Source organism: Plectropomus leopardus, chromosome 17 (assembly GCF_008729295.1).
Source record: "Plectropomus leopardus isolate mb chromosome 17, YSFRI_Pleo_2.0, whole genome shotgun sequence".
NCBI classification, from domain to species: domain Eukaryota; kingdom Metazoa; phylum Chordata; class Actinopteri; order Perciformes; family Serranidae; genus Plectropomus; species Plectropomus leopardus.
The window spans coordinates 12,469,167-12,612,315 of record NC_056479.1 but is presented as its reverse complement, the minus strand read 5'-3'; the positions used below and the strand labels follow the sequence as shown (position 1 = coordinate 12,612,315).

At 40.0% G+C, this 143,149-nt stretch overlaps 8 protein-coding genes, 1 long non-coding RNA gene and 3 other non-coding genes across 17 annotated transcripts in view; 8 read left to right on the top strand and 4 right to left on the bottom strand.

Annotated features, from left to right (window-relative positions):
* The window catches only part of lfng (LFNG O-fucosylpeptide 3-beta-N-acetylglucosaminyltransferase), an 8,260-nt gene extending 7,749 nt beyond the window's left edge, over nt 1-511 (bottom strand). The window contains exon 1 of the mRNA XM_042504977.1: nt 1-511. This exon is cut by the window's left edge and continues 18 nt beyond it. Within this exon, the coding sequence (XP_042360911.1) occupies nt 1-396 (396 nt within the window). The 5' untranslated portion in view covers nt 397-511.
* A 35,866-nt stretch (nt 512-36,377) lies between these two features.
* On the top strand, nt 36,378-38,768 carry rps11 (ribosomal protein S11). Its single transcript, XM_042505028.1, has 5 exons — nt 36,378-36,451; nt 36,947-37,087; nt 37,313-37,388; nt 38,033-38,162; nt 38,574-38,768. Exons 1-5 carry the CDS (start codon nt 36,437-36,439, stop codon nt 38,695-38,697), a joined length of 486 nt encoding a protein of 161 aa, XP_042360962.1. The 5' UTR covers nt 36,378-36,436; the 3' UTR covers nt 38,698-38,768.
* LOC121957346 lies at nt 37,160-37,244 on the top strand. The gene has a single exon (XR_006106763.1). It is a non-coding gene; the product is annotated as a small nucleolar RNA SNORD35 (small nucleolar RNA).
* LOC121957329 lies at nt 37,841-37,924 on the top strand. The gene has a single exon (XR_006106747.1). It is a non-coding gene; the product is annotated as a small nucleolar RNA SNORD35 (small nucleolar RNA).
* LOC121957347 lies at nt 38,385-38,469 on the top strand. The gene has a single exon (XR_006106764.1). It is a non-coding gene; the product is annotated as a small nucleolar RNA SNORD35 (small nucleolar RNA).
* Nucleotides 38,769-42,163: 3,395 nt separating the features above from the next.
* On the top strand, nt 42,164-45,819 carry LOC121956673 (apoptosis regulator BAX-like). Its single transcript, XM_042505027.1, has 6 exons — nt 42,164-42,236; nt 43,131-43,179; nt 43,274-43,432; nt 43,558-43,693; nt 44,214-44,318; nt 44,429-45,819. The coding sequence occupies exons 1-6, from the start codon at nt 42,164-42,166 to the stop codon at nt 44,525-44,527; spliced, it is 621 nt and encodes a 206-aa protein (XP_042360961.1). The 3' UTR covers nt 44,528-45,819.
* Nucleotides 45,820-47,102: 1,283 nt separating this feature from the next.
* On the bottom strand, nt 47,103-63,393 carry map3k14a (mitogen-activated protein kinase kinase kinase 14a). Of its 3 annotated transcripts, none has more exons than XM_042505189.1 (16): nt 63,370-63,393; nt 55,564-55,833; nt 55,396-55,477; nt 55,056-55,275; nt 54,338-54,727; nt 54,121-54,255; nt 53,908-54,037; nt 53,407-53,535; nt 50,291-50,395; nt 50,041-50,198; nt 49,799-49,949; nt 49,040-49,333; nt 48,850-48,959; nt 47,861-47,999; nt 47,671-47,771; nt 47,103-47,572 (listed from the first exon to the last, which is right to left on the bottom strand). In XM_042505189.1, the coding sequence occupies exons 2-16, from the start codon at nt 55,817-55,819 to the stop codon at nt 47,411-47,413; spliced, it is 2,562 nt and encodes an 853-aa protein (XP_042361123.1). In that variant the 5' UTR covers nt 55,820-55,833; nt 63,370-63,393; the 3' UTR covers nt 47,103-47,410. The 3 variants fall into 3 exon arrangements, with proteins under 3 accessions (XP_042361123.1, XP_042361121.1, XP_042361122.1); XM_042505187.1 differs by lacking the exon at nt 63,370-63,393 and adding an exon at nt 58,138-58,264; XM_042505188.1 differs by lacking the exon at nt 63,370-63,393 and adding an exon at nt 57,921-57,992.
* Nucleotides 63,394-66,319: 2,926 nt separating this feature from the next.
* Nucleotides 66,320-101,189, top strand: gpatch8 (G patch domain containing 8). Of its 4 annotated transcripts, none has more exons than XM_042505816.1 (8): nt 66,320-66,405; nt 71,172-71,249; nt 79,985-80,057; nt 89,792-89,859; nt 93,390-93,476; nt 93,677-93,820; nt 93,954-94,084; nt 96,107-101,189. In XM_042505816.1, the coding sequence occupies exons 1-8, from the start codon at nt 66,361-66,363 to the stop codon at nt 99,963-99,965; spliced, it is 4,485 nt and encodes a 1,494-aa protein (XP_042361750.1). In that variant the 5' UTR covers nt 66,320-66,360; the 3' UTR covers nt 99,966-101,189. The 4 variants fall into 4 exon arrangements, with proteins under 4 accessions (XP_042361750.1, XP_042361751.1, XP_042361752.1 ...); XM_042505817.1 differs by lacking the exon at nt 66,320-66,405 and adding an exon at nt 72,166-72,201 and having other exon boundaries at nt 71,188-71,249; nt 76,290-80,057; XM_042505818.1 differs by lacking the exons at nt 66,320-66,405; nt 71,172-71,249 and adding an exon at nt 73,569-76,308.
* A 274-nt stretch (nt 101,190-101,463) lies between these two features.
* Nucleotides 101,464-106,733, bottom strand: gosr2 (golgi SNAP receptor complex member 2). Its single transcript, XM_042505820.1, has 6 exons — nt 106,569-106,733; nt 106,278-106,342; nt 105,391-105,499; nt 104,756-104,888; nt 104,374-104,514; nt 101,464-102,925 (listed from the first exon to the last, which is right to left on the bottom strand). Exons 1-6 carry the CDS (start codon nt 106,595-106,597, stop codon nt 102,764-102,766), a joined length of 639 nt encoding a protein of 212 aa, XP_042361754.1. The 5' UTR covers nt 106,598-106,733; the 3' UTR covers nt 101,464-102,763.
* A 720-nt stretch (nt 106,734-107,453) lies between these two features.
* Nucleotides 107,454-113,798, top strand: LOC121956072. Its single transcript, XR_006106666.1, has 3 exons — nt 107,454-107,482; nt 107,917-108,047; nt 113,663-113,798. It is a non-coding gene; the product is annotated as an uncharacterized LOC121956072 (long non-coding RNA).
* A 3,663-nt stretch (nt 113,799-117,461) lies between these two features.
* Nucleotides 117,462-123,633, bottom strand: wnt9b (wingless-type MMTV integration site family, member 9B). Its single transcript, XM_042505420.1, has 4 exons — nt 123,467-123,633; nt 122,757-123,010; nt 120,791-121,056; nt 117,462-119,426 (listed from the first exon to the last, which is right to left on the bottom strand). Exons 1-4 carry the CDS (start codon nt 123,550-123,552, stop codon nt 118,965-118,967), a joined length of 1,068 nt encoding a protein of 355 aa, XP_042361354.1. The 5' UTR covers nt 123,553-123,633; the 3' UTR covers nt 117,462-118,964.
* Nucleotides 123,634-125,882: 2,249 nt separating this feature from the next.
* arf2a (ADP-ribosylation factor 2a) lies at nt 125,883-134,422 on the top strand. Its single transcript, XM_042504300.1, has 5 exons — nt 125,883-125,969; nt 129,338-129,492; nt 129,585-129,695; nt 129,834-129,958; nt 132,256-134,422. The coding sequence occupies exons 2-5, from the start codon at nt 129,348-129,350 to the stop codon at nt 132,415-132,417; spliced, it is 543 nt and encodes a 180-aa protein (XP_042360234.1). The 5' UTR covers nt 125,883-125,969; nt 129,338-129,347; the 3' UTR covers nt 132,418-134,422.
* Nucleotides 134,423-143,149: the final 8,727 nt, after the last annotated feature.

The window sequence follows — 143,149 nt, the reverse complement described above, 5'->3', positions numbered from 1 at the left end:
GATCCACGTCTCCAGCAGCAGGTTCAGTCTGGACTGATGAAACTTCTTGGTGGTCTTCACAGCGATGAAGATGTCATCAGGGCTGATGTCCTCAGCTGGAGGAGGCTCAGCTGCAGACGCGGATGCTCGTGCCGGCTTTTCCACTTCTCTCCGTCCCCGGGTCAGTTTGGTGAAGTACGCCGAGAATCCTTTCTTATTATTATTACCCTGCGCGTCCTGCTGCTCCGCTTGCGCAGCATCTTGGAGGAGAGAGCGCGTCCCCGTGTCCTCTCCATTCACCTCTTTCTCCTCCACCTGAACCCGGTGATGCTGCACAGCAACCAGGAGAAGCAGCAGGCAGAGAAATGCTGTGCTGGCTACAGAGATAGCTGTCTTCTTTCCATTATTTTTCAACATGATTAAACTGAAAAAAGACCAAAAAAAACTATGAAGCGGCGCAACGAATTCCCAATACAAAGTCCATGTGGTGTTTTATTCTCAGTAAAATACAAAAAAATAAACGGAGGGTCCGTTATGGTGCATAGCTTAATCGCAAATGCATATTTTATTGCAAAGGGGAATATATAAGCTTCCTCGCTGGCCACGCCTCATGGGAGGTCCTTGAATGCAGCATGCCACCCAGTGACGCAGCAGCGGGCGTGGTTACAGCTCAGTGTGTGCCTGTGGTGCCTGTGCGCGCGCGTGTGAGTGTGTGTGACTTGCAGTTTAGCTTTTATAGAGAATACAAGGAAAAGATTGACCCTAGGAAAACAAACTGCAGGTGCTCACGAGGAAAGGTGTGTTTCCAAATGCACATGGAGAAAAAATCACAGCCACATTCACACACCGAGGTTTTTTTTGTTGTTTTGTTTTAACAAGGTTTATGCTCCAGATTTCAATTTGCAATGCAACTTTCAAGGTAAAGCTCTATTTGAATCCAGCTGAGTGTGAGCCGGGTGTTCACCAGAGAAATGGGGCCCTATTGTTCTCCGCTGACCTTGTGAGGACTCTAAACAGTTGGCCATTCCTGAACACTTGTTATTCAAATTTTTGGCTCTCACAACTGAGAGTGCCGTCTGGTGCTGGGAGGCTGACCAAAAAGACATGAGAGCCCATTTACACCAACATGCAGCTGGTGGAGCCTCAATAACCTTCCCCAACTCCCAGCAAGCACCAGATTTAGACCGTTCAGTATCAAACAAATGTCGGGTTAAACAGAGATCTGAAAGGAAATCTTCAGGTTTGGTGCAAGACTGAAGCCAGAATCCTTTAAGCCAAAATGCTTATCCAAAGACATGAAAGAGTTTTTCTGTTAATGTCAGCTGAGAAGGCAAAGGGCTGAAATAAACTGTTGGGGAGCTTTGGGCTTATTGTTCACTTGCCTTTTTAAAAACACCTTCTTGCTCCCTCATCCTAAAACACTTTTAAATACCCAAAGTATAAAGACAGACCTTTAGGTTCTGGTGCAAAGGCAAATGAAAACAGATGATTTTAGTCTCAGTCCAGATATTGGGTGGCATAAACTCCCAAAAAGTAAATGTTGTACTTGAACATTTTTACATCTGAGCACATTGGCTTGATTTCTTTTAAAAACATGTGAGGAAGGCAATAAAGAAGAAGAAAACTACCCCCAAATTAGTAAGAAATTCTGTATAAGTTACAAAAAAAAATGACCAAAAAAATACGCAAAGAAAAAAAGAAAAGAAAATTACATTAGAAGTGCTTAAAATATATAATAATTCTGTAACAAAAATATAAAATTATGATAATTATTGATATAGTTTTTTGGACATTTTTCCACAGCTTTTCAAAAAAATAAATTTACAAATCTAGTAATTTCTTGCAATTTGCAGAACATTTATTGCCAAGTTGCTCATTGCATTTTCTCCCATATTTTCAAAAGAAATCAAACCAATTTGCTGAAGGTTTAAACACTTGTGAAAGGTGCTTGAACGCAGTTCACAGGTGATGTTGATCCAGGTTTCAAAGAGTTAAGGTGTATGAGGCTGAGTCACAACCTTCATATCTGTAATACATTTTAAACGCATCCTGCTTCGTAACTCCTCTGTTTTTACTTGCACTAGTGGGAGAACTTTTTTTTAAATCTTGTGCAGGATAAAAACTTGTTTTCCACTGCAGGTGTTTCACTATTTTAAATTCTGTGACACACAGGACATAAGTTACCTCTCTGCTTTGTTGCTCCTGACATGGTCTTTTGTTCACCTTTTAAAAAGTGTGCATAGAAAAGGCATCTAAAAGCAAGTATTAGAAACCAGGCAGAGGGGGTTGTCTCTGTGGCCTTCATTCTTCTATCAACCGCCTCTTTCTGTCGGACTTGCAGGGCATTCGTCCCACCTCGGAAACTCTATTTAGGCCTTTGGATTTGTGAAAACAATGTCAGTTGTTAAAATGGCAAGTGAAAGAGTAAAGTTCTCCCGTTGTATTAGCTCCAACCTCCCCCTTGGTTCAGTTTATTTCAGCTTTTTGCTTCCTCCACGGACAACAAGAGAAAAACGCTTTCTTGTCCCTTTTGAAATCACCTCATCTTTGAACCCCCCCTGTCTAACATTACAGCTGAATACCAGTGAGATTAAATCCAGCTCCTTCAGACAGGCCCACTTCCTCACCATAGTACCCACAAACCCACAAATAAACACCACAATGTGCTTGATTTTCCTTCTGATCGTATCAGCAAGTTTGGGGATCTGAGCGGCAGATAAATGGTAAATTAAAGGGCTGCTACTTATAGCTCCTGCTTTATATAATGATGATTACTTATGATGCACATACAGCAGGTAACCCAGAATACACTGTGACCACAGTGTCACACAACGTCCTTCAAACTCTCCAGAAAGCATCATTACAGCACTAAGTATCTCTTTTTTTTCATGCCAAAAAACCTAAAAACACATGTGCACACTCAGCTCTGTAACATGTCAGCTATAACTCAATACTCTACACAATGTATATATAAATTTAGATCCAACATGGAAGATATTATCTCAAAACCACATCTGTCTTTTCATGAAGTTTCCATTTATTTTATGGCTCAGTCTGTTTAACATTCCCCAGGATGGTTCCCTGAATGTTTTTGCTTTTTGTGGAAGCTCTAGCTTGTTAGTTACTTGAATATGATTAGAAAATGTATTTACTAATTACACCCCTTCACACTATCATCTAACTGAGTCTTAGGGCCCTGACACACCAAGCCAATGCTCGGCCATCTGTCAAGGCCAGGCCTTCAGGGAGCATCTTTCACCCATTTTTTTTGTGTGGTGTGTTCTCTACCGTTGGCACTAGTCAGTCCTCATCGGCTGTGTTTTAGCCGATTCAGAATGTTGAATTGGCAGCAGACCCGGCGGAGCTTGTCGGTTAGGAAAATCACTCTTATTGACAATTCAGCTCAGAGCATGCTAGCAAATAACTAAAGTCAAGAGGGCATGAAATCGAAATATAATTGCTATATAAGTTAAGATTATTTTTGTAGTCATGGAGCTCTTCGGCAAAAATAAAAAAAAACTGTTTGTGCAATTCCTTGCTGGTGCTGGTAAATATCCTTTGTTCTTTCAACATCATGTTGTGTTATTAATGTACTAACTGGCCAGCTTGTATCTTGGATCCGTCCTGTTGGTCCTCCAGTTTCCTTTTTTAAGACAAACACAGACGACTGCCACCTGGTGTTATGGAGAGCTCTTTCCTCTCACACAGGTGCAGCACATATGTGCTAGTTGGCCATTAGATGTAGTCTTCGCTGTGTGTTTAAGTGCAACTGTTTGATCCAGACACAGGCAACATGAGGCAACACAACAGTTTGACTTCGTCACCATTGGTTCTTGGATCAGTCAGTTTGGTGTGCCTGAGCCTTTCTTTCCTCTGTTTAATTTTAACTTCTATCAATAACTCCTTCCTTCATAGGGTCATAAATGCACGTAAATGTAAGAATAATTGTAGCTATACTGTAAAACACTATACAGGAATTTTCTTGTATCATTGATGGAAAATATAATATGTTTTTTTAAATTAATTTCAAGTTAATTTAGTTAAAACTCTCTAGAGAGTCCTCTTTCTTTTTAGTTTAAAGAAAATACACCTGATGGACTCTTGCTGTGTCTTTAGTTTGTTGTTGTGGTATAAATGCACTAACGTAAATGTAAGAATAATTGTAGCTATACTGTAAAACACTATACAGGAATTTTCTTGTATCATTGATGGAAAATATAATATGTTTTTTTTAAATTAATTTCAAGTTAATTCAGTTAAAACTCTCTAGAGAGTCCTCTTTCTTTTTAGTTCAAAGAAAATACACCTGATGGACTCTTGCTGTGTCTTTAGTTTGTTGTTGTGGTTGTTTCTTTTCATAATAATGAAAACAGCACAACGTAGTTTAGCATCAAATGCCTCTCTAAGTGTTAGCAAGAGCTATAATAAAGAACAAATTGAATGAGACTTCACTGACTGCCCTCTGTTAACCAGTGGATGAAAACCAGCGATGGGATCAGGCTTTGGTTCTGTTTATTTTCCCAGCATGGACACGCCAGCTCTGATTGGATTACAGGTCACACCAGAAGTGAGAGCCAGGGGACCGAGCGTCCCCCTCAGAACTCGGCTTCAGTTTCCCTCCTCATGCAACATTAGAGGAAACTCTCCAAGGACTGCAGGCTGTGAATATTTCAGCTGCTCCACAGACAAATAAATAGCACCCATTTTTATTGATCTGCAGGGAAACTTCCCAGAAGTCTAAGTGGATTTCCTTAAGTTAAAAACAATGAAGTGCTCCGGAGTCAAGATAAAGGAGGGAAAAATACTCCTAATGCATGAGTCAAATATTGATAACCAACCATAAACAGGGTTTATAAAGTGCTTTGCATAAGGATAATAATTTAAATTAATAATTCAAAATAATGCCCACTCTGACCATTTTACTTTTGTATATTATACAAGCACAATCAGTTTACTTGTGATTCTACGTGTATAGTTTGGAGAGTCAGTGAAGTTTAACTTTTTTACATACTGTTGTTTGTTTAATTTATAAAAGCACATCATATCAGCTCATCAGACTTAAAGTCAAATAAAGTACATCAAATTTCTACTTAAAGGGACAGTTCACCTTAATATCAAAAATAACTGTTTGTCCTCTACAATGTATCCTAAAATATGGTGATTTTGATTTTTTTCAGATATGCAGAAGGATTGTTTATGTATTGCGAAAACTTTCCCCAATTTGGAGGTTTAAAAAAGGGTAGATTTTCGTAGCTAATAAAAAAATAAACATTGTGGCAAATTCTTTTACTTTTGTATAGCAGCTTGATTTTGTGCTGCAGTAAATGACCAACCTCGAGCTGAGGTGTCAGGTTACAAGCTGGCAAGCCTGGACATGTTGAACATTATTTCTTTTCATCAATAACAACATAATGAGACCTACAGACCATCTCCTTTGTGAGCATCTGTGAGTAACGCTGTCATTAAAACTTTTTATTTATTTATTTTCTTACACATGCCATTCTTCTTTGTTTCGGAATTGTCCACATTGTACAAAACCACTTCTTTTTACTGGGAACAAGATATTCACTGGAGACTGTTCAGGTTTATATTTCCACTAAGAGCTCAATAACCTCGGGGGAACTTTAAAAGCTGCTGACAACTTTGAGTTATTTCCATATCATAATGTGAATTTTAAGAGGGTGGTGGTTGTATGTCCCTGAGAAAAGCCTGTGAAAAGGTTCCTTGTTTCAAGGTAAATGGCCATTTTCTCAACCAATACACAATCTCTTTTTGTTTGTGGCCTGTAGCTACCTAGCTGGGAGGGACAATGGGAGGTCCAGCGGACAAAGAAAGGAGTAACTGAGGTACTTTTAATTGTCTGTTGTGTCCTCTCAACAGGCCCTCTCTCATTTAAATATATCGAATGTGTGAGCCGTTGCAGAGGTGGTGTGCATAATCTGGTTTGTTTTTCTCTGCTGACAGAGATTACAGGACATTCTCTGTATAAAGAGAAAGTTGTACTATGTCAGAGTTACATGACTTTTGCAGGATGTATCAGTAGCAATAAAGTTTACTCTAAATTTCTTGGCTAAAATAAACAAGCTGTGTGCTCTGAGGCGAGGCGAGGAGAAAGACACGACTCTGCAGATCCAATGAAAACAGGAAATTCACGGCTGGTGGTGGATGTCCCATTTTAAAGTGCTCCCCCCGTCATAATTGTTGCCCTTTCACTCCCCTCTCCATAACCAGGCGAACACGAGCTATTTGCATAACTGTTCAGACCTGCTCATCACCCCCTGCTCCTGCCCTACTTCCACTCTGTCAGCCTAATGCTTCCCAGCACTCTCTCTTTGTGCCAGCTCCTGTTGTCCTGGGAACATCAAGTGATCGACACATTAAAATTGGGAAGACTCCAGTCTCTATGCATTTAGTGGGATGGCCCACATTATGAGATTGGCATGCTTTCCTCCTTGTTGTCTCCTTTCTCACCAGTGTTACAGGGCAGGCTTTATGTTGTGGAACATGAAAAAGTGCAGAGATATGATCTGTGTGTCTATTATGGTGGAAGAATAGGGCTGTGGGATCTGATACTGTGAAAATGACAGAGCAGTCTGATGTGTCAGACTCTCACGGGACGGCAGGAGTTGCAGCGAGAGAGAGAGAGGAGCTCCGGTGGGAAACTGCTGAGGTTACACTCTGGGAGTGTGATATGGGTGTTACACACATTGTGTAATTTCCCTTTTGTTTACAAAGGGAGATCCGCGGCCTTGTCCACATGGACACTGGTATTTTAAAATATAGCCTTTTCTATATGTTTTGGCCTTTTGTCCTCAAGCAAAATGCATTTAGGTCACCAAAAACAGACTTTGTGTGAAAGTCCTTCAGGATTTTCAGAAACTCTGTTGTCATTGTTGGCATGTAGAGTTTTTATTCTGAGACATGAGAGTATGCACCATTATCTCCTTTGTGAGGCACCATAAATGACGCAATATTTTGTGCAATGGCAGACGTTACCAAAATTTTCACCTGCCAAAATGGGATACAATAAAATTGCTAATATAGCTGATGTACACTTGCTAATGTTATTTTCTCACTGAGTGGGCCTAGCCACAACAGCTATAGTGTTAGCATCAAATCTGGGGTTTGATTAGTTTATATATTCTCTATCTGGATAGGTTTTGGTTATTTGAAGTGGATATGGGCTCTATTTTATGACAAAAATGGAACACAGCAAAGCATATAATTTGCACCAGGCCAAAGTGCAAAGCCGTCATGAGGAAAATAATTGAAATGCATATTCCTGCACCGCATTTTCACAAGGCACTAGTGAGAAATGGTTCTTAAGCAGTGATATAAGCAGCTATATGCCACAAATAATGCCATACAGGCAAATTGGCTGATAAGACTAAAAATAAAAGAAAATCAAATTCTTGTCAAATGCAACTTACTGATCATCTCTTAAGCAAGTGACACTGTTTTGGTCACTGAAAAAGGACAGAAAAATGGAACACTGGTGCACTGATAATTTTTCTGACTTCTGTAGGTAGCTATGTGACCACAGGTAAAAAAGACGAGGGAAATCCCTTGAGTGTCACACTTCAGAGCATCCCATTACTCGATCTGTTTAGAAACGGCCAACCCTCAGCAGCCTCCTCATTTCCCGGGCCTTGGTGCTTTGTGGTCTCTCCCAATGGACTGAAAGGAAACTACCGCAAACATTCCTCATCAGGAAAGGCCCAAATATTTCTGAGATGCTTGGTGCCCCCTGAGCTTTTATCACAATATTCCCCTCCGATACCGTGACACCTCCGTCAATCACCTCCACGATACACTCCATCTGTATCTGTTTAGGATTTGAAAACATGTTTTTTCTGCAGCCAGGAGTCTATTAGCAACCACTACGATAATTAATCTCCCTTCAATTTCACAGTCGACAAGAAATCAGCCTTTTAGTTGTTGTTTTTAAGACTCGTGTGGATTTTAGTTCATGTTTTTGTAATGCAGAGCGGCAAAGTTCAGTCATGGCTTATTGTTTACAGAGAGCGAGCTCCGCAGGGAGCAGGGTGATATACTGCAACATGGGAGGCGAGACAAATTAAGGAGCCATGACAATGAAAAGCAGATGTGACTGTAGGGCAGTTGAATTACTTTATGGCTATGTGAAACAGCTACAAACAATATAGTAAATGCTGGCTAATTGCTGGAGCCACTCTGGTAATTGGGTGAACATATAATGCTTAATGTTATGCACATACAATTTAGAACAGATGTTTCTCATTTTCTCAGCCCTCAAGAGTTGCATACCGATCTTGTCCCTAATTTTCATGTTATCACTCTTCATTTTTTTTTACAGCTTTGACAGCTGTTATTTATTTTCATGATGCGTTAATTGCTATTAATATCAGGGATCTGGTGTTAAATGACAACAGCAGGACTCAGTATTAAAGGATAATGGGTAAATGGGCCAAGCAGAGGTGGCCACATGGCATACATTGAACATACCACCTGTCAGGATATCCTGCACCATTACAGACTCCACAAACACACACACACACACACACACACACACACACACACACACACACCTTCCTCCCAGACCTTGTCCAACCTGGTTAGCTGAGGGAATCCCTTCTCTTTTTTGTGACTGGGATTAATTCCTGGCACCAGTCTTGGCCCAGCCCCAGCCAGGGAACAAGAGCAGCTTCCATCCCACAGAGCAGCGGTTTATCTCTTGTGGTGGGTCCAACTGGGCTGATCCTCTCATATTAAATGGATTAGCAGAGTCCTTGTTCTACTGTCAGGAGCTCATGAAAAGAATAGGGATTTAGCATGTTGGGTTTTTTTTCTGACAAAATTTCAAACTCTAAATGTAAATCATGTACTTATTGAAAAGAAATCCTCTATCCTGCTCACACTGGGGCTTCTAAAGTGAGTGAATCTTAAGTATTTCTGCACACTAGTGGCAGAAACATGATTTGTAGCTGACCTCTCTGAGTATCAGCCCTGTTTAGCTCCTGTAGCATCCGTGGGAAACTGTAGCATTAGTGCTGCTTACAAGCCTTTTTGAATTCCCATGGGAGACATCCATGACAGGAGCAGGTTAGGACTGGGACAGAGGAGATCATGTTACAGATATCAGGAAAAATCACATGAAGGGTGTGAGGTTCCCCCCTGAATATCAGCATCTACACATCAGACCACAAACTGTGTAAAAAAATTGGACGCAGTCATCGTGACGTCATACATTGGTTTGAGGATTTCATGGATAGATAAAGACAACTAGATGTAGTATTCAAGCTGGAGCGCTGTTCTTTTCTATGAAAGTTGCTCAGTAGTGCATGAAGCCAAAATGGTTCAGCTGCTGCATATGAAGTAACCCAGATGATCGCCTGCATCATCCAGGTTATTTTGCTTGCTCCGGATAGAGCAAGCGCACAAGAGACTTCCACAACCCAGTTTCTGGTTTAGCACTCCACTAAATTGAATGGGACTAAACTTATTCAATTGTATTTTGTGTTTAGATTTTTTTCAAAATGTTAAGAGACCCAATACATCAAATCCTGATAGAGAAATTAATCATTTCATAGGGCTTGTGATGCTCAAAAAACAAAAAAAAGCAAAAAAAAACAAAAAAAAAAAACAAATCCACTGATTTACAGATGTCTTTTGCAGGCCACAGGGCATCAGGTCATGTGTAATTACACTATTTGGCCACTATAAAAATTAGCTTCAAAGCCCAGTGCACTTTCTAGGGGCCTGATGGAGTCCAGTGTTGAAGCAGTGTTTGGTATTTTGGCTGTCGCCATCCTTTATTTTTGGGGCCAGAAGTGACAGAGTTAACCCTAACGCCAGCTGGTTAATATGGTTAATATCGTATCATCAAAGCAAAATGTACTTGCTGGAAAACTGAACATCCAACTCCTTAGAGAATCTTTTAGTGCAACAAGACTTTTTAGATGATCAAAATGTTAACTTCATGAATTAACTGTGATTAACTTAATCTAAATAATGACAGCTATGTCTGTACTCTGTGAATCTGGGGTTAAGCCAAAGTTATTGGTGCATGGGTGGAAACTCAGAACCGTAGAGATATTGTGCAGACTCCAAATAACGTGACCAACGCAAGATGGCAGCAGCTGTATCCGGGATATTTTGGCTACTTTTTTGTGTAGCGGGAGGAAATGGAAACACATTGTCCATCTTTATATCTAGTCTTTAAGGATTGTCATGCCCTTAGAGTCAGCCTCAAGTGGCCATTAGAGAAACTGCAGTTTTTGGCACCGGATTGGTTTAATGTTTTGGTTGGGGACTTTGCTGCTTGCATCAGTATGGATTCATTCTCAGACACATTGAACAAGAATGGCTGTGCTACTTTTTGTTGTACCTCTTAAGTTTGAATTTATTAAGTTATTTAATGTCATTTGTACTACTCCTCGAGGACCACAAACACAGATAGTGTTGGATCTCGTGCCCTGTCTGTCTTTGAGTAGACTAATGGCAGGTGCTCCTCCCTGCATGCCCTCTTATATTAATCTCTTTCAGAAGGCAGCCGACGCGTCACCCTCTCAGGCCTCCAAACAGGCGCCACACTAATCAAACTGTATAACAGGCTGTCTGTGGCCGAGCCCTCACACCACCACAGATGTGCTGAGATCAGTCTGGGCACAAACAGCCCTGACCCCAGATCAGCCCCCTGTCCGTGCTAGAGGACCAGACCCTGCACTGATAAGCTTGTGTCAGTCTGCTTCCGGCCAGCAGGCCTTATCATGGATCTTTACGATGATTTCGCTGCCATTAGGAATTTGTACTCTGTTGACTGCAGGCAGAAAGCCAAGCTGAGATTCATGTGATATTCTTGCTTTTGGCCTTATTAGTTTATTTTTGCTCCAAACTTAATTAAAACAGTTCTTTAGAGCCCAGCTTGGGCCCAAAAATGTGCTTTGCTTACTGTTACTTCACTCAGATGTTTGAACTACACTGCAAAGTTATGTGTGTGCAGAGTTTGACACTAAAAGACTGTACATGTCAAACATAATCAGTATATCCTTAGTGTTTTGAAAGAAAGAAAAAGAAAATAGTTTCTGTGAAATCTTGACTTCTTTTCCCAGTTTTTTTGCATTGCAAAAAAGCATGCAAATGTTTTGCAAAGGCTTGTGGTGGTTTAAATGTTCGAAATTTCCAAAAGTATCAACAATACCATGGACATGACCCAAGTTAAATAGGCACAAATGAAACTCTTTAACATGATATTAATATGTCCTGAGATGCCTTAAAGGGACAGTTCACACCAACATCAACAAATACATATTTTTCCTCTTACCTTTGGTCCTAATTATCAATCTAGATTGTTTTAGTATGAGTTGCTGAGGGTTGGAGATATCAGCTGTAGAGATGTCTGCCTTCTCTAAATAATAATGGAACCAGATAGCACCCTACTGCTCAGAAGAGAGTGTTCATCTACTGCTACCTTACCTAGAACAACTGAGCTAGCTAACATTACAGCTCAAGGAGGACGCCATTAATGTTTACAATTCACGTGGTCATAAGTGTCTTTTCCTTGAGCAGACGCACATTTTCTTCTATGTTTGGCCAGTGTAGTTTGGTAGAGAAAAAATAGTTCCTCTATGAAACCGCTCACAGCAAAGTCTATGGATTATCTTGAGTAACCTGTCATGATTTCTGAGACATCGCTGTTTAGTTTTTCAAGTGTATTTTATGAGCACCACAAGGTGAGTTCCATCATATTTGAGAAAAGGCAGATGTCTCTACGGCCGATATCTCCGAGACTCTGTAACTCACACCAAAACGAAAAGACTGATAAATAGCACTAAAGGTATGAGGAAAGATGTACATTTTTGATATTGGGGTGAACTATCCCTTCAAAGTTCTGATAAGTTAGAGCTCAACAAAGAACTTAACATACACCCAACTGTGTTATCTGTTTGAGTGTATGTGTGCTGATGCATATGTGAATGTGTTTGTTGGGTGGGCTTGGCAGTTAGATTACATGTCTATTCAAACACACACAAACACGTCCGTCCCGTCAGGTTCAGACAGTCCTGGTCCTGTGATCTGCAGTGAGCCCCCTGTGAGCAGTGAGCTGGACTCGGCCCAGTATCATTAAAGTCTGTGTAGTTCATTCAGTGAGGTAGGACCAGCCCCTCAACTGAGGCCACACTTACTCACTGGCCCTTTCCCACAACCTCCAGGCACCTTGGAGGAAGTCATCCATGCATAACTGTGATCCTTAATCAAAGGCTGAATGTCGAAGTTGTCTCGGAGGTTGGCTGCTGCAAGTGCGGCATTAGCAAAGCACATGCTCTCCTTTCATACAGAAACAATGCTGCCCATTGTGTCCGGCCACAAGTGTCTATTTTGATTTAGAAGGGGATCTCACAAGTAGACAGACAATGAGGGGAATATCTCTGATGACAGGAGCAACACACAGGATGCGTTCAGGACTGCACACCACCAGAAAATTAACAAGCCTCTTGTGTCAGCATCATCTTTGACATAAGAGACACGGCATGCTTTACTGCAGCATGAAAGAATAACGTCCACCGCAACTGCTATCAAAGAAGTAAAGATATCATCAGCTGCCTGGGCTGCAGAGTAATGTTCTCTGTTTTGACAGGTTGAATTTATCTCTGTTTTTAACAAATGTAACGAGCTCTATTGGGCCCCTTAGACCTGTCAAAATAGGGGCTTAGTATGATAAATGGATGAGGCTGCCGGATCCCTGGATTTACTCTGATAAGAGCATTAGAGGAGTCGTTAGTGAGAAAACGGCTGACACACAAGGCAGACATGCAGGCCTTATAAAGGTCATGAAATATCCTAGAAAATTTCATTTGTGATTTGTTTAATCCAATATATTTGAGCAGTCAAATGCAGCAAATGCACAAGAACAAACCAGAAACATGTTAACCAGAAAGCATGAAATGTTGTTCAACCTCCTCTGGCCTCTTTGCAGGTTTATAAATAGCACTGACCCATCTTTAAATAGGACATTGTTTTGTCTATTGTCTTTCCATCCCAGTGCTGTCCTGATCACTGATGCTGAAGCGTCGCGGTAAACATCCTCTCACCCTCCAAACCCAACACTCCCATAGACCCTGGCCTCATGTTCCTAATCCTCAGTTACACTGACCAGATCTCTATGTTTTGGGGAATGTGCTCCAAAAATGTGGCCAAAGTGGCCAAACAGAAGTTACTATCCAGAGTAAAGTGCATAAACTGTGTTTTTCTTATAGGATTAAAAAACGAAAAAGAAACATTCAAACATGTGTTTGAATAGACATGTAACAAAGAAACATAACATTTATACCAACCTGTGGCGATTTTGAGTCAGTGGAAACTAACTGAAACTAACTATATCTATAAGCATGTGTCCATATAGTTGTTTTTATGCAACTTTTTGTCTTTGCACATAAAAAACCAAAGCAGAAATACACACAAAAAAAAACAGCAGACCCGATGAGAAACTTAGATACTTTTCCTTGGGCTAATACATGAAATGACCATAAATTCCACATTTGGGGCTTCTTTTTTTTTTTTTTTTTTTCCATCTTTGTCATTTTCAGTCATTTGAAGTCTGGTGCTCTTTTATTGCATCACCTTATTGTGCTCTCCTAAAAATGCACTCAACTTGTTATATTTGCATAACAGTCGTGGATGGAAACATGCATTAATTTGTCTTTTCTGGAAATTCTTCTTAACATTTGCTCTAAATCTGGATGCAATGTTGATGTTGACAGGTTTTCTTTTTGCGCATTTCATAAAACCATTTGCTCTGAATGTGTTGACAGGTTAGAGCAAAAAAGTACCAGCTCCAGAAACGGAAAATACAACTTGCTGAACATGGTTTCTCCATTCGACATTATTAGGCTCAGCATCAGACTGTTTAAGAGGATTCTTTTAAAAGGATGTTTAGGGGCTTGGAGCAGGGGGCATGCTGGAGTGGTGGTTCCCCATTCTTCCCATTATCCGGCTTGCCATTTTCATTAGAATGAAGGCCATCTATCAGGAGCCCCTATAGGTCTTTTCAGAGCAGAATAAAAGGATCAGTGTGAACAGACCTGTCTGTGGGTTGCTCAGACATGGGAGACAACAGATGTGTTAAACATAGCCAGCTCCCTCACAAAAAAAGCGTAGAGCGCAGGGGCTGCAAGCTCTCTAATGGAGAGGCAGCTTTATGTTAATTGCTGAATGGAGTCAGTCAAAGCTCCTGCATGCTTTTAGGGAGCATGTTCGAGGAGAAATCCCCCATCATAAAGAAGACTTCACTTCCCTCCAAAATCAGGAAGAGAAGAGCTGCAAAGACAAGGCCATAAAATTGTTACCTTTAACCAAACCGCATCTTAAGATCCCACAAAAACCCACAGAGTAACTCGATTGAGTGTAAAATAGATTAGGGGTAGGCAAATCGATACCCTAAGAATCATTACAAATAAGTCTTGTTTTAAAAGACATTTCACAATTTTTTGTCTGAAAAATGTACATGGAAATTTATAAAAACTGATTTTGTGAGTTATTATATGCTTGCAAAAAATAGTATTACAGAATTCAGCCTATATTTGATCAATGAGATCATTTGTTCCAACTGATGTCATACCTTGAGGACATTGCAAGCTTGCTGCCAAAACGGGCGTATGTTGGTTTCTCAACATCCAATGCTGTAAAACTAACACTATGAGGACTAACTCATCAACCAAGTGAAGGACAATATATGGCATAACATCGCCATATATGCTGGTCACAGAATGTGAGTATTGTGCAATTAACTGTAGCACTTTAACATTCTCTGTCTGGATCATGGATTTATAAACAGCACTGGATACAATATTTGAGGTGAGACTGCGATCATTCCAATGAAAGTTGCTCAGTGGCACATGAAGACAAAAATGTTCAGTGGGAAAAATCTGTTTGGCACCACTTAAAAGAGTTTAGAAGTTGTAACTCTCGTTCTCATTTTTGTTTCTTTGTAGAAAAATGGAACACAGCAGATAATTACCACAGCGAATGTCCATAGCTGTCATGCAGAACATTTGCATGCAGATTTTCTGAAATTGCTGCACTGCATTTTTGCATCGCACCGACGGAAAGTGGTTTTAGTATCAATTTTATGGCGTCAAAAGTATTTTCAGAAAAGAAAGTGATCTTAATTCTGGCTGTGGGATCAGAGTATAACCAAAAATCGCCCACCTCAACTGTTATTTTATGTTTCTTGGTTGCAGAGAACAAATGTCTTCCAAAGCAAACTGTGAGAGCCTGCTGTTTGCCTGCTGGGGCCACGCTTACCTCCAGTATTCCTGTGGGAATTTGGATAATCCAGAGAGATCACGGCTTTTTGTTGGCACACAAATGCTTTATTTATGTGTGTATTTTCACATCAAGCTAAACATCCTTATATGTTTTGCATCAAACAGAGCAGCTTATTTTAAAACATGCATAAAATATCACATATTTTCTTGATTTCACCCAAACACAGAGAGATTCAACTTCTGCACCCCAGTGTCCTTCTGTGACACTGAAGGAGGGGGAGCAAAGGTCCCTGCATCAAACCCTGAAGCCTAAACAATGGGAGCTTGGCGTGGAGAGCCTGAGGCGAAGCCATCTGCCTCGGAGAGAGTGGAGTCCCTTTGTCAGCTATTGTGGAATGTGGAGGCAGATTGATGAGGGCCGGGTGATTCCTTTAGGGCCCTGTGAGGCAGCCGGCAGCGCAGCGAGCCCGAATAGACACCACAGGGAACTCCCTCTCCTTCTGTCTCCACACTCAGCAGTCACATGACAGAGCTGCCAGACACTACAACATGGGAAAATGAAAAGGGAAAGTGTTTTGAGAAGCTGATGTTATGTTTAGAAAATCCAATCATTTTCAGTAGATATACCAATAGAAGACTTTGCTACCCAAAAGAGTTTTGTTTTGGTATTTTTCTACATTTCTTTCTCGATAAGTATAAGAATGAACATTTTCTGCTTTGCTACGTTGTATAAGAATGTCATGCCACGTCATACTGTGTCCGCGCTCGGATCATGACCTCTAACCCTCTCAGCAGGTGTGTATGGATGGCCTTTTTTTGAGAAAAGCCAGTCCTGAAGCTCTCTGGCTTTTGTAGTGAATGGGTCAGGGGAGGAGGGGGAGACAGGGCAGATGTTGTATGTGAAATCCCCCGGGGAAAGTGTGCCGCCACTGAGGGAAGGGGTCAGGGCAAAAGGGAGGATCTCTGACACAACCAACACAACAGACAACTCTGGTTTCCATGGCAGCTTGCTGCATCACTGAGCCGTCTGTTCTCGAGGACGTAAAAAAGGACTTTAGGCTCCATAATCAATGACAAAACAAGTCTTTGTTCTGCCTCTGGTGGCACAATCAGAGTCGGGATAAAATTTAGTTTCAATATATTTTCATGTACAAGAAAGTTTGAGTTGATGAGATCAGTCCAACAGGCAAGCAAGCAGTAATTCTCACTTACATTTAAAATAATATATCATTTAAGTACAATATTATTTCCATTTTATGCTACTTTATGCCTTTACCTCGCAGAATCTAGTTAAATTTAAAAAACACATGATTGTATTTACAACACAAAATGCTAAAGATTAAACCAGTGGCTCCCAAACTTCTTGCCTTGGGAACCACTACAAAAAACTATATGTGGTTGAGGCTCTTTGTCATGTTTCGGATGTCTGTGAGTTGTTAGCATTTCTTCCAAAAAGACATTCCAGCTTGAGGCCCAAGGAGATCAAATTTACAAATATTCTATACACAAAAAAAAATCAAAGATTAAAGAAAAGTCCAAAAGATGGAAACAGTTTTGTATCTGAACTTTTTCTTTTTTGGGCAGCTGCCTGGGGTGCCGACCAGATGGGCAGTGCAACAATGTATTTATTTTTTAATATTTAAAAAAATCAAACATAAGGGAAATGGTGAATGTGTATGGAGAGCATTAGAGTAAGTGAAAATGAAAAGGCAAAAGCTATCTGAGGCGCAGTACAAAAACAAGATGAAATCTGCAAATTTGTATATACCTTATCCTCTTATTCTTTGACATTTATTATAATTGTTTGTTTACTAAGTTGTTTATTTATGTTGATTTCTCATTAGCTCTTGTTCCTGTTAATATAAATATAATAATAATCATTATTTTCACCAAGGGACACGAGCCAAGGGCATCAAATGCACTGAGTGAATTTGATGCATTTGAACATTAAAATGTTCAGTTTTTATTTGTTTTGGGGTTTTTTTATTTACATCAAAATTGAGCTTAATTACTTGAGAAAAATGTATTTTCATGTTTAAGAACAATATTTGTGAACCATTCCCATCATTCCTTGCCCACATTGAGGGGTTTTCTGGTCTGCCCCTTTGTAGACCTCACAAACACAATGCTAAATCTTGACCAGTAAACAGTGACTATATTAAGAAACTTTAATGTCTGGTGACGGTTTCAGCTGTGGAGCTTCAAAGCCGCAGGGTGCAGAAGAAGCAAAACGGAGATAAAAAAGCACAGCTTGTTGTCCTCACTGTTTACTGTAGCTGGACTGTGAGTCATTTCCTCTGAGGTGACGGCTGCAGAGGAATGTGACTCTCTGCTGATGTCTTTGATCAAACCCTGGTTGCTTCAGGTTATCTCTGTACTATATGCACTAAATGGGCAATAAACCAGTTGCTTCAGTTGACTGAAGGATGGCCTACTGATTGTGCTAAGCATCACATCCTTATTGCAACAGATAGCTAGGAGGCCATCATTTTTATTATTCAGATCCTTATTGGCCAGCATTTCATGTCATCTTAGTGGCAACATGTTACCCAAGCATGTTACTGCTTAGCTTGCCAAAGACGGTGTAACCCACTGAGCTTTCACAATTACAACTTTTCAACATCTGACCTTGAACATCAAAGCTTACAGAATGAATGGCCATAAAGGGCATGTGATGAATCTTGAAACTCTCAGTGTTATAATTAATAAACAACACGACACTGCTACACAAAGAACTTTGTCCCCCTTGAGCATTGCTCAAAGGAAGAGCTCACTCCAGTAATAAATATAGCATAAGAGAAGCAACAAAGATTACAATAGATCTAGCAGAAGAATTGTTAGATGAGTTTGTGGTAGCGAACTTCGCCCAACAGTCTTGGTGTTATTTTCTTCCTGACTTTGTCCGTAAAAAACACCATTGTTCATTCTGCCAAGGTTCTCTGTCTTTCTACAAAGGGCCCTCTCTGCGACCATGTTTGCAGGCCAAATGCTTGTTTGTCAGTCCTGTGACGCATGACATTTGTATAACATTACCGGGGTCACGGCCCACAGCCGAGATGATCGGGGTGAATGAAAGAAAGTGGGTCAGGCCTCTGGACAAAATCTTGAACTTCAGTCGGCATGAAGAAAGCACAGGTCAAGTCATGCTTAGATATGCATCTTCAGCCAATGGTTGGCCATAACGTTTGAAAAGAACTCCTCAAAATTGCCGGTCATCTCTCTATAGAGCAATTGTTGAAGAAGTTAAAGGAAAGAGGATAAAAAGGGTTTCATATCATATCAATAAATTCATCAAGGGTTTCAAAAGAATATGGGCATGTTTGCAGTTTTTGATTTTTGTGCCTTGAAAATACTGACTGGATCTAAACTCCCCTCTTTATTTTAATTCTTTAAACAACCATTGCAACAACAGTGCAACATTATTAATGGCTTTAAAAAGAGACTACTACTTCCTTAAGCCCCAAATGACTGTGATTCGCCTGTTTTTTTACTTTTTTTACTTACCTTTCATGTATGACTGTAAACCAATACACATCATTAAAAACAAAAAATTTCAAACTCATGGTGGTACTAGAGGATATCCAATGATCACCAAGTAGGTAGGCTTTATCCCCTGGGGACCATGAATGTCTGTGCAAAATTTATTGGCAATCAAACTACAGAGTTATTGAGATGTTTCTGTGTAGACCAAGGTGGTGGTGAGACACACCACCATGCCGTAGGTATTCTGTTAGCATAACTAAAAAGCAAAACACAGAGGTGTAAAAATGAGTGTATGAAAGTGGGTGCAGAGGATGCTGCAACTCCCTCTATTGATATTATTGTTCGTAAATAGTTGGCTAATTTACTATTGGGCTATCTTAACATTTGTTTTAAATTTGAAGCAGTAGCTGCTTGTTAGAAAATACAATGTAAAATCTGACAGGTTGATTTTAGTTGACTTTACTTTGTTTTAAATCTAGGAAACTGATTGCCTTGAAAAATTAAAAAATAAAATTCAGTCTTAATTTATGTTTGTTTTATATCTAATTGTTAAGTTTACATTACATTTTGTTATTTTTTTTACTTATTTTTGTGACTTTGTTGACCTTAAAGATGACACCTTTGATTTCATCACTCTTGACACGTTTTAGCAACTTCAGTAAACCAAGTTTATTGTGCTTTTCTGCTGGTTGCAAACTAGTCAATCATATTTGTATTTTAACATGTTAATAAAACAGAACTCAAAGATCTCCTAACATGGTTTACTGAAGATGCTAATACAATGTAATTCCACTTGTCATTTTTAAATTGCAACAACGTCACAAAAGTAAGGATTTTTTTGCCATCAAGGAGTTTTGTGGCAGTTAATGATAGACTGGAAGAGAAGCAGACATATGATTTGAAGAACACTTGAGTGGCTTCAGCAAAGTGACAACTAAATGAAAAAATGAAATATTAGAAATTTTGGCACATACAGGCCAGAGAATTGCACATTCTCTGAACTAACGGCTGACAGAACCACAGATGTTGAGCAGTTTTTCCTGAGCTCCTGTGTCATCAGATGCACTTTTTGTTGGGATCTGTAGCAACTGTTTTTTTCCTTCCTTTCTTCAATATTTTCCCCTGCCTTCTTGTAATTATTTGTCCCCAGTTTGTATCCATTGTCTGTACGTGTGTGTCTACGGGTGGGCGTGGCTGACCGACATCCTGCTCTCCAGATGAACTCCTCACACACCTGCAGCTCCTTTTCACACCTGCTGGTCATATATTTTGATTGCAAGCTGCCTGATTTAAGCCCGGCTTTCCTCTCCACTTTTTGTCAGTATGTTGAGAATGCTTCTGTGGTAATACCTTGGCCTTCATTTTTATCAGTTTTTTGTGAAGACTCTTGGAGATTTTTGCCTTGTTTCTGGATACTTGCCTGAACCTGTCTTCTTCTCTATGCTTGAGATCTACCAGACTCACCAGCCCTGTCCATCCACATCCAGCCTCGCCTCTCTCTCTCTGTGGGACACCTGCCCAGCCATCCCCTGGATTCTGCTGACCCTCATACTTTGAAGAGAAGAAGAGATCCTCTTGTCGCCCTGTTTTACTTTCACAAATGGATCATTAAACCATTTAAACTACCACATGTTTCTCGTGTCTACACTGTGAGTCCTAACAACTGCTAGATTATGACACATGTAGCTTATATATAGTCATATGCACACATTTATCCTGTGCAGCATCCCTCATCAGAAATATATTTCCCTACGCATGTTAAGCATGGAAACAGGTATGGAACTGGATTGCTTGTGCAAGTGTAATAATAATAATAATAACTTTATGTATATAGCACCATTAAAAAACACAGTTTACAAAGTGCTCTGTGAAACAAATCAAAGCCAAGGTAATAAAGACTAAATAAAACAATGCCAGACAAAGGCCAGACAGGAGTTAAGGCAGAATAAAAAAGGAGTTTGAGGTGGATGTTAGAAAAATAAAGAAACAAAATAAAGGCCGTAGACAAAGATTATTAATATAAGAATCAAGACAGAAGAGAAAGATATGTTAAAAAATAGATTAGACGAAAAAAGACAAACTAAAAGACAAATTAAAAGATGACACTACAAATACAAAAATAGGTTTTAAGGAGTGATTTTAAAAGAAGTCACTGATTCTGCGAGCCACTTTTGGTTTACAAGAACTTTTGAACTGTTTATGTGTTATATTATACAGGGATGTGTGCAAAACAATGTAAGAGGAAACTGAATTATTTCAACTATTTGAGCATCATGCCTAAACAAATCAAACATCACCAACAGAAAGGAAATTCAATCAAAATTTAGGGGATGATAAACAATCTTGACTGATGAAGCTCAAGTTCCTCTTTTACACGAAGCCAAAAGATAAGTCTCTGTGTCCCTGTCTTCTGCCAAAAAGGATACAGGTATTGTCATACCTCCATGAGCCAACACAAACAACCTCATCACTGTCTGAGCAGAGGTGGAGGGAGGAGTCCTTTCCTCCCTCTGATTGGGGTCATCGTCTCCTGACATGTCTTTGTCTCCGCAGTATTGACGGAAAAGATCCTGATTTCCCAGGTCATCACCGCTGCTTCATTGGTGTTGGCCTGACCTGACTCACCTTGACCTCGGCAATCTGAGACAACAAGAACAGATTCACATCTTCAGGAAGAGTCCTCATTGTGATCTTTGTAGCCTGCATGCTGCAAAATAGCATCCAGGGTATTTTTTCCGGAGATATTAAAATATTTTAGCAATACAGTGACGTATCTTGGTGTATATTTAACATCTGGTCTTTGCCGGTTGAAGCCATGAAAAACATCAGCCAGCTTTAGCTTCTGCAAGCCAAATTCAGCAGCAGCCTTGAAATAACATAACACAAGTCCTGCAAAGAAATCACAGAGAATGGATAGAATAAACATTAGTTGGAGGGTGTTCAAAGCCTTTGAGGACGTTACACTTGCCAATTCATGGTATAATGTTGGATCTGGAGTCTTTTGTTGGGGACGGTTAGAATAAAGAATCTTTCTGCTTTATGTGACTTTTATAAGACTTTAGTTTACCCTAATAACTTCATTTTACAGCTTGTGTTAAAATCCTGTGGCTGTGTCTTTTCATGCTTTTATCTTCATGAGTCTGTTGTGTTGATTGTAAAGAAATCTCCCGCAGAGCAGATTTAGTAAAAAAAAAAAAAAAAAAAGGATTCCCTGGACGTTGTCCTCAATCCTGTCTGTGTGTTGGCGGAGAGTGGAATAACAGGACAAATAGTGAGTAGGATGTGAGTGGCCCAACTCTGACCTCCATCTGCACAGCTTCCTCTCCAGTCTCCCTGGGTGGGACTCCCCCCAGGCCGCTAAAACTCACACATATCTACTGTTCCCCCAATCATGTCTCCAATTATGCGGTGCTATGCCTTCTCACACTGGATATAGTGTTTCTCAGGGTGCTGAGGTTAGGGACCCTCGTAGTCGAGGGTTTGTTGCAGTTGGGCTGCTGCCACCGGTGATATTAATCTGCAGTGATGGAGCAGGAAATCAAAAATAAGCTGTAGAACACACTGAATTAGTAGAAACAGCTCAATAATCCACTTTCTCCATAACAGTAAAATAACAGGCATGTTTCTCAGCAAACATCTTAGCGCTGAGATCACATATAAGAGAGGGAAATCATCCTAACACAAGACAGTGTGGGAAAACCGAGTCATGGCTGTGTTTCATTGGCTGCTTTAGTTTAAGCAAACAGCACCACAGATTCAAAGATGCCGATAGAAACTGGCAGTGTCATTCATTTTGCAGGTCATTGAACAAAATGAAGTGCTGACCCAATAACAGTGCTTGATGCAAGGTCAGATGATCAAAATCATTAAAAACAAGTCTCAACAAACAAAAGACTGTATAAAATAATTTGCCACAGTAATGTTACCCACTGGTTTGTGGACTGGTGTTTGGAAGCGTTTGGCCGTCACCATCTTGGTTTTGAATCCGGAATTGACCATATTGGATGAGAGGGTGTGGCTGTGGAGGAGCCAGTGCTGGATCTGTCAGTCAAAGCAGCCACGCCCTTAAATATGAATAACTGTAAGCCCAAATAAAATGTAAATGGGGGAGTTATATAAAAATTCACATACACACCCCTACAGTTGTCATGGATTTTAAAATAAGTTACAGAGACCCAAACTGTTTTTGTATCAGGCTGTAAAACATGTTTATTCTTGCTGAAATGCCTGGCACTTTAACATGTGTGTCTATGGAGTGGACTCACTTCTGGAGCCAACCTCAAGTGGCCATTTGAGAAACTGCAGTTTTTGGCACTTCCACACTGGCTCCATTTCTCAGCCTCAGAGGTTGTCACTTGCTTGGAACCATAAGTGTGTGGAAAAAAAATTCATGACAATCCCACTAGCAATCGAAATGCCAGCCTCATTGTTGTGCTTGCAGCCCCTTCTTCAGAATAAAATGTTGGCATTATACATTCCTGCATTTGTACATTTCACACATATCTTATACACATTTCTAAAGAGAGGTAGTCCACATTACATGTAGATGAACTGAGTTCCTCGTCAGGAGGTGGTGGGTGGTGGGTGGTGGGTGGCTGATGGCGTGACATCTGCCAAGTAGCAGACAGATGCAGACCACTGTAGCCAAAACCTGATTTTCTCCTTACCCAGACTGAGTGTTTTTTGTGCCTTTAAGCTTACCACACATTAACCACAGCATTATCACAACATTATCAAAACATAAAACTGAAATTGATGTACCCGCTACATATAAAATGTACAATGCCAGCATTTATTTTGGCAATTGGGTTGGCGGTTGAGGAAAAGTCAGAGGATCACCAGTGTCAACTGAATATGTCATCTGGGAACCATAAGCATCTGCACAAAATTGTGTTGGGTGGATATTGAGATATTTCACTGAATAAGAGAACATTCTGCCGGTGGAGCTATGGGACGAGTCAGACCATCAATAGTTGGAAGTATTCTCTAGATATATTTGATATCTGTAGCAAATTTCATGTTAATCCATGTGATAATTCTTCAGATATTTTAGTATAAACCAAAGTGGTGGACCAACTTACCAATAATGCCATAGCGCTTCAAATAAAACATCAATTTTGTATTTTACATACAGTAACATGAGGACGTGGATCAGCATGTGGCTTGAATTTGCCTGGATGGGTCATTTGCCAGCAGAGTCAAATGCTTCCAGCCTTCATGGAGAACGGGGTTCAGTCTGATGCATCGCTCAATCCCCTCAGGAAGTGTGTGCACCAGTGCAAGCAAAGGAAGTTTATTCCCGCTCCACAGATCTCTGTTTATGTTGGGGCCACCTCGCTAGGATGCAGAGCAGCTTTGATTTTTTTTTCCATCTGTGTGTCATTAAATGAGTCACTTTTTTCCACTTGATAAGTGAAAAGCAAACAAATTGATTCTGTTGTTACTGATAGGGTGCAGGATGTGAGTCTTGGATAAAGCACAGAGATGAGTTTAGTGTCAGGGAATCCTCCTTTGTTACTGTAGTGTTGTCACATACAAGCATTGAGGCAATTTATTGTCATTACTGCGACGATACACTGACAGTTGGTTGGTCAGCTTATGTAATAAGAGCACTGCAACTGAAATCAGCTCTGTGGTAACTGTATATTCAGTTCAGTGTATTACTCTAAAAAAAAGAGAGAACAGCTTGAACCAGAACAACTAAAACAGCTGGAATTGTTTTGGAAATTATTCAAAGTAATATAAAGTCTGTCCAAACAAATACCAATGGCAGATCAGACAGATAGCCTTGTAGAGAGTAACTCTTCTTAATAGAGCTTGTCTCTTAATCATTTTGTGAAGCTGAAGCAATGTGAGCATGAGGCCCTATTTCTGTAAATCGTTTTATCCCTATTCAAGTTAGCAGAGCACTAAACCAGAAGGCTTTAATGTGCTTGCTGGGCTCAATGATTAGGAAGCAGCACCAATCATTCAATTTCATACTACGAAAAAAGACATCATCATCGTCATGAGCAACTTCCAATTGGAATAAAAGGGGCCCCACTGTGAATGCTGGAAACAGATTGCTTCATACATCCATGACACTAAACAGAAGTCCATAAATCAATGGGTGATGTCACGGTAACTGCATCCATTATTTTCATACAGTCTATGGTGCAATATAATTCTTAACATTTTACAATGTCATTTTTAGGTACTAATGGTGCACCAGTACAGTACGTACAATACAAAGGAGCAAGATGTTAAGTTGGTAATAAAGGTGCAACAATCTGGGAGCTTTAAAATAATGTTTAATGTAAGGATTTTTTTTAAATATCAGTATTCTACATTCACAATAAATCTTTTCATTTTAAAACACATTTTGGAAGCCTTAAAACTTCTGATGACAAGGCTGACCCCATTTTAGTTTGACAACTCTGGAGTTGCTTTTTAGCCTGGATGGGCAGAAACAAAGACGCTTGAAAACAATGAAACAGACACCCACTACTGGTTCCTGATTGGTTCTTATCAGTCACAACTTTTCAAACCAAAACATTATCATTACACATCTGATTCTATCCTTCTTGTGCTGTTACTCCTTTCCCATTGCCATGGCTTTCTTTAAATGATGGAAAAAATGTTTAGGTACCACTCTAGGATGATGTAGTCCTACACTCATCTTTTTCTTTCAGTTTCACCTCGTCATTGGTTCAAGTAAAAAAATCTGTCTTACTTTTCACCATTCCTATATTTCTGTAGCTAAGCAATCGAGGGCAGAACAGACAGAATCGGATTCCTGTTTACATCGACATGCATATGTCCAGTGCCCATGAATTGTCATGTCCATGCATTTTAAGGAAATTATTACTGAAATGATGCTAAAACACTTTTTATGTTTTAAAACACCATTTTTAAATGATAAAGTATAATTGTAGATGTGACCTAATATTACGGGGAACAGTATGGAACAACAATCAGGCATTTGGAAGGAATTTTAAGAGGACTTATATTGTAAGTATTTTTAATTACCGGGGATAAACTAATGGAGCTAACATTAGTTTAATTAAAGGGCTAGCTGATCTAGCTAAAATCCTCCAGTTGCCAGCGTCTGATGCAGCTAATAGGCCTTAAGGATTTTCCTTTAATGGCCTGCATTAAGGCTGTATTATGTCTGTAAACACAGACTCATATCAGCCATTTCTCTCTTTAAAGAAGTTTATTTTCATAAAGGTTACAAAATGCCATTTTGTCCCCAGTGGCCTATCATTACAAAACATCTCTTTGAATTGTGGTGGTCTTTACAGATGCGATCTATCTTAAGATAAAGAGGTTTGCTGTTTGCTTTAGTTGGGGGAAAATGAAGGATTTGTTTTTTCTTTTGGCAAATGTTTGGGATTTGCTGTTATCTCCATCATGTTTTACACACAGCAGTGAAACAGAGATGTTCTGGCAGCCAGGCACACAATGGCACAGGGTTATCAGCAGTGTCACTTCTGAGCCCCCCCCCCACTCTGTTTCTTAGGGAGGGGGTTCTGCCCACAAATTTATTTGCCGAAGAGGCACGTCAGCCAGGGTCATAACTTCCACTGAGGACATGGAGGTCGTGATCTCCATTTCTCTCCATTTCCATTTTTCACACAAAGACACCCTTTAGATCATATTCTCAAGTTCTTATATTCAGACTGCTCATGGAGATCTGTGACCTCAAATCTCCCTTAACTGCATTATTTCTCCATCGATAAGAAGATACCTCCAAAATTAAAACCACAAATGTTTTTTTAAACATGTGCAACAAGAACAACTTACTCCCATGTTAACAATTTAGAGAACTGGTTTTAAAAAAGAGATGTCATAAAAAGGAAATTTTGATTTGACAATAAATACTGAGTTTGCTACAGTGTTTTTATCTAGATAAACCAAAAAAAAATCAAACTTTGTATCTGTGATGTTGGTCACAAAAAGTTCCCCTTTTTCTGTCAGTGGAAAGGTATTCAAGTCTCTGTTTTGTGAATTTGGCTGAGCTTTGTCCAAACTGAAAATTATTCATAATCTCCTGATTATAGAGGGATTTTTAACACATGACATGCATACATTTGATTTAGAGTGTGTTGTTCTGCCAAGCTGGAAAGGCAGAAAATATCTTCCAGATTTCCTGAATCACAAGAACATGTTAAAGAAACATGATGTTTCTCTTTGGACCGCTGAGATGACCTAAAGAGCTCCTTTTTCTTTCTATTGGTTACAGAGACTGATTGTATAACTTCAAAGGGAACACAGTTTATGTTGCACAGACAGTGATTGGGCGTACTTCTTCCTTTCAGTCTCTTTTGTTCTCACTTCAGCTGCATTTTACAGAGGTAAGAAGACACTTCTTTTCCTCCTAATGTAGAATCAGATCATTGTTGAACTCCCTTTTCTTCCTTCCCTTTTTTTGCTGCACAACAGAGTTAAAATGCATCCTTAATAAGTTAAGACTGTCATGGCTGTGAAGATAGCGTGAGTGTTACATGTAAACGATATATGTTTTAATCACATATATAGAGGGATAGCAACAGACTCCAACAACACCTAAAAGTTTTACGTCATTTTTTACACGTGAAGTTCATTTTACTCGTCACAAAGTACGTTTCAGCTTGTGGATAAAAAATAACAAGTGGGCATTTAGTAGGCATAGAGAATCTAATGAAAAACTATTCAATTTTGATCATCCTTTTAAAAAAAAAAAAGTTCCTCAACTTTAAGGAGACGCAATATCAAATTGCTGGGGTACCCCTTTAAAGAGACAGCTCACCCTCAAACCAAAAATGCTTATTTTTCCACTTCGCTGTAATGTTACTTATCAGTCTAGATAGTTTTGGTGAGAGTTGCCGAGTGTTAATATCTGCCATAGCGAAGTCTGCCTTCTGTCGAATGTAATGGAACTAGATGGCACTTGAGGTATTCAAGGTAATCCGGTTACCAGATCATGATTTCTCCCTTTTTTTTTTTTTTTGTTTAGTTTTTGGTGCTTTGAGCACCACAAACTGAGTGCCATCTAGTTCCATTATAATAATATACATGAACATAGACCCAACTAACTAATTGTTATTTAAACAGTAATAAGTTATTTGTCTCATAACGCAATAAAAGTTGAATTAATGATCTGACACAGCTCGGTGAGAACTGGGCCACTGTGACAATATCTGACTGAGATGGTGGGAACCGAGGTCACACAGGAACTGGATGGTGTTTTCTCAGGGAAAATGACTAAGTGGAAATCGAAACAGTGGAGAGCCAGAAGAAAGAGGGCGACAACAACAACAAGGAGACTCTCCGCAACATTGTGGTTTGGTTAAGTAGCTTTGCGAAGACTGGGATTTCAAATTGTAACCAACTGTGGTTAACTGAGGCGGCAAATTTATGGTCTGACAGTTTATGAACTCATGTGGGGAGACAGGGTGAAAGAAATGCTCTCCCATTGAGAAATAACAGCAGAGAATATAAAAAAAATTCACATTAAATGTCATTTTTTTAATATGTCAGATTTGCCATTACACTGCTGTGTTCTGCTGCAGAGAATATAGAGTACACAAATTTCCTCTGCTCTAAAACATTATTCCACTTTACATTCACTACAATTAGGGCAAAGAAGAAGAGTGACCAACCAAACCTAATTTATTAAAAAAAAAAAAAAGAGCCACACATGCAACTCTAAGAATAGCTGCCCTAAAATCAAAGTAATCTGTGCTGTAAACACAAACAATCCAGTAGCTGTCCGCAGGTCACGATAAGAAATGAGATCCACCAGAGTAGGGAAAATGGAGAGATCGATTACTCTGAGGTTTCCCATGATCCTGCCTCTCTCCAGGGAGGGCGAGTCTCTGCTGCGGCGCTGCGTGGGTCTCTCAACTGTCATTATCACGGATGGGAGCCACAATAGGTCAGGGAGATGAGATAACATTGTGAGCGGCGGAGCAGCAGGTGAGAGGCTCAACAGGGCGCGATTAGGTATCCGGGTCCCAGGGTGTAGCATTGCCTGGGGCCTCGGGGGCCTCGGCCCCGCCATCTGCCAGGGTGAATTCCTCCTGCTGGAGAGGAACCGCTCAATAGAAGCGCAAACTGTTGCTGTAGGGCGTTGCTTTGAGTTTCTCCTGTTACCTTTTTACAGAGAGAAGTGTTACACTTTGCAGTTTCTTTGTTACGGTCTCAACAACAAGCTCAAAGAATGCCCAAAAAACAAAGACTGCAACTTCTGGTATTTGTGCAGAAATTCTGTCCTTTAAAATTTCAACTTCAGCTTTTTATAGCTGTAACAGAGCATGTATAAATGTATTCCATCTGTAGATCCAAGTCACCTGGCATCATCCATGAAATACCAAAAATAGCACTTGTTAGATATGCAGTCCAGAGCCTGCTTGTTTCCTGAACTGTAAGCTCCGGGGCTCCAGTGTGAGGCCATCAGTCAGCGAGAGCACACCCCAGGGATGCTCTGATGACAGCCATGCTGGATGCTTCACACATGACCCAAGAGCGCTGCTGCACGCAACACCCTGTCCTGTGACCTGCCAGCGCCAGACCCCACTTTGATCTGACAACATGGTGTAAAATTGGAGATGCCCACCACACTCACACATGCCAGACACATAGTGCTGTCTGACAGACATGCATGAACGTGGCTGAGCATGAGAATATTGAATTAGGAGCTGTCGTGCAAATCTCAGATATGTTGCACGGCTCTCGGCTTACCAGACAAGCCAGGTGAGCGACAATCAATCAAGGTTTTGTACTTGATAGTCTTGGCTATCTGCAGGAATCAACCAGCAGCACTGAAACTTTACCCTTTGGATTGTTTTCACTCACATGTGAATAAAGTCCAGCACACTAAATCCACATTTTTTTTCATAATGGACTGACAGACACATTTTCAGGGACAAAAATCAAAGGGTTTGGGCGAGTGAAGAGCAGGAGCTACATCTGTTAAATCACTTAAAATCAGTTAAGAAGCTCAGGGTGCTGTTGCAGTCATCAGACACTGATAAGTGTGACCACAACCTCTAACCTGAAAGAAATAGATCTTGACATGCTTATTATCCATCATATCTGCTTTCACTGACTTTGACAAAGTCATGACACCACACCCCAACAGCAGGCCATACCAAATCACATGCAACATGTTTCAGTACAGTTTGCAGCCCATACACATTTGTTTTTGACTGAATGTAATGGAACATATTTTTAATAGGATGTTGTATGTCTTCAGTCCCGGAACATTGACAGTCTTTGTGCAGATCTGGAGGGCTGATGACATGGCCAGATGTGCAGAGTGACCCTGCACCGACCCCAGATGGAGCCCACAGTGTTCCTGTTGTGCATCCAGCAGTGAGGATGCTGAATAGTGATGGTTTGATGGTTTTATATTATATTAAAATCAAACAAACCAGCTAGAAGAATGTCTGTTGTAACAGCAGCACATAATACCTTCATCCACCTATGATGACAAGCCTGACCATGCTTTATTTTATTTTATTTTGTGAAATGCTGTTTTGTATTATTTATCCATTTTTAAATTACTTTCGTTTTATTTAATTCCCGTCTTTGGTCTCTTTTAGTTTGTTTTTTTTTACTTTTGGAATAAACCTGATTTGACTTGATTTATATCTGTTATTATGGATTTAATTACCTATAAGTATTATAAATAAGGTAGAATTAGCTCCACCTTTATCAGCTGCAATATTAAAGTGTTGCTTACATATTTTCATCAATAATATAATCTGACAATATATTATATTATTCTGAAATGTGCCACTCTGGATTATGAGTACTAATTTTGGTATTTTAAGTATATTTTGTTAATGTGTTTGTTAAGTATGTTTGTGATGTTAATACTTGTACCTTTACTTAAAATTCTGAATGCATGACCCATGATTGTATAAGTATTTCTGCAATGTGGTATTGCTACTTTTTCTTAAGTAAAAGATCTGAGCTCTTTCACCTCAGTCATTAATTTATGTATTCACCATATTTCAGTCCATTTGTTAATATACAGCAATAGAAAGATAAATAGATACAATTTTAAAAAATGCATGCACATACATTTAAAAATGTTATCCATTTTTTGTGCTAGAACCTACATCTGTGTGCAGCACAGCCTTAGATGAGGCTTGTTGTTCAGTGCTAACAGAACCGACCAGAGGATGAAGATCCTTATCTGTTACAGCTCAGGCTCTTAAACACTACATGGCCTCCATCTGTTCAACCCATCAGGTCTGCTGCTGCTGCTGTTTCTGCTGGAAAACAGTTTGTAAGCTGCTGACAGCCTCCAAACAACCCAGAACAAGGGTCCATCCTGGGACTTTACGACCCCCTCCTGCCCTAACCTCCCGCTGGGCCACCAGAAGGCCTCTGTTTTGATAGTGGCCATTACCCACATTGGGCTGACCCTCTGAGCTAACATCCCTGCCATTAGATACACAAGTAAGCACGACTGCAAGTACGCTCCATGACACTGGGTAAACATGCTGGCAAACTGGAGGAATGTGAAGTGGGACAGGTCAATAGACTGCACAGACAGAGGAGAGACGTCCATCCAGACCTTTGATACGTGACACATGAATGCTTAAAAAATCTGGTTCAGGCATTTTTTACTTGACAGAATTTTGTTTACACAGAGCGCTACCTCTGACCCCACAGCACTGTGTGGGTCGTCGGCCTGTGACAGAGAAAGCACTAAATCTCAATCCCTGTTCACCTTCACCTTTTGGCAATGCCTCCAAATGGAAAATTGAGAGTTATTAAGCATGAGAGCGTGAGAGACTGGCTTCTCCATCACTGAATCTCACTTCACCAGCTGAAGTATTACATAGACTTATGGACTACAAGTGTGGGTGGGCTGCTGTACAACGAACTCATCAAACTTCCAAAAAAGGGCATTAAACAATTGGTTTTAGAGGTTTTTAATAAAAGAAATCGAACTGTCAAACAGTTGGCCTAAAACTGTGATTCAGACAGAAAATTCTAAGAGTCCATAACAAGAGTTGGCCCAAATTGTAAAAATGAAAAAATGAAGACTAAAGGTGTGTTCAGACCAAACAAAATGCAACTTTTCACCTCACATCTGTTCCCATGTGGAAAACAGCATAGTGATTGTTCTAGAAAACATGCACAGAATCCACAAAAGTAAAAGTAAAGACAGCCTATTTTATTACAGGTAGCCCATCTGTTGCTTTAAATGTTGCATTAGCAACATTTTTGCCTCAGACATAGCATAATGGATAACCTGGTTAGGAGTAAAGTAGTCACGAAAAAAAAATTAAAGTCACAAAACAGCACAAATAAAAGCAGTCTTAGAAATAATGTTTCAGCAAGAGTATTTGCAGTAGATTAAAATCTTCTCTTGGTATTTGCTTGGTCACAGATCTGACAATATGGTGGGTGTAGTAATGCCGGTTAGCTTCAAGCAACAGAAAGTTCAACTGAGTGGTATCAAGAAATCCTGTGGCTGCAAGATAGTGTATAACAACGCCACTGTGTCACAACAGTTTAGATTTACTAGATCCCAGTATTTGCTTTATTGCCTGGTAACACCAATGTTTCCCTCTGAAAACACTGAAGATCAGACTCTCATATCACTTCTGTAGGCAATGACAACTATTTGCCTGCAATCACCTATGCATATGAATTTTGTTCATTCTATCACATGTTCAGTTTTTTAAAGAGCACAAACTGATTTCTTCAGCTTAATGGTTCAAATGGTCTTATCTTTATCTTTTTTTTAACACACAGAGACTACAAGCAGTCTCTCTAACTGGCTTCTCTATCAGCACACATTCATCACAGTTGAACACTGTCAGCTTGGGTTTATTATGGTTCCTTGGACTTTTTGAGGGATCAGACCTCTGCCCTCAAACAAACACTCTGTGGGAGCATGCATGTACTCATGTGGGTTGGGTGGCCTGCTAGGCTGTCTTGCTCCCTGGGGTGTCTGCTCATGAGAGGGCCTGTTATTCAGAGAACATCCTGAGGCCCTCCCACCCTCCCGCAGTGTCTGCGCCTATGGAGAGAAGGAGCTGGGAAAGCCCCAGTACAAAAGAGGACAATTTGTGGTTAGAAGCTGAGACACTGCTGTTTAGGTAAATATTGTAGCATGGGCGGAGAGCTGGGATCTTTGTTAGTGCAACAAAAACAAAAGTGAAAACTGTAATTGAGGAAAATGTTTGGTTTATTTCAAAGCAAACTTTCAGATGAAGGATGCTTACCCTGTTAATCATTAAATGATGGGACTGCTTACACGGCTGAGCTCACATCAACCACTTTCTCCTCTTTACGTCATCGCCATATGGTGCACATTCACTGGAGCATTGGGAAAAAACATGTACAGCATCATTATGTTAATGGAGACGCCTCTGTCATGGCACTCAGCAGACAGAATGAGGAGGATGGATGGATGGATGGGGGGCTGGGGGGGGGTAGTGATTCCCATACAGAGAAGCTGTCATCTTCTCAGGCTAAAATAAGGACACATGCAAATGGCTCAGCTGATGCAGACAAGCCGTTTGTATTTGCATGTGTTTATTTGGATATGAGACACTGTTGAGCATCATCACAGCTTTCACCGTACAAAAGAAGGAGGTCATATCTTTCTGTGGCCACAGCGTCACATAGCTTCATATCAGTGATCAATCGTGTTGTTTTCTGATAATCTCTTATCCCAAGAGTATAGGTTTTGTTTCAACATTTAGGGGGAGGAGGTGACATAGAAGAATTTAGGGCTTTGGGCTCCCTCTGCCAGAATATTTTGAGCATCAGTATCTTCCAGTAGCTCACCTGGCAGAGCGACCATCCCATGCACAAAGTCCTGCAGGTTCACTTAAAACCCTCTGCCCTTTGCTGCGTGTCATCCCTTCTCTCTCTCCCCCTTTCATGCTATAGCTGTCCTATCAAATAAAGTTGAAAAAGCCAAAAAAAGTATGTAAAGAAGATATTATATATAATATTTGCACCCCAGGAAAAATAGCGACAGCTAATGGGTATCCCAATAAATGACATGAACGTCAGACACTTAATTTCCTGCATTCTGGTGATTTTTTTATGCAACAGCTTTTTTTTCCTGCGTCAGTTTATGTTTAAAAAAAATCAAAGTAAAAGTCCACGGCTACTTTCATGTTTTTATTGAGGGGAACAATTGCACATATTCTTACTGAGGGGGCTGTGTCACCTGTGGCTAACCTGTTTCAAAGGTTGGCCATCATGTTAGAAGACTATAATAAAGAATGGAGGACTTTTTTTTTTTTTTTTTTACTTTGAAGTCTTATTAAACACTGCTATTTGTTTAGGTTTCTAGTATATTCATAATTGTAAAAAATACTTTAAATTCTGCATTGTGAGTTTTAGAGCATATGGTTGGTTTGCCAAAATCATAGGTACTTGTGTATCTTCATTTCACTGACAGCGTAACAAATATAGTTTCACATTACTAAGACCAGATAAAGAGTGTGGGGCTACAATTTCTCTACAATTATCCTGTGAGCAGTTAGTGTCACACTTGCTGGAAATCCAGTCATTCAATCACATTCCTGATTGGAGCATTATCATCAGGTTTTGATTCATTACTGTTGTAAATAAGCCTCTTTTTTGCAAAGCTTCCATTGTCAATACATACATTAGGTCACAGAATAACATATTTGACACATGTATGTGTCCACAGGACAATGTGTAATAATGTTAACATGATGTATTGTATCACTACAGAAGTTTACCAGAGGAGGCTTTAACCTCTAGTTCAAAAGGTCTAACATTTTCACAGATTTCCTCTGTTGAGCCTCTGTTTCACCGGTTGATCTCAAGTCTTGATTGCTTACTAACATCAAATAGTTATTTGTCGCCATCTGCTGGACATATTTCATACATGGGGCAAAAATGATGTGAACCTATGAAACATTAGGGGGCGCTGTGGACCCACTGTAAAGTTTCTGTTAATGTATGTATGTCCAGTTTTCCAAGATAAAACAGATATTTCATCTTATACTGTATAAACTATATACTATTTTTTTAATCAAACACTCTCTCATGTGTTATTTCTACAGCTATAATCATGGCTAGGTTTAAAATGTATAGTTCTGTGTAAATGTGTCTGATGTGAATAAGCATGGTGCCTAATATCTTGTGATTTTAAATTTGATGTATCTTCAATCCTAATTAAATCCTGATTAAAATCTTTTTTTTTTATTTGTTGTTGTTGTTTTTGTTGTTTGTTTTACATCTCTGTCAATTCAGCATATTCCAATACTGTTGGGACATATAGTGTGAGGGAACTATTTAGTTTCATGTGATCACTGTTAGCTAATTAATAGTCTTTCCATGCAATGGTCTAATATGGAGGGGGCATAGCCTACTTTTTCCAGATTTCCATCAATTGATTGTTTTAAACTGACCATACCACACGTCAGGACTCAATGCATCAGGATGGAGGGGTGAAAGGGGGACTTGTATGTCATTGTATGTCTTGGTACTACTTATGCTTGGACTGATTTTGTATAATTGTTTTTGTAATTGGGTATGGCAATTTAGTGAGAAAGACAGCAGTTTAAGGAATAACTTTACTAATTCATCATTGTTGCCACAACAGTATTGTTGGGTTGCTTCTTACTCAGTATCAGATCCATTAGTAAAATATTGTTTCTTACAAAGGTTATTTCATTAGGTTGCCAGAAACAATCCATCATGACCTTGAAGGGAAAATGTAGATGCAGTTTCGTATATCCATTTTACCATCAATTTACATGAAAAACCTACTTTTTTAGTGCCCCATATGATCGCATCACCTTGATAAACATTAAGTTAAACCCATTTTCTTCTAAATTTACCAATACAATTAAGTTCTTATTCCTCAGGTGCTCAGAGCAGATATTAAATTGCAGCCATTTTTTAGCAAGCCTCTTGAGTGATTAAATCCATATTTATTCCAGCAGCCTGTTGACTAATATTTAGTTTACATTTACATAGTGGTCAGATGTTTATGTTTACCTGCCCAAACTTCTTTTTTTCATTTTCTTTTTTAGATTATTTTTCTCTCGCAAACCCTATTGTCACATTAAGCACATGTACATTTGATATTTTAATTTCCATATTTTATAATGAAAAAATAAATTTAATTCGCATAATGAATAAAATGTGGCAGAAATAAAGACAAATAACAAAAAAGGGTCTCCTATAAAGAAGTCATTAAACTGAAGTGTCTAAATAATCTAATGGAATTTGCCAATTCAAAATTGATGAGTTTTAAATTTTCAGTTGTTGTCATGTTTTTTTTTTTTTATTTAAACCATATTTTGCTAAAATAAAAAATCTAATTAATTACATACTTTTCATCAGCTAAGAAGCTGTGATTTGTAGTAATAGATCTTGTTTTGTAAGAGTGACATCTTTTGAAACCGTTTTTAAAACTACATTTGTAAATCAAACCAAAAAGAGGTGACATGAAAACACTCTACAAAAACCATGGATGTATTATAGTGAAAAACATGTTCAATCGTTTGTTATTTACAATTACAAAAAATGCATCTATTACTCATATTTGGGGAAAATGACATGTTATTTTTCAGCGGGGAGTATCTATATACAATTTTAAATTAATGTTTTTAGATTATGATAATTGTTAAGTTTTTTTTATTTTACTTTAGCCTCGCCTTTCTCGTCAGCGTCACTTCCCGTGTCTCGTGGTCTTCCGTCCGTCGCGCGCATCCTCAGGCCTCTTTACGACTCGGCAGGCAAAGATGGCGGATGCACAAGTACGTTCAGGAAAACGGCGTGGTGACTTTAAATCGATATTTTTACACTCAAATAAAGATATTTATCGGTATATGTTATGTATGTGTCTTTATATGGTGTTCTTACGCGTCCCTGAGCCAGTTTAACCCACAGTGAGGCGGTTACATCTGGCATTTGTTGTTGCGGTTCTGCATACCCTCGTGTAACTAGCCGGAGTGCTAACTTGATTAGCTTAGCCTGCTAGCAGTTAACTCCCTTCATTAACAGTGACTTGTTTTGTGTTGTTTGCAACTGGTAGCGATTTCTATCAAGACAATAACCCTATAACTTGCCTAACGACATGTCGTTTTGGTTAAGGACGATCATAGGAGGTAGACAATACAGAACTAGCGAATGAAACGAGACCGGGTGGTGTTATGTGAACGGGTCCTCCCAGTAGAGGAAAGTGTGGATGGTGAAGTTGTCACGTTTTCTGTTTTACTTGGTCTTAACTTGTTAATCTCCTTGTTTCACAGACCGAGAGGGCTTATCAGAAACAGCCCACCATCTTCCAGAACAAGAAGCGTGTTCTGGTCGCAGATGGTGGCAAGGAGGTCAAGGAAAAGCTCCCCCGCTACCACAAGAGTGTGGGTCTGGGCTTCAAAACCCCAAGAGAGGTAAATCAGAATTTATAAAGAAAAGTATCCAAACATATGCAGAAAACCTGAGCTGTTTTTCTCTTTTTTAGCTGCAAATGATGTTTTTTCTCACGATGGTCTTCCAAGCCTTCAGGGTTCTGACGAAAGTGCCTTATGGCATTGCTGATGCAGACACAGGAATTAAGTTTTACAGCTATGGTTTATGTGCAGTGATGACACTAGCATTATCTTTGTTTTCACCAGGCTATTGATGGCACTTACATTGACAAGAAATGCCCCTTCACCGGAAATGTCTCCATTCGTGGCCGTATCCTCTCTGGTAAGTCTAACACTTAAAAGTATAATAAAACATTAGCCCAGTGGCACTGGCTTGTGATGCTGCAACGGAAAATGTGCTGTTGTTAAAACAGCACTGTTATAATATTCTGAAAGTGACCCATCAGTACCTCAAAGTATACATAACTGTACTATGATGGTGATTCTTTCTCAATCCTGAAATATAATATCAGATCACATGATTACAGATACTTTTGGTAAGAAATAGGACTACATAGTGTACAGGTTGGTGATTTTAAGTCCTAAATGTGAGTTGCAATGGATTACAATGTACACCCTCAGTACTGTGAGTGTTGATGCCTCAGTTTTCAACCATTATCCTGACTTCAAATTAACATCCTTTGACAGGTGACACTTCTCAAGCCATAAACAGTGTCTTTACAGCTTGATTTACCATTAACTTCTAATCAACTCTCCTTTTTATTGTCACTATCCTACAAATGATGTTTTTCTCACGATGGTCTTCCAAGCCCTCTGGGTTCTGACGACAGTGCCTAATGGCAACACTGATGTTGTGGAGTGACAATTCTTACACAAATAAATTAATTGGAGTGTTCACTGCAATGTCCATAGAGAGGTGCTGCACACGGCTGTAATATTCAAATTCCCTTTGTTTGCGGTCTGCAGGTGTGGTGACCAAAATGAAGATGCAGAGGACCATCGTTATCAGACGTGACTACCTGCATTACATCCGCAAGTACAACCGCTTTGAGAAGAGGCACAAGAACATCTCTGTCCATCTGTCACCTTGCTTCAGGTACGATGCTAATCATGTGCTTCTAATTTAGGTTTCCTAAAGTCACAGAAAACATGGAACAGTCATAAATTGTTGGGTTTGTGCTCCCAAATCTGGATATTTCACAAGAAATTTATATGCATCGAGTTTGTAAAATAGTGCAGTTAGTAGTTTGCCTCCGTAATAGATCTGTTGTCTAAATGTCAGTTCATGTGATGTTATTAAATGTAGATCACTGTTTGCTGCAAATGATGTTTTTTCTCACGATGGTCTTCCAAGCTCAAGAAGCTCTGACGACACTGCCTTTGGCAAACACTGATGCAGCTTAGCTTCACACCTCCTGCTCAAACAAAGCTAAATATTTCTCGACTTGGTCCTTTCCAGAGATACTCCAACCACCTGTTAATGTCTTGATCTTGTGTTTCTCTACAGAGACGTCACAGTTGGAGACATTGTCACCGTCGGAGAGTGCCGACCGCTCAGCAAGACCGTGAGGTTCAACGTCCTCAAAGTGACAAAGGCTGCTGGAGCCAAGAAGCAGTTCCAGAAGTTTTAGGTTTGAAAGTGAACAATGAAGTCTGTTGGCTAACTGGTGTCACAGTTAAATAAAGAAAATCTTGTTTAAAATGCCTTTTCTGTTTATTAACCCTTTTGGAGTTGCCACCATATAATACATGCAAGTAATCGGCACTGCTCCGTTATATTTTTTTCATTTCTGAAGCATATTCAGTCTATTGCTCATGCATAATAATGAGATGTACTAGTACACTGCATATTACTAGGTGGTGAGTGACAGGTTTAATGATGGCCTTGTCATCAATAATAATCTGCTTTTTTGGTTAAATCGATTAATGTCACAGGTTCCTTCAAATGCACGAGGTGGTTGGATTTGGAACAATATACAGCATACTAATGACTTTTACTAATTGACAGTGATATTTCTGTTTTTTAAACAGTATCAATTATAAAATATGTAATTTACAGATACAGTGAGTACAAGTGATGTTTGGTGTCACAAGGTTAGTTACACTATATGATGTGAACTATTAAGAGATGGGACTTGTGGAAAGACGCTGGCCCTCTCTCCAGTTGGGCGACAGTGGTGGATAAGGTACTTGAGAGCCATGCTTGAGTAAAAATACATATATATGATCCAGGAAAATGACATTGGTAGGTGTTAGTCAGCTATTAGAACATGATGAGTAAAAGCCTGAAATTATCCATGTACTGTATATAAATTGAAAGTAATTTTATATTTAATGTACTTAAGTATTTAAATTAAAAGTATAAGGATAATGAAGTGTACTTTTATGTAACATGTACATCACCTTAAAAATGGAAAATGGAATCTATATTACACTAGAAAAACAAGGTCTTTGTGCAACTGAAAGGATTTAAAGAACAAAATCTATTTCTCTTCTCTCACATTCTCTCGGTCCCTCCTTCCCTTGTTTGTAGTAATGAAAATGTGTATGTGAAATGTTGTAGAGTAAAAGTATAGTCTTTTTAGGAAATTTATAGGCGTAAAAGTGAAAGATGACCGAAATATAAAAACTCAGTAAAGTACAGATACTCTCAAAAATACTAATGTACTGCAACAAAGAATTATTACTTCATTACATTATACCACTGCTTGGCAAACATTGTTATGCAGTGCCTATAGGGGAGAACATACAAACAACATGTAAGCGAAAGTAGAAAATCTGGGTAAAACAGTCCTCATTGAGGCAAAATATTAAAGCACACACAGAAACACATTTAGGAAATCCTTAGGTGTTTTAATGATTTAAAAAAAATGTTATCTTGCCTATATTGTAAATCCCTGAAATACAGAGTCAAACAACTGCTAAGAGGTGTAAGACTACAAACTGATAAAGTATTACTGTAACAGGGTAAGAAGGCAATGAGCAACTTATCAAGAAATGATCCAAAAATCTGCATAAATAAACTAAAATAAAATAGCAAAAAGTTACAAGAAAATTACCTGAAAATTTGAACAAAAGAAAAGTTTAAATATAAAAGAAAATGTAAAAATTAAAAACATACATACATTTATTCAATACATCATTAAAAAACATATAAAGATTATAATCATAAATATACTGTAGGTTTCTGGACATATGTGTGTGTGTGTGTGTGTGTGTGTGTCTGCTTAAACTAATACTGCACAAAAAGTGATGTTTTCATGTTTTTATTGAACACAACATGTAAACATTCACAGTGCAGGGTGGAAAAAGTATGTAAACCTTTGGATTTAATAACTTGACCCTCATTTGGCAGCAATAACCTCAACCAAGCGTTTCCTGTAGTTGCAGATCAGACCTGCACAACGGTCAGGAGGAATTTTGGACCATTCCTGTTTACAAAACTTTCAGTTCAGCAATATTCTTGGGATGTCTGGTGTGAATCGCTCTCTCGAGGTCATGCCACAGCATTTCAATCGGGCTGAGGTCAGGACTCTGACTGGGCCACTCCAGAAGGCGTATTTTCTTCTGTTGAAGCCATGCTGTTGTTAATTTACTTCTGTGCTTTGAGTTGTTGTCCACTTGCATCACCCGTCCTCTGTTAAGCTTCAGTTGGCAGACAGATGGTCTTGATATAATTGGGAATTTATTTTTCCATCAATGACAGCAATCCGACCAGGCCCTGAGGCAGCAAAGCAGCCCCAACCCATGATGCCCTCTCCATGAGGTTGGATGAGGTTTTGATGTTGGTGTGCTGTGCCTTTTTTTCGCCACACAACGCGTTGTGTGTTCCTTTCAAACAACTCAATTTTGGTTTCGTCCGTCCACAGAATAGGTGCTCTTTTGCAAACTTCAAACGTGCAGCAATGTTTTTTTTGGAAAGCAGTGGCTTCCTCCATGGTGTCCTCCCATGAACTCCATTCTTGTTTAATGTTTTATTTATAGTAGATTTGTCAACAAAAATGTTAGCATGTGCCAGAGATTTCTGTAAGTCTTCAGCTGACACTCTAGGATTCTTCTTCACCTCACTGAGCATTCTGCGCTGTGCTCTTACGGTCATCTTTACAGGACGACCTCGCCGAGGGAGAGTAGCAACAGTGCTGAACTTTCTCCATTTGTAGACAATCTGTCTTACCGTGGAGGCATGAACATCGAGGCTTTTAGAGATACTTTTGTAACCCTTTCCAGCTTCATGCAAGTCAACAATTCTTGATCGTAGGTCTTCTGAGAGCTCTTTTGTGTGAGGCATGGTTCACATCAGGCAATGCCTCTTGAGAACAGCTAACTCAAAACTGGTGTGTTCTGTTTTTTATAGGACAGGGCAGCTTTAACCAACACCTCCAATCTCCTCCTGGCTCCAATTAATTCTTGGAGAAGTCATTAGCCTAGGGGTTCACATACTTTTTCCCAGCCGGCACTGTGAATGTTTACATGTGTTCAATAGAAACATGAAAACATATCATTTTTGTGCAGTATTAGCTTAAGCAGACTGTGTTTGTCTATTGTTTTGAGTTAGATGAAGATCAGAACGCATTTTAGGACCAATTTATGCAGAAATCCAAGTAAACCCAAAGGGTTCACATACTTTTTCTTGCAACTGTATATATGTATATATATACATACATACATACATACATACACACACACACAGTATATGTATATGCATATATATATACATTTCTTGCTTGTTGCCCTTTGTTTATGGTTTTGAAAAAATCAAACAAATCTCAGTTTTAAAGGTTTAAATGCTTCTGAAAAGCATCTGAATGCAGCACAAGAAATTAATGTCAGTCCACGTTTCGGAGGGCTAACGTACTAACCTTTAAACTACTCATGAATGTGTATATATTATTTTATTGTTTACAATTTAAATATCTATTATTATTATTATTATTATTATTATCATTATTATTATCATTATTATAAAAAATAATTAAAATAATAATATTATTATCGTTGATTTATTTCATGTACTGTACACTGAATTTCTTTTTACACATTGTAAATAATCAGCAGTGCCGCCGCCCTCGGTTGTCAGTTAACACAAACAATTGTCACATGATTGTACGGAAGCGCTCGCAAAATAAACCAGACAGCAAGATGGCATCGCACCCGGGAGGAGGCGATCAAGGTACCAGCTAGCATTATCAGTATTTTTTAAACTAAATGGGCTGTGACAGTGTCGCCAGCGGTGTGGTGGACACAGACAATCTCGCACGTTTACAATTATCACTTGTTTTGTGTCTGTCTCTCGTTTTCTTGCTAGCAGGAACATTAGCTGAACTGAGGTTAGCAAGACAGCTAACCTGAGCGTTAGCCGTGCGTTAGCTAGGCAGCACTTGCTCTGCGTTTTAATAGGAAGCTTGGTTAGCTGATAGCTTTACAAGAATGAGTTAGCAAATATGTTTGAACAAGACCGAAACAAAGATGTTAGAAGTCCTTTCACTCCGACAATGTCAAATTTCTCTCGGGCTCGTCAGACGTCTAGTATTATATAAGTTAGCAACACCGTTGACTAACTTCGTCAAATTATCTTAGCCTAGCGGCAATTAACTTAGCAAACAACTTAACAGGCTGTGGACCTCATGTGCTTTCTTTGTCAACTGCAGACATAACGGAGATAAAGTGTTAAGTACAGGAGCCAGTATAAATTTAAAAAGAAATTGTCAACAAAGTATACTTTCTTAGAGTCAGAATTAGCTTTATTGGCCTGTTCTGTGCACACATTTACTGCCTTCTAATGTACATACACTTAACATAGACTTACAGCTAAACATTTGATAACTATGTACTGTATCACGCTGCTTTATGTATACATGTATATGGTGGATACGGCGATAGTGTGAGCATAGACTCTACTCTTATCCGTTATATTAGGTGTGGCTAATCTAAGTGTTTTCACTGTAAAGAGACCTTAGATTCACACTTCAGGGACAGTAAAACAGTTGAGCTATAAAGCTTATGATAACTGGTTGTAAAACAGTATCAGTATTTGCATGATTTAATACTGACCTTTGTCTTTTAGGCAAATCTAAAGATGAGATACTGGAAGTAGGAGCTGTTTTGTTAAAAGAGTGAGTATACACTACACAGTTGGGCTTCTCATTGTTGAACTGGGTAAATGCGTCATGTTGCACTTACTAGTATCACTACTGTCTGTCTGTGTAGTTTCATCTGCCAGAGGGTTCAGCGGCACGGAGAAGGCAATACTGAAGTGGTCAGGGCGCAGCTGGGTGGAGGAGACCTGTGTGACCCAAACACCAAGAGGCTTGCCCAGTGCCTGCAGCAAATTGGAGATGAGCTGGATGGCAATGCTGAGCTCCAAAGGTGAGAGACCTGTCCGTGTGTTATTCCATCAAGTATCAGGCCTGAAGAATTATTAATGACAAGGTTTTACCTTTAATAGCTGTGTAATTAGCATGTCCCTAATTGCTAAATATTGTTTTCCTCAGGATGATCAACAACTCTTCACTCAGTCCCACTAAGGAAATGTTTATCAAAGTTGCCGTTGAGATCTTTTCTGATGGAAAATTCAACTGGGGCAGGGTGGTTGCACTGTTCTACTTTGCCTGTCGACTCGTCATCAAAGTGAGTTATGATGCTTTTCTTTTTCTTTTTTTACCTCACTTCACTAAAAACGACGAAAAGTGAGACAAATGCCATATAATCAGGGTTCCCATAGTCATGGAATTCCTTGAAAAGTTATAACATTAGAGAAAGAAGAGAGAATGGACAGAATGTTTGGAATATAGCTTGTTTTGGCTGTTGTATAAAACACCAAAACATGTCTAAATATTGTGTGAATATGCTCCTTGTAATACAAACTGACATTTTGTGAATTACTTATGTGTGCTGGTCTGGTCTATAGGCATATGCAGCTAGTTGCTGGTGGGAATGTCTGACAAGTGAATTAAGTTAGCAAGCACTAGCTGTTTACTTATCTGCAAATGCAAAATTAAGCCATGAGAATGGGATAAATGTTATAGATAAGATATGGAAAAGTTTTGAAAATGTATAGGTAAAAATGTGTGGAAACTCTATATTATGGAATTATGATTGAATAACAAAATCAGTATGTCTGAAGTACCTCCCATTTACACTTTCGTAGGCTCTTGTGACTCAAGTTCCTGATATCATCAGAACCATAATCAGCTGGACCATGGACTACCTCCGGGAAAATTTGATCAACTGGATCAGGGAGCAAGGTGGCTGGGTAAGAAACTAGCCCACAAATGGAAAAACACTCATCATTTATAAGTAATCACACTTCTGATTGTTTATTTTCTGATATTTGTATTTGTTTTATATATTGTGTATTTTTAGGATGGTATCTGGTCCCACTTTGGCACACCCACATGGCAGACTGTGGGTGTTTTCCTGGCAGGTGTTCTCACCACTGTTCTAGTGATTCGAAAGATGTGAGGGGTTTGTGAAGAGCAGACGTGTGAAAGATGGGAAGAAGAACGAGTGAGGGAAATGGGGACGGGAACAAGAACATGTAAGAACATCTGAAGGAGAACAGAAAGAAGTTATGGCAGATGGAACAAGTTGAACAGGCAGAGCTTGTATTTGGACACGAAGAGACAGTCTTTGTTTCTGCCTCCCTTTCATTTCCAAGGATTGGGAGATAGACTGTACGCACTGTTGCACCCATGATCCCTGTGCCACTGAGGAAGCGAGAAGAGCGTTTTTACATGCACAGAGCTGGGGGGTGGAGAGTTTGTCAGACTTGAACAGGGAATGCATTTTAAGTAATTTATTTTTTACTCGGTACAGACAAAGAAAAGCTACTGCATCCTGTTCTCTACCCTGAAAGATATATGGACTGAATCATTTTGTTGAAGTTGGAGTTTCCTTTATGCATTGTTATTTTCGTTTCACAGATTGTTTTTCTGATCTTCCCTCTATCTCCATCCACCTCATCATGGTGTCTGTATTCTAAGAGACTCAATCTTCAAATGTATTTGTGAGTGTTTTCTGGTGTAAAACTGTAATGATCTGCTTTAAAAAAAAAAGATATTTTTGGGAACAATTGTTGTCAGATTTACCAAGAAGATTATCTACACGAAGAGGAGTTACTCTTCCGAATGGTTTCTCCCTTTACATGCAAAGCTCATCCTTATTTCAGTGGATAACAGAAGTGCCACAACAGGAACTTGTGTACAAAGTTTTGTGTACATTCAACATGATTCGTCACATGGTAAAACAGTCACATTGTCTCTGAAAATTAGATAAGATTTAATCATATGCTCCTTTCAGCCGTTTTGACCAGCATTGTGACCTTTATGTGGCTGCCACTTAAAAAAATAATCCTGCCACTTACTGTTTGTTGGGAATTGAGCCACATCTGATGAACTAACGTCTCCTGTGGACAGTGGGAGATGTTGCACTGCAGACACAGAAAGTATCGGATTCCTCTCAAATGCTTACCTCACTTCACACATATTCAAAGTACTGTACGTTTACTGGAGATATTCAGACTGCAATCTTTTCAAAACAGCAAATGTCTTTTGATACATTTTTCTTGTTTGTCAGTGCCTTGTTTTTTTTTTTGTTTTTTTGTTTTTTTTACTATGAAATCACTTTGATAGTCTCAAATTTTCAACTTTTTCTATCACATTTGTAAAGCTGAAATTAGTTTCCAGTGCCCCTGAAAATCTTTTTTGCTGTGTTCTTGTCTGTTGGAATATGGGAAATAAATCTTTTAACTCTGACTGTGGCTATGGAGATGTATGATTAGTGAAATAACAAGGTTGCAGCAGTACCATAAGTGTTTGATTATTAATGCAAGTAAGATTGAAAAAATCCAAAATCAGTTATTTACTTTGGGATAAGTTACCCAAATATTTATTGTAATAAAAAATGTTTTGTTTTTTTTTTAACATAAAGGTGACTAGAGTACTTTTCAATCTGGAACCTATTTTCCAGTGTTTTTGTGTCTAAGTGAGCAGCAGTTTTTTAAAACTGGTCCAGTATTGAGCGAGACTGCAGCTGCCAGCAGCAGTGAAACAGGCTGCGATGTAATTCCTATGGGCAGTATGCACACCGTCAAGGAACATCTTCCAAAAGTGCTTTTGTGACAGACAGGCGCCGATTTCTAATACAAGTGTTTGACAACATTATGCAAAGGATGTCTACAGAGGTTAATTTCATTATCGTCAAACCCACTGGACTACATTTAAATAAACAGTCATTTTAACATCATAAAACACTTTGAAGTTGAGAGAAGCAAAACAAAACTCAAAAAAACTTAATTGATTTGTCTCTCCACTGTTCCAACAATCACCATTTCTGGTTTGGTTGAAATAAACCTTTAATTCACCCAGTGAGGTGTGACAATATGCTGGCTCCACACACACTAAAATTACAGTTTGTTTGTATGGAGTCTGGTGTGTTTGGCAATGGCGATTTCAGGGCTGTCGAGCTTTTAGTGTTGCCTACTATTTTGAGATTTTACTATGTAATGTCTGAAAAAAAAGATTTGTAAAATCCTACTTCCCTTGTTGTAACATTAACATTTGAAAGATGTTTTACTACGTTTTATTACGTTTTTACTACGTTTTACTACTAATTAAGGCCTTATTTTTAGATAAATAAATGCAATGCCTTTTTAGATGCAGGAACTCTGAGCAGTTAGGGGATCACCTTAACCACAAGGGGTCATGAATATCACCTGCAAATGTCCTGAAAATTCAGGCACTGCAGTATTTTAAGTAGCTCAAAGAGAATAAGTCCTAGCTTTTAATTTGTCATTCATCAAGGGATTCTTGATCCCAGGGTGGCAATAGAGGAAAAGTCAGAGGGCCTTCAAATCATTACAAATTGTTTTCTGGGAAGACTTTCTGTATCAAATATAATGACAATCTTAACAGTGTCCATCTTACTAGATCCATGATAGGGTAATTACAATATAGCAGAAATGTTCATAGCAAAAAGTAATCAATGTGATATTACAGACTGGATTGTGAATAAAGATGAATGATGTATCACACACTGATAAGTTTCATAAGCTTTTTATTGACTCAATGTAAACATGCAATAAGAAAGGGGGCAACATGTAAATGTCACAGTGGTTCAAAAAAGGCTCAGTGTTGATGAAGACAAAAAGATACACAACAGCCCCCCATTATGGCAATTTAAACATGAGACACAAGTGCTAAAAAGATTTATTTAAGCCCCTTATGAAAGCATGGTCCTCGCACACCGAGACAAATTAAGGCAAATATTCCAAATAATTCAACAGAAGGCCATAACTACGGCGGTTAAGATGACACCGCGGCCGATGGACGGAGAGAACCACAGGCTTTATCTCGTCTCCAGCACTCCATCTCTGATCCTCCACCTCCAGGCCGAGCTGAAGTCTGGAGCACGAACACAGCAGAGCTCCAGCCCAGACTCCTGCACCTCCTCATCATGAGCGACCTGCTGGCCCTGCTGGGTTTCCAGGGTGAAAACCCTCTCAGAGATCTAAAAAGACGAGACAAATATACGCATTTAAAAACTGAAACGGACTAACATAAACAGCTGTCCTAACAAATGAGCAGGTGAGGTTGCTTGCTGCTCACCTGATCACTGATTCCAGTGGCGATGTGGCCCACTTTCACCCGGCGCGTCTCTCTGATGCGGATGCTTTTCCTGTTGAAGTCTCTGATGCAGACGTCCACCCCTGAGCCAATCACAGAGCAGACATGTTATAGTTTGGTACGGCACTGCATAGTTTAAAGGAAAAAAAAGACAATTATGTCTTTATCTCACCTTCAAAACAGCAGGGGGGAGGTAGCTGTGTGTGGTTCAGCAAATCCATACTGGAAACTTGCACGTCTGGCTGACTGTTGTAGGAGAAGACTCCAGAGCTGAAGTCGTCTCCTGGGCTCAGGGACCAGCGTCCAGAGTCCTAGATTAACAGATGGAAAAAGAGGAACACAAGCCAAACAGCCAGTCTGTTAACACTTTAGCCAAAAAAGATTTACACCTATGAAGCTCTTTGTTTCAATAGACCCAATTTTGCAATATCTTGAGTATTTGGACAGCTCAAACTGATCCATTTTTATATGGAAATATATTAAATTGACTACAAAAACATCCCCAGACCTTGTTTCAAATGCCTCTTTCTACATATCAGAGATAAATGAAACAAGGCTTTAAATTATCAGTCAGAACTGTCTCATGATTACTTTATGGCTTTAAAATTAGAATGTTTAACAGAAATTCATTTAGTGTCTTAGAAATTCCAGTATTTTGGATGTGTTGCAGGACGGTGATGACTTGGGCCTTGATTGATAACTCAGGCCTTAATTTATTAGTCACTCCCTCCAGGATTTTGTGTGCTTTTTTGGGATTCTTGCGGCCTAAAAGTCTTTATTTCACAGCAGCTTGCAATGCATGTTGTGAATTTTTTTTGCCATGAAATTTAGGGAGCTAATAATTGTTTAAAAAATGTTGCAATTTTTTTGTATGATTAGGCAAAAGGAAAATTGTTCCAATGAGAATAAAACTCCTAGTGACTCCTTCAATAGGTGAAACTCACTGGAGACTACAACAATTGGTCAAATTTGTGGAAAAGTGGAGAAAATTGCAGCGTAACGCAAACTTCACAGAAACTGGTTGAATTTGCATTCACTGTTGCTATCTCAACATTACAACATCCTGAAGGTATGACTATTTATCAACCGCACAACAACTATTTGCCTTCTGCACAGTTTGAAGTGAATTTGAAATGTTCTCTATTATGAAGTCTGGATTACCTTCTTGTCCCACGGTTCCCAGGTGGAATAAGGATCGCTGCTGAGACAGGACAAGAGCTGCTCCTGCATCTCGGCTGAGTGGAGCTGAGACAGACTGCTCAGGTAGAAATCTGCAGGGTAGCAGGGTAACACTGAGAAGTGTCCAAACATTTAAACATTCAAGTGAGCAGAATGCTGAGAGAAATCTCACCTCGCTCCAGCTTACGCAGCTCCAGTTCAGGCACAGTGGTGATCTTGTTGCCCCTCTTGTAGTTTGGCTCAGAGATCAGTGTTTGCGGACAGAAAGGCTCCTCCTCTTCATCATCATCATCCGGTTCCTCCACTGTCCTCCCTGCTGTGATCACTTTCTCAACAGACTCTTGATGTTCCTCCTCATCCTCACAGTTAACGCTGCTGTTGATGAGTTGCGGGGAGTCAGGAGGTTTGTTGGCAATGTGCAGGGGGGGCGTGTAGGGTCCCTTCACTGGGCTGGTGAGACCTCCCACTGCAATCACACAAACACAATACAGATATTCAGGTTACTTTTATAGAGGAGTAAAAAAAACAAAACAAAATATTATCATTTAAAAAGCTAAATCAGACAAAAAGGACTCTTTTCCCTTACAGAATTACTCAAACTTATTGGTTATCAGATTAATTGGTGATTCATTTAATAGTTGACAACTAGTCAATTAATTGTTGCAGCTCTGGATGATGCATTCAAGGGGGACATTTTTTTGGGTTAAAAAGTCGCTATGTTCCCTTACAGTGAATATTGTCATAAAAAGACACTGGAATTGATATAAGTCAAAGACAAGACAGTAAGGCAAAGACCTTTTTCTAGTGAAGATCTAAATAAAACATTATGTATTAGAAAATTACCAGATCTCTATAAAGGAAAGTGGGGCGACAATACACAGTGTTTTTATTTATTGTTGTACTGCCATTACATCATTATTTATTTTATTACCTTCTTTCAGAGCTCTGGCAGTTTTTTCCTTTAGGCCAGATGCTGATGCTCTCTTGGCTGGATCCTTCTGAAGACCTGCCTTGATAACCTCCGCTGTAAGAGGGCTGCAGTCTGGTGGGATCTCTCTCAGAGGCGGCGGCTCGTTGGCAATCTGTAACCATAAACAAAAAGCGACTCAGGTCAAAGTCCGATGTGAGTACTGTGACAAGCAGGCTGAACAACGAAGTTTGGTGTCTCCTTACCTTCAGGTAAAGTCTACAGGTGTAGTATCTGGTCCAAGGTTGACACCCATTGAGCATGTGCAGTAACATGCAGCAGCTGCTCCACACATCTGCTTTGGCTCCACGGGGTTCCCCTTTAACAATCTCAGGGGCCATGTGGGTCTCCGTGCCCTTCAAATCTGCATTGAATTACATTGGAAAAACGATTCATTAAAACATGATGAGGATAAATGACCCACCCTTCTTAACTGAACCACTTAACGGTATTTACCTTTGGACCCACTGAGGCTCTGTCCTTGATTGTCGAGTCTCTCCGCGTGTCCGAAGTCACATAGAAAGGTGTCTCTCCCGTCCTCCGACAGCAACACATTGTCAGCTGTGGGAAACAAGCAGAGTCAGTGATCCACTGCATTAGCACCGATTTCCATGACTTGAGTGCAGTGTAGTTTATAGATGACATAATTAGAAACAGGGCAGCTGCTCAGACACGAACCGGTCTACAAACAAAAGAGCAAAAATAAGAGGGAAATATGACATCAGCGAGAGACAGCTGCTATAGAAAACACTTTAATAAGGAATGAATGTGGAGTCCGGTAACAAACAGGCAGTGGATAAAGAGATTTGGTGTCACTGTCTTGTTTTTCTCAGGCATTACAGACACCAGGTGGCGCCTGAGCTGCAACAGCACAATCATGTTCATCTTTATGCTTTAGTCTGCTTTTTGCTCTTCCTCCAAATTAGTTCCCTCTTTGTTTTTTCTCTTTCCTTCTTATTTTACTACTTCTTTCCACTTTATTTTCATATTCTGCCTCGTTCCTGTGTTTCGCATTTGTCCTCTCGCTAACTACTTCCTGCTCTTCATCCCATCCCCCTCTCTGTTTCGTTCTCCCTTTCTTTCTTCTCTCCTGATTCTGTGCACATGCGCCGCCTCTAAAGAGCAGCGGTGAGTCACACTGTGGGAAATTCCCAGCCCGTTGACTTCTCTGTGGCAGTCTGGTTTCACAACACAGGTGCCGAGGATCAAATCAGCTATATCTGTGACACTTGTGTTCCACACAACAGCTGCACAAAATCCTCTGATGAGAACTAATTAGAAATCTCACTTACAGTTTTCTGTATGTTTTTGTTTTCCACTACCGCAACAAGTAAAAGTTGAACTGACACATTTAGTTTTACTGTTATTACTATTGTACTACTTTGAACTGCTGTTCAAATTCAGCTTGAAAGTTTTTTATGGGTTGATGCCAATATCTGATGTCTGAGCTTTTATAGGTTTTAACATTTACATTAATATTTTAGATAATATATCTCTTGAGAGGCAGCGGACAGTGTAAAAACATTTACAAGACATATACATCAAGAAGTGGCAGTGCTTCATGAATGAACATGATTCCATCAATTAATTAATGATTGTAAGATGGATGGTTTTTCCGATATTGAGCTATGGTGCCTCATGTGCCTATGTGCTATATTCTAATCTTATTTTTTTAATATGAGGATATATTTAAATTACCTTTGACTGGCCTTTTTTATGTCCATTCTGTCTGTTTTCATATAAAGCAATCACATAATGTCATTATTGTAAACCACTTTGTGCTGGTTTAATGTGTATGAAGGGTACTAGGTAAATAAATCTATCATCTTATTATTCTGATTATTATAAATATATTTTAAAAATATAGTTTCACCCACATATTATAATATTATATTGGGGGGGGGGGTCATTTTTTGCATTTATTGCTTTTTGTTGTTGTTGCTTTTGTTGCATTTTAGAAAATATGTTTCTGTTGCACTAGACAAAAATATTTCATATGAAATACTGACAATAGCTCTGAAGTAGGGCTGGCTGATCAATCGATTTTATCGATTAAATCGAATTTGTGGTTTAATTTTTTAAAATGCAAATCTAGATTTTCTCCTCAGCTGATCTCTTTGGGCTTCCGTAGATCACAGTGGGGCGTGCCCTCCCCTCGCGCTTCCCTCCCGGAGATGCACGCACACTACAGCATGACAGCACACCTGAATGGCAAAGAAGAGCTTGTTCCCGACATTAGCGGAATCATTTTCCCATTGTGTAGCGTTTGACAGGAAAGCGACCCGGTGCAAAGCTGTTACTGAAGCAGTCGCGCTGCATATCACTGACATTAAAGTACATACAGTGGAAAAGCCTGTCGACCCCAGGTATGTGCTACCAAGCTGCAAGTATTTTGCTGAAGCTGCCCTGCCTCATATGTACACCGGTACACGTGAAAAGATCGCTAGAGAACTGGAGGGGATGTCGTTTTACTCCACAACAACAGACCTATAGTCCAGTAATTTCAAAACAATGAATGACATCATTTGTTAAAATGTTCCTAATGTTGAACAACCGTTGCATGATTTCAAAGTTGATCATTTTCGGTACTCTACAGTTTCAACTGCAAGACTGTACAATATGCAATACTGACTTGAAGCCCTCTACATTTTTCAGTTTGCATTTGTTCATTTTTATTGCTAAAATCAAAGTAAAACTTATTTAAAAAAAACTTATTTAGTCATTTCTGTCATGTATAGTAGGGGTCGACCGGAATTGTTTTTTTTCAAGGCTAATACTTATTATTAGTAGTTAATGAGACCAATAACCGATATGCATTTAAAATAAAAATGAAAATCTTTCTGTCAATATTTAGAATTTAAACACAAAACAAAATGTTTAATCAAAACTGAAACTTTTAACATCAAATACGGAAAGTTCCCAGCAGCTTGTGTGAACAGTGAACAGTGAACATTTAAATAAAAAATGAATAAATAAAAATAGCTCCCTGAGGTTTTAAAAAGTCCAAGTTCCTCCCACGCTGATACTTTCTTTGCCCTCTTAAATGAATGAATTTTATCTGCGATCATTAAAATAAAACACAGAGGCGGATAATTGGCAAAATGCCAAATATTGGCCCAAATAATTGGCCAGGTAATCTGTCGACCCCTAATTTATAGTTAGTTTTTAAGAAAAAAAAATCTATCAAAATTGTAAATCTAGTTTGGTTTTTAGAGTATATCGCCCAGCCCTACTTTTAAGATAGCTGTCTTGACTAAATTACTGAGGATGGTTTATTTGAGATTAAGCCTTTTTGGTTCAGGTCAAATTAAGATCAGTTATGACAGTATTTGTCTTTTTATGTCTTAATGTCTTTTGAAACTGTTGGAGGGATTTTTTTGTTATGACACTGATGACTTACATATGTCAAACAACAGTAACTATGTGGCTAAAGGATACACATTAAGTGGTAAATAACAATAACAATCATGGTATCACCATTCATGTTTTGGGAAAACTCAGATGAGACTTGTACATTAACTGTTGTAAATAAGTAAAAAACAATTTTCAAAATATCCCAGTGTGTATCATACCTTTAATGTCTAGATGTACCACTTTTTTCTTCCCTAGGTACTCCAGCGCTGTTAAGATCTGCGAGTGGTAGTGGAGACTGAGGTCCTCCGGCAGCCGGCCACGCTCCGCTATCAGCTGGCCCAGGGAGCCTGGATTAACAAATAAGGTCAAACCAGGATAAAGACTGGTGACATCTTGTTAATGTTAAAACTGATTCAGTCTGATTCAACCGTTTCCTCTATTACAGTCTGGAATTTGATGACAAAGGAAAAATGTGAGGTATGTCACTGTGTTTATCAATCAGGCATCACAGGTGTTTGGCGTAATTTAAACCGTAACGCTTCAAGGAAGCTCAACAGTCATTTCTGGCGTCCCAGAACCACCCACTTTCAAATCTCGACACTTATCACATCCGTTTTTTTCTGTAATCTTCACTATTCTCATGTGTTTGCGCTTAATTCCTCACATCGCACCAAACAATTTCCACAGTGTGTAAGAGGCAGTGAGTAAGGCTTGTTTACCAGATTTGTGGTCCATGAGGAGGACGACGTTTGGCCCCTGTCTGACCACTCCAAAGAGTTCAACCACGCGAGGAGATCTGAGGGCACTCCACGCACCCACCTCCTCGCTGCTGAACCTCTTCAGGGCGATCTGTGAGAAGACGGTGCAACATAAGAGTGAGCACTAAAACCAGGGCAAAAAAAAAACCCAAAGAGGAGGATATGCTCTGTTACCTTTTTAACAGCAAATTTGAAGCCTGTGTTGACATCATGAGCACTGTGTACTTCACCATAGGAGCCCTCCTTGATGAACTCTGAGAGGACATACTCCCTCCCTTCCTTGTATTCAGAGTCCACAGGCTGGATTTTCTAATTGAATAAAAGAGAATAAGTTAGTTTGATTGAACCATTATTAAAGACAGAAAGCAGACTGGAGTGAAGCAGAACGTACATCGTTGTAAAAGATGATCCCCTCATTGTTGACAGAATCATCTGCTGAGAAATCATCTTCCTCTTCTCTCACATCCCTCTCCACATCTTTGAAAAAGGGCCCTGCGTAGCACGGGTCCCCCTGACTGACGCTGCCCCGGAGGCCAGCGAGAGCAAGCGAGCAGTCTCCCAGACTGCTGAGGGAGTCTGAGTCGCTGTCCTGCCCATAAGAGCGCAGACTGGAGAGGGTGCCGCAGACCTGGTTGCCCCAGTTCAGAGGAGAGCAGCTGGAGCCTGTGTTGTAAATCTGGCAGCCGTAGAGTGAAGGCCCTCTGTCCTGCTCTTCTGAGCTTTCAACGCTGCTACAGCAGGAAGTACTGAGGTCGCTTCTCCCTCCAAGAGATGATTCCTCCTAGAGGACAAAAAGCATGGGTGATCAGACTCCATGATGTTTACATTTTTTTGGCGAGTTTGCTCTGGAGCTGAGCTTTCAAGGTCATGAGAAGCCGCTTTGTCTGAATCTGTTGATTCACTTAAGCGACATGAGAAAGCTAATGTTTGCATGGGAACGTCTAGAGGACAAGCCTGTGGATGCCAAAAAATGTGGCAATTTTTCCTTGAAGGTGACTCACAAGGAAGTTCTGTAGGCTCTTTTAGTTTGTTAGCAAGACCAACTTGCGTATTTAGGGTTTCAATGGCTTTTTCATAAATCTATTGTGAGGAAAAATCACAGTTCTTACCAGGACGCGGACTAGAGAACTTCCACTCTCCTGCTCAGGGACTCCAGAAGGCATTCGATGTCTGTGTCGCTGCCTCTCCTTCTTCTCTGTTCTTTTCTTCCCTTTGCGCTTTTGTCTCCTCCTGGTCTTCTTTCTTGGGGTAAGCGGCGCTGGTGAGCTGCTCGGCTCCTGGATGGAGGCTGTGGTTGGGCATGCCACATTGTTGGGCTCTGACGAAAGACTGATAAAGAAGTTTGGCAGCGGTGTAAATTCTAGTCATGGCATTAAACAATTCAGTACACCTTTGTAAACAAACATGAAGGTGAAATGCAGAAGCACTGTTGTGGAGGTTTTGTCATACCTGCTGGTGAAGCAGTTCGGGGAGGGAACGTAGGAATGTTTAAAGCAGGATGGACTAAACTGTTGGGAGTCCTGAGTTTCACCTGAGGGGAGCATAGTTTTGTTAAACTTTGTGTCCAAGCACAGTTATTTTACTTATTTTTTTAAAAAAAATCAAAAAGACAATTACATTCAGCCTGGGCAATGAAGGTTGAGGTCTTCAGTGGCATTTCTCCCACTTGCTCTGCGGTTCCATGTGTCAGGAGTTTGTTTATCAAAGGGTGTAAACGGGCTATGTCGCCCATCTTGTTGTCCTTCCCCTCCTCTTCCTCCTCCTCCGTCTCCTGGTCGGCAGCCGAGCAGGATGGGTATGACCCCTTCAGCTTAGCTTGGGGTGACCCGGAGAAGGGTGCTGTTGAGTTAAAAATCCTTTGCCTCACCGCCATTTCATCTGCTGGATCTGGAGAGAAAGAGAGAGATCATAAGCAGCTGATGAGTCGAGTGCCAAATTATTATTATTATTAATAATGACTGATCAGAAACAGTATTTCTGAACTGCTATGCAGCTCATTTAGGAAAGCTTGATGTCATTTTTGGGGGAATGCTCAATGTCATGTCTGAACTGATCAAACGCATTTGTAGATGAGTGGAGTTGACTTAAGACTCAGTCTGCAACTAATGATTATTTTCACTGTTGATTAATCTGTCAATTGTTTTACCAATGAATCGTTTAGAAAATGGTGAAAAACTCTGATCAGTATGTCCCAAATTTCTGAAATGTGTTGTTTTTTCCACAACCTGAGAGCTATTCCGTTTATTGTCATAGAGGAGTAAAGAAACCAGAAAATATTCACATTTAAGAAGTTTATTTAACCAGATAATACTCAGTTTTTTAACCAGATAATACTGATTTGGAGAATTTTGACTTTTTTTTCTTTAAAAAAATTCCTCAAAACTATTGAATCAATTATCAAATCAGTTGGGAATTAATTTCATGTTTGAAAACTAACTGATTAATCATTTCAGTTCTGCTGAAGACATGCTTGCTGTGTTTCATCTCTGGTTACTCATCTGCCAATTATTTACTCGATTAATCTGTTCATGTATCAAAATGACCTTTGTGATTTCCTACAGCCCAAGTGCACATGCTCAAATCTGTTGTCCGGCAAGCAGTCCAGAACCCACAAACATTGAGTTGACTATTATATGTGACAAAGAAATCCCGTCAAATACTTAAACTTGAGAAGCTGGAACCTGCAAATGTTTGGTATTTTTGCTTAAAAATGACTAAAAAGGATTATCTGGTTATAAAAAAAATAGTTGCAGATTAATATTATGTCAGTTAATCAATTAACCGACTAATAATTGCAGCTCTAGTCTATAAAGTCTTATATTTTATGGTGAAAATGAAATGGCAATATATTTGTCTCCTTTATAAAATGCATTTTCAATTATTACACTGAAGTCCACCACAATGTCACTGCATTGTTTCCATACAGTTAATCACATGGTAGTTGCCTATCATGAATAGTAGCGACTGACCTTTATGTTCGCTGTGAAGAGTTTTCTTCTGAAAGCTATTTCCTTATAACGCAATAAAGGTCTTTTCTGTCTGCTAATGTGACAGTAATGGAGGCTAAAAAGAGGAAAAACTGGATAGTGACAATTGAATGTGTCTTATTTTCAAGTTTAAAGTCCTACTACTTTAACTTGTTGGTTTTTTAATTTGATTCTTGATTTAGTTCTTATGGTTTTGTTTATTTCTAAGGGGCTAAAAAGTTAATTTCATTATTTCCAGGATCATCAAGCAAAGCGAAAAAAGCTCATAAGCGTGACTCAACTCAAGATGAAATGTTTACCCTTGTCGACAGAAATATGCACACAGTCCAACAAAACAACAACAGGCTTTACTGTTAAGTAATATTAATCTGCTTCTTTTATAGCTCGTTCAAATTTAACAAATTTGACTGCGTCAAGTGCATTCACCGCCTTGAACCGAAACTTTGAAAGTTTGTGGGCAGATGAGACAGGAAACTCAACCCTGGCCTTCTTTTGACAATTGCAACTGTGTCGTTACATGCACACGTATTCTGTTTCGCTCAGGAGGAAGTAAACTACAGCACGATTAGGCCAGGCTGAATTTAAAATAAAAATTTGCATGATTGACTGCAGATGGCTTGGAGGTTGTAATCATCACAACAATGCATGACATTAAATTCAGCATAATCAGACACGTTGCTGTCATGTCGGCGCTGGTTATATGCATTAAATGCAGTTTGAAAAGCACAAAGTGGGACTACAGTTGCAGCATGTTGCATCACTGTGTCCATGACACTTAAGCACAGCTTCTCCCTGTCGCTCAGCCTTTGAGCCTTCACATATACAGATACTCTGGATAAAGGTCATACAAGGATTAATCCTGACATCTTGATCAAAACAATCACATGGCTACCAAAGGAAAGTTGCATATTCTTGCCTTTAACAATACTAACACAGTACTAACAGAGGTAAGAAAGTCACATTTCAGAGCTGTTTAGTAATCATTACCTTGTGTGCCGACTTCATGCACTGCAAAGATTATCTAGAACAAAGCAATTCAACTGTCACTTCCTTCTTTAGACTCTGCCGGTGCTCTGAGAGCCCAGCGCAACACCACACCCCGATGACTTTACGTGGAAAGGAAATAGAGAAAAACCCACAGCAATCAACACGACCACAAAAACAACTCAGTGTATGTGTGAGGCCGAGGGGCGTGCAGACGTACCAACAGATGCCAGTCTGAGCTGCTGTCTCTCTCTCTCTGTCATCTACATTAGTGTAACTAGGTGCTGCTGTCTGCCTCGTCCTTCATGTTCTGATTCTCAGTAACGTCTCTGCTCAGTCCCTGCCGCTGTGCTCTGCTTGATGCTGGCTCACGGCCAACCCGGGGGGGGGAGGAGCTGGCTGACAATGACTTATGGGAAATGCATCTCCACTTCCCCATATTCCCCCCTCCCTCCGCTCCCTCCAACAGGGCTGGCTTCTTAGCTCTTCCCTCTGACTAGATTAAAGGATAACATGTTTGGTTATGCTTTTGATGATCAACTGTGAACTTTGGACAGATGAAAAGGAGAACATCAGCTCTCCGTCTGTCAGGATACGCTCAGGTTTTGTTCTAAAAACAAGGATGTGATCATTACAGAGTCACGTCAAATTAAAAACAGAATATGGACAAATACAATGTTTGCTAATTATGTCGAAAAACACAACAGATTTGTCAAATCCCCCTGAGCCCGTTGTGTAAGAGTTTCTGACCTTTTCTTCACATCCACAACATCAACTCTTTGAAACCTGGACAAATGGGTTTGATCTCTTTAAAAAACATGGGAAGAAAGCAATGAGCAACCCAAAAATTAGAAAGAAAATAGTCAAAAGTACAAAAACTGACCTGGAGATCAGTAAAACAAACAAAAAAAAGGTAAAGTTGAAAGACAGGGAACAAGGAAATGACCTAAAAAATAATAAAATTATAATAATTCCCAAAGATACTGTTAAATATAATAATTACGATAACTACAATTATAGCTTAGGTTTAGAAATGTTTCCCTACAAAAAAAAATTATAATTTTCTAAATGATTAATTTATAGCAAATTGTTGGACATTTCTAGCCAAGTTGCCTGTTGCCTTTTTCCCCTATGTTTTCGAAAAAAATCAAACTAAATTGCTCAGTGTTCAAAGGTTTAAGGTGGTGTCTGAACACAGCACGAGAATAGTGACATCGATCCAGGTTTCAAAGGGTTGAACATAATGTGAAGAATTTTGTGACCTTTCATGTGCTCCGACATCTGAATGGGCCTGTGCCCTGTAGTCAGCTAAAACAGCCTATAAAAGCCTGTCACATGTCTGGTCACACCCCAACATACTCTCTCCACTATATGACATCTCATAAAAAGTAACATCAAACATCTTCGGACGGCAAACTTCTGATATCTGATGTTATGAGGATCTTACGGAAAACATTTGCCACCAAGAGAATTTGGGCTGAGTCCATTATATGAGCTGTCACTTGAAATTTGAGGCGTCTTCTATCATCTGATCTATCTGAAATTATCTCACTTGCTTTTCTTTTCAGCAGCACAACAACTTACTCATATAAAAACCACCACAGAACACAGGAAATTCAGAATACCACTTAAGAGGCTCCGCCATGAACCACGAACACAAAGCTAAATGCAAGTTGCTCGCTGCCGCCTCAGTGCAAAGGAAACTGTTTGCTGTCATGACAACAACATCTTGCTACTTTGATTATTAGCCACCGACTGATTCAAAACTTTTCTGACATTAAAAAAAAACCATAATGTGAACAGGACCTTGATAGTGAGTATTAGTAGCAGCTAGACTTAAAATGGGAAAACCCAGGAAATAAAAAGGTCTCAAATCTCAAACTTCATCAAAAGATACAGTATGTAAAAATGAAACCAATTGCTTGGAAATGAATAATTGGTCACTCTACAGAAAATCAAACATTTTGATAATGGATGGATCATATAAGTCCTTTCTTAAGCAAAAACTGCAAACATTACCAGCTTTATGCTTCTCAAATAAGAATATTTTCCAGTTTTCATAGTCTTCTATAACAGAAAACTGAAAATCTTTGGGTTTTGGACAGCTGATTGGACAAAACGACACATTGTTTAGACGTTACTTTGGGCTGTGGGAATTTGCAGTGGATATTTTTTGCTAATTGTTAGCATCATAAAGTAAAGACTATGGATGTTCTTATCGACCAGTTCACCTGCTGTTTAAACTTAGACTAGTTGGCTAGTCTGAAAGTAAGGAAACACTCAAAATTAAACACATTTACTCTATAGGGGTACATATAGCTTGAAAAAAAATCTACATATATATTACAAGACCCATTAGCTGCATTTGAAATCATTAACCACATTTTTCATTCACCAAATCGCATCTTAAATGACGTTAAAATGTGATGCACTTTGCACCATGTATTATGAACATAATCCCACAAAACAAAATAACAATTTAAATAATCAAAGTTACCAAATAATCTTTCACAAAAAAAGAGTTTTTTAGGAAAATAAAACCTCAAAAACATTCCTGATTAGTGCAACAGCATTTTAATTGTGTGAACGCAACTTTCTGGTGCCGGCTAGCGAGGGCACCAACCAACACACCGACTATCCCTGATAAAGACCAAACAATGAGTCAGTTCATTTGGAATTAACTATTAACAGAAGAAAACACTAGTTGCAGGATTTAGTTTGGTCTACTAACCCCAGAAATCACAATTTCCTAAAACTCTAAGTAATGTGTACACATTACTAGCTCGTTTTCTCTGCCTGACAGTCCAAAACTCAAAGATGTTAACTTTAAAACGACGTAAAACAGAGGAAAGGGGGTAAAGTCTCACAACTAAGAAACTGGAACCAATGAAGGTTTGCCATTTTTCCATTGTCAACTGAAATTGAATGTAACACATTTGACAGAAATAGGATTTACTGTGGGCTGTTGCATTGGATTACATGAGATAGTGCAGGTGTACCTAATAAGAGAAGTAAGTGCATAACCATATATCTTAAATATAAACTGGCACAATCAATCATGGTCTACTTTTGCAAAGAAAACCTGAGCTTAACTCCACAGTCAGTCAGTGGATATATTGAGCCGACTTTTGCTGTACACCCACACAGATTAATGAAATTCCAAAGCCTTTAGTAAGGACAGGGAAAAGGGACTCAACCTGGTCTGGGCCACAGAAAACACACAGCCAAGCATTCCTTAAGGGAAACGCCGGCTGCTTCTCAGGAAAATGTCCCAGTCCTGGACTACATATGCAGAGCATTTAAGAAACCATCTGCATGCTGTGACTCCAAGTTCTACAAGTTACACCTCTCCGCGTCTCTTCTACTCACTTCCGTGTTTCCTGTTACTTCCCTGTTAACTACAATAAAGAATAAGGTGTCATTACAATGAGTTCTCTGAGTTTTCTGCATTTTTTCATTGTGGGAATTGAAAATGATCATTTCCCTCAACAGTATCCATGCAGGTATAGAGACAAAATGATCATAGTTTTGTTTTTGTTCCTACTTTTCTCTGTTTTATATCATTGTGAACTGGATTCCTTTGGATTCTGAATGGTTGGTCAGACAAAAGAAAAAAAGCACAATAGTCATACACATATGAAAACATTTAAAGGTGCTTGGCCAATAAAAGAGAGCAATACAAAACATGCAGAAAGGTCACTGTATCCCCTTCAAGTGCAGTTTTTTTAGTGGACATACTTGTGAATGCGCTAATGAATTGCATTTAAGGGAACTGTGCCGACTTTTCTTCTTGTTTTGTATTAGACGGGGGAAAAAACAACACATTTGAAGATGTCACCTTGAATTTTGAGGAATTATAATGAACATTTTTCTCTATTTTCTTACAGTTTATAGATGAAGAGATGAATCAATTACACTAGAAAATAATTCAAATGAATCCAAAATGAAAAGAATCCTATAATGTCAACATACAAATTGAAAAGATCAGAAAATTCATGTAACACAAAATTTCATGAAGCAGTAACACTGTGGATTCATTTAAGTTTACCACGTAAGCAACAACTCGAAATCTGGTATGAATGGTACATATTACATGCTTTGTTAGATTACACTGCAGTACACGTGTACTTTGATGATGGTATTTAACACTGGGGTGAAATTGACTGTATTATCATTTGAAATGTGTTACAGTCCCTGGAGTGTTATTTCATATATTTTAAATTATTATATTTAGTGAAATGGATCATTTGCAGACTTTTTCATATATTTTGATAACTGAATTGTCAGAAACTTCTACTGTGTGTTTAGTTCTTGTCCTGTTTATTCTGTATATTAAGTGTTATGATGTAAGTCATCATGGCTGCATTGCCACGATGTGAAGTCTCTCTTGTGGACCTCCAGAACAATAACTGATCCTAATAAACATAACTAACTGCAGTCTAACACAGCAACAAATATATGTATATATGTATGTGAAGTTACCTCCGTTTCAGTGTACAAGTGTTAAGGTGTGGCACCGTACTGTGTAGGAAATAAACATAAAATGTCCTTCCTGCATGTGTCTCTCTATTTTGCAAAGAAAAGTAGAGAGGACATTTGCTCTGATAAGACACCATTGGTTTCTCATTGGCAGATGGAGCCAGTCCAAGGCTGCTTAATTATACATGCAGACCTGGAGTTTGACTCTGGGCCAAGACTGGTCCGGCATTTATTTGTGTAATGTGGAGAATCAGCAGGACCTAAACTCAACATGCAATACCTATCAAGACTGACTAATGTAAAACAATTCAACTTGGCATATATTATATAGCTTATGAGAGCATGTAACACATAAATATTAGAAAACGTGAAATAAACACAAGATCTACTCGTATGGGGACTAGGTACAGTTGGTAATTAATGAGGTCAAAATGTTTATAAAAAAAAAAACCTCTCATGTTGGGTATTACATGTGTATAACTGTGTATGCACTTTTCGCAACCACTAGCATTGTTATTATGATCTAACAGTCAGTCGCACTGGAAAAAAAAGTACAAGCTTGAGTTGTTAAAATTACAGACATCTGGCTTCAACGGGCGTATTAGCGGTTTTGAAAAAGTTGGTTACATGAAAGTTTACAGTAACATTATTTTAAATTTTATCGAGCCGACCTTTGTTGTGTTTCGCTATCACAAACCAAATATAACTATAGAAACATGCTTTACATCTCCATCCGTCAGCTGCGCTGTTCTTCGATCGTGTATAAGAGATCTCAATGTACTAAAATAATAACTTCCTTCTGTTGGCCACATTCACCGCCATTACACGGAAAACTTAGACCGTTTTTTTTTGCGTTGAGAAATCGGATCTTTTGACATAATTGTTGTCTCAAAAGACATCAGTTAAGACTGGGGTCTGAAACTGGTTTAACTATTTAATTTAACAATGAATGTACAGTAGATGCTTTACTTACCGATCCCCAACTGTAGGCGTCGGCAAATGGCGATATCGTCACTGTTTAGCTGGGATATAAATATCCGGTTAAATTTCAAAACAACTATTGTGTTTTCTTAACTGTACAATGGTAGTCTTCGCAATGCCACGCCACGAAATCTATTTTTAGCATTATTATTATTTTTATTATTATTTATTAATCTTCCAATGCTTTTTGCGCTCTGGCAATGTTTGCATTTTGTTAAGTGACAGATATGCTTTTAATTTGAAGATAACCTTTCTGAACTTCCTGTAAGCGCCTGTTTTTAATTTGACACGCGACAGATCACTTCCTGACGAGGCAGGACGAAATGCTTATGTGGTGTGAAACTCCCAAGAATGAACCGTATATAATTCATTTGCTCATTATTTTAGCTAAATTTTACATTCATAAAATAAAAATTTCTGAGAAATTGTGGTCACATACGACTTTCCAAAAAATCTTATCTATGTACATAACCTACATTAATACAATACCAGACTTTAAAAAATGTAACCTAATAAAAAAGTAACCACAAAAATATGTAGCCTAATAAAAAAAATACCCACAAATAGTAATTAATGCAAATATATAAACTTTATAACAAATTAGGTAACCCCTGTGTGTGTGTGTTCATACTTGTGTCTTTTTTATTTGTTTATTTGTATGATTTTATATGATTGCATCGCTATTACTGAAGTAATGATTAATTATTTTCTCATTTTTTCATTTGTAAATTTTGGCCATTACTTTTCACTTCATATACAAACTGGATGCATTGACCACTGGATGTACTGTTTCAAAACCTAATGTTAAGTTTAGGTGGAAAAAGGTGTGAAAACTGAACTGACTTTAAAGCGCCAGTGCTGTAATAAATTGCATGAATAATTTAGTCTCCAATTTTTATTTGAGTATGTTTATTTATTTCTATGTTGTTTATTTTTTAGGTGCCACTTCTTGTCTGTTTCTATGTCTAGAGAACTGTTGTCGCTCCTAAATAGGGTATCTGTAGTGACAGAGATTCACCACAAGATGGAGTCATAAACTATTGACTGAAGGCATTTCTGCTTCACTACATATTTAAATGCGACATTTGGAGGTTGCCTGATGGGTAATCTAAAACAAATATAGGTCACTGCAATATGATTTAGCTTATTGGCCTAATTTATTAGGCTATTTGGTATCATTCATACTCATCAACTTTACAAATGTGTAAATCAGTTGTTTAACTTAGCACTGATGCTCACAGAATATGACCAAAAAGTGTAGGCTGTGACATTGAAATTCAGCAGCTATTTCTTTTCACACTATTGCATCTTTTGATTATGGCGTACTTACAGTTTGGGGGTTAAACCAATGATCACTTTTTAAAGTTCTTTAAAAAAAATGTGCAGGTTAACAACTACCAAAAAAACATAACCAGAACATGATAAACCTATATGTATGTATCACAACAATCATAGTTTTAAAACCGCCTTTGTTTAGTATGCCCATCACTAATGAATAGACAATTGCATAAACATGGACTAAAAATAGATTTCTGTTTTTATTTAAATGTTGACATAATGTGCTGGAAGCTCTGGGTTTGTGTCATGTGTAAATGGAGGCCAAATAAGATATTGATGATCTGGTAATTTCCTCTTTTCAATACCAAGTGAAATCCCTGGATATCTTCCTGCCGTGACACTCATGCATACAAAAGCCAAAAGATTTTCAAAGCAAACCAATCAAGCATTTTTTTAAACAAAGCAAGCAAAAGAGTGGATTTCATTCTGCCATTTGCTCCTGGCAAATATTTGTTTCGAGCAGAAAATATGAAAACAAGAAATTTGGGCATTTGTCATGTCTGCAAATTGGATGGACTCTTCCACAAAGCAGCTTTCATCTAAGCAGTGGACAAAATTTTGCAGTATGCTCTGATGATAGAAGAGACAACAAGTGCTCTTGTAGCTATTTTTTTAAAAAACAAAAAGGATGCTGGCCTAAAACATATAACATTTGGCCTTATCATGTCATTTCATGTCATGTGTGGATATCTTGTGCATAGTTTCACCTGTGATGCCCATGTTTTAAAATAGAACATATATAAAAAGCTTTGTTTATAGATCTATATTATAGGAGATTTACTCCATTATACTCATAACATCCAAGCTAATGCACTGGTCACCCACTGGCCAACAAGTACAATTTGGCTCCTATTTTCTTTAAAACTCATTTTAGCTGTCCTGACTTTAGAAAACTATAATAATAAAGGTTCTAAAAAGTAGATTTTGAAACATTTCCCTCATTCAAGACAGGGCCATAAAAATAATGAAGTACTAACATCAGTTTCTGATATTGTACTTGACTGGTGCAAATTTCCAAACAAATCTGCAATTAAGCAAATCAGCCAAAACAACTGAGTGAAAAAAGTACTTTTAGAGAGACTGTAAACAAGTTAAGATGCCGAAACACAAAATAATTCTGAGCAGACATTCAATTAATTGCCATGTAGGTTATCACATACAAGGCTTTTGCTTTGGAGTATTGGTGCATGCCATGAAGAGAAAATAAAATTAACAAAAAAAAAAAAAAAAAAATGTAAAAACGAAGATACACAAATCAGAAGAAAAGTACAATACAATTATTAAAAAAAAAAAAAAACAACTTTACATAATACCTATGTTCAATATAAATCTGAATACAAATAAGAGAGCTGCGCAGTTTTCAGAAGTGGTACTCGTGCAGAAATATGTAAAACATTGTCCAGGGAGTGTACAAATAACACTCAGTATAAAGTATAAAGAGAATGTGCGCATTGTTCAGAGATTACAGCCCGATACAGGCTCAATTCATTCCCAGAGGAAGATTGTAACATCTAGGTGGAGATTGTTAGTGAAAGGTCAATTCACAGAACCGTTTGTTCACGGCACATCATCATCATCATCATCAGCACAGCGCTGCTGTTGGACACAGACGGAGCGATAGAGAAGCTGCTGCTCTGTTCAGAAAATGGCCGACAGATTTTCTAGGTTCAACGAAGAGCGTGATTTCCAGGTAATGCGTGTTCGACTGTCGCGTGTTTGCGTTTATTTTATCACGTCTGTGTGTTTTAGCATGCGGACACGGAATAAAACGCCGCGGGCGGCTTTGAATTATCACAAACTGCGCCGTGCATTTCGGTGTAGATGTCGCTGGCTAGCACTGCAAGCTAGCTAAGCTAACGCTAGCGGATAATGCTAGTGCACTGCGGCTCTTTTGAATTTAACTTCCCTCGCGTCTCAGTGTTTGGTTGCGTGCTATATTTGGCTCCTATCATGCGTTATGAGCTGTAACGTAATGCACACTATGCCACCTTCTTAACCATGCTACTTCAAAATAGATATTGAAGCGTAACTAGCTTGTTAGTGACCTTGGGTAGTCTGGTTATTTATCGACATATGCTAACGATTGGTAGCTAGCTAGCACGTAACAAGAAATGGCTGTATCATTTTGACAAGTGCGATACAATCACCGCGGCTAGTTAGCGCGTTGAAATTAACCTAGTTATAGCCAGCTACGTGGTGGTCAGTAAATTAATTATATTAGAAGCAATTTATCTCAATATCTGTGTACCCAAGACATGACGTTAATTATCGCGTGAGATCAAAACGTGTTCTTGGCCACTTTCGTAAATAAGCTGATTATCAAAACTGTCAATAACGTTTGTTTTTGCGTTTGTAAAAGTAACACTATTCCGTTGCTTTTTGCTGTAGCGTTGCCAGACAGATTTGGCACATCTTGATTTTGTTTCTGTAATGCTTGTTTCTGTTATTCTTCAATGAAAACAAAGTAGGCTGAAACACCGCGATAATAACAAGGGGGTGTTATTTTACTTCAGTTTTTGTGAATTTACCCGTTTATTGTACAAATAAATCCGTCTCTGCTGCGCAGTGATAGCATTATTTTTGTGACATGACATGATTTCAGGTTGCTGTTTTGCAACAGAGCTGAGTTGCTGAATTTCAAACCCATGTATGAGCTGTTTGTCTTTCCCATGCCTATCAGTGATCTAAGACCGCACCCAGTAAAAACCATACACAACATTACTGATATGAGAAAATAAGATTAATCTGCATTTGATGTTTTACCTTGTTTTTTTCTCGCCATAAACATTATGTCAAACATCAGTTATTCCTCAGATGACGTGACAATTTCCTCAGCATCATACTTTGTGTTGATGCATATTTCAAAGCCCCCTAACAGGTTTGACATGATTGTTGTTGGCTGTTATATGGACTAACAGTAAGCGAACATCATAAGTAACTGTATGCAGGTGTCATTCAGCCACTCATGTTGTCTCAGCAGCAAGACAATGTGTTAATATCCTTCCTTTCTTAATATCAGTGCGGTGTTTTCGGAGTAGTTTTATCAAATAGAATAAGCCTCAAACTACAGTCACAAGCTTTACCTGGGGGCTGTTGTTTCCAGTCATGTACAGATGTAATTTATCTAACTGTTTCAAAACATTTCCTCCAGGAACCATCTTTCCACAGTTCATGTCCAATTAGAAAAGTTGTGGTGTCAGGGTACTGTATAAATATAGACAGTATTGTGAATGTGGACATAACTACTACATAGTAAACATATTTGGTGGCCACAATTGGCACCTATCTTAGGAAAATTTATGCCATTGTTATGACATTGTGAGTTTTCCAGTGCTTTGCAAAGGAGGAGGACAGTTGCTGAATAAACAAAGATGTTCAGGGTCAGAGGAAGGGCATAGATGCCTCATTTTAACTCCACCCAGCCTCTTGTCCTTAACCTGTTCTGACAGCCTTTTGTTCTGTCATTGAGGACCCCATTAAAAATATAGCATGCGGTTTTGAATTTTGATGCTCTGGCTGTGCTTGAGGGTTTTTTGTGAGTCTTGTAGTTTTGTAGAATAATCTTTAAACTTTGTTACAATTGCTGTTTGTGTTGGAAGCAGTCAGTCATATCATTGCTGTAGCATGATGTGGTGAAATTTCCAGACATGCCACGAAACCCATTACAAGTTTAAGCATGTGTAATTACTTGTGAAATTGCTTGTGTGTTTTGCTTTAAACCCACCGTGTTGCTGCCCAGTGGGAACTCAGTATTCTGCCTTTTTGTCAGTGAGAGTTGAATTGCTGTGTGGTCTGAATGAGTCTGTTGAGGACAGCTCCGGCTCAGCACAGTGGAGCTCTGTGTGTGAGATCTGCTGTGGAGGCATTCATATGCTCAGTATTCAGAAAGTTTCCCTCTGACTCCATGTACTAAAGCCTGCTGCCAAGCAACACGGCGCAGGAAACACCCGCAGATGGTCTACCTAATATCTTCAGCACAACCAGTCTAACAGCTCTGCCTGCTCTATTGATTTACATTGTTGTTGTTGGAGCTTTAGCATGCAGCTGATCTTGAGTTGCAGAAACACACCAGGCACTTTATGAGCATCCACAGAGCTGGGTGGTGGCCATAGCTCTCTCGTGTCCTAATGTGAAATAGTATGGAGCATCCATTTCCCTGTTGTAGAACAAATGGAAATTTACTCTTGTACATCAGAGGACAGTGCGAAGATCATTACTATGCAGCATTTCTGAGCTGTTTGTGTACCGGAGTCGTCCTGGTCGCACATTGAGTGGTCTGAGCAGAAAGTCGGAAGGAGGAGAGACAGGAGCAGGGAGCCATCGATTTGTTCATAAATAAATCCTTTGCTCTTCCTCTGCATTTCCCCTCCTCATAATCCCCCGCTTCACTCATGCTGATGAGGGGTCCTGTTTCATCTGAATTAATGACTTGCCTTGCCAGTGTGGCATCAAATCACCTCATTATTGTGGGCTGATTTGAGTAGTTGCTTATCTCTGCAAAACCAGATTCCCGTAGAGACTGTGAAGGTTAAAGCCTCTTGCATAGCCCAGCCCTTTTTAGCATTGTCTTTTTACAGTTACATGTGCCGCACAGTTATGTAGACTGTCGAATGTTTTGCAGTGGAGCAAGAAGTCCTCAGTGATACCAAGCAAATATTCTGCTGTGCCTCTTCCATCTCTCTAAAAAACTTATGAAATGGGAAATAAATCCTCTATGTCTAGTTGCATTAGATTTCGTTGTCCACACTTGTCCGACTGCTAGTAGCTGCAAGTATCTAGTAAATAATATAATACCATGAACTATTTCTGTTTTCTGTTTGTGTGAAGGTCAGGAGCAAACAAACCCACAAAAATGACCTTCGTCTCTCCTCTGCTGCTCTAGAGGAAGCCATCTGTCTCAGTGCAGAAACTGCTTTATAAACACACGCCTTTTGGTAGGGGTAGCAAGCCCGTTACTCACTCTCTGTCCCAAGAAGGGCTTATACTTAAGACATAAATGCTCAGTTTTTGTAAGTAATGATGTGTTTCAAATTCAGATAACAAATAGCTGAGGACGAAGTCATCCTTCATTGCCGTCACTCCTGGAATACATTTACCAGGAAATAAAGGAAAGGAAATCAACTCTGAAAAGAATGTTTTCAATCAGAGGTTTGAATAAACCAAAATGTTTGCTAACTGAAATGTAAGATATAATCTACATCTCAAATTGAAGGTTCTTGTATCGGGGCTCTATGCAGAATTCAGAGTGGATCATGATGATACTGACTCAGTGCTAAACAACGGTAAAACAATGCTGGCAGAGCTAATTGTGTTAACCAGGTGGGAACCGAAGCATGGGTATGACGCTTCCGTGACAACCCCGTCCCAATACCCGCGGTAACCCCTGCATGAGCGCATTGCAAAGTGGTTGCAATGAGTTAGCCAGTGGGATACACACATGCACTAACATGCAAGCATAGCCGGACTGACTGACCACAACAGAAAGAGAAGCTCAGGATACAATACACATAAAGGTAGTGTGTCTTCATTCTCTGCTCAGGATGCCATTACTCCACTATATCTTCACATAGCAAACAGTGGTTTTCTGCTGTATTAATGCATTGAATGTCGCATACAGAACCTTTAAATAGAACTTGAAACTGGGATGGGCAAAGAGGGAATAATGGACTAACAGTCACATACTTCTGGTCGTAACATATATCTGCTGTGTGTACTTTTTCGCTCCAGTGCATGGAGCATGCTGTTCTTTATGGTGATGTTATTCTCTCTCTCACTCACTCAGACTTTCTCTCTGTCTTAATATAAATTAAATATGTATATGTTCTCTTCTTGCAAAGCTTAATCAACCCAGCACAACCTGAGTTTGGCTCTTTTTGAACATGCTATCTTGTGCTCTGAGTAATACAACTACTTTAGACTTTTTATTATTAGACTATTATTTATTGTGAATGACTATTATTCAGAGCAAATGACAGGCAGAAGGTACGCCTCCTTTCACAGTGCTGTCTCATTGTTCAGCAACAGAGTAAACATACTGTCTTTTGTTTAAAAGGCAGATTTCGATGGTATAAACTGGTGTTTAGTGAAGGATTGTTTTTTGAACTCTTTCTGTGATTGCAACCAATTAGGGCTGTGATTACTAACTTTTGTTAGCTCATAATGATTATTTTTTTCAATGTATTGTTCTTTTGTTCTATAAGAACATCAGAAATTTGTGAAAAATATACATTTGCATTTTTCCAGTTGTCTTAACATTGCTTGTTTTGTCCGACCAAAACTCAACAAAACCCCAAAGATATTATTAGTTTTCTTGAAAAATGATTCAACTGATTGATTGCTTGTTAAGGTAGTTCCTGATTATTTGTCTGTCAGTGAACATATTGTTTGAGCTTCACTACCAATCAACTAACAAAATGATATATGTTCTAACATTTGCTTTTCTAATGTGTCGCACAGGGTGGGAATCACTTTGACCAGTATGAAGAGGGCCAGTTGGAGTTGGAGCAGGCGTCCCTGGATAAGCCCATCGAATCGGTAAGGTTGCATCCATCATCCCGCACCATTGGACCAGCTGTGAGAGTGGATGATTGGTCCAGGGAGGAATAAGAACCACACCTTTTTACTCCATTCATTCTGTCCATGTAGATGCATCCAGTGTTTTCTTGAACCCAGTCGCCACCTAACCTGTAGAGTCACTTGTCTCATGTCCATTAATACCCTTTAAGTCCCTCCCACTTCCCATGTCCTCTGCCTACTCCATTTCCTGTGTGACAGTTAAAATGATTATGTATATGCTAGATCTTCCTGTTTTAATGTACAGCTTACAGATAAACATTTGATTTTTTTGTATCAGTCTTCCATTAGTCATTGTTAGTCATCTTAGCACAATGAGATGAGATGACTCTGAAAGCATGGAGTGGATAAAGCACTGTCCTAATGGCTGTTTTCTTAATATTATAGCTGTTCATCCATTTTAAAGATTTTTTTGCGGACATATCTGCTTTTAGGGAGGTTGCTGTACAGAGTGCTGTAGTTTCGTTTTATTTGTATGGGTGATTTACCTATTTAACCACTCTTGATTCACTGATTTAAAATGTATACAGAGGGGTGTTTAGAAATAAAAGCCTCTTAAACAAGAATAAACAAATGTTTTAGAGCAGATTTGGATTTAAAAACAGCCTGATTTAGGGTGGAATTCACATTTATGTATTGGATTATTTTGCACTGCATTTTGCTCAAGTCTTTCTGTTAATGAAAAGCAGGCAGTGCTTATTCCACTCCATTTAGCAAACAAGAGAGCGCACATAAATAAGATGGTGTGAATGGCTACATTTGTGTTTGAGTGAGTGTGTGTCTATGTAGCTATAGAATTTATGTGTTAGTGTTTGTGTCTATAGGACAGTTATCTTATTGTACACAACTTGGGGTGTTCGACATTTCTCTCCTGCAGCGAATTGGCCCCTATTAGCTAAGCAGCAATGACCCGGTTTGTATTTGCACGCTCTGCTTTCTTACTCCTATCTTTAGGGTCCTTGTAACGCTTCTCTGACTGTCTTTTTCTCTCTCTCTGTTTCACTCCTGTCACACTCTACATCTATTCTCTCTCTCCTCCTCTGTTTCTCTATCGCTCCCTCCCTACTACACAGTGATTCGGTGTACAGTACCCTCTGTCATTCTGTGCTGGCATGGTGCTTGTGCAACTGGGACTGCATTTTTCGCTGAAGAGGCACAAAGATAATAGCGCAGGCAGCTCTCTTTTTTTTTCTGTCTTTCCCACTCTCTCCATCCCCCCTTCTGTCTCTGAAGCACTGTGGTGAGCAGGCCCAAACTCCTCTTACCTACAGTGTCAGGTCACCTCTCCTCAACATTATGGATGTGCTTTGTGAGCTAAAATCAGAGAGGTTCAACAACCAGGTATCGATCAAAATAGTGGTGCAGTTGGAATTAATTTTTCGACAGTTTTGCTGTATCAGTCGTCATGTTAATAGGGCTGGGTAATATGGAGAAAATCAAGTATTACAGTATTGCAAGGATATTGTAGGTTTGATTGCTTTCTTAAAATATTTACACAGTGAGATTTTTGATAAATAATCATGAGTAATATTAATATTATGACTAAGTGGGTAAAGACAAATAATAGAATGGTCTGGTAAGTTCAGAAAATGATATTACTTATTTGTAATGCAGCCTTTAAAATCAGGAAAAGACAAATACATGACAAATATTATGATATTCAATATCTCATCTCATATCAAGATAACCATATAATAATAATATATTGCCCAGCCCAACATGTAAATGATTAATAATAGTTTAATCATTAAAAGCTTAAAAAAGTGAATTGAATTCACAACCTGCAATCTGCAACCTCCAAATTTTAGCCTCCGAGGGAAAAACTGTGGCCACAAAAGGGTGGGGAAGTTTTTTTGGTACCAATCAACGGAGCAAGTTATAGAGCTGCAGATCACAGCTGAGAAAAAGCACGTTTTTCCACAATGAAAGTTACATTTAAACAATTGAATTGAATTGCAGCAGAGGTCAATTAGATGTTTGAATTATGAAAAAAATAAAAAAAACAAAAAAGTAAATTCTTAGCATGATAAATAAATCATTTTACCAACTGAATAATAGTTTGCTAAGAAAATCTAAAAACACAGATTTTGTGAGACTAAATATTCAGGGCACTTTTAAAAAACTGTATTTATAACCATCATTATGTCAATAAAAAACTCTGAAGGCTACAAATGAATGTTGTCAGGCCCGTGTTTGTTGATGCTCAAGACATGAATATCACCATGGTCAGCTTTGCTTTAAACAGCAAAGCTGACCATGGTGATATTCATATGTCTGTCTTGAACGAAGATCACAGTTTACATGTGTTTTTCCTTATCTCTCACTCTGTATTTGTAGCCTGAACATGTGTTTTTCATAGCTTGAATCTAGTGAGCCAAGAGAACATTAAAAGTTGTATATCCTGGTTGAGTTAAAAGTATGACGTACTTTTCACAGGCACAGAAACATCCCACTGTGTGTGGGTGGTGGAGGGGAAGAAAAGAGAGGGAGAAAGGTGGCCTGCTCACCTGGCTTGCTTGAGTGGCTCTTTTGCTCCTGCGCTATTATTTGTGGAGGGGTGCTGAGGGCCGCGCTGCAGCATCACACAGCTCCTCACACATCTGTGGCAACATGGTCACATCAGCGGTGCTGTCAACTGTCACTTTGCCTTCAGTAGTAATACTAACATGCCCGATGTACCTGTGTTCTTTTTGAAAATTGCATTCCTAAGGAAGGTGGCAGATTTTCTATCAGGTATCCATGAAAGTTTGCCACCAGTTAATGCTGCTAATCCATAAGATCATTTTTGAGGATTTGATGACACCTATTGTTACATAAGGTGCGTTTTAATTATATAAATGGCACAGTACATGTTTGCGACGTACCAACATATTATTCAAATGCTTCACAGCAGAAATTTATGTACACCTGCTTAGCCTCAAAATAGTTGTGATGTACAGTTAAATGGATGACAAAAACGTTTAGTGCATAACATTTAGTGTTAAAACACATAGAATTACATATAGCATATAACCATGTTGTTCGGTACACAGGCTGCTTCCATAGTGCAAACTTCTGGCAGTTGTCCACAAGTGTCACATCTGGGATCTGTTAGTGAATGCTTCAGCCCAGCTTCTCGGAGCCCCTCCTCTGCCACTTATTGTGTGTGATCTTTAGGCAGCTAGAGGTCTGTGGTACTTTATTGGGATCTTTTTTCTCTTTCTGTCTTTCCCCTTTGGTCTTTTGCTCTTTATTCTCTAACATTGTTTTTGCATTGCATGTGTTAACTTGGTAGCACTCAGTAATATTTTATCTCAACACTGTCCTAATCACTACTACAGTTCTCCTCCCAGACTCATCCCTCCCACGTCCTCTGCCCCTTCCAGCCCCTCCCTCCTCCCCTTCCTGACCCTGTCTGAGAGCGATATGCAGCGGGCAGCCTCAGAGCCACAGAAACCACACATACATACAAGAAGTCTAAGAAACACATAAATTCAGGCCACAGGAAGATTTGTCTTGGTAAAAGGTTTATTATGTATCCACATCGTAGTCACTACTAGTTATCTCTGACACAGTGTCTGAGGTTGCATTAAGTGGAAAATAACTGAAATGGGCATTTTAGGTATTAATGTTATTTAATCATGAAGTGTGTAGCCTTTTGCATCACAGACATCCAGTGACGCAGTTGTTTGTCACTGTTACTAATTACCTATAAGGTGGGAAGAACAACACAGGGGGAAGGTCAAGCAAACTCCTTTTTAAACTCCCCGCCCACATTTTTACAACACTGCAACCTCTCTATTTAGTACCACTCTTAATCCAGGGAGCAGCAGGGGTGATGAGTTTAAGGCCATTGCTGAGGCCCTCCAAATGTTCCTTTTAAAGTCAGCAATGGAGTTCAAGTGGAGAAAACAACCAGAAAATAGCCAAAACCATTCCTCTGACACCTTAGTTTAAAATCAAAGGTAATTGGAAGTGTTAAAGTTGGAGACCCTTTTAAACTTTGGCCTTCAGTGTTTTTAACTTAACTACACTTTGATAAACTTCCAGTTGATCAATTGGGGCTTCAGAATTATGAGGTAAGTATTTTTAAATTATTAAACATTTATATGAATTGGACTCTGCTTCTCTGTCATTTCCCCCATCACTTAGTTAATGAAATTTTCAATCCCCCCTCATTCAGTCTGACACATGCACACTTTTCAATCCCACATTCAGTCTGACACATGCACACTTCACCTCATTTACTGGGAAGTGGGAGCCTTCTGTGTTAGTCGTTTAGCTCTTGATGCACTGAGCCAGTTGTTTCCATTTAGTCCCACCTGCAGCATCTGACCAGGAATGTACATAGCACCAAACACAAGGGAGCTATGGGAGTTTATGAGGAGCAGCAGACAGCAAGCCCTGTCCTCCACCAGCACTTGCCAAAAGACATTCCTCATGGACACGAGAGAGGATGATGAGTAACTGCAGCAGCCCACTTTTTGCAAGACAGAGCCCTAAAGGGTCTGTCTCTCAGTTTTCTTTTCAGAACATGCCAAATGTCAGATCTGTTGTTGAGAGCAGGTTATTAGTATGCATGTAATCTTTGCCAGAGCAATTTCTTTTACCCAGACAGGGACACACGAACACACCCATACTGTATACATTTGGCTGCATAGTAATATGATTCCTAAACACTCTGAGGTCTCTAGGTGGGGTCCACTGCATATCACTTCCCGTACCCACATCTTTTGCCATGCACTGTGCCGATGATGGCACAATGCGCACTTTAAAAAACACTCCCTCTTGTAGATCTCTTTTGTTTGGATAACATTTTCTATTTTTCTTTCTTCTGTATTAACAGTCAGTTGGTGGATTTATTGACATGCCTACCTTTTCTGTTTGTATACAGTATTATGTTTGTTTAAAAGCAGAGAGAGATTTTGCATTTTTAAGAACTTAGAGAAGCTAGCAGAATTACAGTTGAAAGCGTTTGGCCGGTTTCTTACGTTGTGTCACGTGTGACTGTTTTTTTGACAGCCCAGTATTTTAAAGCCAGGTTCGTATGGAAATGCCTTCACTCCACTTGCACTGCTGTTGGACTCGCCGTCGTTGCTTTCATCCGTCTGTCTGTCTATTCTTTTGGTGCACTCATCTGTTGTTCAACATGCAGTCTGCGCCTCATCTCCGCCCTCTAACCTTTGCAGAGCCCATTTTGAACTAATCTCTTTATTAGTGTCAGCACTTGTGACTGGTGCCTCATCCACTCTGCCCTTCTCGTTTTTAATATTTTTTAATCTCACTGAGATAAAAATTGGAAGCTTTGTGAGAGGAAACATGTTTAATTTAAGGTAAGGCTTATGTTCTCTAAGCTTTCAGACTATATCATTGTATAGCCCTTGGTCAGACCTATCTGACTTTCGTGATGAAAAATAAACAAATCATCTAGCTGGGATTGTTTAGAGGCTGATCTGGAGTAACTCTCCGGTGGCTAGTTTATGGTGCATTTTATTTTCCTTCTTGCTCAAAGCCTCATAGATCAGCTAATCCCCCAAATCAATATAAACGTTCATGTGCAGAGTGTTGCACCATAATACTGCAGTAAGGGACAGAAGCATACCCAATGTCGGCAGGAGGGGAGGTGTTCACTGCAGCAAATTCTGCAGTGTTTTCCTACACAATGAAGTCAGGGGACAAGATGTCCACCAGGGACATCTCCATGCATCTTGTGACATGTCCAGGAGCTGCCAGGCAGGAACATCTAATACATGGTGATTGCATGTTAATGCAGCCTTTAATGTCCCAGTTATGAGTTCATAAAGGCAGACTGTCCCCAGTTCAGGCCCAGCACAGATTCCTTTCTTATCTTATCCCACAGTGGAAAGGATCTGACTGTCACACGAGTAAGCACAGCTCATACATCCGTGAAATGGAGGGCAAAAATATACCAAACCCCAGCAGAAAGAGGAAGTGAAATAGTTCAGCCTTTCCCCTGGGAGGCAAACATCAGCCACATGTAGTGGATATCTTTATTCTAGTCATAATTGTAGTAGCATTTCACACTAAACGGACAGAATTTTTTTATTCCAGAAATATTAAATGGGGCAAAGGAAGGCAACAGTTTGATCTGAAACAATGGTTGCAAAAATGCCAAATGTACCCCAAATAAAACCTTGTGGGGCGGAGATGCAGTGTCTGCTGTGTGTGTGACTACCACCCCCCTTCACATGCACTAACCCATTCACGCCCAGCTCACCTCCACCACCCCAAAAACTCACCTCCACCATGGCTCAGCCTGCTCTGTTCTGCCCCCTCTGTCCCGACCTCCTCTTTTGTCTAAGAGAACTAATTGAGCCCTGTTGAGCCATCACCTTCCTCTCTGTGCCTGATTCACCCGAGACTAACACAGTTGGAGTTTTGTTAACCCGCCCTCCACCCACAGCCCGCCCCACCCCTCTGTATGTGTACCATTCACAGTGCGCTACTAACACCGACGATCCTTTTTGTTAAAAAACTCTTTAACAAAAAGCTGCATGCTGTTTTGTTCCAACCCCTTCACTTTCTGTTTGTGAAAGTTGATGTCAATCTCTTTGTGATTATAAATATCCTTTTTGTTTGGTTTGTATGTTTTTTTTTTTTATTTTTTGGTAGAATGCAGCACTCTGGTGAATGTTAGACAAGCCTGGAATAGTTATAATCACAACAGAAAAAACACTGCTTATTAAGAAATCTCATTGTTTCCTGTTTATTTGTGCTTGAGGATGTACTGTAGTGTGTAGTGGTGGGACGGTCTTGCATTTCACTTAATGTTTTTGTTTTCTTGCTGACCCATACTAGTGATATAACAGTCTCAGACGTGCACATTTGGCCTCAGAGGGTGCTAGGAATTCCTGTTGTGTATGTTCTTGTATTCCTCTATTGCCTCTTTGATTTTTTATCATTTGCCTGATCTTGTTCACATGTATACTGTTGTATACTTTTGGCGTAGTAGGGCTGGGTATTGTTAAAAAAAATAGGATAACAGCACAGATACCAGTACTCTCTAAATGATACCAATAGAATATTTTTTACTCAATAACCATAAAGTGGAGTGGAAAAAAGCTATACTTTTAAATGTTTTGGTGGCATTTTGGCATGCTTATACAACAGCTCTGACAAATATATTGTGTTGATTTCATCACACCATAGACTGTAGGGGTTGTAGCTGCAACAACTGACAGGTCTGACTGTAAGCATCACATGGTTAAAGTTACCTAACAGTTATTAACAGCTTTGACGAAATTGTTGAGCCATTTCGGTGTTAGTGTGGGATTGTTAAAACAGCTTTTAGATGGAGGTTAGCTGCTGCTGCTGTTTTTGCTTGTGCTTATTAACCAGGCAGACATTGAACTAACTGTTTGCCATCTAGAGTGCAGCGCAGGAGATGGCAGCAACAGAAGGTTTGCTGATCTGGCGGGAAGTTGGGGAGGTCTGGGATTAGACCCCTGGCACAAAAATGGATCAAATATAGGTATCGTTTGACTGGATTTGTTTTGATAGTAGGTAATTGGTTGTTTTTGTCAATACCTTAAAAGTTTCGAGTAACACTATCCAGCCCTATGTCATAGCAATCATTAGTATTAAAAACAAAAAAAATAATACTTAAATGTGTACCACTGCAGTTATTTTATCTTGTGTTAGCTAAAAACTACCTTGCAGTGTGATAAAGGTCATGTTGTCTGTAAAGTGTGTTTTCAAATTTATGAATACTAATGATATCTATGAGACTGGCCAAATTGGAGGTATGCTAATAGCCCAAATTTGTGTATGACAGTTGTTTAAAATCAAAAGTGTGCACATGGTTGGGACCAGAACACTGATAACAGACCAGAGATGCTAGAGGTGTCCAAAAGCATGCACAATAGCTGTTTCTAGTGTATCTAATGGGGCTACATGCACACAATGTCTTCCTCTCTTCACCTACACACCCACATATCCCCTCACACGTGCATATTCTGTCCACCCTGGGCCTTGTAATGGTAATCCAAGGCCCACTAGCTCCACTTCTGTCTCTTCCTCTTGCTGTATTTTATTGTGACAGCTGCTTATGTTTCATGGTGCTCCCCCTTGTCATGGTTACGGAATCACAGCAAGCTTGGAGTTTCTGGTCTTCGTTTTGTTAATGCAAGATTTCCATACCTGTTCTGTGTCACTTTTCTTTGTGTACTAAGATCTTGCTCTGTAGTGGTTCATATATGTATGCGTGTGTGATACATATATTGCCCCCTCCTTCCTCCCACTCCTCTTTAACTTCTCAGTTAGTGGATGTGACTTGATGTGTTATCTTTATCATCCAAAAAACTATAGAAATGCTCATGCCCAATTGCTTTACCTAAAAAAAGACTGCACACCTATTGTAGGAGGGTATCCTGTAGTTTACAGGCTACACATAGCCTCATCATCATAGTGGAAAATCTACCCTTCCTCTCAGTCTCCCACCCTCTATCTCCCCACCCCACTCCCAACCACCCTTACCACTCCTTGTGCTGGAAGACACTGATATTACATGCTGTAGGTGATGTGGATGACGATAATGATGATGGTGATGGTGGTGGTGGTTGTGCTGATGATGATAGCGTGATCTGAGTGATTTATTTTGTTTTGTTTGTTTGTTTTTTGACCAGTACCCAACGGGGAAAAGCTTCTCTTATTATTGGAATATTTTTGGTTTTTTTCTCCTCTGTTCTTTCTGCTAGGATAACATCGGGCACCGACTGCTTCAGAAACATGGCTGGAAGTTGGGGCAAGGTCTTGGCAAAACCATGCAGGGTAAGGACTCACTCTTCTGCACACCTATGTTCAATGTATGTTGGTGGTTTTGAGCCACCATCCTCTTGTCATTTTCTTTCCCCTCACATTTCCATTTTTTTTGTTTTTTTTTGGTTTTTGGATCGACAAATTTTCTTTTTTCTTCACATTCTTTCTCTGATCTCTCCCTTTGTGTCTGTTGCTGGGTAAAATTGATTTTTATTTCAACAAACGTCACTCTAGTTGTTCCTGTCGCTCTCATGGTGCTGTTCCCTCGAACTTGTAGAGGGAGGAGAATGTTCCCAAGGCCCTGTAAAGGATTAAGACTGAGGGCAGGGACCCTGGGGGTTGGGAGATGGATGTGTTTATTTGTCTTTCAATTATGCATTTAGTTTACAGCATTTAAGATTAAAGCAGGCTTTTTAACCCATCTTGGATACCGTTTTGCTCATCTTCAGTTGTTTTAGCTGACCAGCTGTGAGAGAAAGTAGTTATGGATTCAGGGATTACTGATGTGCCAGCAGACCTTGTTCCTTCTCCAGATTTAACTCTGAACCATTGGTTAAATACAAATACCTTTTGATCAACTTACATAGTTGGTTTATGTCTAGGTTACAGGAGCTAAATGAAGTTTCTCTTCTGAGACATGGGTTGTCACTATTGGGGCACATGTAGTAACTGAGAGCACATGGTTGACTCTGGAAACACAAACCATCAAACATGTTGGCCAGAACTGCATTCAACTGTCTTTGCAGGAATGCAGAGCACTTCAAGTAACAGGCTACATGATTTGTCTTCTTGGGCTTTTTATGGGCTAGTTGCATTTGCAGTTACAGATCAAACCCCTGAAGCATTGATGTTGGACCCAATCCAGAACCAACACATTTGACAGTCTGGATTGGTGTCTGTTTGGATTCTGTCTTAAAAGGGACCTATTATACTTATTTTCAGTTATTGTATCTAGGTTTTCATTAAAACATGTTACCATGCTTTAATGTTTAAAAAACATTCATCGTACTTTCTGTGCTGGAACACCTGTAATCACACTCCATTTTAGTGCCTGTCACTTAGCCCCCCTCTTGAGGAAACCCAATCTGCTCTGATTTGTCAGCATTTCTGGGTCCTCTGTATTTTGGCTTCTCTGCATTTCAGCCTTGGAGTTACTGTAACATAGAATAGTGGCACTTTCTACTGTGAAAAATCACCAATCAAAGCCTCCTAACACAACCGAACATGTTCCAGCAGGAATATTACCTTAAATCGGGGAGAAATTAACAACATCAACAACAAGGATTACATGTTTTTCTAGCTGCATTTACACGGCCTGTTCAAGGCAGGAATATCGTGCCGGTATGCTGCCTTGCCACCTCGCCACTCTGCATATAACTTCCTTTTGCAGAAAGTGGGGTCAGAGTTTTCTCACCCCTGAGCTGGGACAAGAGGTAGTTACAGCACTGCAACGAGATTTAAAAAGCAGCTTTTAGTATAGCGGCTAACACAAAGAAGAAGAACAGTGGCCGTAAATGTCTGCAAACTGGGAAAACAGTGAGATTTGGGAGCTCCTTACCATCTGAGCAGAGGTCAAGATCAGCTGCCATCTAACAGAGACGGTAAATGATTTTGATGGATATATTTGTTTTTTCTTAGAGAGAATAGTTTAGGCTATGTCACGCTAGAGGCAGACACTTGTGTGTTAAATGACAAATCCATCCTTTTTTGATTGGGGGATGCCGTGATGCGGTGTATAATCACACACTGGAGTGGAATGATGCTGCGGTCGTTTGGTTCTGTGTAAAAATGCAGGGGCGGTACAAGGAGGGACTTTGTTGTGGCCCTATAGCGCGATCTCGGTGTATAGGAGGCTCCTGACTTAAGCATGTAGCTACATGTAGCAATGTAGGCTATGTAATGTTAACACTTGCAGTTGCATGCCTGGAGCAGATGTCAATATTAAGAAATCTGGCCCACTATGACATCACACTGTAGCCAGAGTGAAAAAAACAGTGTATTCAGAATGGTAAGATCACCACATTATGTAAACTTTAGCCACATTGAAGATGAACATCTGACATAACATTACTCAGATTAAAAAAAAATAAAGAAAAGCATAACAGGTCCCCTTTAAGGTTTTACTGGACTTGCAGTGTCTGTCCAGAATTCAGTAGTCTTAATAATATTTACTATAATCTATTAAAATTATTACTTATTGTAATGGTATTGTAAATTATTGTAGTGAAAGCAGTGGCACAGAAATGTTCCATAAGCTCTGTACATTGAATAAACATAATTATGGTAAGATGTAGAAAGCTTTCAACTAGAAAGCTGCATTAAAGAGGTTTACTTTCTGGAGACATCTGTTATTGGATGGCCCAGATGATATTGACTTGCTGTAAGAGGGAGCAGGCTGAACAGAGCTGAGTGTGTGGGTCGGTCTTGGCCAACGTCAGCACCTCATTAGCTCAACCCTGCTGTGCTCATAGGCTCACTGGCTCAGAGGCAGTGGTGCAGAGCCCTGGCATGTTTCCACTGAGCCTCTTCCTGTCTCTTCACCTCCTTTCCTCTCCTCATCAGTGTCTTTATTCTCTCTATCGTTCTTACTTTATTAACTCCCTCTTCATAGCCTCACCCTTCCCTGCACTTCCTCCAAATAGGATGATGTATAGCATTGTCCATGAGTGATGTCATCACTGGCAGGCCAGTGAGTCCTTGCAGTTTCCTAAGAATGGAGCTTGTTTTTTCAGATCATTTCTGGCATTTAGTTTTGTCTACCCACTCCACCATGTTCTCTTCTATCATCTCTGTCCATACTATTTTAACCTCAAATCTTTCATTTCTATAACTCTCATGGAGTAATTTCCCTCCACTTCATGTACCCTCATTGCTCAATTGCAACTCTTGCTCAAGTGCGTTGCTCTCCCTGTAAACCCAGCAGTAATGTGCTCAATATCAGAACTGTAATGAGAAACATTATGTCTCCAGGACACACCCAAACTTAAGACGAGTAACAGCCTTACACATGAGTATAGGGGCGTAGGCAGGGCTAGTAAAGTAAGTGAGTAAGTGAGTTCAGATTTGTGCTGCTTGATTTGATTTGTAAGCAGCATAGTTAGATTATTGTGTTTGTGGTCCAGCTAATGACATTTTCAGCTGACACAGACACAAAAAATGGTAACTATAAGAGCTCCTGACTTTCGTGGTGCTCTATATTAAAACATACACTGCTCATTCAGAGCAGATGTTGACAAGGTTTACCCTGTTGAGATGTCCTGACTTTACCAGATGATGGCTGTGGGGGTTAAGTTTGTTGTTTGATGACCTAAAGAGGAGAGAAAGAAAAATAGATCCCTTTTCCTCCTGTTTAAGTGTGGTCTGAGTAGTGATGCCAAGATGAGGAAATGTTTCCATTGTTAATGAACTTGTGACAACACTGGTGATGCTGATACAGCTAATGCAAACCAAATATTTTCTACTGCCGAAGCTTCACATTTAAAGAATTTTACTCACAAAAGATGAGATGGTTAATTATGAAAGTAGTCACAGGAAATGCAATGTGTTAGTCTGTAATATTAGCAGTACCACTATTATCCACCAAAAACAAGACAAGTCATTTTCAGCATTATTTGCAGCTGATAATTTTGAAATATTTCAGGAAGTAATGGAACACTCAGGAGCAACCACAGTGAGCTGTTGGCTGAAGAGCTGCAGGTGAGAGGCAGGGTGCCTCCAACTTCTTAGTGATATAGGTTCCCTATAGGTTTTGAATTTGAAATAATGTGCTTTTGCTTTTCAGTCTAACACCAAATCTACCGCCATTGTCTTGTCAATCAACTCTTCCTACTCTTTTTATGTGATTCGTGAAATTTGACTCGTGCTACTCTGTGCTGCGACTCTGCTACTGTAAGGAGCCGACACTTGAAGTTTATAGTAAGATCCATCGGATTGATAGTAAAACCAGATGAATGACGGTGGGGGCAGTGGGCAAGTAATTTAATTGGTGTAAGCCCGAACACTGTTTAACACTGTGTAACACCGGTAATACCCAACTGCCACGACAAACCTAGGTCTGAGAAATAATTTTCACATAATAAATGGCGTCGTCAGATTTATTTGCCTCTGTGTGGAAATAGTCCTACAGGCAGGTATTGCTGTAAATCACTAATTATTTATATCTGTACTCCACATTGTTTGATTGTAGGGCCCTTGATATATTGTGGTCTGACATTTAGACATTAAGTGTTTGTTGTTTATGGGTGAGCCTCAGAGACACGCAGACTGGCTGTTGAGCTGTGTTGTGGCTGCCCTAGCACCTCTTGTTTATGTACATATATGGCTTTGGTTCCCTGCGTCGTCTCATAGGTATTCTTGGCCTGACGATGGCCAGGGACCAGAGTAGATCAGGAAGCTGCTTCGTTCTTGGCAGGCTGACAAGTGTATGAAAAGCAACAACACAGCAGTAATTTCTGAGCTCAGCGTTTGGTGTGCATCGTTGTTTCTTTTCATCTGGCCTTGAAAAGCTGAATAGCAATCTATTTGATGTGATAAGGATGTGCGCTTTGTGTGGAGGAGAGAACAAGTTGCAGGGGCTGACTGTGCTCTTGTTTTTGCCGCTGGCACCACTGATGTGTGGTTATGTAAGCATCCTGCTTTGTGGGCAGATGAGACTGCGGCAAAGTGTGTCCAGTTGTTGTATAGGAATTGATGGCCCACTGTCGGAGCCCACCATCTCTGTTCAAATTTGCTAAATGCACTTAGGCTCACAAACACAACCGCACCCCTGCATCACATTGAAGTTTGCTGGATAATCATTATAATCTTCCTCTCCTTTCCTGTCCTCCTTGCAAGAAGAGAAGGTTTTTGAATTTTGAAGTGAAAGCATTGTGTCCCCTTTTTAAGTTTTTCACTGTATTGACTTTGTTCTTATTCTTCTTTTGTCCTTTTTGCCCCTTTTTAGGTAAGGTTTGTTGGACCCCCCTCTGTATGTCAGTATGTGTGTGTGTGTGTGTGTGTGTGTGTGTGTGTGTGTGTTTTCTTTCTCCCACTCGGCAGTTGACCTCAATGTAACACCCCTTTTACAGTGTACCGTAGGCTAATGGCCTCTGTCAGCTTCCTCCTCTTTGCTTCATAATCACTAAACCTTTATTTCAATCTGCACAAAGAGTGAAAGTGCTTCGATTTGAACAAAGAACAAAAAAAAATCAATTTTAAATCAAGGTAGATTTAGGAAGCCATGATTCCATCACATCCCTTAGAATCATCATCTCCACGTATGTTAGATTTTTTTTTCCTCTTTGAGTTTCCGTTGCTGCTGTCGGGTATCTGATTGGCTGTAACCACGGCTCAGACTTTGAATGGCTTGCAGAGTAGACAAGTCCCCCCCCCTCCCTCTCTGCTTGTTTGCCTGTTTCTACCTCCAAACCTGTGAAACTTGTGTGTACGTGTGGCCATGGGTGCGTGTGTGTATGTGCGTGCGTGTGTCTGTGTTACTGACCGGGCCATAGTGTCAACTTACAGGGAAAATCTCACCACACTTCTACACCCCGAATGTCTCTGTCCCCACGGTTACACGCTCCCGTCCTCCCCCTGTTTTCTTTGCCCCTCCTGCACAGCATGTTTGTCCCAGAGGTGCACTCCTGCCTGCCTCAAACCGTCACACTCACCTGGGGCTTTAAGCAGTGTTGGAGGTAACACTCAGAAATATACTTCCACATGATAGAATGAAAGGTAGCGCTCCAGACAGCTGCACAGTTCATTTTTAAGTGGTAAAACTGCTGCTACATACCAATGCAGACCCAACTCTAAGCACTGCTCAAAGCCTTGCTGGCTCTTTCCTCAGGTACATTTTATGTGTGTCATGTGTTGTTCCGGGGTCAAGCACATCCCAAAACAAGCTTTTGCTGGCTGTAGGCTGGCGAGGAAATGACAGAATCTCAGGGAGATTTGCTAACTGGGCTGACAAGCATCTGCGAGGCAGAAAGCTTAAAGGGGGAAAATGGTGGTCGTCCCTAGAGGCATCTGTTATCTCAGAGTCAATATCTAACCACAGAAATTGTACAATAATTTCCAAAAGTTTTGATTCGCGACTTTTGTGAGAAAATACGCTTCCTTTTCTCCTTTACCTGTCAGAGTTAATATGCCATCAGGCTCAACTGGTTTTTCATCAATCCCTCACCCAGCACAGCTCCTCCAAAAACACTTATCTGATGGGGTTTCTGTTTTTTTTTTTCTGCTCAGTGAAGGTAAAAATGAAGGTTTATACTGGGGGTACTTTTCAAGGGGTGGTAGTTTGGTATTTTTGGGGCATATTCTGGTTGAGAGAGCAAGATGGCGCCAGACTAGGGGCCTGGGGACTGGGACAAGTGGTTGGGAGAGAGTGGTGAGAGGAAATCCCTGTAAGCACCTAGCCCTGAGTGAAGGGATGAGGGGGGTGGGGGACGGGGGTGACACACTGAAGCCCCTCTGGTAATAAACCCCCCTAAACCCCACAACCACACTCCCAACCCCACCCTCCCTTCTCTATGTGCCTCAATCTTCCTGCTTAACCAATTGGTGTTTCTTTTTTACAGCGATTTGATCCTGCCCATGTTGTGCTGATGGTAAACTTAGTGGTAAATGTTATTTTATCCCCCAATTGAATTGTTTTTATTTTTTATTTTGTTTTAATTTCTCCCATTTTTTTCCATTTTCCTCTCATCAGAGCACCAATGCTACATAGGCTTTCAATTCTCTCTGTATAAGTCCTCATTCTGCTGCTTGTATATTATCATGCATATGTATTACTCTTAGAACATTGTCATTTTGTTTGTTTTCAGTTTTTTTCAAACCTTGTGATTCACACCCTGTGATTTAGATGCACATTGTTTTTGTCTGGTCCCTTTCTTTTCCACTGGAATGGGTAATGTGGAAGTATTGTCACTGTGTTTAAAGATTGGTGATAGTTTGGGGATGTCTGTAATTGTTCATTGATCTTTAATTCTGGGCCTGGCTTGAAACTCCATTCAGACAGACCACTGCAGTGGCTGACAAACAGACCAACCCCCTTTTTTTGGTTTCACTTCTCTGCTGCTGTTAGGCAGAGAGCGTGAACACACATCAGTTGAAAGTCTTGTGATCCAGATATCACACAATCAGTCCGCTCCTCTCACTTCCTAAGTGGAGTAAGTCTGCCACAGTTACGCAATCAGAGTTAGGTTCTCAGCTAAAGCCAGGCACTGCAGTGGGACTGAGAGTCCAGGCAGGCCATTACATGTTACAATGCCCATGCATCAATGATTTCAGAATTAATATGTCATTGGGCTGTGATGACTAAATTACTAAAGGAAAGCACAGAAATGACACAGATATGAACATCAAATAATATTCTTATCTTCCTCTGTCCAGGAATTTAAGAATGTGCTAGTAAGTAACTTTATTTAAAGTAATGAATTCATAGTTATAAGCTGGCCACACACTGTATGATTTGAGCCCATTTTAAACTAACAAATGTTGTTTAGTTCTAACTCTTAGTGTATGAATACATCGTCTACGATGTGAAGCCAAAGCTCACAGTTTATGTGCTCACACTATATACGGTCAGATCATTAAACCATGACCTGAGTGCTCTCACTGTACGTGTAAAAAAGTCATTTAATTGGCCTGTTGGCCCCTGTCGACTATTGAGGCAATTATAACGACAATTGCTAATAACTTTTTATTGCCAACGTTTCTTAACATTAGTCGTGACAGAAGCTGGAGGAAACATCAAAGACCTCCATATTTTCTGTCCACATAATGCATAGTGTTGTCACTGAAACTAATAAAACTAAAACTAAACTGATAATGATTAAAAGCTAATCTCAAAAAATAAACTAACCCACTATGGAAACTAACGTCAACTAAACTGTCTTGTAAAAAACTGAAACGAAATAAAAATTACGACTAATGAAAAACACAAAAATATAGTAACTATATATAGTATAGTAACTTTGGGGAGCAGTTGATCAGGTCATGACCGCTCCTCGCTATACACTGTACGGCAAATGAAGCTAAAACTCAGTTTGACTCTTAATGCATCGTGTGGCTCAAATAAATCAGAAACAGGCTCAGATTGTACAGTGTATGCCCTGCTTGAGGAGAGCTAAAAACCTCCAAATGCATTAGTTTTAAATACACTATACATGTTTTCTCTGGTGTCTTAGTGGCTCAAAGTATTACTTTTGCAGGGCAGTGAAAAAAGTATGGTGTAAGCCTTCCAGTTTTTCTTTCTAACAGAGAAAATCCTTAACTTTTGAGTCGATTCTAAAAAATTTAAACCACTGGCCCCACTTGGTGCAGGTATCACAGCATTTAAACTTTGATTGTACATTTGCAAGCCCAGTGCTTGTAGTTATTCCATATGCCCAATGGTATACATAGAAAATTGATTCTTGAAAAAATAACTAACTTGAATATGTTGAAGGAAAAAAAACTGAAACCAAACTGAACTGATAATCACTATCAGTAAGATCGATTATTGTATCTGGCTGGCAACAGGAGCAGCAGAACTAGTCCAAATTCTTTTTATGCCTTTTGTTTTGAGATTCCCCTGTCTATCTGTCTGTCTGTCCCCCCCTTCCTTCTCTCCCTTACCCATACCCATGTTTTATCAGGTAAGTATCCCCATCCCTTGCACTGTCACCATGGCGATACCTGGCCTGTGACGTCACTCTGCTGTAGTTCAGTGCTTGTGTCCTTTTTTAATTTTACTCTGTCTTTCTCTCTGCTTTGTTTGGCTGATTATGAGTGGATTAAGCGATTCTGTGTCAATCTCCAAAGTAGTTTTGATTTTTTATATATTTTATATCTTTAATGTTTCATTCTGTTTTTTTGGATGTCTTTGGTTTGTTTTAATTTTTTTTTTACTACAGTTAATTTCCTTCCGATCTAGCTCTTTTCACAGCTTACGTAACGTAGCTTAAGTAGACAGAGGAAAAATAGTCTCTCAGCTCTAGTCATGATGAGGAAGGGGGCCTGGGACAAGGGAACAGATTTGGACCTCAGGACAGTGGAAGGGGCTTGCAAGGGTCAGCCAGCCTGCAGACAGTTCAGAAAGAGATGATGCAATAGGCCTTAGATAATATTGGGAGGCTTTGTTCCCCTCACAGAGGATGTCGCAGTGGCAGCAGCTGCGCAGGCCTATTGCAAGTCCCTTCTCACACACACACACTCACACACTCACACACTCACACACTCACACACACACACACACACACACACACACACACACACACACACACACTGACGCACCACATAGTCCCTCAAGCTGTAGCGTCCTTGATAAACTTGGCATTCTGGTTTAACAGGACTGCAGCAATGAACGGGTGAAGGAGGGGTGGTGGGTTGCACAACTACACTGAAGAGATGGGAAAACAGATTGGCTCAAAGCTGGCAGTCTTGTTTTCAGTGAACTTGGTCTTTCTCAAGTAAGACATATTGCTGAACAACCCAGTTGCCCTTGACTTCATTCAATAAATTCAGCTAATTTGACTCATTTAAAAATGCCAATCGCAGTCAGGTCAAATGTAAGGAAAGTGAGATAAATTGGTCAACACTTGATGGCTGCAGTAAGCTGTGAGAATAGCTTGTGTTTGGTTCACTGTAGCTTTCTGGTCTCTTTGCACTTCAAGGCAAAATTCTCTAACCCCAGCACCCTATGCTCTAAAAGCAGGCTGTCTCCGAGCTGGCCCTCCGTCCCAGTCTGAAAAACTCACCTCGACCTCTCTCTGTCTCTTTTCCCTCAGGACGCACCGACCCTGTGCCCATCATCCTCAAATATGATGTCATGGGAATGGGACGGATGGAGATGGAGGTAAGATGCTGCTCATGTTATCTGTGTCACTTGTTTATATGTTGTTTTTAACCTTTAACCCTTTTGGAAGTATTTGGAGGTTTTCCTTTGCAGTGTTCATTTGTCTTTCACACGCATTAAACCTTTAAAACAAATTTGTTTGATTTCCTTCAAAAACATGGAAAAAGACAATGAAAAACTAGAAAGAAAATTATCACAAAAATAGTAGAAAATGTAAGGAGAACTACATATATATATTAAATATAATCATATCTTTAACATTATGTTATAGAAATTTATTTCTATATTAATTTAGCACTTTTTTTAGATCATTTCCTTTTTTGCTAATTTTCAGGATATTTTATTGTAACTTTTACTAGTTTCTTGCTAATTTTTAAGGTCATTTCTTTGAAGTACTTTCCTCATATCTTCTTAAAAGAAATCAGGCCAGTTTGCTCAGGTTTGGAAGGGTTAATGACATAGTAGAGGCATCAGACAGGTTTGAAATGGATTAAAAGGGAAACTTTGTTATTTTTCAGTGTGGACTCTTTTTTTCCCCATGTTTTTGTGTCTAAGTGACTAATGGAGACAACAGGTTTTGAAATTGGTCCAGCATTGAGAGAGGCCAAAGCAGTGAAACAGACTGCAGTGTAATCCCTACAGGCAGTTGTGCGCTGTCAGTTTACAGCCACTCTAAGTGCTTGTTTTTGCCTCTGACAGGCTCAGATTGTTGTTGGAAGTGTCTGACAATATTACAGAAAAGACCATAAAGAGAAATTAAACTTTATTCCTTTTCTTTCGCTGGTCTCTTAGTTATTTTGACAAAGTATCGCTCAAGAAGAAATCTGGTTCTAAAATCTTGCAAGAGTGACTTGTTCCAGAAAAATGTATGGGCCTCATGCAAGAAAGGATATACAAACAAGTTTTCTTTTATATTTGCTCGTTTCCAGGACTTGCTCTTATTTTGTTAGTACCCATGGATTTTTGGGATTTACCAATCTTTTCTTATGTTTGCTTTTCTCTTCAGTATGAGAAAATTCTAAGAGTGGTCGAGAGCACTCATACCAAAATAGAGAAAAACATCTTGATTTCACAGGTCATAAATTGCTGTCCAACACAAGGACAAATAAGTTTTATATCCAAGGAACATTTAAAAAAATGCATGAATACCATTTCATCAAATTTAATTGAGGTTTTAGAGTGGTTATAATGACTGGATTACTAAATTTCAGGGTGTCATCTCTCATGTGTTGGTCATGTGCTAGAGTCTTTGCACACAGCACAAAATCTGCCCGTATATAGTGTTTAGGGGGCGTTACCTATGCTAACAGTTGACTTATGATCAAGAGGGATTCATCGTTGAATACACCTGGGTAAGAGCAGATTTGGCTGGTTAAGAGCGTTTGGTGTAAGAGAAATTTAAGAGAATGTTACTGCATCAGGCCCAATGTTTGTTCGTTAGTGTCAAAAGTTTTTTCCGTGTCATGGCTGAATATTTCGCTGATTTCAATAATGTAGAGAAGTCTGCGAGATGTCAGAATCAGAACTCTCCTTGAGTGAGACTTACTCGCACACAAAAACAAACGGACCATATCAATGAATGGTCAGATAAAACATTTCATTTCTCTGTAGGGTTTTTCCATAATGTAGTCAGACGCTTGTCAGTGGCAAAAATCTGATCACTTTTAGTAAACGTAAATTGAGGGTGCACAATTTGCCGCAGCAATTACATTGCAGCCTCTTTCGCCACTGATTCTGTAGCCCTCTCGCAGGATACTGGTCCAGTTTTAAAATTTGATGTCCCCATTAGTCACTCAAAAAAACCCAAAAAAAAACAAATGAACAACATGTTCGTCATTTGAGGTTGTAGTAAACTGAAGTTTCCCTCAAAGCAAGTTGACCCGTCTGCTCTGAGCTTGTTTTGATATTGGACAAGATTAGTTCTTGGTTGAGCTGTCACCACCATGAGCTTGAATCTTATTTCACTACAACCATTGCTGAGAGGTATATTAAATAAAAAAAAACATGTGGTAACTCAGTGCTTACTTTCAAGCAGTCTCTGGAAGAATCATTGGGTGCTTCAAATTAATTTCCATTGCACAAAACCTAAACAGGAGCAGCCAAAGAAATTGTAACAGAAAGGTATCACAGAGGTCCGCTGTAGTTTGAGACTATTCAAATCATTCAGGGTAACTTTTTCATTACCTTTAAATAAATGTAAAACTGAAAAAAAAATGCAGACATTGTTTTAAACATAAACATACATATTTGTTATTATTATTTATGAACATAGCAGAGAGACTTCATCTGCATTGTATGTCTTGTGTTTGAAATGTCTGAGTAGTCAGAGTGCTACATTTTTATTAACACATCTGTCACCCACATTCCGGCGCCCTCACCATCACACGCAAGAGTACAACTGCCAAGTACTGGAGCAATGCGCCATCAGTCCACCTCACCACAAACAGGCACACAAACCTTCAACAAGTGGCTCTGTCTCACGCATGCAGCACAGCTGTCTTACACGGTCAGGTGTAATTTCTTTCATTGCACAGACAAATTTTTGCATAGCACATGCTAAGCATATGTCTTAGTGTACCTTACAGCACAGGGCATCATGCACAGTGCCAGCTGAAGTCATTTGAAGCTCAGCATCATTGCATTGTTGTGCAGCAAAAAACACTCTCTGAAGTAATCAATTAAGTCTCACTGACTGGCAGCCTGACGGACAAAACTGTGTGGTGGATGCTAGGAGAGCACTCAACTGAATGAATGAATAGATGCCAGATGCAAATCAGTCAGTGGAGAAAGATTTATGGTATGGGTTAGGTGTTTTAGCATTGAAGTGTCAGTGCTACAGCACACAGTGACATGCTACACAATCCTGGTCTTTGTGGTGACTGCTTCAGAATGACAGTGATCCTGTGCATGTACCAGACACCTTTTGAGATTGACACTAACACTGGTTGCCTCAGTAATGATGCAGATGCTTTAACTCATTTGCATTTGACCTTCCCAATTTTGACCGAATATTATTCATCTGCCTCAAGGAGGAATCATGTTTCTTTGCTGTCGTGTCGTGTTGCTGTCCATCATCTCTTAATCAACTGAAATTATTTCTTACATGTTACAGAATGCTTATCTGATCTGTAAATCACTTGTCATGTGTTCTCCTTTGAGAAAAAAATACTGCAAAAAAGATACATACATTTAAAAAGATACATTTATATTTTATATATGTTTGGCTTTTTTGTTGTTGTTTTTTGTTTTTTGTTAGTTTTATGATGACACCTCCTAGTTTTGCATCAATCCAGTTACATAGATAGGTTCAGGTTTAGTTCAGGCTTCTGTCAGCGTCACAGACTTGAATCAGAAATCACAAGCAATCCAAGCTGACAAATTAAAGTCCCTGTAACCCAGGTGTGCCAACAGCATAACAAATTGTCCACAGAGTGCATTAAACATATATAAGGTGAATTTGGACAGCTCTCTTTGATTCAGGAGTGCTTTGTTTTCTGCGTGTGTTCCAACTGCTGTGTTTGTCCTTGTAGCTGGACTATGCAGAGGACGCCACAGAGAAGAGGAGAGTGCTCGAAGTGGAGAAAGAGGACACAGAAGAGCTGCGGCAAAAATACAAGGTGAAGCCATTCAGCCTTGTGTCATTCTGATAATTAGCGTTGTTTCTCTTACTTATTCTATTTGGACCGCTGTAGTACATCTAAAAGTGGTAGGAAACACAAGACAAGTACTCTGGTTCTGTGATTAAGTCTTGTCTTTGACTCTTTAAACACATTCTAAGATTCATTCACTCATTTCTTCCTGTATTTCCCATCATCAGGACCAGATGGAAAAGGAGAAAGCCATTGCAAAGGCTCTGGAAGACCTGAGAGCCAATTTCTACTGTGAGCTATGTGACAAGCAGTACACCAAACACCAGGAGTTTGACAACCACATTAACTCTTACGACCACGCTCACAAGCAGGTACTTCTGATTATCAATTCTTGCTGTCATAATGGAGATCCGTTTTGTTTTAAAACAGAAATGTCTTTTTTCTGTGAGCAAAAAGATCCTGATGTGCTTTTTTTCCTCTCTGTCTTGCTTTTGTGTAATGCAGAGGCTTAAAGAGCTGAAGCAGAGAGAATTTGCTCGTAACGTGTCATCCCGTTCCCGGAAAGATGGAAAGAAGCAAGAAAAGATGCTGCGCCGACTGCATGAGCTGGCTGAGCAGAGGAAACAGCAGGACCGGTAAGAATTTTTTCCTGGATTGCCCTCTGCTGGCTGAAATACATCTTCAGTGGAACAGTGGCTTGTCTGCTGTGTTTTGAAGAAGCATTGTACTACCTGTTAGACCAAACATAGACCACATTTTTAAACAAAAATATAGATTTAATAGTATTTTAATAAATTGTAGAGTTTTAAACTTGTTTCTTATCTAGACAACATTTTTCCCAAAATAAAGACAGACATGTCAAATACTCTACTATAATAATTCTTGAATTCTGATGCTGAAACTACTTGTTCAGACTGCCAGACTGAATGCATGTTTTGGCATAACCAGATTGTATTCAGATTGATAATAATAACACTAATACTACTACCAATATAAACAATATTAACAACAATGTTATTTGTATAAACACCTTTAAAAACAGATGTTTACAGGGTGCTTTAACAGACAAAGCAAAGGCAGGAACACAAAAGGTCAACGAGAATAAAGCAAATAAAAGAATAAAAGTGATTAAGCAGGCAGATCTCTAAAGGGTGTTTAAGTACTAAATGAATAAAGTTTTTTTTAAATATGATAATAAAAGCCATAAAATATGATAAAAATATAATTTAAGAAAGTCTGGATAACAAAAAGAGTGTGGTTGTGCTTGGCCTAAGAGATAAGGCCAGGAGCTCAGACATCCGGAGGAAGTTCCGAGTAGAGCTGTTTCTCCTTCGCATCGAAAGGGGCCAGTTTAGGTGTTTTGGATGTCTGATCAGGATGTGTGTTTTGCACCGCCCGTTAGAACATTAAGAAGGCCTCGGGGCAGACCCAGAGCACACTTGAGGAATTATGTATCTCATCTGGCTCGGGAACATATTGGGTTTCCCTGGAGAGGAGCTGGAAAGCGTTGCTATGGAGAGGGACATCTGGAGTACTTTCCTCCGCCTGCTGCCCTTGTGACGCAGCCCCGGAAATGCTGATAAAAATGCATGGATGGATAACAAAATCCACATGAAATGTGATTTTTTCAAACCTAATCCAAACCACATGGTTTAAAATGCATAAACCAATCAGATTTCTACAGATGCATCCCAGCTCGGACGTTCTGGCGGCTTAAATTGGATTTCAAAATAGAAGGTAGAAGGCAGATTTATTAGTCTACCTAAAGCAAGGATTTGAGGAGCTACTGGCTGCTGCATCTACATGCGCTGCTGTCATTGTAGCAATAGCAATAGCTATAGATAGCTATGTCTAATACTTTACTGGCGTCAGAATAATAACGTCAAATCTAGAGTGACAGAAGCATCTGTGCGGCTACAAGCTAAGTGCTGTGGAGGAGTTGGTAAAATGGTAAATGGACTGTACTTGTACAGAGCTTTATCAGTCTTTCGACCACTCAAAGTACCTTCACACAACATGTCACGTTTGCCCATTCACACACACATTCACACATTGGTGGCTGAGGCTACCATACCTAGTGCCACCTGTTGCTCAGTAACTTTTCATATGCACTCACACACTAATGGCGCAGCATTAGAAGCAATTCGGGTATCAGTATCTTGCCCAAGGATACTTCAACATGTTGAGTGGAGGAGCCAGGGATCAAACCACTGACCTTCCGATTAGAGGACGACCCTCTTTACCTCTGAGCCACAGCCTTTACCTCTGCGACTGAGAAGTTCTGCACCGCGACTTGATAGTCCAATTTTTTAAGCGCAAAATGATGGTCATTCTTCTACATGAACTGCTGCGTTACCAGTGTAGCTATGTAGTTGCTGATGCCTACATCGTTGCCACAGCAACCTATGTAGATACGATGTCTGGACACACAAATCAGATCTGATCACTTGCAAATAACAGTGCGGACCGTCTGTGTTAGATCTTATTTGAGAAACAAATCTTACTTGCCGTCAGTCTGAATGTAGCCTTTGTGATTGAAAACAAACGCAACAAGCATGCGATTATCCTGGTTAACTGTCACTGAAATCACATCTGCTGTTTCTTCAGTTTTCTTCATTTATTCCACATCTCATCGTTATCGTGCTTCTGTGTTTCAGTACACCAGGAAGTGGGCCCATGTTCAAAACTACCACAGTGGCTGTGGACGGAGAGAAATCAGAAGATGGCGACATGACGCCTGAGAACACCACTTCGACAGACTGTGTCCTGGAAGGATCACTGGCAGATAAAACTGGGGAAGTCTCTCCTAAGCCAGGCCCAACTATCAGCTTCTCTCTGGGGAAGAACAGCTCCTCGTCTCCAACCCCTAGCGGTGCATCCAAAGTCAGCGTGTCCTTCTCTTTCGCCAAGAAAGCCCCAGTAAAACTGGAAACAGCAGCCGCAGTGTTTGCTGATCATGGAGAGGAGGCAATGGAGGAAGAGGAGGGCCAGGAGGGAGAAAAGGCTGGAGGGCAAGAGGAAACATCTGGCTGCAGCTCAGACAGCCCTAAGGGAGGATCAGGAGGAGGTGAGGGAGGAGAGTGTGCTAGTGTGGCAGCAACAGAAGAGGTGCAGCAACCTGATGATGGCACTTCTCTGGCTTCCACTCTCAACAAACTGAAGATGATGATGAAAAAAGAAGAAGGATATGCTGGGCAGGAGCCACAGTACTATCACTACATACCTCCAGCTCACTGTCGGGTAAAGCCTCACTTCCAGTTTTTGCTGTTTATGAAGGCCACGGATCAGTGTACGAGCAAAGAGGAGGAAGACGAGGAAGAGGGGCAGGAGAAGGTACAAGAGAAGGTACAAGAGAAGGTTGAAGATAGTTGTGAACAGATGAAGACCGATGTTACAGAGTGCAATACTGAAAAAGAACAAGAAAATGTCAACTCATCCCCTGACCCAGAGCCAGCTCCTCCATCGCCTAAAGCAAACACAGAGGAAGTCTCTTCATGCACAGCAGATGCAGCTCCCGCGGTACCCTCTTCCCCTACACAGAAAGCAGAGAGCACACCGGAAACTCTGGATTCCAGTGCTGGTCCTAAAATCCCCACAGGTCCCTTCTTCCCAGTTCTGAGCAAAGACGAGAGCACGACCCTGCAGTGGCCCTCTGAGCTCCTCGAATTCACAAAAGCTCAGCCTTCCCTGTCTTACAGCTGTAATCCCCTTTACTTTGACTTCAAGCTGTCCCGCAACAAAGGAGCGCGTGGTGGGAAAGCAGCAAAGTCCCCTAAGCCATTTGAGGAGTCTGATGACAAAGGGCAAGAGATGGCTGCCTCAACAGCTGAAGTAGATGCAACTACTAAACCTGGGACCAGCACTGACAAAGAAAAGGCAGTGGTGAAGGGAGAGCCTGGCCAATCAGAAGGTGATGAGCAAAAGCTTGCAACTGGCAGTAGTAGTGGCAAGAAGAAAAAGAAAAAGAAGAAGCATAAGAAGTCTTCAAAGCACTCAAAACGCAAAGGAAAAGACAAGGGAGCAAAAGAAAATGCGGAGGGCGAGACCGAGGTTACGCAAGAGAAACCCAAAAAGAAGAAAAAACACAAACGGAAGAAGAGCAAAAACAAAGCTCCAGATCAGGATGAGGCAGCAGGAGATGAAAAGGAAAAAGCAAAACCAAAGTCTGAGGATAAAGCCGTTGCTTCCTCTGGTCAGCCGACAACTGGAGGAGGAGGGGCTACGGGAAATGTAGGAGTGGAATCGGGGAAGAGGAAACGCACTAATAAGGAAGTGCCTTGCAAGTCTGGAGCAGAGGAGGGAGGAGCCGGAAAAGGCACTGACAAGGTCAACTCCTCAGAGGAGCACAGTGGCACCAAGCGACAAAAGACTGACTCCAGTGCATCTCAGAGTGCCTCCTGCTCCACCTCAGCCCAAAAGAGTCCAGGTCCCGGTCGACCTCCCAGTAGCGAGAGCGAAGAAGAAGGGGGCTCTAATACTCAGCGCTCACGTCATCACAGGTCAAGTCCACGGGAACAACGCCGCCACCATAGCGAGGAATCAGGGCGGTCCTGCAGCCGCTCCTCGAGACGAGGGGAAAGACGGGGCAGCAGCCGTCGGCGCCATCGGGGCCAAACCTCCCGTAGTCACTCATACTCCAGCAGCTCCGAGCGCTCGTCAGCCGGCAGCAGTGCCTACAGCCACCGCAGTCGCAGCTACTCAGACAGCTACAGCGACTACAGCACAGGGGGTCGCAGGCGGAGGCACTCCAAACGTTCGTCAGACTCTGAGTATGAGCGGAGGGGAAGCCGAGGACGTAGACGATCCAGGAGACATCAGTACTCCTCCTCTTCCTCAGAAGACTCACGCTCTCGCTCACGCAGCTACAGCCGCAGGAAGAGGCACCGGAGGCACCATCGGAGCAGCTCAAGAAGCTCCAGTAGCTGGAGTCGCAGCACCAGCGCGAGATCCTGGAGGCGCAGCTACAGCCGAAGCCACAGCTCCGCCAGCCGCTCCTCCAGTTCCACCAAAGGCTCTCCTCGCCGACGAGGCCCCAGAGCTAGAGGGGACAGCGAAGCACACCGTAGAGACTTCAACCGCTCTTGTATCTACCGCTCCCAGTCTCCACGTTCATCTTCATCACGAGGCCTTAACCGCAACACCCATTCATCCAGCTCGCAGTCTCTGAGGCCAGGTGGGTCCCGAGATGCAGGGGAACAGAAAAACACCCTCACTGCACGTCAGCTGCTGGAGAAAGTTCAGTCTAAAAAAAGCTCTGATGATTCTGCCACAGGAACAAAATCTGGGATTAAGATTAAGGATCCACCACAGGGATACTTTGGACCCAAACTCCCCCCGACTCTGGGAAACAAAGCCATGCTGCCGCTTTTTGGTAAACTGCAGGCAGGGAAGAAACCACTGATTCCCCTAACTCGACCTGATGAGGGTGAGAAATCCGGAGCAGGGAAGTGCTCTGAGGCTGAGGCAGAGGATATTCTGGTGGAGCCTATAAGGGAGTTCCCCCCTCCACCACCACCTCCAGCTCCACCGGTCCAGAGGGTCGAGGAGGCCCCGCAGATCGCAGTGGTGCAAGAGGAGACGCAGCACCCCACTGCAGAAGCCCAGGTGCACCAAGAACCTCGGCCGCTGTTCGAACAGGAGCCTTCCATGATGATGCCGCAGTACCAAGGAGAACCAGGACAGGACCCTTCTCAGATCCCCATGATGGAGTCCCTCATGCCTGAAATACAGCAGCAGCCTCCAATGCATGCATACCCTGGTTACCCACCACCAAATCTGGAGGAGGATGGCATGGAGGCCGAGGAGGACGGGCTGGCTCCCTTAGAGAGTCAGCCCATCACGTTCACACCAGAAGAGATGGAGAAATACAGCAAGCTTCAACAGGCCGCACAGCAGCACATCCAGCAGCAGCTTTTAGCCAAGCAGGTCAAGACATTTCCCTCTGCTGCAGCAGCAGCAGCCGCTGCTGCAGCAGCTGCCAACCTGGCCCCAGCTCCCCCTCCCCCGGCCCTGCAGCAGATCCACATCCAGCAGCCCGCTGTGTCTGTAGCCTCCGCCACATCGATCACCACAGTGCAGCATGCCATTCTGCAGCACCATGCTGCCACCGCTGCAGCCATGGGCATCCACCCAGCACATGCCCACCACCCACACCCTGCACATGCCCAGCTGGCCCAGGTGCACCACATTCCCCAGCACCACCTGACCCCCATCTCCCTGTCTCCTTTGGGCCACTCCCTCGGCCATTCTCTGGGACACTCACTCGGACACGCGGGGCTGATTCCAGCTCACCCTACAGCCTTCCTCTCTGGTCAGCCGATACACATCATCCCAGCTTCTGCACTCCACCACACCCCCTTAGCTCTGCACCATGTACCACATACAGCCCTCTACCCCACACTGTTCACACCCCGGCCCTCACAGGCTGCTGCAGCGGCGGCTCTCCAGCTCCACCCACTGCTACACCCAATCTTCTCAGGACAGGACCTTCAGCACCCACCTAACCATGGCTCTTGAGTAATGATACTTGTGAAGGAGTAAAGTCACAGCACCCAACCACTGGAAGAAAGACTCAAACTAAACTGACTTTGTTCAGGGTTTAAGATGAAGTCTTTGCAGCAACATGCGGGCAGCAAGACAGGAAGCTGTCAGTAAACCACCATTTTACCGGCCAACACAGAGCAGAAGTTTAGCCACAAAGTGGTGCTGCCTGTGTTGGGTTCTAAATGGACACTTACATTTTTTTTCTGGCTCATGTGAGACTTTTTTGCTTATGTTTTGCCCTGAATTTCTAAAACAGGGTGTAGATTTAAAGAGACTTCCTCGAGACACTGGTATATATTCCAGCTTGAGGTATATTAACACCACCCATTTTTTTCTGAATGACCAGTCAGAGAAACCACTGGAGGTTTTTTTGTTTGTTTTCCACATAAAAAATATTATTCTCACAGTTTTTGACAGCCAAGGAGACATAATGGCTGAAGCTATAAGCTGAATCATGTTAAAAGGAGTATGTGGGAGGCAAATGGCGTTGACTCTGTAATGTAACCTTCAGAGACGGACTACTACATATTTACAGATATTGTTTATGTTCTCATATGACTACTTGCTCTCTATTGGATCCTCAAATAATTTGTAATGCAGTAACTTGTACATATATATATCAGTGTGTAATGTGAAGAATCCCACCAATGATGACCATATGAAATTACAACTATGGTGTCCAAATCGGTATGACATTGTCACATTAAGAACCCCCCTCTGTAGGCGAGGGGGAATGTGATGTAGGGGTTGTTACATCCCTGATGCTCTGAGGCTAATGTTCCCTGTGGTGAGGGTGCACCTGAAGAAATTGCACTGAAAATCTGTACATCGCGATGGTGCGTTCGCATCATGTAACAATAAGATTGTAGTATACTGCAATAATTGTATTTTTCTGTTTTTAAATTATTTTCCAAAATGCTCTTCAAAAGAAGGGCTGTGTTTTGCTTTTGTGTAATTTTGTAAATAAAACTGCTGTAGATTAACCTAGTAACATTTTTGATGTTTGGTATTGGAGGAGGGGGGGCAGAATGACGACATGGATCAAAGATGGTCACATGTATGTATTTTATCAAGTTTGTTTCTAAATGAGCCCAGTTAAGATGGGCTGGAATGGCAAAGCATAGTGATCTTTCAAACAGTAGCAACTCTGTATTTTCTAAAAACATACTGTTTCAGCAAATAAAAATCTTGACTTAATGTGTGTTTTATCATAAAAATTAGGGTAAATGAAATTCACATGTAAACATTAAATCTCCTAAAGGATGGGGGAAAAAAAACAGGTAATTTTAACCTGGAAGAAGTCCAGCAAAAACCCTGCGTGGTTCAGTGTCAGACATGAAACACTAGATGGTGCCCTTGTTGTCTTGGAATATGAGTTAGAGCAGTAAATCAACAGATGTGACGAGTAAACACCCCTCAGTTTTAACTTCACTTTGCTCAGGTTACCAGCAGCTAGATGAAGACGTGCCAAGACAATGAAACATGTTTTATTAATTTCAGAGAGGTCACTAACATAGTGAGACTAGACCCAAGCTCAAAGGGACAGTTAACCCCTAAATACAAAAAAAAACATTTTTTTTCTCTTACCTGTAGTACTTTTTATCAGTCCAGGCTGTAATGGTGTGAGCTGCACAACATTGTAGATATTGGCCGTAGAGATGTCTGCCTTCTCTCCAATTTAATGGAACTAGATGGCACTTGGGCTGCAGTGCTCAAAGCACCAAAGAATACAACAGTAATGTATCTTTACATAAATCATGGCCTGGTTACTTAAAATAATCCTCAGGAACTACTTTCTTTCTACCGAACAACACCCACCACCCGTATTATAATGCAGAAGGAAACATGCAGCTACTGCTAGCACCACTGAGTTAGTTGATGTTACAGCTCATCTCAGCTAGAGCCACTCATCCATGAGCAGATGCATGCTTCCTCCTTTTTGCCGGTGATAAAGCTGGTGGGTGTAGTTTGGTAGAAAGAAAATTATTCTTACATGAAGCCAATATCTCCAACACTCGGCAACTCATACTAAAACTAGATAGATAAATAATACTACCAGTAAGAGGAAAAAAATATATATATATATATTTGACTTTAGGGTGAACTTTACCTTTAAATCCAAGAGAAATGACAAACAGTTACAAATTGTTGCTTTCATTGTCTTTCTGAACAGATCATTGTTGCCACTGTTATGCTACATACATCATGAAACAGATTCTTCAGGGAGTTTTCATGGAGAATTGTGAGTATTTCCACATTTCTATTTCTATTTACTATGAAATTATGAGGCAGAATGACACTGACCACATTACTGACAGATTCAGGAGCAAAACAAAACTTTTTTCAATGGAAGCAAAAGCGAGCTGAGTATGAAGATCTGACATATTCATGAAAAAGCTATTTGGGTAGTCACAGATTTACAGTTTCAGAGTGGTTTTGATAAAAAAAAAAAATTAGATTATGGATTAGTGACAGTAATCTGAGGACGACAGCACACCCATTATCACCCATTATCAATAAGTCCAACACTCTCTTGCAGCTTCAAGTGGAATAAAATACTGAAAGTAATGAAGGTCTTCTTTAACCTTAACATTTTGCTGGTGCCCAAAATAATTTCAATGGTGGAAAATAAACTATAATGGCACAATTTAAAAAAACAACTGAAATCTGATGTTAAAAATTCAGTTCTGCCAATTTTCATATCATGAGGGATGATGTGCTGCAGAAATGTCCACAAGTGATGAAAAACGACCGCTGCGGAAAGATAGCTGTCAACCCAAGTATCTGATCACCAGGAACATGAAGATGCAGGTCACCAGCATGCCTCCGATCATGATGAACTTGTCTTGGGTCGCTCGCCTTTCGATCAGTCTCATCACCGTGTTCGACAGCCCCAACATGTTGGCCACATCCAGCATCTTCTTATGGGTCCCCTGTGCAGAGCCGAAACACAGCCATGTAAGCAGTAATGGTCATGTGCCAGATTTGGCTGTGACGACCATGAGTACACGAAATGTTTTGGAAACTCCCAGCAATACATGACACATTGTAATCATCAACACTAATTCGTCTGATTTTGAGAGACATTGCGTGCCAACGCCCTCCCTGACGCGCCACTCTGTCAGATCACGGCTAGACAACCGGGCTTTGAGTGCTGATCAACAGACACACCCTGATAAGAGGAGGCCTGAAGCGAAACCAGGAAGACCATGTCCTCCGCAGAAAAAAAGGACTCACGCTCAAGCTGAGCAAACGCACACGAACAATAAGACTATTGTGATCAATGTCGACGCCAGAAAATGGGTCAGCGAACATACAGTTTAACCTGTTACCTATCCAGGAAACACATCAAGCAAACGTTAGTCGCATAGTGGCGTTGTATCCCTGGCCAAAAATGGTTCCAGTTGGACGCCACATATTGCAACGTGTCTATGAGGCCAAATGGTGACCATCCTTACAAACCAGAAAATATTGATCACATTGTTACGTTGAAAAAATCAAATGCATCTTTGGGGTTCTTGTTTTGTTAATTCAACATTTCACTGGCGATTTGATTGTTTGGTTGTGATCAGACGACCACACTGACATCCTCTCTGCGTACAAAAACTAATATTATTCACCAGTTTTTAATATAAAAAAAAACAAAGCAAATCTACACGTTAATGATGTTCCTGTCTCATTGTTTTAAATGAGCAGTGGGTGATTTAGTGGCATCGAGTGAGGACTGCAGATTGCAACCATCTGAAACTTCTCCTGCACGCCAAACATCGACTCCCGGTTAGAATTCTTTCAGTGTTTATCGTTCAGGAGGTATTTACCGAAAGGTGGATAATTCGCAGAGGTCTCTTCCTCTCCAAAGCAAACGGATCAGGTGATTAAAACAGTTTAAACAACATATGTGCGTAGTTTCACATTAAAAATCAGTGTTTTTCCGATGCTGCTCGTTGTGTGGGGGGCTGCTTACGGTACAGTGGTTACGGTACGGTGCTTACGGTACAACTTTCTGTCAGAAAGTCAGGTGACATAGTGTAAAGGGTGACAAAGTCCACGTAGTCAGGAAATTGTGGATGAATCAGTCAAGCAAAGGATTTTTACCTCAGAGACCAGAGTTTGAGTCATGTCTGAGTCAATGCTGGCTTGTTATTTTTTGTATTAACGTCATAAATTGACGTTGGAAGGATGTTGAACTCCTGGCCGGATAACGTCCTGGACGTTGGCACAACTTCAGCAGTGAAACTGTTTTTGGGACGTCTTGATCAGATGTTTAAACGTCTCGTTTCACTGAGTGCAGTTCTATACCGGTTCCTTGCTGAAGGTCCTCTGTCCTACTACAAATGGATATTCTTTTCTCTAGTTCTTGTGTTAAACTACATGCACGCACCTTTAATGTAGATCTTTGATCTCTGAGACCGTTGAGGATGCTGCTGCCGCTGCCCAGGAGGTCGTCCATGCCTCTGTGTGCATTGTGCAAGTTGGAGTTTAACTGTAGGGTCTCATCTATGGGGATGGAGGTATCTGCGTCCTATTGAACAAGAACAAACTTTTTATTCAGCTTGAGGCATTTGTATGTTACACTGAAGAAGTGTCAACCACACAAAGAGTCAAAGTTCATGAAGCCCTATCACAGTTATACCAACCCTCTTTTTATCAGAAGACACAGAGCCTGATAAAATGATTGCCAGCTTTACTCAGCCCAACCAGAGCTTGATAGCAACAATATTATTATCAGCTTTTCACCCTGTTTTAAGGTACTAAAGACTTACGTTGGTCGTGAAGGTACGGCTCATGAGCTCCTCCCTCTCTCTCTCCTGGGCCTCTCTGGTGTAGCGACGGTGCTGGAAGTTTTGCAAGGCGGTCCGAAGGTGTTGGACATCATACTTAAGCTGGTCCACTCGCCTGAAGGTAAGTAAAGAATACAGTAAAAATATTGATTCAAGTGGACAAAAGTGCACCTTCTTGATATATTTCATGACAACGGATCATTGCACAAAATCTGCTATGTAATTCTAACTATTCATATTTGTTTTGACTGGTGAGAACATTTCTTTTCCTTCAAATCTCATGCAGTTGGAATGAAGAGTCCCTCACAGTCTCCCCCTCTTCTCAGCTTCACTCAGACCCCACTAGAGCTCAACTAAGATCAGAGGAGTGATGTGGGATGGGGTGGACTGTGTCCCCTAAGGCCTGTTTACCCAGCTCTGAAATGAGTCTTCGCCCAATGCAGCAGGAATGCTGGTGATGACGGGGCTTCTGAGGAAATGTTTTCATAGAGCCAAGTCGCCACAGGGCAGGACAGGACTGCCTGTCTCATCTTCCACACGCTGTCCTGTGCATTTATGAGATATGCAGCTCACCCTGGCCAGCTCTGGAGCTTTAGGGTCATCATCAATTTACTCACAATTTGGCATTCTGGCGGCGATTTGGTGGCTCCTTGCTGGCCAGGATCTCAAGGCGTTCTAATTGATTGAAGATCTGGTCGATTCTTGCTTGTAGCTCATTCTCTAACACTTGAACCAGGAGAAAAAGAAAAACATTACAGAAACAATTCACAATTCATCTGGTATAATAGCAGGAAGGAAAACATCACATTTCCCTTTTGGAGCCTTTCCAAATGATAAGGTAAAAATGCTCCTTTGGATGTTATACATTTGTTTGAAGGTATTATTTTTGAAGAAGTAATTCATTCACTTTTTTAAATAAATGAGATTATAATCTTGGAATAATGTGGGAAAAAATCAGGGAAAAAAATCTGGGGGGTGTTATCTGCTGCCCTTTGAGCTTCTGTCACTGCACCCACCCCCACGTCTTCCTGTCCTGGCACCAGCCTGGCCCAGAACTGATTGTGCAGGCACCAACCACCAAAACAATCAACCAGGGAGACACCACCTCCCCTCCTGTCATTATATCAGGGACGCAGCCATAATAAGGAGTCTCTGAATAGAAATTTAAGACACGGTTCAGAGGAACGTGGAGAAGTGGTGCCATCGATGGAGACAGCCATCTTTGGGGTGATGACATATGGCTAACAAATAGCAAAAAAAGATGCAATTGTTTTTGCTTTCCTTATACCCAGGAGTAGGTCCTACTGGACTGGACATCTGCGTGCGCATATTTGTACTAGTAGCATGGGGTTATAGTTGGGAAACCTGATGTGAGGGAGGGGGGAGATGAAACATCTGTATTTTTATATGTCGGTTTTGCTGTAAAAGAGGGGTGATGACAGTACCATAACAACAGTCATACACGGAATGTGTATAAGCTTAAATCATGCAGCTTTGTACTCACAGTGTACTGACTGACGATCCGTCTTTTCTAGATTTCCCATCAAAGACTGGACCTCCTGGATTTGCCTGATCCAAAATAAAATGCAACGTTAGACGCACCAGTATGTGCGTACCAGATGTGGGACATGATGCCAGAATAATAGCTGTGTGAGGGTTTCAGTGTCCAATAACACCACCACGATTCTGTTATTTTGCTACAGTTAACTACGTCTGCAGTTAAATCACTGGGAAGTAGCTTGTAAGCTATTAGCTGAGAGTGTGAACAATTTCCACAGACTACAAACACACTTACTTGTTTGTTTGATGGTAAAGCGTCTCCATCTTCCGTGATCTCTTGAAAACCTGTGTTTCACTGTGCGCTGTAACGTTACTTTATTTAAGTCACCGTTATTCTGACAGGTGGCTAAGCTAGCAGCTAGCTAGCCGACGGTAGTGGAGTGTACACGTCATCAGCAGAGCGTTTGTGTACGGAAATAGGAAAGCGGAAGTTCTGTCGCGTCACCCGAAAAAGAGGGAAAAATAGAAGAGTGCTCACTCTGCCTCGACTTTTGGACACTGAAAATGAAAGACTGCGCTGCACTGCTTCGGCAGCACTTATTTCTCTGACATTTTTGTGAGGTAAAAAAAGTTATGCGGATTTTAAAAAAAAACACAAAACAACTTTTTGTAAACAGTTTTGAAAACAGTACATTCAGTGGTCAGGTATGAACACACACAGAATTTTACCTAATTAAATTAAGACAGACTAAAAAAATAAAATAAAATAGATGAAAGACACAAGTATGTACACACGGGGCTTTATCTAGTTAATTATAGCATAAAGTTACAAGATCTGCATGAATTAATTGTTTTTGCTTAATTTATATATATATATATATATATATATATACACAGTATATGTTACTAGATATATATCTAGATCTGATTTTTAAAAGTGGTATATGGAGGTAACTTTTTAAAACATATCTTTTATAAATGTAAGATTTAGCTAAAATAATAAGCAAATTAATTATATTGTGTTTATTTTTTGAGTTACACGGATTATTAGCTGTCGTTCATACAATCCCCACAGCGTTTTTTTTTTTTTTTTTTATTTATATATTTTTTTATTACAAGCGTGTGATATATCTATAGTTTCACAATAAACGATCTTTGGCTTGCACAAAATGCTGAAGAAACACCAAGTGTCAGTACCGCTCAGTACTGGTAAGAAACTGTATACAGGTTCCATTACTATTTAAGTTTATCAATCGTCTTTAACTTCAAATCAAAGGGGAAACAGGACACCAAATGTTAGCACTGAATTACATGTAGACACTGAATTCAGCTGTGGTGGCTAACCCCATTGTATTCAAGTCAACCTTTCGTTCATGTTACTCAATTGATGCTAAACTCCCCAAATTTAAATCTAGGCTGCAGGCTATATCTTCCATTATATTTGATATGCTCTTAAAGGTAATAGTTGACAGGTGTGATAGCAGAGATCCTTTTCCCCAACCCTAGACAAGCTCTGAGAGCATATAGCATAATCTGTTGACATGTAGACATGTGACAGGAAAGACTTTGAGAAACATTTCCTGGGGCTATCTTTTGTCAGCTCACCCGATTCAGTCTAATACGGCTATCCTCTTTTTCCACAGATAGGTGTCAGAATATTCCTGCCTGTCCATCCAGAGGCCTACCTTCTCGCCTGCGGCCAGAGACACCGAAACTAATGATATCAAACTTTTAAGAGAGTCACTGCGGAAAGGATGTCTGAGGAGGGAGACAGGTTTGTTTGTGAAGTTGAGCACTGTGTGAAAGTGCCATGATTAGATTTCCCAGAACAAGCTGTGAAAATTTCACAATAGTTCCTTGGTGATTTAGTAGGAGGAAAAATCATCCTAAGGCGCTGCCTGGCATCTCCACAAAACCACATCCCAATCACCTTGCTACAACCTTCTATCATCTTACTCTCTGCTACCGATTTGGGAGGGGAGAATCGTTGTGCGCAGGAGCAAGCGAAGCAAATTCAAGCATCATTTGGCTTAATTAGTGCAATGAGCTGTTACAAGCTCCTGTTTGCCAGTGATAGCTGTGTTTGTTTACCTCATTCAGCACAGCAATCAGAGGTTGGCCCAGACAGTTTTCCGCGGCTGCCTGATGGTACTTGAGTTGATGGTTGTATCTTCAGGCTAGACACTTCTCAACAGAGGTCCTTTTCACCCACCCCCACATGTCAAAAACCTTGAGATCTGTTCATGCCACTTCTTGCTCTCGCTGTTCACCGTTTTCGGTTGTCATAACACATCCTCGGGGCACTGGTTGGATGTGCACAGCTTTAGCCTGTTGCTCATAGTCGAGAAGAAGTAGAGGAAGGGAGAAATAAGGCCCCCGTCAAACCATTTCCAAACAGTGCATGAGGCACCTTTACCTCCCTCTTTCTCTGTCTCTCTCTCAAGGTCGTGGGGTTCTCTCCATCTGTCCTTTATCTTTGAGCCCTGAGGAAAGGATGAGATGAGCTTACTGGTGTTCCTCCACACCTGAGCACCACGGGCACAAACTGGAATCCAGACTCCAGGTGTGGAGCACGAACACGCCACTCCGACTGACCGAGAGATCACACATGGTTACGCCTAGTTTGTCATCGCATAGTTTAATGCACATGCAAAGTTAGGGTCCTGTCCAATTACCTTCACTGAGAAAGCACATTGTAGACACGTGTGTGTGTGTTGTTCATTATCAGTATATCTCTAGGTTTGTTTGTTTGTTTGTTTTTGTTTTTTTACAAATTTTAAGGAAAGTTGTTATGAAAAGATAGAAAGGGCCATTTGCGTTCTCCTAGAAGTTTAAGTTCTGTAACCTCACAGCTTGATGACCTTTAAGTGCTTTACTTAAGATACACTCAGAGGCAAGTGTATCCCAAAATTGTGCTCTATGTCTATTTTAATGCAGATGGACCCAGTTGCAGAAATATTGAGGTATTCATAATTTTTGTTTGTGTGTGTGTGTTCGTGTGTGGCCGCCTCACTGGATCGTGAAAGAATGTTATTTCCTTGTTCCAGGCTTTGCTCCGTTGGGGGCTCCAGCTGGAACCAAACAAAATTTAGCACTGGATCAGTCTCCCTGTCCTGGTTAGACAATATGGCAGCAGTCGTTGTTGTTTGGTGGAGATGGAATGCCCCCAGTGTACTCCGTGACTACCACCCTCAATAACACTGTTTTGTTCATCAAGAGAAAATGATATGTTATTGAATCACTTTTACACAACGTACTTAATGATGTTTTCCAGGCAATATAATACATCATAACTTTTCAATGATTGCCCAAGACAGACAGAGTGAAGAAGCCAATTATGAGGAGCAAAAGCGCCTTGGGTCAACAATTTTTGGATACCAGTCATTTTTTGAAGGCACACTGATCTTCTCACTCCCCCCGAGGGAGATGATCCACTCGTCTTTGAAGCTGTGATGAGACGCTGAATGAAAGCAAATGAGGGCCTGTCAGAGATGACAGGAGAAACTCATAAGCTCCCGGTGTCTCAGTGGGTTCTGGTGGGAAAGGGGTCTAGAGGCGGGGCCAGGGGGGTGGCCAGGGGTGGCACATGCCCCATCTCAGTAGAAAGATTATAGGTAGTCAGCTTCCTCTGTATAAAGTGATGCCACAAAGTCCATTAAAACAACCACACAGTCTACAAAGAGACACAACTGCTGTTAGGACACACAAAAAGGCTACAAGAAATGCCAGCAAACAGCAATCTCAAAGAGACACAAATTAATTTCTGCAGCAGCCCGGGTTCAAGTCCAGCTTGTTGGCCCTGTGCTGCATGTCATTCCCCCTTCTCTCCCACCTTTCCTGTCTCTCTCACACTGTCCTATAAACTAAAGGGAAAATGCCTCAAAAGAATAATACATGCATGCAAAAATGCATAAATACTACAAAAACATGCAAAATGACACAAAACAGCCATAAAGAGATGCAAAACAAGTCCCAGGGAATGCAAAAATGATGCTAAATGATCATAGAAAGAGGCAAAACTACTACAAAGAGCACAAAATGACTACAAAGAGACACAAAACAAGTGTAAAGAGATGCAAACAAAAAAAAAAACAGGGAAAACACTTCAAAGTAATGCTAAACTACTACAACAAGGTGCAAAACAGCTAGAAAGAGACACAAAACAGCCCCGAAAACATGCAAAACAACCCTCCAAAATGCTAAATGACTGCAAAGCGATGCTTAATGATCTCAGAGATGTAAAACTATAATAAAGAGACATAAAATGACTACAAAGGGACACAAGAGAGCTGTGAAGAGATGCAAAACAACCCACAAAATGGAAAAAACAACTAGAGATCTAAAACAACCACAAAAGAAGCAAAATGACTACAAAGAGATTTAAAACTACCACAAAGAGATGCAAAATGACCAAACAGAGATGCAAAATGACCATATAAAGATGCAAAATGACTTCAGAGAGCTGCAAAACAATCACAACGGCATGCAAAATGACCCAAAAGTAATGCAAAATCATCGTCAAAAATGCTAAATGACATGAAAGAGTTGCAAAAAAATCCCAAAGACATGCAAAATGTTGTGCTAAATCACCACAAAGTGTTGCAAAACAGCCGCAAAGAGATGTGAAGTGACCACACAATTTTGCAAAAATAGCCTCAAATAGACAAATAATGACCACAAACAGACACAGAATGACTACTGTGGTTTTTCTGTATCTCTTGTAGTTCCTCTGTGGGAGGGGTTTGTAACCTTATCAGTGTCCAGGGGCCTGTTGTCTCATAATATCTCTATGACTGTAGGTTATTTGGAGTTACAAATAATAGTTATTAACTGATATTATTTAATGTTAGAATTTTGTAAATGTGTTTATTTGGCATTTATTTTTTACAGTATGTGTTTACTGAGTGAAGAAATTAGTGTCTTTCCCAATGACAGAAGGCGATCAACCCTCGTTGTTTCTCGATTGTGTTCTTCCTCCCAGCTTTATTTAGTCTGACCTGAAAGAGGATAGAGTGATCATACAGCTGTCAGACACACACACACACACACACACACACACACACACACACACACACACACACACACACACACACACACACACACACACACACACACACACACACACACACACAAACACACACATGCAAAGCCCTGTGGCCATACCACCTGTGACACCCAGACCTCCGTGGATGAGAGATGCCGTCCACCCTCTGCGGTTGGATGACAGCTCAGCAGGGATGGGAACACAAACAGCAACATGGCACGGAGGGCTGTTGCTGGGCTTCCCCTGTCTGACAGCTTCATGCCCACAGTCATGCACCAACTCACAGCTACACTCTCATGATCAGATCGTATGTGTCAGTGTGCAGTTCACAGTGTTTGAAGGATAATTGATTCTGATGGCACAGCATTGTGTATATTTTATGACAGTGATGATTTAATGAGTAAGAGCAAACCTGGACATAAAGACGACAGATAGTATAACTGTGCAGATATTCAAAAAAAAAAATTTAAAAAGATCACAGATGACATTCCAGACTTTTTTTTCTGGAGATGTGGCTGGTTGAGAGAACAGAGAGAACTCTTCGCTTTATCTGTGTTTTTCTCCATTGGACAATGTTGATCTGGGAAAGTTTTGTTTCTGTTGTAATGGAGGTCAAAGTGTGTGTGTGTGTGTGTGTGTGTGTGTGTGTGTGTGTGTGCGCATGTGTGTGTGCATGAGCGCAGCTGAGAGAAAGACGGAGGAGTCAGTTATGAAGGTGTGTGAGGTCTTATCATGTCCTATCACAGCAGCCGCGATGTAAACCCTGCCGTTTGCGCTGCAGGTGTTTCAGTGGTGCAGCATGGGAACAGACTCCCCCAGGAGCTTCCCACTGGGGGGCCTCACCATGGTCTGGTCAAGGGGGGCTCCAGTAAACATTTGCAGGCCATTTTTGCTGTGTGAAATCAGTTCACAGTGCACTGCACACTACTTGTGCAGTGCGCTGCCCTATCTCATGTGCTGTGCTTTGTCTTTTTGATAGCAGTTAACCACATCCCGAGAGCACCCAGCCGTCTGTTTATGTTTTTGCTTTTTTTTCAGGTTCACTTGTCAAAAACATCTATTTATTATGTTAATTTTACACACTACTGTTTAACAAAGCCAGCTAGGGAGGGTGGTTAGAGTGACCAGTAAACAGGAAGGCCAAAGCACCAGTGTGCATCTCTTTGTGAACCGAATAGAGTTGCAGCTAACAATCAGTTTAATTGATCGACCTGTTGATTATCTTTGTGATGGGCGGTGGTGCTCGAGTCCCGTCTAGGTGTAAAATCCGGTCTCGAGAAGTCATGAACTTGTCTTGGTCTCGTGCGTTATTAGACTTGGAATTGTCTTGGTCAACTTGTCCCTGGCTGCTGATTCAGCATGCACAGATTTTTGCCTTAATTATGATTTGTGATTAAAAAAAACAAAACCCTACCTCTGACTCTTCTTCTCTGGCATTGCCCCAGTTTTGCAAGCAATGTTTTGAAGCTGCAGGTCTGCGTCAGGACAGCATGGTGGTGTTGTGGTTAGCACTGTCACCTCACAGCAAGAAGGTCCCAAGTTTGAACCTGTGTTAGGGCGAGGTACAGACCTTGGGTGGATGGGGGGCCTTCTGTGTGGAGTTTGCATGTTCTCCCCGTGTCAGTGTGGGTTTTCTCCTGGTTCTCCGGCTTCCTCCCACATTCCAAAGACATGCAGGTTAATTGGTGACTCTAAATTGCCCCGAGGTGTGAATGTGAGCGTGAATGCTTGTCTGTCTCTGTGTCTCAGCCCCGTGATAGTCTGGAAACCTGTCCAGGGTGTACCCTGCCTCTCACCCAATGACAGCTGGGATAGGCTCCAGCTCCTTAAAGCCAAGCTCCTTAAACAGGACTCAGTTTTCTCAAACTCACTCTTGACTTGGTCTTTAGTGCCTTTGGACTTTGTTTTGACTCAACTGGATCTGGTCTTGGACTTGACTTGGACCTGATTAAGTTGGTCTTGACTACAGTTCTAGACAAAGCTAACATGTTGATGTTCAGGGGTTATAATGTTTACCATGTTCACCAGAACTTAGGATGCTTAGCAAGCTAACATTTGCTAACTGGCTGCTTCAGCTGTTTACTGATGGTAAAGTCATGAATTATGCAGGTGAATATTTTGACCTGATAAAAGAGAAAAAGTCACCAAAGTCGGTAGGATTCCTGACCTGATGACCATGAATGTCTGTACAAAATGTCACTCTCACTCATGTCACTCTGGTTGACACCACATGTCTTTTGGAAGTAGAAAACTTTTTTTGTTTGCTTACATCTTGTGTAATAAACTTCATTACTGTTCCTATTGTACTTTACTTCTATTCGAATCCTTTTTTCCTCTGTCCTCAGGCAAAAATCCATCATTTAAACCCTCTGCCCATTCAACTGACCATCACCCATGTCTACACCTTCTCTGCACTCATGCGTCATTGTGAGGAGCCCTGCCACCATCCCAGTCCACCCCAGCCTCTGCGTTAGGCCCCCCCATAGAGGTATGCACTCAGCCTTGTCATAGCTCTAGGCAGTGCATGTTCTTGTTGTGGGTTGAGCAATTGCATTAGTCATTTCACATTCCAAATTCCTACCCCATGCCGTATTCACAACTCTCCGTCTCTCTCTCTCTTCTCCCTCTTTTTCGGCACCAAATCCATTTCCCTCCTCATCCTCTTCATCATTTCATTTTCTCTTTATGCCATGTCAGGGTGTTTGTGGGGATTAGGCCCAGCGCTGATGCTATCTAAGCACCTTCTCTTCAGAGGCGGAAGTCTTGTCGGGTTTAGATGTTTGACCTGAGGCTCAGAGGTTCCGATTACAGGACGGGGCTGCGCTTTGTGTCCTTGAGCAAAGTATCTACCAAGCCTTGTACGCTTCAGTTAACATCTACTGTTCTTACACAAATGAGTGATGTATAAACCTCAAAGCTATGTATGTTGCTTTCGGTAATGTCTTTTTCCCAAGCAAAGCAAATATAATACATATCTCAAAGAAAAAGCCTCAGCCCTGGTGTGCCAGTTCATCTTCATCCATCAGAGCGCAGTGCACTGCTGCGGCACGGCATAGTAACCTTTACCTGAACCAGGCCAATGCAGACACAAGGGATAGTGTTACCGCCAGCGTCACCCTACATTGTTTATGTCATTCAGTGTCTCAGGGTGACAGAGAGAAGCTCGAGCCGACTGCCCGCACAGGAAAACCAGACTACAAACACACACACACGCATATCACTCCCACTGAAGTGACCACAGGTGTGCACACGACAAGTATGCACACACACGTATGCAAAAGCCTTTCTGCCCTCACCTGTCTCCTGTCAGGACTGTCTCAAACACACACAGAGGAGCTTGCATATTGCACCCCTGCTCCGTCCAACCCCCCACCCCGCTCAAAACAGCCACCCTCAGGGCTTGTGCGTGCGAATCCGGCTGTGGACTCAGCAGCCCCCATCGCTGTACCCCCTCCACTCAGGGTAGTGAGGGAAATGAAGGCTTTAGGAGTTCATTATAAAACAACAACAGCAGCAGCAGGGGATAGGCCTCCTGGGGCCACAAACTATCCCTTCTCATCCCTCCATCCTCATCTTTTTCCTTTATGTCCCTCAATATCTCAACCCCGGTCCACCCTGCTCTCTGTGACACACTTCTCCCTCTTATCCCACAGCTCTGCTTAGAAGAACATGACTTTTTTTTAAAAAAAAAAAAATACAGCATTCATGTTGAATAAAGTTAAATATTGATCTGGAATATTATAATATGACAGGTTAATATAGTGAGTCAGTAATCTCAGAATATGAACTTGTTTGACCTGGCGGCTGACGCATTTATGTATCACTCAACTGACGTTTTTCAACTTTATTGTCCAGGAGGGGAAATTAATATTGAAGCAAAGGATACAAGTAAAGGTTTATATTGGTAATATAATGCTGTTGTTATTAGACAGACAAAAACATATTATTGCTGTCTAGTAAAAACCACATATCTCAAGAATGTCAACTTTTTGTGGGCTAAGAAAAACAACATTGTTTTCAGCTTTGTGATGGTATTTTCTTAAAGCCAGTTAAGTTTTTAAATGGTGTATTAAACTTCAGAAGTGGGAGAATTTTCTCAACCCACGAAGGAACAATTAATCCATCACTTTACAGATACACTGTTTTCATTCTGGAAAGATAAGAATTTTAATGCTGGACAGACTGCTTTTTAAAGCACTTATCACTGCATTTTTGGAATCTAAAAAAGTAGCTTTTAAATAATTTTGTGAGTACATAAATGACGATGAATGTACAAATGAATTTTTAAATAGATGTAGAAAGAAAGAAGAAAGGTTTCTTTTCTACAGTTACAAAAATTCTCTTTGTTATACAAGAAAAACCTTAAACCCAATTGTCAGGGAATATGTTGATATTTTTTCCTTGTATCATTTTTTTTGCAAACCATTGATTGATGTTTACATTTGTACATTATTTTGTAGTGGATATATTGAAACTTTACGCTTCTCAACAATGCTGAAGGTGTGGTTAGGTTTAGGCACAAAATTCACCTGGTAATGGTTGGTAATGGTAGAGTGTCATGTTTTGACTTCAAACACCAATGTTCAGAGGCACAGATGAAATGTCGTCATGTGGTGGTAAAAAACACCGGGGTTTGGTGCCAACTGGTGTTGTTGGTTTCGAACGGTGGTCTTCAGCTTGGCACATTCTCTGCTTTGAAACACCACAATGTGTCAGTGACAAACATCAGTGGTGGTGCCATTAAGGGTTGTCAAAAAACAGCTAGTAGTGTTGGTTTCAAACAGTTATCTGTAGTGGTCTGCAACTTGGCAAAAATGCAGCTGGGAAACTGTGCAATGTGCCAGTAACAAATGCCCATGTTTGGAGCCACAAACACCAGTCAAAACGCCATGAAGCGTTGTCAAAAAACAACCAATGTTGTTGGTTTTAAACAGTGGTGTGCAGCAGTCTGCAGCTTGGCACAAATGCTGCTGGGAAACATCTGAGTCACCAGTTGGAGCGTCACAGTTGGTGATGTTGGTTTCAGAAAGTGGTCTGCTGCTTGGCGGGCTTCTGCGGGGGCCTGCAGCAGGGCACTAACACCTCAGGTTTGGTGCCAAAAACACAGTTGGAAATGCCTCAGAGGGTCACCAAATAAGTGTTGTTTGTTTTGAACAGTGATCTGCAGCTTGGCTGACATACCACTGAAAAAATTTAGCTTATGTACAGTATCATGTCACTTTAGAAATGCTGATATTATGCATACGAAATGTGCAAATGTATTAGTAGTTTGCAGAAGCATATAAAAAGAACTTTTTCTTTGGACATCTGGGTTACTTATTTACCCCTTGTCATATGGTTTAAATTGAGCGACATTTGTCCCATTTTATAGTTTCATCACATTTTTTCATCACATACAAATTGCAGATTCTTGCCCACGAGGCATACAGTATACCCATCACACTTAGAGATAATTTGCTCCAACAATTTAATATACAGTACATCCATTATAAGTTCATTAAACCTATGAGAACAACTTAGTAATTTTGAAACTGTCCTATAATTCACTGCAATACTTGGGGTCTCTAGTTGATGTTCTAATAAGGAATAATAATGTGTAATCATAGTAATTAGAGAGCAACATCAAAAGTACCAGAGCGCACACTATAAATACTTCATACAATAGCCCTCTGTGTGTTGCAGGTTCACTGATGCCTCGCAAATGAGTGGAAAGTTATGATTCACGGATAATAGCGCGTAAACTGCTCTCATCCTCATTCTGGGGCGGCCTGATGTTACTTTCTAATGGTGAATTTAGGGTCAAACGCTCAGTAAGACGGCATTCTTCTTAGTCATCATCTTTCTCATCATCGTTATTATGATCGTGGTAGTGGTTGGTGTGCAGGCTGGAGGCACAACATCTGTATGCGTGTCCTCCACCCACTCACCCACCTTTTACTAGGTGGTTATGGGTGATGCAGCAAGACCACAGTCCTTTCAGATGAAAAGAGGGGGCAGGGCAGTATCAGCAGGAAGTGGTTTTGCTTGATAGATAAAGGGCACAGAGTTGCAGGCAGGTGTATTGCTGTTGCGTGTGGAGTGTGTGTGCACGGTTGAGGGTGACTGCCTGAGGCAGCTGAGCAAGACACAACAAACACGCAGCTATTACAAATCCACATCCATTTATTAATCTTATTTATTTTAAATAAGAATGTTATGCAAAAAGGTTTTTTAAAAAAAACATCAAAAAACATTTGAAATCTGGAGATATGTATAACCAAAATTCAAAAGAACTATACAAAATCTAAAATATGACCTCTAAAACAAATGCAAAGGGTGGGACATAACTCTGCATAGCTAATAAATCTTGCTGATATTTGCCAAAAAGATGAAGTGAGGTAGAAAAATTACGATTCCACATTGTCATATGCCTGGAGCCCTGACATGAGTTATATTCATATCATATATACAGTTCAGAATCACTCAAACAAAACATCTACTGGCCAATAAAATAAACCTCCGGGGTGCAATGTGCACTTCTGACCTGCACACATGGACACTTTAGAGTTTTCTTGCATGTAAGGATAAGTGAGTAAACATGGGAATTTTCTTTGATTAGCAATTTGGAAAAAACAAAGAGCATAATTATCCCTCTTCAAAGGCATTTAGAACAAAGATGTGGCTAAATTAGACCCTGAAATGGTTCAGTAGGGCAATTTAAACTTGAAAGTAAATCACAATGTGTGCTTCTAAAAATAGAGCTGGTGTGTTTAGAAATGAAATGTTTTTCATTCTTTTCAAAGACAGTGTTTGGTGGTTCCCTCGCTATTAGCCCGGGTATTTCCCTTTGTTCTGTTGAGCACATATTAGGCTGCATGTAGAGATTTCCATAGACATTTCCATAAGAGCAACTGAAACCCAGCTTGTTTCTTTACACAATAACCCTGTTAATACATATTACAATGTTTATCAGTGGCACTCCTCGAAGCTTCCAGTGATTCTGTTTAAACATATATTTCAACTTTTTTTCTATGATTAATTATACACTTTTTTATAATACGTAACAAGAGCAACTTAAGTGCTTTTTTAATCAGAAACAAACTCCTAAAAGTTCTCCACAGCAGACAGAAAGACAGACAGCTGGATTCCTTTTAAGGCCATTTTAGCCTCAGTGGCAATTACAAGAAGGTTAAAGTATAAAGCAGCAGTACAACAGACACAATGACTGATACAATAAATAGTCAAGTGGAAGGGGCCAATTACAATACAACAAAGTCTCTGTCAGAGCTCCCTTGCAGTCAGGGTTTGGCATCATACTGCTGTCCAGTTCAGTCCAGTACCTGTTTAAGAGCTTGTTTCCCTCCGTCCCAGAGGCTTTCAGTGCATCCAGCGAAAGAAAAGCAGAGCAGTTTGAAAACTCACCTACAGTAAGCTGCTGCATATCAAATCAGTGATGATTAGCAAATAACCAGCATTGTTATAAAGTTACATTTGTGTTTTCCTCCCGAAATAACATGCAGGTCAGAGGGGAGATCTGCACAGACACGCTCTGTTGTGAGACCTCTGTATGAATTGTCTACAGGAGCTTATAGTTCAGTTTTTTTTTCCAATGGATCATTCTTTTGCCAGCCTTTGCATTCAGCCTATATTCTTCTATCTCATCATTTGTTATGCGTTTTTGCAGGTGTACACCTCCTCCTCTCTCACACATGTCTGACACTCCACATGGCAGCACCAGCGTACCTGGCAGTGACACGACAGGCTGGTGAGGCGCATGGCCGTGTTATAACCACGTCCACAGCACAGACTCTGGCAGCTAGTGTCTTTGGCACACGACCGGCCGCCTGTGCCTGGGGAGAAGCGTGAGGGCCTGCAGAAGCTGGGAGAGTCCTCCAGGTAGACCAGGTCAGTAGTGCGAAGGCTTTGGCTGTGGCGACGGGGCCCAGCGAGCTCTGTCTCTCCAGTGGCTGCGTTGGTGACACTCAGCACTCGCACTGCGGTGTCGTACCTGTACTTCAGCAGCCGTCCGGTGTCGTGGAACGGAGACAGCTGCTTCCAGCAAGTCCGTACGGCACAAGAGCCGGAGACGCCGTGACACTTGCAGGTTGTTTTGAGCCCGCTCTTCACTGCCTGAGATGGGAGGGGAAAAAAAGGCAGAGATGTCAGTTCCTTCAGTTTGATTCATTACCTGGCCTCTTATCTGGGAGGTCTATCTGGACGGAGTGAGACAGTTTCCTGCAGGGTGGGTAGGGGGTTAGGGGTGGCGGTTTGGGGATAGTGTGCCTTTAGCCCAACTCAGTCAAAAATTTTGACATAATGGATTGAGGGGGGGCTGTTCAGAATGTCGTATTTCATTTCCCTCACATTTCTCACTTGGACAGCTCTTGCAATTTATTTTTTCTCAATGTGTTGAAACTAGCTATGTCTGCCTCACTCCTGTCTCTCTTTCCTAAAGCCCGAGGCGAAGGTGACAAACGGTGCAGACAGTGGAATCTCTCCACCCTGTTCTTTGTACATGCCTGCTCATGGAAAACATTGATAAGAATTTCTGTGCAAGAAGTGCCAACAGAAATTCAGCAGTGCTTTCACGATGGAGCCCCTGATTCAGGTTAATAGTTCACTGAGCTTGATGGTCAGCGATGAGAGCGCGATCACTCAGCCTGAGAGCTGCTGTCTTGGCGGGGGCCAGAGACAGGTCACACACAGGGAGCCAGAGGGTACTTCTGAGTTGAAAAGTGCTGCTCAGTTCCTCCCTTTGCAGGTATGAACCCCTCGGGCGCTTCAGAACACCATTACTGAGAGATGAGGGGGGTGCCGACCACTTCATGTTTTTGTTAACGCAGCTCTCCTCTCGGCCACATCGGTGCAAAGTGAGAAAAACATTTAACTCGGTAAAGATGAGATAAGATAATTGCCCTCACTTCTTCCTGTTTTTTTTTGTTTTTTTTTGTTAGTCTCCACTGATTCTACCAAGGTGTGAGCTGTGGGACCCCAGGGCCTCCCATCATTTCAGAGCTACACAGTGGTGGTTATGAACATTAGGTGGATTTATGAAGAGCACAGTGATCCAGTAAGTGGAAAAAAATGCTTGCTCGTATATTAAAAAGAGGCCACGGTTATAATCGTTCTCTCCGACATGAGACCTTTAATTTTCAGTAGGCCCGCACAGCAAGCTTTATCATGTCTGAGAACACCTGGCTCCAACGATCCCACAGCCGTCTTGTCTCCCTGCTACACGGCCTCACCCTCTGCCTCTGTGTTATCCACCAAGGCCAACGACGGCTGCAAATAAGGGTGCGTTTGTCTGGCTGGCTCTGTGAAAAATATGCAGGTGAGGATTACAATTGTGTATCCTCTGGAGCGTGCCAGGGGGATGATGTTAAGTCGTAGCCCAGCTAACTGAGCTAAGTGTAGCTCAGGTGTGGTGATCTTTGAGATGCCTTCAGCTTCATAAATGGATGAGGGGGGTGTTTCGTTGTTTGTTTCACACTCACCCGAATTCCAACGTTGATGTTATGGGCGTCGACTTGAGCCCTTAGGTCCTTGCTGACCTTCTTTTGGCCGAGGAACTTCTTGAGGAACTTGGTACTATATTTCAGGTTGTCGCCACAGACCCCCCACTGCCACGCTTCTCTATGCTGGATGCCGGGGGAGTCGTCACACGTGCACCTCTCCATTCGACCCGAGCTGCACGCTTTGGCGAGTGCATGGGTCAGCGCCGCAGAGGACACCGCCAGAAGGAATGCGGTCTCCTTGAATGCTGGGAGAGATGTAAAACACATTAGAGGAGGAGCATTTTGTTTTTTTTTTTTCCAGGACAAATTTTAATGTTCTGAATTAACACAGCTTTCAACTTAAGAGCTATTTGTAGCATTAAAAAAACATGTTCTGAGTGAGAACTTTGTATATAGCTTAAGGGATTCATTCACAGTTTACAATCATCAAGATGTTTTTGCGCTACAGAGTAAGCCTTTAAGCCTAAATGTTTACACAGAGCTCACTACGTTGTCATGGTTTACTACACCCTCAGCATTATTCTGCAAGTTTCCTTGTGTCATAATTCCTCCTCTGACCTTTCCTTTTGGTTATGCACTGTTATTTGCTTCACCCAGAGCCGTCACCAGGGTATATTTTGATCCAATTAATTATTATTTTGACTAGGAAGGATTTTCCCAGATGAAAGTGGGTAATCATGCCACCCTTTTCCTCTGGGAATGGGCGCTTTCCCGAGATAAAAATAACCACGGGGCTTGAGCACTCTCCACCACACCACATTTCTTGGTTTTCTACTCCCTCATTACCTCCATGCTGACCTGTTCATGTTCTCCCACACACTGATATCCATATGCATAAAGCGTTTTCTGTGCACAGCAGACCTGCAGGGGACTTGAGTTATATCCAATATGGTGATTTAGTCTGGTATGGGCATTTCTTTTACACGTGTAGCTAATCAATGGTTCTTTCAGGTCATGAAAAAAAAAGTATTCAAGCGCACAACTTTTGGAAACTTTTTTCTAGGGTTGTGTCATCAAGGAGGTGTGCAGAACTTCTTGAGTGACACAAAATCAAAGAAAAGTGATTTAGAAGTGTCTCCTGGCGTCATTGTTACAAATGCTGTGGTGTAACAGAAGCATGCAGTAAGAACTGTGACTTTAGATAAGATACAGTTGCTTTGTCAGCACTCTAATAAATAACAAAACTTACACAATGATCTCTCCAGATGTAGCTTGGCTAAATACTCAGAACAGTTTGCTGTGATTTAAGTATTTGAAGCTTATTTGTATGCTGTTTAATTAGTGACAACCAATAGCCTACAAACAAAACTGATCATCTAAAAACTAGTTTGTTTTAATTTCTTCTTCAAGATTGACATAATTTATTAATTGATATTAATTTTATGTTTTTTTGTAATAGTTAACATGATTATTATTATATAAAAATTTCAACTTTACATGTTTAAATTTAATTACAGCCCTGTGTTGACATGTAGCTTATATGTCACAACATTAATAAAAACTATACATAAGAATATTTTTTTTCAAGTTAGACTGAAATAATGTTTTATTATTGTCTCCAGTCTTGGGGCCAAACTTTTCAAACAACCCCAACTGAAGATAAAAAAAAAAATGATTATGTTTTTTTCCTTTTTCACTATTTTGTTGTTGATAGTCACTTGTCTTTGATTAAATTAATTACATGCAAGCAGATGTGTCTCAGCACCCCATTTTGCTGTTCAGAGACGCTTTAGCAGAATAGATGGTGCATGTCACCGTCAAGAGAGTGATGAAGATTTAAAAAGAAGGCAGCTTTGCACTTTCGTCACATTTTAGGGTAAATAAGGATAAAGATACATAAAGATCAGGAAATATATGCAACTTGAATGAGGTCAACCGAAGTGCTAAAACTGTAAAAATAAATAAATAATTATAATAGTAATAGTAATATAAATTTTAGGCTAACCTCTCTTCAGGAGGCTCCCCCGGCCGTCCAGACTGCAGTTCCAGCGCTCATTCCTGAACTGATAGCGACACTCCAGCAGACTGAGGCGCACCGACTCCCGCAGCGTCTCGGCCAGACCGGGCTCCCTGCGACACAGCCTCTTCTGTCGCCTGGTCAGAGTCATCTGCTCGCACTGCTTCAGGTGGGCCTTTCCTGTCGGAGCTTCATTGGAAAACGGACTTGGTAGAAATACCAAGGGCTCCCGACCTGTCAGCCTTGGAGGAGAAAGAAAGAGCACGTATGTCTGGCAAGTTGCATTTTAAGCCTTTTAAATAAACTATACTATCACGGTATAGTTTACCCATGAATTATTCCATCAAATTAAACGAAAAAAAAAGTTTTTAGATTGATACAATAAAACGGGAAAAAATGAACGGTGATACAATAAATTAAGGGGAAAAGCGTAAAAATAGCCAAACTGTTAAGATTAATTCTGTTGAGATACACCATCCACCATGCCAACATCGATGGTTGTTTATTGTAATAAATTAACAGGACCATTTGAAAAATTTTAGAGGTTTCGAACATAATGACAATTTACCTCAATAGTTTGCACACAATTACGCGTGCGTAATTTGGTTAAAGTTTGTAATGGCTGACTTTATCATCTCCGGTAAGGGTTAAAACAGCAAATGCAACCAGTTAACGAGCATCAATAAAAATCGGCTGACCCAAAATAAGCTGCAGTGTGGGAGAGAAGGATGCAGAGTGCAACGAGTCGCAATAAGCAGGCGGTCCGTGGGAGCCTGGAGCGCATGGTGCCGGGTTGGCGCTGCTCTTCATCTCGCTGATTCTTCAACGGAGAAAGTCTGTGCCGTCTGGTCGGCGCATCTCTTTAAGCGGCCCCACATGTACACACACTTTGAATCCGGTGCGCCAGGGCCAGTTCTCCGCTGGGAGGCAGGGCCCTTTGGGGAATAGGGGGGGGGGCATCATCTTGCTGCACCCTCATTGGAGTCTCTCAGTATTGTTACTGTATGTTCCCTCCCTCTGCAACGCCACCCAGGTGGACGGAGCTGCAAAGTGAGCTCGGTTTACCTGCTGTGATACAGAAAATCTGGGTACCCATCGTAAGGATGTTCACGTCTCCAGGTATTCTGGTTACACACGTGAATCACAACCTCGATAGAGGATAGATCCAAAGAGAGATAGATCTAATGATCAGGGAAACAAGGCATCTAAAAAAATAATGTTCTTTGATGTCAGAGTTTGTTCGTTTTTATTCGTGGTTAGACTGTCTCAACACATCATGTATTTACGAAGATTTTCCACTCCGATTTTTTTCCCCGCGTACATTCTGTTGATCAGTCTTCTTCTAAATATGATTCGGCGTCTTCAAAAGCAGCAAGATGGTTTCATGATCAGAGTCTGCAGCTTCACCAGATCCCAAGTTCAACCCACAAGGGCTGCATACATCCCCTCTGAACTGTCCTTGACCATAGAGAAAGCAAAACGAGAATGTCCTCCGTTTAGATATATGTTATTGCATTATAATTATCGCAATTAGGCTGCAAAATCCACCAATCTTTCAAACAAATTAAAGCACAGCCTTCAGGAGAACCCTATGGATGAGAAGTCAATGATCCATGATGATTAAAGGACACAAACATGCAGTATGTTATTAAAGGACCTATACCCCGATGTCCCAGCCAAACTACACAATCCATGTACTTTCAAACTTCATTGGTCCGTCAGAGAAAAAAAAAACATGAATGGAGCCCCATCTAGTGGGTTCAATATAGAAATTCAAGCGGTGAATATTTATGGATTTTATGCAGTTAGATTAAGATCACATTTTAGGAGATATAGGAGATCATTTTTGATTGGGTGATTAAAAAAATATGGCTGCTCTTGTGCAACTAACAGTCTACATCCCCAAAATGTATATCATATGAAACAAAGAAAACAACTAACAACAACAACAACAACAACAACAACAACAACAACAATAATAATAATAATGATGATGATGATGATAATGATTGATGATGATTATTATTACAATATGTGCCATTTAAATCAGAAATATTATTAATAAGAATCGTGTAACAATAACCAAATAATGGATTATGAAGCTGCTGCCGAATATGTTTTTGGCGATCGAGTAATTGATTAATCAACTAAATCGACTAAGATTCAGTTGTCACTATGAGTCGCGCGCGCGTGCACACACACACACACACACACACACACACACACACACACACGCACACTCAGGAGAGTCTCACTTCCCATACGAAATGCTGCACATTGCATCTCAAAACGTAGCCTCTCTTTAAGGAGAAGGCTTGGTTTTCGTCATGGAAAATGTGAACAGTGTGAGTTTTCCTTTCGTATCAAGCTGGAAAAAAGTTGTTTGCATTAATCTGCCTTACTTAACATGGCACATCTTTTGATGCGACTATTTTGCATCACAATGTCGATGCTGAAATTATTTTTAATAATTGTATTTGAATTGTATTGAATAATTGTATTGTTATAATTATATTGTTATATCATGTGGAAGGTTATCCCTAAAGGATTACTGTAACAATTAATTTCATAACACACATCTAAACCCCATGACTTCACAAAACCTTTCATGATTTTTTGTTACCAATTCCATGACTTTTCGGGCCTTGAAGATGAGATTATTAAATTCCATGACTTTCCCAGGTTTTCCATGATCGTGTTGTCTTTTTACAATAGTGAAAAGCAACCAAACTAACCTGACACAGTGATAAATTACGCAGTTAGACCTATGTGTAAGCAGGTCCATTTTTTTTTCTCTCTGTCTCTCCTTTCTTAAGACAGATGAATCATGTCCAAATTATATGATATGACCATAGAAAGAGCACCTTTGAACCTGTTTTTGTTTCTTCTTCTTATTTATTTATTTTTTTTATTAAGATTTTTATATTGGCTTTTGATTATTTACACCCTCCTCTCAGGAGGCATTGATTTAACATATTATTTCAAGGTGAACAGTGTTATTTAGCCTATTTTATTTTCTGTATTTAGAATAACTATTTGGATAGTAAGGCATTTTTACGGCACCACCCCTAATCCACAGCCTACCGTTTGGTGGCGCCACTTTAGTATTTTGACCTTTGCAACCGCCACAAAACAGAGAAGAAGAAGAAAAACCCCAAAGACGACAGGACCAGGAAGAAGGCTCGAGAAACATCAGTAAAGGTACAACTATTGTTTTCTAAACTTTTAAAACCATAAATATCAAATTCCATTAAAATAAATGTGAAGATAAACAACCTGTCAACATTTTCAGTTTACTGTAAGTCCTGGAAACTTGAATTCACATAGAGACGCTGCGGTTAACGTTAGTATAAAAGTTCGGCTTTTTGCTCTGGAAGTTTTTAAACAGTTAATTTCTTAATAACAAGTCGTCCATAATAATATTAAGATAATTTAATAGTGACTGTCTCCTCTGTACGTGGCAGATTTACTTCTATATGTTGTTTTCGTTAATCCATACTTCCTTAACATAGCTAGGCTAGCTTACGTTAGCTAACGTCAAAGAGCTGCTCCGCTCGCGGTAACGTCTGCGTTTACGGCCGAGAGTTTGTCTGCTGTTAGTTATTTACTCAGCTGAAGTCTAATGTAACGCTACCTTATAATAACAGTCAAACTTCATTCACAACACTTTAGTGTCAACACATTTATAATTTAAAACAAGGCAATGTAAAACAAGTTAACGAGTATTTTTTTATTTAGGGCGGCGGAGCCAGCTGACGAGCTTCAGGAAAGAGCAAAACACATGATGCCTGTTTAGTCTGTTTGACTAAGTACATACGACTATCTCACTAATAGCAAACTAAATATCTTCCATTTAACAAAAGCCTCTAATGACACATTTAGTGTCTGGTTGCGTAAACACGAACCCGACATTCCTGTTTACTCAAAAGGACCTGCTTTTTAACGTTACAGCACTTCCACATAGGAGCTGGAAGCTGGCCAAACACCAGGTGAATGTAATGGTTATGTGCAGAAGACAGTTTTCCCATCGTTATGTCTTCCCCCCTTATCTAAACCTGACCCAAAGCTTTAGATTTTTATGGTTTGATCCTTATAACCCTTACAACTTTATGGTTTTATTATGAATCTGAATGTGTTTTAGTGTATTCGTATTATTTTAGCACTTGTTTTTACTTGAACACTTGCATACTCTATTTTAGATTATTTATATTTTTTATTTGTATTTTTTTTTTTTATGTTTTATCAATTTTTAAAACTTATATATTTATTATATTTTTATTAATCCCTCTTCTGTTCTCCCCCACTACTACTCGTTTTTTTTTTTTAAATATGTGTTTATTTATATATAAATATTTTGTATATTTTAAGTGTCATTTTAACAACTACAACTTTGATCAGTGCACCCAAACCATGGGATCCTTCCTCTGCCACTCCTGGGTAGTTGTCCAAACCTTTTTCCTTTCTTTTAAATAACCACATATGATTTTTATAAGGAAAAAGGTAGGTAGTTTGTTTAAGTCACCTGGGCCTTGTGCACCTGTGTCCCCCCTAAACCTAACCACAGTGGGGAGTGCTGCGTATTAAGGAGGAGGAAACATAATTCGACGCGGAGCACACTTTGATACAACACCTGTATGTTAGGATTTTATCAGTACAGAAGTTTAAAAAGAATAATTAGGCAGGGTTTTCTTTCATACTTTGCATGGTTCTGCAATGCAAGTAATGCTTATATCCATTATAAATTGATCTATGAGTTGTTTTTTTTAAAAAAAAAAATGTTAGTAATCAATAGAATGTGAGAAAATATTGAAACATTCCCATCGCATATTTCAGGAGTTTAAGATTATGTCCTAGAAAATTTTGAATGTCTTTAAAAAAATCACAAAATAAACATGTCCAAAACGTCAGGTTAATAGACCTAATAGGGGTGGGAATAACCAGAGGTCCCACAAAACACTATTATGCCAATATTTAAGCCACAACACAATATGTTTTGCGATGTGTTGACAACATGTGTTATTTGATAACATATATTGTGATTTTTTTTTTTACCTTTTCAATTGCAGATGATGTCCCCAGAAAGAAAAAAATATGAAAAAAACTTTATCTGTTTTTCTCACTTCATCCATTATTATTGCTGCCGATTGTATCCAGCTGACTAAAAAGCACACTGTTTTACTAGTAGGCTGGCAAAACCTTAATATGTATTTTTAATATTAATTATTTATAAAATATAAAAAATCGGTACTTGGTGTTCGTGTCGAGATATGATATTGGCATGCAAAAATACTGGGATACTGTCACAAATGCATTTTTTCCTCAACCCCTTGTAAAGAATAACAGCACATGTAAAAAACATATGAATGACATAAGTATATATGAATATGAATGACAATATTTAATGATAAACTGAGTGATTCAAGAAGAGCCTTCAATTGTAGGAGAAAAGATGAAAAGTTAAGGAGTTACTTAGATCATTTTGTTTGTGAATTAAAAAAAGCATTCAGCATAACAAAATATATTCAAGAGCACTATTATCTGGATTATCATAGTAACTAATAAAATTGCCAAGGTTAAAGGCATAAACAGAATAAGAGGTTTCAAAGAAGTGAAATTGCAGATCTGTGCAAAATCTTAGTGATATTTTTCACTTAAAAAAGGGAAATAGTTAATGTAATGTGTTTTTACAAAAGGAACAGGAAGTATCAGAGTCTCTAAAGTTAGGGGAAAAAATATTTTAAATGTCTTCAAAGATTTTTTTTACAGTGATATAAAACAGAGAAAAAGGGCAAACCATCAAATTTTAGAGGATGAACTGAGCATCTGGTAAATAAAACTATTATTCAAATGTCTATTGTCAATTTATTCATTTAATTAATAGACTCTTTGTTTCAGCATTACATTTTAATGCTACAGACAGTGAAAGACTTAACTTGAGGCTACATTATGAGGACACACTTTCTGTTGACAACTAGAGACAACATGTCTTAGCTTGTTCTGCTCAGCTGTGTGAACTGTGTGTAGCCCATGAGCTCAGTAGAGATAAGATTACCATGTAAGTGAAAAACAGCATATTCCTTCAGTTCAGGAACAGCAACTGGAACACAAGCTAGTCCTAGAGTTAGGAAAACACAACACATACATTATTTACAGCACTCGGCTGCTTAACAACTTCTGGAATAAAATGCATTGTTTATTTTGTGTTTTATCTTTCTGCTCATGGAGCATAGCATGTCGATGCATAATTTGCTAAATGTTATGGCACAGAGCAACAGAAATTTGACAATTTATATTGTTGTTGAAGTCATTTAGAGATGTAAAGATTAGTTGATTTATCAGTTAGTGGATAGACAGAAAATGAATCTACCACTGTTCACGTAATCAGTTGTTGCAGAAATGCAGAGAGTCCCTCAATGTAAGAATACGCTGCTGTTGTTTGTCCTACATTTTAGTCAGTGGATTGTCCTTGGAATTTGGACTATTGGTCGGACGAAACATTTGGATTTTATATTCTGTTTCATTTCCGCCCACTATATCCTGACCTGACCACTTGATTTGTCCTTCTGCAGGTGAGCCAACATGGGGGCTTTTCAAAGCTTGTTTAAAGGGTTGTTCAGCAAGAAAGAAATGAGGATCCTGATGGTAGGACTGGATGCTGCTGGAAAGACCACCATCCTGTACAAGCTCAAACTGGGAGAAGTTGTTACCACAATCCCGACTATCGGTGAGTCCTCTTCTGTATTTTTACAAGTTGTCGCACTGCATCTTCTTACCAATGCCAGCACTGAAAAAACATGTTTTCCCCTTCATCTGCAGGCTTTAATGTTGAGACGGTAGAATATAAGAACATCAGTTTCACAGTGTGGGATGTCGGTGGCCAGGACAAGATCAGGCCACTCTGGAAGCATTACTTCCAAAACACACAAGGTGAGAGACTTCTGATGTCAGATCTCTCAAAGTCTGTTGTACAAACCCAATTTTGATTAAATCCTCGTACAATCCTCCTTACATGTGGACACCTTTATCCCCTTCTTTCATACAAACCTCACCCTTTTCCATTTTCAGGGCTTATCTTTGTAGTGGACAGTAATGACAGGGAGCGAGCTAATGAGGCGAGGGAGGAGCTGATGAGAATGCTGGCTGAAGAGGAGCTGACATACGCTGTGCTGCTTGTGTTTGCCAACAAACAGGTGAATTTCTGTCACTGATCTTAAAATAAGGCATAATTAGTGGGTGAGCCTGGCACCTATCAATTAGCTATTGATCTATTAACAGGGCATTGGCCCAATACCCTTTTATTGGTAGAAAAAAACCCCTAAGATTACAGATGCATTATTGAAATAAGGTTTAGAGGAGTTGGCATATTTTAATGTATTGGTTTTGGCTACTCTGCTGTTTTTTGTCCATCTCAGCCTGCTAGCGTTGCAGCACTGCTCTCATTTATGATGGCCTGCTGTAACACCACTGTGTAACCGGGGTGTTTTTAAAACAATGTCAACAGAACAATAGGTCTTTTCTTTTGCACCGCCTCGTCAGTTTCAGGAGTTGTGCTCTCAGCTCATAGTATATCAATTATAAAAGTTTATAACCTTAATAGTTATCTGTCTGGACTATACATATTTTAGTAGCAGTTAGGTAAATATGACCATTTAGGTGAATATACTGTAAGTGTCCAATAAGTCAGTATCAGCAACTACACAATATTAAAGGACCAAATAAATTTGTGTAGCATTAATCTTGAACTACATATTGTCACACTACCACTTCTAAACCTCTCCTTACCGTAAACCCACTTGTTTTTTTTGTGTTTTTTTTTTTAAGGGAGACAGGGGATTTTAGGGGGCGATAGCAGATCTACAGTAGATGTCACAGAGAAGTGGTATACATAAGCTGAAAGCTGGGATCCTAAAGATGAGATTGAGATGCATCTGAGCACTCCATGTCTCCAAGTTTTTCTGGTCATAAATATGTCATAAACATCTTTTTTGATTAGGTGCCTATTTAAACTTTAGCAATTTAGAGTGTATAGGGGCTTAGAAAATTATAATGGAAGTATTTCATGGTTATTTCCATGCTCAATTATGTCTCATAAGTTGTTGTAGCGATTTTTATGTTGATACTTTTTATTACACAGATTTGGTGCTAAATCCAAGCATTTTTCAAATCTCCCCATATTACCACATGGAGACACCAAGGAAAAACCTTTGACATTTGGAGATTTCTGTAAGGAATGCATTTTTTGTTCACTGGATGGCAAGTGATTCTGTTCTCAAAACTAGTGAGAAACCCTCATATTGTCAGTATACTTAGGCCATACATACATACATACATACAAGGCCATACATCCTTTGAATGCCGTTGGTCTCTAGTTTGTGGTTGAAAAGTTTCGTGAGGATGTGACCATCCTAGAGGTCACAATAGTTCATTTTATACAATGATGAGAGAGATCTCACCACAGTGAAATGGCTACTGTGGGGGCTAAATGTCATCACACATGGACAAAATTCTGGCTCATTGAATCCACAAGAGTCTCAGCTTTGCAGTCATACCCAATTTATGCAATTCTAGTATGCAGAAACATTAGAATACAATAAACAAAAATAACAATTTGTACCATGGATATCCGGATCTGAAGGATTAGTATTGATTGATTCAGTTCAATAACTTTTTGCATGTGCCCCGCCCAATTCTTTTTTTCATGCCTGCCGTCACTCAGGAGTTTTAAACGGAGAGCAAGATGTGCGGCCGATATTCAGGTTTTAATGAAATGCAGCTACTCCAATAATTAGAGACAGTTTTTTATGTTTAACTTAAGCTGCTACACCACATGAAGTGGAAAAGAACATTTTGTTGTTTAATTTTAGTGGATAAGTTTAACGATAATGCTGTAATGAGCAGAATTGTGACCTAATTTTATTTGCTGTGAATGGGAATGTTACAGTTCAGCTATAACAAGTGAAGTGGCATTGTGAGTACATTACTCATTTATAATGCTCTTTACTTTAATTATAATGCTTCAGTACGTGGCTTTAAGAGCAATTTCCAAAGAGAAATTTTAGTTTGTTTACATTGTTATTTTGTTTAAAAAAAAAAGCTGCACTAAGTGGATTTCAGAGCTATTTCTAAAGACATATTTTATTTGTTTATTGTTTTTTTTTTTATTTATAAAAAAATGCTGCATTGTGATGAGAGCCATATAAAAATGTTTTTAGTTTGTTTACTTTGTTATTTCATAAAAATAAAATAAAAAACCCTTAGGAACTGTTTGGATGCAGACATGTTTTCTTGTATTGCACTGAAGAGCTATTAAACTGTCAATCATATACACTGGATTGATTTTAATAACTTTAAAGTACTTAAAGAGTGCATTGTGCAGCTGTATTATACAGGTAAATAGTAAGTAGTAGTAAAAGTGATCTGTGCAAACCTTAACAGGGAATGTAGGTTTCCTTTTTCTCTTGTTATGAAGTGTTTGTTGCTCTTTCAGGACCTGCCCAATGCCATGAATTCAGCTGAGATCACAGACAAGCTGGGCCTACACTCCCTGCGCAGTCGTAACTGGTATATCCAGGCCACGTGCGCCACTAGTGGAGATGGTCTCTACGAGGGTCTCGATTGGCTGTCAAACCAGCTCAAGAAAGGAAAATGATCCATCAACCCCCCTCCTCTGTATCTGCGGTGTGACAGGAGACTGTACTGGTCCTGGGCTCATTCTCTCCTTTCTTCTCTTTCCTCTGAAGCGACCTTTGGCCAGTGCTTCTCTGCGTCTGGGCTCTGTATGGGGTGTGTGTGTTTTTTGGATGGATGAATATGAGTGGGAGCAGCCACGTTGTGCCTTGAACACAAGTTAACTCTGTCATTCCTGCAGTGTCAGCACATCTAAAGGCATTGGTCTCCACTAAGGACACAGGCTGTGTAGTCATGTTATTCAGCTTTTACATTTGCTAGTGACATTAAGGCCTTTTTTATAACTGTTTATTCACCTTGCAAGGACCCACGATAATTGCAATGTAACCCATGCTGTGTTTGATGCGATAAAGTATAATATCATACAAGTTCTTGAGAAAATTGTGAGTTTTGGAGATATAAGTTATGACTGCAGCAGTAAACACTGGATAATTATTGATTCTCTCATATAGTTTTAGAATATTTTGTTTGAAACTTCAAGTCTGTGTACTGTAGGTCCTGTTAATGGTCAAAATGCTTTTTTAGCATCCATTCCTAAAGATAAGTTTCCCTATTTTTTTAATTGTGTCTTCAGGTTTTAATCAGGTTACATCCCATCTATGAAAAGCAATAACCTGCCTTTTATTTTCACTTGGCCCATCTTTTTTTTACATGAATGCGATCTATAATAGACAAATGTTACAGCGTATGTTTACATATATGGAGGTGTATTGAGTGTAGCGGCTGGTGGATGTGTGTATCCTTGTGGTGCTGTGTGGGTTGCAGCTTTGTCTAGTTACTGGAACAGTGATGCCTTTTTTTGCCGTGGGAGTTTCTCCCCTTCTGGCTTTTTATTTACTGATAGTCTTCTTTAGGTCCGTTGTTTGTTTTTTTTTTTAATGTTACTGTTGATGCACGCATGACCTGGTTTACTTTAGCATGACCTGACGTGCCAGGTGTGCAGTCTTTTGAGTAAAATGCTCTCGGGACCAATTGGTTTGATTCACAAAGGGCTCACTGTGTTTGTTTGATTCGCTTGCAGAGCATGAGTTTGCCCCCTCCTGTGTTTTCTAGAGGACATACTTAGTGCTGTGATTGACGGTACAGTTGAATTGGACCTGTTGCTCTGGCGTACTACATGAGTCAGCACTGCAAATGCTTCCTTAATGGTTCAGGCTTTATGGTGTTTTCCCTGCATGTAACCAGAGCATGGACACTTTGTCCCTCTGGTGCCTTTTGCACAACCTCATCAACTTGCACAACTGAGGCCAATATGGGGACAGCAATTTGTCCATCAGCCTTTGCAATGAACCCGTAGACAATCGCCGTTCCCATTTCTCTGTGCCAGCAGATTGATTTGCACCAGTTAACCCAGTAATAGAGTAGTTTTTCCAAACACATCCACTGATACCAAAGGCTCCTTCAATTAATATAAAAACAATCTTAAACTGTCCCCACCCCTTACTGAGAGAAGATGACTCTAAGATAAAAAAAAAATCCACTGACCTTTTAAGGAAAATCATTTGTCCCTTCTGTTTTTCTACAAATGGACATTTAAATATTTGTTTGTTTGTTTGCGGGGTTTTCTGGGCAAGTTTGGGTAACTGATCAACTTTTCTTTTGGGTGTTCGTTAACTTTACATTGGGGTGTTTCTTTAGCATCAGTAGAGTTCATAGGATAAGTAAGGTGATCTGCTTTACAGCGAGAAATACAAATGTATATAATGTTTTGTAAGAAAATGTATTTAAACTCGACATTGTCCACCTACCCTTGTTCAAATGAGAAGCTTTAATTTTCAAGATAGTTTCCGTACAAATGATAAGGTAGGCGCATATGTATGTCTTGATTACCTTCTTAAGCTTTTTTAAACTCATTTTATACCATCTGATTAATGCACTATAATAAAGAGGTCTCTATTGTACTTCTGCTCTACTGGCATTTTCATTGGAAAACTTAAAAATAAAGTTAAAAAAATTCATATGAAAAATGAACGCCTCACAGAAATTCCTTTTAAATTCCTCTGAAGTGAAGTTGTCATTAAAGACAGTGATGGTTAAATACTGAATTGGTTGTCAATGCATTTGGATTTAAGGAAAAGACTATGCACATATACTGTAGCTTGGATCATCATAACAGCTATGAAAAACCTGTCGGCATGTTTTACGTTTGAGTTTGTATTAAATCAGCCACGTTCTGTCAGAAATAATCCCCTTTTTCAGCATTCTCAAAGACGTGACAGGTGTCAGCCAGTGAGATGTCTTTCGGATCTTGTTTCCTGCTCAGTAAAATGTACAGACACGAGTCTGTCACACCGTCCTCACCCATCACCCATCAATCAGCAGGATCAGAACCCAGATCTGTCCTCTGAGGCTATTTTTACAGGCGATATGATCAGTAAAAAACTGTTTCCAACACAAACTGTTTTTTTTCCATCCTAATTTATTTTCTCTGACAGTTGACATAAATGCATGAATCAATACATGAATAAATCCACAGGTAGATTGCAGTTGCTCATGAGAAGGTTTTTTAAGATGTGAAGATAATCTGACAGCTTCTATAGCTTTAAAAGTCATTCTTTACCTCTTGATCTTTATTTTCCTGCAAGTGTGCCATCAGCAAAAATCATAATGACCTCTGATATATTAATTGCAATGTTGACTGGTTTCTTTTATGTTTATTAAAGTAGTCAAGCTCCAACATAACAGTTATTCTTCTTTGTTAGTGATTAACCCTTTGAAACCTGAACTAGCTGGCTTAATTTCTTCTAAAACCATGAGTGAGCAAGGGGCAACTTTACAAGAAATGACCCAAAAATGAGCAAGAAATTAGTAAAAACGCTTCAAGAAAAATACCAGAAAATAAGAAAAGCACAACAAAAAAGCAAAGTTATAAAAACAAAAAAGAAAACAAAAAAAAGAAAAGAAAAAGAAAAATTGCCTCAGGAAAGTGAAAGAATTTCTTCATTTTGCAACATAAAATATAGAGAAAAAATAAAATACAATCCTTTTTTTTTGTTTGATTTTTTAAAAATATCTATTTTTTTAAAAAGCCATTCCAGCAATTTTTAGGTCATGTGTCATCTTTTACTTTTTTTTGTTGCAGTTCAGAGGTTTATGATCGTGAAAGTTGTCTAAATTGAGCACAAGAAAATCGATGTTGATCCAGGTTTTATAGGCTGAAACAATGTGGATATGGCTTTAAAAAAAAAAAAAAGAAGGATGCTGTTTCCAGCCACCTTTCGAGTTGACTTGTGCAGAGATGTTCCACCGCTAACACATCTGAAATTAGGTGACAGCTAATTTCTGAAACAGCCTGATGAAGAGAGGGCGGTGTCAATGGATCTTTTCACACCAAACATAACCTTTAACTGTGCACACAAAAATGAAAAACATTATATGATGGACTTGTGTGTAGCTCAATATCAGATGCCTTTACACATTTCACACACTGTCCAAAAAACAAAGCTGTCTAGAAACAGACATGTCAAAACTGAATTCTTAATGACCACATGAAAATTAATGCTTGATTAAAATATGTATATATAGATTAATTCATTATTTATTTTAAATGATTTTAAGGTATTAACTGGGAGTGGTAGCATGTCTGCTGCTGGAACTACAGGTAAACATTTCCCAAATAAAACCATCAAAAAGAGACAGCAATACTATTATTTTATTGGGCTTGTAGACTTAAGTTGTGAGAAAACATAAAAAGGATCATTCAACAATCACTATTTATTGGTCAAAGCAGGTTGGGTACAGTATGTACATATATTTATGTATCTCCGTATTTCATTGTAACTATAACATCACAATTCAAGAAGTTGTAGAAAGGGGGGAAAAGTAAATGAAAAGAAAAAAACAGAGAAAGAAGAAAAAAGAGAAGGGGGGTGGGAGAGTTAAACATATTTGGTGGAGTAAGTGGCATAAAGTGGTAGGTTACAGAGGCATCAGCATAATAGATCAAGTTTGGAAGGACATCTTGTAAACAGCCTAGAGTCTGTCTACATAATTTAAAAGACCATCCTTTACCTAAAAGGGATTTTTCTATTTTTTTTCAAAGGCTTACAAAAGAACATCACATCATTGAAATTCACTCATTATGTGTAAATAGACAAATACAGTATAATGCTGCATTTCCTGACTGTAACCACTAGAGGGTGGTAAACACTCAAGGTTTTTAAATACACTCAGGTAATTTGAGAGAGGAGAGGAGTCACTAATAGTAACACCTCCAGTATATACTTTCAAAATAAAGCACCAAAAGAGAAAAAGTATTCACAGGAAGTGGCAGTGTACTATCATATCTGCCTTGACACAGGTATGAACATCTTTAACAGGTAGACTGATCTCACATCAGAAAATAGCTTCTTTTTTTTGATACAGCGATGACCAATGCAGATGTTATTCTTGCTTATTTATTTGTAATATTCCCAATACTAAATATTTAAATATATGTGCATTCATATCTTCTAATAAGTAAGTGTCGATGGCTTCAAAGGGCAAATGAGACTGGGGTGCAGCAGCTTTTCACAAAAAAATGTAACCTGATTTTTTTTCAGCATCCTGGACTTAGAGTTATAGCTCATATACAAATGATCAATTCAGCAACAGATCAAACACCAAACTCACATCCTGACACTAATCTGAGTCATTCTTTATACCTCTCTCTCTCTCTCAAAAGCCTAAGGTATAGCCGGTGGGATGACATATTGGGTTAATGAAGACTGATAGTCCACAGGGCCATACTGCAGGGCAGACCTGGACAGATGGTGACGCAGTGAAGACGAGGGTCTTTTCCTGACAACAGAAAAGCCTGCAGACCACTGCTCACCCTCCTTTTCCAACCCATCTAGATTTCAGGTGGCCAATTCTCCATAGAGTTGTTACCTTGGAAACAGCACCTTATGTATTTATAGAGAGCGACTGAGCAGACATGGAGAAGGGAGAGCAGGAGACAAGACATGGACTGTGATACACGTTTTCATCGAGTGTGGAGTGCACATGTCGGGGTGCAGAGGGTTGGAGGATGTACTTTTATTTTGTTACGGCTCTTTAATTGAACAGAGGGTCCTCTACGATTACGTCCTTGTAGAAACATCATCTCTCACCTCGCAGCAGCTGCCGGTTGCTCTTTATATTGGATTTACAAGATGCTCGATGACCTGATCTGGTAATATTTTTACATGAAAGATCCCACTTTGTAATTGAGGTTGAGCTGAGGTGATTATCATCTTCTCACAGCGCTGTGGATCTGAATCACTCTCACTGGTTCAACACATTTGACATCATATCTTTCCTGCCATAATCTTTCTCAGTCTCACACACACACTGACTATCAAACGAAGCTGAAATGACCTCAAATAATTTTAATTGGATATGTAGACTAACACTCCGCACACACACACGCACACACACACACACACACACACACACACACACACACACACACACAGTGCTACACTTGACCTATGGCAGGCGCTCTCTGCGGATCGACTAAATCTCACCTTGATGTGTGACTTCACAGCACATTAACCCTTTGCTCATCCCACCATGATGTCACATTTCAGCTCTCCTTTTCGGACTAACATTTTCACTATTTGTCTATGATCTCCTGTGGTGGAAAGTAACCACATACATTTACTCAAGTGCAGTTTTGAGGTCAAGTATTTTCATTTAATGCGACTTTATACCTTTCCTATACAATTAAAGGTTTACTTTGTAGGTTTTAAGAGGAATATTGACAGATATGGTATTCACTATTCATACCTATTTTTTTCATCAGTACATAATCTCCTAAACTAAGAATTGTGTTTTTCATAACCTCAGAATGAGCTGTTTATGTCTACGAATGGAGCGGATCCTCTTCCATGGAGTCCACGATGTTGTTCTACAGTGGCCCAGAATGGACAAACCAAACGCTGCCTTTCACGGTTTTGCTTGCACCAGTGTTCTCCTACATGCTTTGCACTTGGGAGGCCTTTAAATTGGTAGCAATCTGCAACCTCTCTGCTAGATGCCAGTTTTTACTTGGCTTACTTAATCTGAAGCTTTATTTGTTACTTTTGGGTAGTGTCCATGGTTACGTTGGCCCAAAATTCATAATCCCTGTTTTTCTGAGAAATGTCCCATTGGACCAAAAATCCTCTTTCTCCAACAGCTTGTTGTCCCAAAAACAAAGGCCTATTTCACCGAAGTCCTGTTTCTCTGAAAATAAACACTCCCTGCAGTTAGACAACCCAGTCACCAGAAAAAATGTTTCCATTGTGCATCATTGTAAACCTCGGATAGGTTATATCTGCCAGCTACACTGTGGTGAATGTGAAGCTAGGTCTAAGCATAAAAAACACTTGGTTGGTTGCGAAAAGACCACGACGTGGCTTAAAGCACCTACTTTTGGTGGCACTATAGTCACTACAAATGCACGGATCGGTGATTCAAATGCTGCTGGGATACACACACAGGACTCATGCACTAACATGCACATGTGGTCTGACAATCTACCACAACAACCAACAGAGAAGCTCAGATTACAACACACATTTAAGGAGTGTGACTTCATTCTGTGCTCAAGCCTCCATTACTCCACTCCATCTTTACTTATTAAATGGTTCTTTGCTTCTATTTAATTCTCTGAAAACCATAGAGCGCCATTAAAGGTTAAACCAGAGGTTCCCATTAATTTTTGACTTGTGGTGCCTCACAAAAAAAGCAATGTCTTGTTGGGACCCCTTGTTATGTCATGGATGACTATGAGTTGTTAGCGATACCCCTCTAAACTTCTCATATGTTTTAATTTAAACAATTATCCAATATTTTTTTGAAAAGATTAGAGAAAAGTCCCCCCAAAAAATACAGATTCTTTTTTTCCTGCCACATTAATCATCTCACAACCCCCGAAATTCATCCTGTGACCCTTTGAATGGAGCCTAAATCTTAGGTTGGGCGCCACTGGACTGCCTATATGAAGTAGTAAAACCTTGATCTGATACAACAGTAAAATGCTGCTTAAGCAATGATGCATTGGTATTAACAATCTAATAGTGTCATCTTATATCTAAAGCTTTATTTAAAACTTTAACATTATTGTAAAGCACCTTATATATGTAGTATGTGGGCCTCTTTCACCACTGATGGCCTTCTTCTCAGGGGAGCTGAGGCGTTGCATTGCTGTTTGTCATTGACCAGCTGTATCAATGATCCACCCTTGAAGATCAATTAAAGGATTTTTGTAATGAATCGTAAATGGTATGAGAGAGTAGTTGAAGAAGAAGTCACAGCATCCAGCATCTCTTCTGAGCAACAAAACAGGCGTAAAAGGTTGCTGTAGACCATGCTTACATGTATTTCATGGGAGTTAATATAAATATGTGGTCCTGTTTACTAATTACATCTTTTGACAATGCAGGCAAATCTTTTCTGTCCACTACAACATTTTCTATGTACAAGCTCAATGCATGTGTAACATCAATGGTCACTTGCATTTTTGGCGTACAGAAATCACAGAAGGTGCTCAGCAGTGCGCCTGTGGCTGGGCTGGTATTTTAAATCCTGTCCATCCACCCACACACGGCTAAGGAAACAGAGTTCATCAGTGACTGCACCTTTCTATAAAGACAAAGTCATCTCTAGCCTTTCACATCGCCATGGAAACACAGGATTTGTCCAGCTGATTGGCAGTAGACTAACACTGAGGCTAAGAACTCTTTGATTTCATAATGCTGCTAAATCTGTAGTCTGTTGTAGTTTAAGAAAGATGTCTGCTGCGTGTGTGAAAAAAGAAGACGCAAGATCATTTGATATGAATAAGGCTTTGCAAATAAATGCAGTCACCATTATGTAGTATTAGTTTGGACTCTTTTACTATGTGTGACAAATAAATTCCATTTTACTCCCTACAAATTTTTGTTGATATCTTATATATGAACAATCATATAGATTCAGCAGTAGTGCACAGTAGGTCACCCATTATTTGTAGGGTTGGTGGGTCGATCTCTTTTTGTTTACATGATGATTAATTCTTGTCAGCAAGACTCTGAACCATTAAAGGTTAACGGCTGGACCCATATTTTCCTATGTTGTTTTTTTTTGTCAAAAAATATACAAAAGGGGACAACAATTTTGGAAAGTGGTACATTATTAAGCAAGAGCTCTGCAGCCAGCAGTGGCAAAAAAGGTTACAATGTAACCACTCAGGGCATTTATACACCATCAGTTTATGTCCACTAAAAGAGTGCTTTTAGTGCTTGTTTTTGACACTGACAGGCTCAGATTATTGGTTTTTATCTACAATTCCCCTAAGCATTTTAATAACTTAGGCCTAAAAAGAAGACAGAGAGGAAGGTAGTAAGGGATGAATGGATGAATAAAGGCATGGAAGGGAAGAAGAAATGGATTTCATTCTTTAAACCATTTAAATTGTAAAAAAAAAAACAAAAAAAAAAACTAAAAAAAACATCGAATTTTTCTTCTTCTTTTTCATTCTATTTTTATCAGCAGCATTTGCTTGTATTTTTACTTTCAATACTTAAATTTAATATAATACAATTATTTTTTATAGTTGAGTACAGTAAATACCAGATACTTAAAGACTTTTAATCAAGTAATATTTTAACAGGTGACTTTAACTTCTACCAAAGTCATTTTCTGGAATGATATCTGCACTTTTACTCAAGTGTGGCTTTCAGGTACTTTATCCACCAGTGGAAAAGGGCTACCAGATTAACAAAAACACCTATATTAAAAAATAACGTTACAACATGAACTATAATATATAGCAGTTTTCTGTCATGAACGCTAAGTGCAACGCATAGGTTGGGTTATTTATTTGACAAAGGGAAGAGGAAATAGTCATCCCTCACCGGACATCCGGTACTCTCTGTAACATAAATCTAACGCACCCTGTGAAATCAGCGGCCTGAAGGCGCACCTGTCAACACTTGTTTAGGGACAAGTTTGTAAACAAAACCAATTGGCGTTTACGAGATGCTTCGCTCCCCAACTCGGTTATTCTTCACGTTTACTAACAACACCAAACCCACTTCAAGCCAAGTAACAGAATACTCACTTCCTAAGGTAAGTTTTTGTGTTTATTTAATGATGTCCGGTCGCTTTAATGATGAGTTTGTGCTTTGCTAACGTTACCCTAGTTAGCTAACGTTAGGCTGATAGCTATCTGAGTAACTAGCAGCTAATGTCTGCTCTTCTGCCCCTGCTGTCCACTTTATATTTGTACTTTTATCAGCTGTGAATTAATTTCAGGTGGTTGCTTTACTCGTTTTTCAGCAGTACATACAGTAAGACTAACAAGGCTACTCCATCAGCTACAAGTAAAAGCTCTGCATTCAAAATCTTACTACATGTATCATCTGCAAAATGCACTCAGAGTGGCAAAAGTAAAGTGCTCATAATGCAACAGAATAATTTAAGTCCTTGACAAGACTTGCATAATCTTACTGAATTTATTTATTTGTTTATTTTACTGATGTATAAACTCTAAAGCATGTTCATGCTGTTACTGGTTCAGGAGGAGCTATGTCAGTGACTAAAAATTAATTCAACTAATCATATCTTTTCTTTAAATCAGCAAGCAGCAGCTATGAATTTGAACAACTATTGTTACATTTCCCCCTAAAATGTTAGGGAGTAAAAGCAGAAAGCTAAAAGAAAATGTAAACTTTAGTGCAAGCACCTCATCATGTTGTTTTTTTTTTTTTTTTGTATATCTCTGCATTCTAATTTTTCTTAGAAAGTATAAGATTTAACTGTACATACCTGTATTTTGTTTGGATACAGCCCACTAGGCTAATAATTCATAGATCATTTTGAACAGGTAGACAAAAGTTGACAGATAAAACAAATAAAAATAACAATAAATAATCATAATAATAATAATAATAATAATAATAATAATATAATGATAATAATAATAATAATAATAATAATAATAAAGACTGGCATTTTCCTATATTTTGTTTACTAAAATCTAATGCTCTCTCTAAGATGTTGCATCCTTAATATGTATATGGCAGTCATCCCAGATCCGACTTGGGCATCACAGTTGTACAACACTTTAAATTAAATTAAATTAACTTAATCACTGGTTTTTGGCTTAAGTGCTTTTGCAGTAAATTTCCCCCTGGGCTGTTGCCTTTTTCTCTGGCTCACCCATTGGCAAATGATGGTGTCAATGTTGCATCCTTAATATGTATATGGCAGTCATCCCAGATCCAACTTGGGCATTGTTTCCATAACAACAATTCTTTGCTAACTTTAAGCTTATATCTATATTCTGATGGTCATCATTTTAAGTGGTGGTCTATACATATATCGACTCCTCTAACCTTGGACACAACCTGTTTCAACTTCTCCCTTTTGGTAGGTGCCATAGAGCACCGAACGCTAAGGCAACCACACACAAGAACCGTTTCTTCCCACTTGCCTCCTGTCACACTCACCAATGGTGAAATTATTCATAATGTCTCAAAACTATCCCTGTGCAATAAAACATCAGATACCATAAATCACATACAGTATATTCCAATTTAATATGCACATTTTATTTATCATTGTTTAATCTAAGCAGGCATTATATACTGCATTTATGTGTACTGTAATAAAACACCCACTCTATAATTAACTTATACTCTACTCATGCATGCAGTATTTATTTCAGCACTCTTTACATTTCAACATTAAAAGCCACTATAAAATAG

What these genes read in the sequence shown, in the direction of transcription:
- rps11 (XM_042505028.1), top strand. An exon ending in TCGTGGCCGTATCCTCTCTG is followed by an intron (nt 37,389 to 38,032) that starts GTAAGTCTAACA and finishes TGCGGTCTGCAG; the next exon opens with GTGTGGTGACCAAAATGAAG. An exon ending in CATCTGTCACCTTGCTTCAG is followed by an intron (nt 38,163 to 38,573) that starts GTACGATGCTAA and finishes GTTTCTCTACAG; the next exon opens with AGACGTCACAGTTGGAGACA.
- arf2a (XM_042504300.1), top strand. Translation starts at nt 129,348, where the DNA reads ATGGGGGCTTTTCAAAGCTTGTTTAAAGGGTTGTTCAGCAAGAAAGAA. An exon ending in TTACTTCCAAAACACACAAG is followed by an intron (nt 129,696 to 129,833) that starts GTGAGAGACTTC and finishes TTCCATTTTCAG; the next exon opens with GGCTTATCTTTGTAGTGGAC. An exon ending in TTGTGTTTGCCAACAAACAG is followed by an intron (nt 129,959 to 132,255) that starts GTGAATTTCTGT and finishes TTGCTCTTTCAG; the next exon opens with GACCTGCCCAATGCCATGAA.
- gpatch8 (XM_042505816.1), top strand. Translation starts at nt 66,361, where the DNA reads ATGGCCGACAGATTTTCTAGGTTCAACGAAGAGCGTGATTTCCAG. An exon ending in TGGGACGGATGGAGATGGAG is followed by an intron (nt 89,860 to 93,389) that starts GTAAGATGCTGC and finishes TTGTCCTTGTAG; the next exon opens with CTGGACTATGCAGAGGACGC. An exon ending in AGCTGCGGCAAAAATACAAG is followed by an intron (nt 93,477 to 93,676) that starts GTGAAGCCATTC and finishes TCCCATCATCAG; the next exon opens with GACCAGATGGAAAAGGAGAA.
- map3k14a (XM_042505187.1), bottom strand. Translation starts at nt 58,180, where the DNA reads ATGACAGAGAGAGAGAGACAGCAGCTCAGACTGGCATCTGTTG. An exon ending in CCGAACTGCTTCACCAGCAG is followed by an intron (nt 55,276 to 55,395) that starts GTATGACAAAAC and finishes CTTCTTTATCAG; the next exon opens with TCTTTCGTCAGAGCCCAACA. An exon ending in CCACTGGAATCAGTGATCAG is followed by an intron (nt 47,573 to 47,670) that starts GTGAGCAGCAAG and finishes TCGTCTTTTTAG; the next exon opens with ATCTCTGAGAGGGTTTTCAC.
- gosr2 (XM_042505820.1), bottom strand. Translation starts at nt 106,597, where the DNA reads ATGGAGACGCTTTACCATCAAACAAACAA. An exon ending in CGCCGCCAGAATGCCAAATT is followed by an intron (nt 104,889 to 105,390) that starts GTGAGTAAATTG and finishes ACTTACCTTCAG; the next exon opens with GCGAGTGGACCAGCTTAAGT. An exon ending in ATCAAAGATCTACATTAAAG is followed by an intron (nt 102,926 to 104,373) that starts GTGCGTGCATGT and finishes GGCTCTGCACAG; the next exon opens with GGGACCCATAAGAAGATGCT.
- LOC121956673 (XM_042505027.1), top strand. Translation starts at nt 42,164, where the DNA reads ATGATTGTACGGAAGCGCTCGCAAAATAAACCAGACAGCAAGATGGCA. An exon ending in CCCGGGAGGAGGCGATCAAG is followed by an intron (nt 42,237 to 43,130) that starts GTACCAGCTAGC and finishes TTTGTCTTTTAG; the next exon opens with GCAAATCTAAAGATGAGATA. An exon ending in CCTGTCGACTCGTCATCAAA is followed by an intron (nt 43,694 to 44,213) that starts GTGAGTTATGAT and finishes ACACTTTCGTAG; the next exon opens with GCTCTTGTGACTCAAGTTCC.
- wnt9b (XM_042505420.1), bottom strand. Translation starts at nt 123,552, where the DNA reads ATGCGCTCCAGGCTCCCACGGACCGCCTGCTTATTGCGACTCGTTGCA. An exon ending in GGGGAGCCTCCTGAAGAGAG is followed by an intron (nt 121,057 to 122,756) that starts GTTAGCCTAAAA and finishes CATCTCTCCCAG; the next exon opens with CATTCAAGGAGACCGCATTC. An exon ending in ACATCAACGTTGGAATTCGG is followed by an intron (nt 119,427 to 120,790) that starts GTGAGTGTGAAA and finishes CTCCCATCTCAG; the next exon opens with GCAGTGAAGAGCGGGCTCAA.